The sequence below is a fragment of the Argiope bruennichi genome, chromosome 6 (assembly GCF_947563725.1).
Source record: "Argiope bruennichi chromosome 6, qqArgBrue1.1, whole genome shotgun sequence".
NCBI lineage: Eukaryota > Metazoa > Arthropoda > Arachnida > Araneae > Araneidae > Argiope > Argiope bruennichi.
The window spans coordinates 114933038-115077216 of NC_079156.1; the positions used below are offsets into that span (position 1 = coordinate 114933038).

Below are 144179 nucleotides of genomic sequence, written 5' to 3' on the forward strand. Positions count from 1 at the left end.
AATTATATTTGGGCATACGTAACATAATCAGACGAATGACAATTTTCATCGAAAAAAAAAACTTTCTACATAATTATCGTCGCCACTAAAGACACTTTCTTCTCATTTAAATGCCTCTGGAGCTCTGCTTCATTACGAGGATCTGTAGGTTTTCGTGGTATTTCGAGTATCAAGTTTTAGAGCCATCTGCTGTGCCTTGTATAATACTGGAGCACAAAAAGAAAGCCGCAGCCTCACAGACGTCGCGTAAAGAAATTGCTGAAATATTTTGAAAAGCATCTACTGAAACAGGTTGAGAAAGTGCACGTGTAAGGTCACGAAACAGGAATCTACAGGGTCAATCCATTCTATTGAACTAGAAATAGAATAGCGATGACCGAAAGTCCATCCGTACTGCCTGATATACCGCACCTCCCCAGTTAAGGTTTAAGTACCTATGCAGTCTCAATGGAAAGGATAACGTTGAGGAAAACTAAAAGCTAAAAAAAGGGGCTATCCTAAGAATAAAACTTTTGAAGTGTGAAATTGAAATTTTTACACATTTAGAATAGGCTTTTCAAAAAATGCTTTCAAAAATTATTTCAAGATTAATTTACTTTTCTTCTTACAGTACAGATTCTTATTTATTAATTTTTAAAATGTTATGAGGAATTTGTTATAAATGATCGAAATAAAAGAGAAAATCTATTTTTCTCTTAGATTGAGATTAGAATTGAGAACTTATTAATTATTTGCAATGAACTTATTTCATTTAACATTAAAAAAAATACAACTACTTTTATTATGATGAAAGTATTTTAACCCTTAACTGGGGACGTGCGGTCTCTGAGACCGCTAGCGATGGATTTTGGGTCACCCCTATTCTATTTTGAGCTCAATTGAATGGATTGACCCTGGAGCTTCCTGTTTTGTGACCTTCAATACACGTGCACTTTTTCAACCGATTTCAGCGGATGCTTTTTAAAATAATTCAGTTATTTATAAAATATATTAATATACCAAGATATATATATACATAATTTATAGGTTGATTTTTATACTAGTTCTTAACCTGTATGTTTAAAATACCCAAGAAAACAGTGATATGAAAGTCATACAAGAAGATAAAAAAAGGGCCAATTTTAACCATTGTCAATTTTTTTTAATTTTTCATATAATTGCTGAATTTTACATTATATTGTCTTCTATATACTTCCATATACTGTAAAAATAAATATTATTTAAAAAGTAAAAAGTAATATGTTTTTTTCAAAAATATTATTTATTGTAACATGTCATTTGAGAAGAAAACGACGCATTTATTTTTCCGACGCATTTATTTTTTTCAACGATAATATATTTTGAAAAATTTCTAAAATATATCTATATATCAAGAAAAATATCTGCAAAATATATTGGCAGTTTGCCATACTAATGAATTCATTAGAAAATTTAATTTGAGTGTAAATGAAATGGGGTCTCGTAGACCGCACCTCCCCAGTAAAGGGTTAAGTGATTGTAATAAACGAAAAGAGTATGATAAATAATACTTTAATTTCAAATAAAATTTTTTACAGTTTCAATACAAATAAAAAAGATTTTCATAGATCCTAATTGTATTATAATACAGCAGTAAGGATCTACATGAATTCAGAATGTTCATATATAGCATAATCGTTTTAGTTTGGTTTCACCTTCATCTCCACGGATAACAAATTGAAATAGTCATTAGCTTCTTTCCACCAATAAACGTATTGCAGACCATGTTCGCCTAGTTCGTAGATGCCATTTAAATTACAAGAATAATATGATCCATGCCACCATCCTGACTGATAAAGGTTTGCTTTCTTACTGGTGTCTCTGTCTTTTGTAGAGAATTGGTTTCTATTATGATTCTTCATTGCATCAGCTGCAAATAAAGTATCAAATTAGCTGCAAATAAAGTATAAATAAAGTGTTTTCTTCGTTAATTACTTACTATTTCATTTCAAAATGAATTACATTTTGATCGATTGTAAATTTTCAGTTTTAAAAAAAGTCGATTTTTAGATTTTTCCCAAAAATATCCTTATTAAATTTTACCACTCATTGTAAAGTTATAAATAATTCGTCGCAGAATGTGGCAATAAAGGGTTCGACGAGGAAATGCTGTGGTCTCCAAATAATATCGCAATAGAACTGATTATTATTTCTGGAAAGAATTATTTCGCCATAGCTCAGAACGCCGAGAGCGCTTCCATTAGGGTAAGTTCTCTCTGAAAAATCAGTTGTGAACAACTGCGAAGTAGCTTATTGAAGCGATGCCAATGAGCCATGCATCCTTTAAAGGAGATTATCTTATCTGATGGAAACAAAATCAATATATAAAATCTATATTATTTAAAACAGTTCCTACAGGGGAAAGTAACAGTTCTCAGATTTACGGATGAGAAGATTCTGGTATGCCAATGAGCCATGCATCCTTTAAAAGAGATTATCTTATCTGATGAAAACAAAATCAATATATAAAATCTATATTATTTAAAACAGTTCCTACAGGGGAAAGTAACAGTTCTCAGATTTACGGATGAGAAGATTCTGGTATGCCAATGAGCCATGCATCCTTTAAAGGAGATTATCTTATCTGATGAAAACAAAATCAATATATAAAATCTATATTATTTAAAGCAGTTCCTACAGGGAAAGGAACAATTCTCAGATTTACGGATGAGAAGATTTTGGTATGGTAGTTGGTTCTCACCACACGGAATTGTACAAAAATTTTGAGGGGTCGAACACCCTGAAACAATGACGGGGCGTGCTTCCCACTGGAAAGATCTTACCTTGATAGGAGATAAGCCTTAGCACATAACCTTAGGTCCTGCCAATGCTGTCTCGACTTTCCGTTTATTCAGATTTTAACTTGACGGTCAGAGTAGTCGATGTGTGATTATAATTTCTCATCTACCATACTTATGAAATAAAAAAAAACAATGATGAGAAAATGGCAAAAATTGTTTTCTACTATGTATTTTACCGTCTGTATATTCTAATAAACATAAAAACTCTTTTTTTGTCGTTAAATGAGAAATGCTGGTCAATTCTTCATTAAAATATGGAATGAAATATTTTTTCACAAAATGGGTCGTATTATCTGATCGTTATTTAGGGGAAATGAAACGAAAATGCACTATCTCACATTTTCATAAGCGCATTGTTTAAGTGTGAAGTTAATGACAATTATTCTACTCTGCCGAAAGAATAACTCTTCTGAAAGCGAATTCTTGAAAACACTGGATTCCATTGCTAATTCGGAAATTTAGAGTAAGTTGAAGTGAATTCAGGCACACTATAATCTTTAGTAAAGGCTGCTGAAACAACCTGTCTGTTAGATTGCATGGGTGTAAAGTAGGAGATTAACTCCCAAATTATATGAATAGATTTAATAATAATAATCTATTCTTCTGAGAAATGTTTGTTTTTCTATTTCGTGACAATTAAGAAACGTTTTTTGTCTCCAATCCAGTTACAAAACTTGGTAACAATGCAAACAGGCAAAATTCTGCCGAAATTTTCAAAAACTATTCCGTTTTTGCTTTTAAAATACAGGGGATATCCGGAATAAAGAAGAAGCCTTGCTGAAAATAGTTACTTCCGTATGTGATTGAATAGAATTAAATTACAAAGAGTGTTCAAATGAAAAGGTACGAAATGACACTGTGGGTAGAAATGAAGACTATTCAAATTATACACCATAGGCCTGAACACAACAATCCCATTGATTAACGAGTCGAAGGATTCCTTGTTCGCAGAATTCCTGTAGCCATGACGAGGCCCAGTCCTACATACCGTCCTACAGTTGAAATGCTTCCTTTTCAGATATTTTTTGGTACCAAACACATGAAAATCGCAGGAAAACACGTCCGGTTAGTAAGGCTGTTGGTCGAGCTGCTTCCATTTGAACTTGACCAGTTCCTCGTGTGTGACCCTGGAGACGTATGGACGCTAGTTATCATGGAGCAGAACCTTACCCTCTGTAAGTAACCCCAGTAATTTGTTCTTGATGGACCTGCGTAGTCTTCGGAGTGTTTCACAGTAAACATCGGAGTTAATGGTTCTTCTGTTCTCGAGAAATTCAACAAGTATCAAACCTTGGACGTCGAAAAAGACGGTGGTCAACACCTTGCCTGCTGACGCCACGGCTTTGAACTTTTTAGGGGTGGTGACGACGTATGCTTCCATTGTATACTGTCCCGCTTTGTCTCTGACTTGCAGTGATGTCACCAACTCTCATCACCTGTGACGATTCGCTCCAGGAAAGCGGGATTTTCATGATACCGAAAAAGATATTGAAGTTCAAGCCCTATATGCATTTCCTTGTGCTGGTCGGTCAGCTGCTTCGGAACCCACTGCACGAAAATTTTTCGATAACACAACCTGTCGTGAACAATTGTCCACACTGTTCCAACACTGACATCCACCTTCACTGCCAGCATTCGCAATGTGACACACAGATGGCCTCTCTCCAAGTCCTCCACTTTGTCGATGAGATCGGTCTTGATGACTGTGTTTGCCTAGTCTGGTCTCGCATCATCAACCAAACTCTCAGCCCTGCATGAAAACGGGCACTCCATTGACTTCTCTCACTGACTTGTCTGACACACAGTCTTTTCCGCATACGGTAACCATCCGGCGATGAATAGAGGCTGGTGTAACCTCTTCCTCTAGCAGAAATCGGATAACGCCACATTGATCCTCAATCGTCGAATTTTGCAATGTGAACGCCATCCTGTCTTCTCATGCACTGCGGTGCTCTTTATAAGAGCTTCTGCTCTCTTCTACGCGTGTGGGTGCCGGCACATGCTCCGATCTACGCTGGAGACTCCAATCGCATCCCTAAATGTCTCCCATAGCGGCATAGGCAAATATGTTAACGTTAAGTTCTTACGACGTTTCGTACCTTTTCATTTGAACACTCTTTGTGAATAAGTAGCTACCAGTTTTTTTTTTGTACCTCACTGCAGCATATAGTCTAAAAGGTCTGTGGTAGGGCAGAGAGAATTTTCAGAGTTCAAATGAGGGCTGATAGCGAGAGTCTGTCTGGTTGGTACATCGGTAACCACAGTGGCACAGTTGTCGAAAGTATATATAGACACCGTGTCGAAGGTCATGACCCGAACTCACTTCAAGAGTCAGGCGGAAATTAAAGAAGGCTTGACCATCAGAAAAAGGACTACGGCAGCAAAAATGACTTTTAAACTGAATGATCATCCACAAAACCCAGTGTCGAGCAATACAATTCGAAGGGAATTACAAAAACAAAATATTTGTGGAAGAGCTGAGATTTAAAAACCCCTTGTGGCAGATTTCAAACGGAAACGGTGAGAACAGTGGTTTGAGGACCATTAAACCTGGACTGAAGTTCAATGGAAACATGCCGTGGTTTCTGGTGAATCAATTTTCTCCCTATTCCTCACCATGGAACTGACCCTGCAGATTCCTAAAACGGTTTGGGCCTCATCTCGTGGTTTCGAGTATATCACTATTTAACTTATATGGAGAGGTCACTAGCAATGCCTATGCCACAATTTTGGTCGACCACCCTATCAAGATGTACCAATCAAAATGATAGGTACAATGATCAATATGATAATTTCCCAATTCACCGTAGCCGAACTCTTTAATCATGGTTTGGAGAACATTAGTATTCAGTTACACACCTTTTGTGGCCTACACAATCACCCGACTTGAACATCATACAGCCCCGTGGTTTGTTTTGTAAGGAAGAGTGAGATTCTGTTATCTTCCTCCCGCCTTCTCCGTGATTTAGAACCGTTTGACCTTGAAAAATCTTACAATATCCCACTTCCCATCATGAAGAACTTGTATATGTCCATTTCAAGGCTGATTCAAGTGGCCTTAACTGCCAAAGGTGCTCCCGCACCATATTAGGTACAAAGAACTTCTTTTTGTACGGGTTTTCCATTATTTTGGATCTATTGTATCACTTTATATATCTCTTCTTTTCCTCGAATTGAAGAAGGAAATCGATTACACTCATGGAGGTAATTTATTCAAATTATTTTGAGTAATATTCATGAGCTAATAAAAAACTGAAATCAACAAAGTTTGGATTGCTTCTCGTCATTGTGGCAGCAAAAGAAGTCTCATAACACGTACTCATGAGCAGTTTGTACTAAGAAAATATTTGCTTCAATTTCAAACGTGTACTAACGTAGCAGAAGACATTGGAATGTCCGTAAAATGAATATCTACTAAAAATCAGGTCATGTTATCATATTTGAGAATGTAGTTGGAGAAGAGCTGCAAGAAATCTGGACAGATATGATGACGACGACTTTGAATTAAAGCAGCGTTTCAGTTTATCCCGCAAAAATGAGCGAAATTTAATTAAAATATACAGTTTTGTTCTTCTTAAAATATTCATTTCATAAGGTAAAGATTTCATTATTATTTTGTCCAATTTTTTTTTTTACTTTTAATATATAATATAAGTTTACCATATTTTTATATATAATTCTAATCAGTTTACACATATTCAAAAAAATTGAATCAATTCTGCGATTTCATGTTTATTTATATCTGAGATTAAGGAATAAAATACGGTACTTTTCCGGTAGCCGGGCGCAAGCGAAAAATCGCCAAATAATATAGAATTCCGCCAAATTTCTTATGCCAAATTCGAGTTTGGTTCACAATTGGCGAGATTTGTGACGGAAAAGTACCTATAATACTTCAATTTACAAGATTGTAATACAAAATGCAAAAAAAATTACATTTTTACGAAATATGAATAAAACTTCGAAATTTCGTTTACACTGTACCACTATCATTTTATAGAATTTATAAAATTAATAATAATTGCATATAGAAATTTTATATAATTGGTATGCAGAAGCTTTATACGTATAATGAGTAAGCAGATGCATGGTAAAATTTTAAATCATGTAGTGGAATATATTGGTTTAATAAATGTCTGTGTTGTTGTGACTTATCTCACCTGGTCGACTATAACATCAAACCAGGTCCATGAGCCCGAACGCCTTCAAACAATGTAGCACAGCCTCAGGAATCATGATAAAAGGGCTTAAAATGCAGCTTCAAGAGATCAAGGACCTAGAAGCACCAAAGGCTGAAATCTCACTTTGCCTCATGCCTGCATTGAATTTAAATGAACATAATAGAATGGCCTTCAGGCCTTGGGTGACTTAACCAGGAGAATACTCTCCCGACGTACTTCGCCCATTCCGCCCAGGAACATTCCCCTGCCACGATGAGGCAGTAATGCAGAACTTTAGGGGAGAATAAATGTGTAATTTTGAGTAGTTACTAAAAAAAATGAAATATGGCATTCGGAGAAATGTAATAAAAATTTATATTTTTGGCATTTATATTGTATCACTACCGTTTTACACAATTCATAAAATGAATTATCCATCATTCCAGACTTTTTAATGTATTATAAAACTTGAACATTTTCAAAAAAATTAAAGTATGTGACTTATTAAAGAAAAAAATTCGAATTTTTCAATAAATTTAGTTCGATTCTTAATTGAGGAACATATAGAAAACTGGTGCAATATTCAAAGTGCTAGCTTACATGAATAAAAAAAATTATGCAAACATTTTCTAGATTTCCGCGAATTAATCAGTGCCCAAATACTTCTTTTGTGTTTATTAGTTAATAGTTATGTATTATTGTTTTCAGCAATTATTTAAATTTCAAAGTTCAAATATTTAGAAGAATTTCGGTTCTATTTGTAAAACTCAGTATTCCTTTAAAATTTACTTACTTGCATTTCCTGAATAGCCACTGATATCAATGGTGTAATTGCTGTCTTTCAAATTGAATTTCTCGTAGACAGCGAAACGTTTCACTCCATGCCTGTCTACGAAATCGAAACGTATTCTGCATCCTTTCAGACACAAAACACGTATGTTTTCATTACCTGTAAAAAGCAAAGAAAAGAAGTTTAAAAAAAATACAAATTTGCAGCAAAATTTTTAAAGCACTTGTAAATAAATATATTTTGAATAAATTTTATTAACAATTATATAATTAGCAACAAGTGCAAAACTCTCACCTAACCAAAACTCTTGCGTTAAATTCCCAAAACCATTCCTATAGCTTTCCCAGTCCAGATTGAAATCTTGTTGAATGAGGAATTTTCTTCTTCTTTGAATCATCTGGAAAATAAATTTGTGTTATCACATGCCGTAAATCATCTTTTAGTTTTTATGGCCCAAAAAATATTTTCATTTGCAAACGAGTTTCAAAAACAATGCTTACCTGTTAAATCAAAAAGACTATATATCGTATAGAACTTTTATCCTGCTTATAGCATTTTGGTCTTATTCCCAGTTTAATAAAGGAGAGAAATTTTGCAATGAGAGTAGATGTAGATTTAATCCCTTTTTTGTCTCGATTTAGTGTCGTATATAAATGCATACGAATTTCTTATTGTGAAGTGCATGTTCGAATCTCTGTTATGAATAAAATACCTTAGCAATAAATAATTTAAGGATCATTAATCTGATAAAATTCAAATTGCCACTACTGTGTACGCTTAGAAATACTTTCATCATGCATGGGTGTTAACGGAAAATTTTCATTCTAGTACCTTTCATAACCTTTAAAATATTAAAAAGTGTCAATGAAACCGAAATTAAAAGCATTGCATTGACTTTAAAATACAAAGGAAAGAAATTTTCTAGGGACGTCAAATTTCCCCATTTATGAATAATTTGATAACACATTAAAAATTCGATTGCATTTCATTACAAAAATCAAAAGCATTGTTACAAATTTACTTTAAAATTTATTTTGAAATATTTATTAAACTTTTGAAGATAGATAAATCAGGGAATAACTGAAGAATATTAAAATTGCACCATTCGTTCAAACAATTCTTCGGATTTTAAAATGTCAGAAATAATTATTTTTAATCTATAATCATTTCTGAAGAAAAATAATAAATACTTTGAAATTTTTATTTTTTATTAAATACAACATCATTTAATATTTTGAAAAACAATTCGTTAACGAGCTCTTGCCTAGAATCAACGTAAAACTCTAAGCTCTAAATTTAATAATCTACCTTGTAGAGGGTTTCATCCGAAGGTAGCGACTTTTACATCTTGAAATTTGCGTAACGCTTATCAGACTTTAATTATTATTATGTTATTTAAATTATTTGAAAAACGAATATTTTATACCAAATGTAGCATTCAGATATATACAAATTTTAACACATATAGAATGTTCTAGAGCAATCCAATTTTAATACTTAAGAAAAATCCAGAAACGTAAATATCTTCGATAAGGGGCAGGTAATTTAAATAAAAGAACTCTAGTCGTTGGTTAAGACACAGTGGCTGGGACTCAAACCACGGACCAACTCACCTTAAATGAGATGCTCTGCCAGCTGAGCCACGGCTACTGCTTTATGTGGCAATATAAAATAATTCATTTCAAACAATTAATTCATCAAAATGAATATTATTTCAATTTCAGTATTTCAAATTATTTCAAAACGGATGGTATTATAAAATCCAGAAACATACTCTAATTGCCTCTGACCGTTACAAAGTTATAAATTTCGTATACGTTTCCCTATACAAGGAAAATACTTCTCACTAGAATCAAAAGGTTTCAATATTTGTTAATCTTTCTAATTGCACTCTAAGTGACTGAAAATCTTCCGTTTGAAATTTTTCTTTTTGCTGGAGTTGTGTTTATAGTAGATATACAGTGGCTGGGATTCAAACCACGGACGAACTCACCTTAAAAGAGATGCTCTGCCAACTGAGCCACGGCTACTGCTTTATGTGGCAATATAAAGTAATTCATTTCAAACAATTAATTCACAAAAATTAATATTATTTCAATTGGATTATTTCAAATTATTTCAAAACGGATGGTATTATAAAATCCAGAAACAAACTCTAATTGCCTCTGACCGTTACAAAGCTATAAATTTCGTATACGTTCCCCTGTACAAGGAAAATACTTCTCACTAGAATCAAAAGGTTTCAATATTTGTTAATCTTTCTAATTGCACTCTAAGTGACTGAAAATCTTCCGTTTGAAATTTTTCTTTTTGCTGGAGTTGTGTTTATAGTAGATATACAGTGGCTGGGATTCAAACCACGGACCAACTCACCTTAAAAGAGATGCTCTGCCAACTGAGCCACGGCTACTGTTTTACGTGGCAATATAAAATAATTCATTTCAAACAATTAATTCACCAAAATGAATATTATTTCAATTGGATTATTTCAAAATGGATGGTATTATAAGATCCAGAAACCTACTCTAATTGCCTCTGATCGTTGCAAAGCTATAAATTTTGTTGTCCCCTGTACAAAGAAAATACTTCTCACTAGGGTCCAAAGGTTTCAATATTTGTTAACCTTTTTAATTAAATTGAAAATAACTGAAAATCTTGCGTTTGAAATTTTTCTTTTTTCTAGACTTGAGTTTATGAATTTGGGTTTATAGTAGAGATAAACATGAAAATATCTTCTCACTTTACTTATAAACTTAGACAACGTGAGCTTAACAAATGGCAACTTTATTGTCACCTTGACAATATAACTAATATCTAATTGTTGCTATTCTATTTACTTTACCGTCATCTAATTGTCATTTGTATTATCTAATTGCTTTTGTTGATGCTGTTATTATATAATTTCTTCTCATGACGACTTTATTTATTAAAAAAATTGTATGTCACAACTGTAACTGCTTGACTCATTTCTGGAAATAACAGAATTGGAAAGAATTAATTTTTAAATATTTAAAATTTAAGAGTCCCTTAATTACAAGTTTCTGTATGAAGAAGTGGGAAGAATGTTCTAGAAGTGGGAATTTTTCCATTTTTAATGGTTGATCTATGTTGTTGTTTATCAAAAATTTTTGAAGCGCCAAATAACAGAACATCTCAGATCTTAAAGATACAAAAGCGATTTTTGTGTTTTAGAAATTTTTTAAAGGGTTTTAAAAATTTTATCAGAATATTGCATTACTACATGAATTAATTTCAAGATATCTGTGAGATTTGAAGTCCTATTTTACCAAATGACTTACATTGTTGCTGAAATACCTGATTACAAACATGTTGAACTTTTAATACGGGGTTTTACAAAAATACAAGGAACTGAATTATCTATAAACTAACTCGAGATTCAAAATAAAAAAGAAAGAAAGCAAATATTATAATTTAATGATATTGTGTGTGTGTTTTTTTCGTGTGCATATAAAATTTCCATACATATAGTACAGTTGTGATATGTCCTAAAAATTAGGGGGGGGGGGTATGAATTTCACTGTAAATAAAATTACCGTCCACCCTCCGCCATCTGTCTCCATATCGCAATAGACTTTCAACGGTTTCTCCGCTGGGGAATAATTCGGCCATATTGTGTAGATTCCACTTTTATTGCGCCCATTTGCTAAAATTTCGGAGCAATCCCTGAACTTCTTCTCTTTTATGTCATCTTGATCGTCATCTTTAATATGTTTGGAACCTGGAAACATTATTATAGCTTGTAATTTAAATCTATAATTTTGTTCGAATTTCATATTTCAACAGAATGCTTAACATTGTCTTGTTGGATGGTCAAAGAATACGTGAAATTCTGTGTCAGATACTGTGAAACATTGAATTACACCATTATAATAAGTTGATTTTCATTTTTACGTGAAAGCAATGTTGTCTACTCCTTCGTGTAGGAAACAGAGAAATAGGATTCCTTGTTCTTATGTTTCCATTTTGGATTTGTGAAGAATTCGGATATTTCCTTGCCCCTTGAATTTACTTATAATATTAAAATAAGTTTCGTAACTGGAACTCATATTATTTCAAACGAAACTAAATGGGGAGAAAAATACAATACTTTGCTTTATTTATAGATTTATTTTTGATAGTTAAATTAGGTCCTTAGTAATCGTCAAAGGATTATTTGTAAAAGCACTTAAGATAGTCGTGGAATTGAGCTTCATATAATGTATTCAATCATTAAAGAAATAAAATAATATTCAACACATAAAAGAATCTGATTAGATTATATATCAGGTGTTTTGCTTACATTTGTTTTATATTGCAATTCTTTTACTCAATATATTATGAATTGCGTTATTATAAAATTACTTTCATTCAAAAATGAATATTTAAATATAGTGAGTTTCCCTAAAGTTAAAAATTTTATTTTTATTTTTAAGTTGCTATATTTTATGCCGTTTATAATTTAACAGACGTTTTGAGCTGCGCTATTCATTTTTATACCAGGAATTTTTGTTTCAAAATTTTGAGATAAATATTAATTTCTCGGTTGTACCATCTGGTTGATGCTACACGAACACCAATGCTAATGACATAATATTTATTAAAGTGAAAGTTGACGAAACTAAAACGTTTACTTACATGATGGGAAGTTTTCTTTTACGTCAGAAATCAGTTTCTTTGAGATTTCAATGTAAGCCAAAGACTTTTCATTGTCACATCCTGCCTCCTCGGTAGTATTTAAATTCTTTTCTAAAAATACAATTAATTAAAATTAGAAGCAATATAATTAAGTAGTGAAAATGCAATTTTCTGTAAATTAAAGCATATATGTTCAAATCATTAAGCATTTAACATGATAATTATAATCTCAGAAGCTGATAAATTTACTGTTTATTACGAATAGGTCGCACGAATATCAATATATATACATGCTTTATGCAAAAGATTCAAATATTAAAATATTAGTTTCCATTGAATTTTAATCGTATACGAACTGTATCTATTCTTTTATGCGTCATATATATTTATAAGCAATGTCCATTTATTTGAGAATTCATATCTATTCTTACTTAAAGAAGAGAACATAAGAGTCGTAGATATCACACAATAAGATATGAAAGGACACACGCAGTACGTTTTTATGAGGCGATACATAGGACGACTCATTCTGTCGTAAGTATACAGGGGTAATCAATTTTGAATGCTGATATACCTGTGGTGAATATACGCCAGTTAAAAACTACGCTACACGAGCATATGCTTTTGTATCATGGTCATGTTACTGGACTGCGAACCACAAGGTCCCAGGTTCTATCCTCGTGCATCGCTTTCCGCCAAATAGCCGTTGTTCCTCCATTTTTTTATGTTCGATAATCTGTAGCTGGAAAGTTAACGAAGTGATTTTATTACAGATATTCAAAAAAAGTTCAAGTCGAAATTTTGAAAATTAACATTCCTCAATGATTTGCAAAAGTTCTAATTCCACATATCTTTCCCTATTCTATAACCTAACATGCGATTCTTTCCTGAATTCCGTTTTGATTGTGCAGAATTTTTTCTTTCTTTAAATGTTGAAAAATTCATAACAAAACCTTTTTTATGTATTTCAGAATAAACTACACAGATAACAACTTGTAAGGTGTGCATGGTTTTTGACTTTTGTAGATCATTCAAAGTGTATCGAGAATTAAATAATATCGATTTTATGTCCTGTCTGAAAGAATTTCACAACGCATTTGGAGGGTTTGATTGGTGTCTGGAAGATTTAAATAGAAACTAACAATATTGCAGAGTTTTCTGCATGATTCTAAATGAACGATTATCAGCTTTTCTGACTTCCCTAAGTAAGTCATATCACTGACTCTCCGACCCACCACGAAGGCAGACGGATTTAAACAATAAGGCTGAATGACCGGACCGCCGCAACAGCAATACTGGCGGGAACTGTGGGTGAGTCCTAAGGGCCATCACTGGTCACGGTACAACCCAACCCCGAAGAAAGTACATCCCGTCATCGATGGAATTAGTCAGATACCCCACCTATTTGTGTACCCTCCAGGGTAGCGAGATCCAACCACCATGCCGGAAGCATCTCATCCTCATTTTGTGGTGCCCCCCGGGGATTGATTGGGAAGTAAAGAAAAACATGGCATATTTTCCAAAATAGCGTATAAGATCAAAATGCCAAGATGCCAAGTTTAGAGGTAATAAAATTAATTTAAGCATTCTAGGAAGTGCAAGCAAAAAGTCTGTTGAAAAAGATATTAACTATCCGATGTATAGAACAATGGAAAATTCGTGTGGGGCAGAAAGCGGTAATGTCTTAAGATTGAGTGAAAAGAAGTAAATTCGATTGTTTTACCGAATATAAAAATAAAAAATAATAAAATAATATAAAGTAAATAATAAATAGTAATGAATAGAAATAATAAAAAGTAAAGTATATGAATAAATAAAAATCAAAGCATCTTCATTACTTCCCGTGATAATATATTTTATATGTTTCTTAAATTATATTTTTCAGAATAATGTATTTATTTTACTTATAGGTCGAAGAATTGGATACTCGGATCATATAAAATGTTTCGACACCACTTTCAATGCTAATATTCCAATTCACATAAATTATACTGAAAAAAAATCAAATGTTATAATTAACAAGTCATAATTCAAATTTAAACTATATGATGATTAGTTAAATTACAGTAATTCTATTCGAAAATGTAAATTTCTATTTCTGTATTTATACGTATGATTCAAAAGAAAACTTCATATTTCTGTATGTTTCTGTTCTTGTCCAAATCAACTCAGAAATTTATAGAAGTATATTAGGATATAGACGAATTTTGCCTGTCCCAGGCCGAGAAATTGCACTCAAAAGAAAATTATTGATAATAAGTTAAAAAAAGATTATTTTTTATTTTCTCTAAATTAAAATACAGTTCTAAGACATTAAAACGGATGATGCCGCTGTTTTATTGAAGGTTGGTATTTTGTAAACTTTAATTTGCTTCCAATTGATCTCTCATAGTCTTTTAATGAATAATAATAATTTTTTTTTGTATTTATGCGTAAAGAACTACAGTTTAATTCGGTTATTAAAAAATAAGAAGTATACTTATGTAGTGCTTTTCAAACTTACTGCAAGATGGATAAGCGTCTCTTGCTTTGGTGAGGAAATTTTCAACTGTTTCGAGTAACGCAAGAGCTTTTTCCTTTTCTAAGCAACGTGACTTCACAGGCCCTTCCGCAAAAAATATTGCCAACAAATTGAAGAAGCAAGCAGAGAATAAGTATATATTCTTCCTGTATTTGAAATGAGGATTTAAATAAGATAAATGATTAAAATAAATGGTAATAATTTCTGCAAAGCATGCTTTTATAAATCTGTTATGCAGATATTTAGTACTCAAAAATATTAAGATCATTAATACAAAAGAAAATTATAAATAATGCACAATACGTAATAGTTTTATAATACACAGATTGAATAGTTTTTTTTATATCCTTAATATAATATACTAATCACTCTTAAACAGCAAGAGATTCTACATGAATATGAGTTGTGCATATTAAGCACAATTTTTCTATATTTTTCAACAGTTAAAATAATGACTTTATTAGATCTTAAAGAAAATGATGAAATAATTGAAAATCTGAATGTAACAATGATAAATATTGTTAAAAGTTTGTAAAAACATTTAATGCCTTCCCAAAATTGTAGGAAAAAAAATTGCTGGATATTAAAGTTAAGATCATTAAAAAGGTAGTTTTTTTATATAGTGAATGGTATAATTATCATTTTTTCAGTGATATTTTACAATTTTATCCAAAAAAAAGAAGGAAAAAAAATTGAAGCCATTTTTTAATAAATTAAACTTGTAATTAAAATTTTTTTTTAATTGGCTTTATTCATTCCTATAACCAAAGTATATCAAAGTCAAAATTTAATAGTTTAAGGTCAAACAGTCAGTTCTGTCAAGTAATAATACAAGTACATTCTACTTCAATTTTCCTGGACATTTGAGAATGTCTTTTGTTTGAACAAGCATTGTTGTTAATTTTTTTTATTGCAATGTTTCAAACATTTCACTCTATTTCTGTTTTGACTTTTATTAACAGTGTATTATATACATTTTAAATTTCTTCGATTTCATTTACATGCGTTAGCAGATCTTAATTCTTTTTTAATTTTGCCGATATTTTATTTTTCAAAACGCTTCATGTGTAATCTCTCTAATTATAAATGATTCTTCTGATAAATTTTTATCAATCGTACCATCTGATGAGCAAAGTCTTGATTAACGATAGAAAATTGCAATAGAAAAAGATTCAATTATGCTATAGATCATTATTAGGGATTGCAATACCGAACCAAAATTTCAATACCGGTAAACGGTATTTTTAAAATCTTAATACCGAGATACCGGTTTTAATACCGGTATTAGAAATTTCGGAAAAAGAAATAAAACACAGGTGTTTCTTTCTTTTATTTGCCAGTTTTGTTAGAGAGTGTAAATATCACAATAATAATTTGTAACTTATAAATTATAATAGTATATAAAGAATCACAAAAAAGTAAAGGAACAAACAGTATATAAAAAACACAAAAAAGTGTAAATATCACTATTCAGTCTGTGTTACTATTACAAATTTTTTAAATGTGATCTTAAAAACATAATGCATCAATTATACTGTCATTAAGCCTGAAAAGTAATTTTGTGCAAAAATTGCCAGCTGTCGAATACGCTCTTTCGGCATCTACGCTAGTTGGTGGTACTGTTAGCAATGCGCGATATACTTTTCCCAAGTATTTACCTCTAAATCCCTCATCTTCAAATAAATCGATTTCTCGTCGGATGCTTTTGGATATAGCTGATTTCTGTATTGTATTTTGGTTCCTAGAAATTTTTTTATTTATTGCTAATTCTAATTTTTGTTCAAGAGACAATTCCTTTTCACTATCGACAGTAGTGACATCATAATCTTCGATAATTAAGGCAAATTCTGAATGTAGATAGGTTTGTGTGAAAAAAATTTTTAGAAACTTTACTCTAACTTAATGAGATTTGAATTGGTTATTTTCTTTTCTTCTTTTCATTTTCATTTTTAAAATCTTTAGAATTATGTAAATACCATAAGTCATTTTCTATTTCGGTATGCCTTTCTTCTGTGCGATTTTTCAATGTAATATAGTTGGAATCCGAAGTTTCTATATCCACAGTATTTGGATTCTTCTGTTCTTTATATTTTTGGTATAATACATCTATTACTCCTAATTGAATTCCATGTGCATAGCACAACTGCTGATTTGCACCAATCAACTTTCCAACTTTTTTCATAATTGTTGCTCCATCATTCGTTATGGATACAATATTTTCTTTCAGGGATAATCCATGTTTCGCTAATTTAGATTTAAGCAATTAATTAAGCCATTAATTAGCTAATTTATTTCGCCCGTTAGGGGAACATAAAAACAAAAACATATACTATATTGCTATTTTCGCGATACCTGAACATATAATGGAGACAATTTTAAAAATTTCTAGTAAATACCGAAAAACCGGTATTTAAACTTGTGAATACCGGTATTACAAAATTATACAAATGGCTCAAAATACCGGTATTCGGTATCCCGGTATACCGGTATTGCAATCCCTAATCAGTATTTAAACACTTTATACAGTTTGCGAAAACATATCTTGAAAAAAAATAATAAGTTTACATAACAAACTGAAACATGTCAAGTTAATAAAAAGCTAGCTAATAAATCAATGTTATTATCATAAGACAGGAAGAAATGTTGAAATATTTAATAAAAAAACAAATTCTGTTTTTTTATAAATAATAAAAAATAATTTACAATTCAATTCTATTCCCAAACAATTTATTTTCAAATAATATCTTCATTTATTACACTTTAACTGCAAATAATTTTAGAATATTTAACAAAACCCATTTTTAGATAGTATTCTATAAATATACAATGCATTTATTTCCAATGAAGATGGCAAAAATGTTTTTAAATATGGAAGAAGACGATCCAAGTCATACCATAAACATTTATTTCATTTACTGTAAACAATATCTAATTTTAATACTTAAAAAAATTATTGAATTGATGTAAATATTGGACCTGAAATAAATTTAAAACAAAGAAGGTAATTTGTGAAGACCATGATTCTCAATCAAATTTCATAAGAAAAAATATTATTATTAATTACTTTTAAACTCAAAGCATGGGAAAATATGCTTTTATATTCAATTTCCCAATTTTTATATGTACGTTACAAATGTAGGATTATATTTTTGATAAATATAATCTCAATAAAAAGATTTTATTTAATTTTCAGACCACTGTTAAAAGCATGAATTTTAAAAATTAGTATGTTTTCATTATATATAATGCCATTTTATAAAAGCCTTAGTAAATAGAAAGATATTCTGTAAAAATTCCGAACCGCTATAAGGATTCTTAATATCATGATAATAAAGTGGCTTAGGTTTCCAATTAATTATTTAAATGAATTACCTTTCATTTTAAAATACAAAAAATCTAACAAGAAATTAGAATTAGTTTTTCCAATTCAAATAGGGGATAGAATGTATTCTTAAACACCAGTAATTAAAAAATAAAATGAAAAACACTTACATGTTTCCAGAGGGAGGAAGACGTGTTGAGCAAACGATTACGAATGATGAATAACTTCAAAGTGTTTCATTCATATTTATGCCTCCAGATAATATTATCAATTACCTTTGCTCTAATAAAATTATCTGCGATAAATTTCAGAATCGCTTCTCCTAATGTACTTGAACCCTACAAAAAAATGCTGATAGGTTGTACTTATCAGCATTTTTGAATAATCCTTTGTTCTTTTTTTGTAAGTATCTTTCAAATTCTAAAGCAATCTTTTATCTTTTATTGTGCTTCTAAGATACTAATGTTTCATTGTGAAAGTGCACTGCATGACAATGGGAATTCTACTAAAGTGAAAGTATTCCGTTTTGCTTCGAATTTAACCACTAGATAGCGATAATAATAAGAAAATCTTCATTGTCTCTTGTTTCGAAAATCCAAAGGTGTTACATTAAAAGTTTATGAATTTGTTTTACTAATTTTTGATTTAAATTGAGTAAGTAAATGAGTAGGACAAATTACTAAATTGTGCTTTTAGCAGTTTTTAATTGAGTCTTGTTTAAATAATAAGATTTATAAAATTTTTATACAATCGAATTAAATTAGACCCGATGAAGTATATATTTTTCTACTATTTCGGATTTTAATACATAGCAGAGTACATTATTTTAAGCCCCCCTTCCATATTCTTTTGCATTAGAGAATAAAATAGAACTTATATTGTGGTATGGTCCATAGAAATGGCAATATATATTTTCGATTAATTCCTAAATTAATTTATATTACATATAGTAATTATAAATCCAATGAGCATATATAAAACCCTTTATACTTGAATTAAAACTGAGAATGCATATGGGATCTCTTTATTTATATTGACTGGATTGAAAATTTGTCATGAAAATTAAATTTTTGCGTCATAACTGTCTAGAGAATTCCATTCATCTCATTGCATTTTGCAACTAGGGATTGCAATACCGGTATACCGGGATACCGAATACTGGTATTTTGAGTCATTTGTACAATTTTGTAATACCGGTATTCACAAGTTTAAATACCGGTTTTTCGGTATTTACTATAATTTTTTTTAAATTTCTCCACTATATGTTCAGGTATCGCGAACATATCAAAATAGTATGCGTTTTTGTTTTTATGTCTCCATAACGGGCGAAATTAATTAGCTAATTAACGGCTTAATTAATTGCTTAAATCAAAATTAGCGACACATGGATTATCCCTGAAAAAAAATATAGAATCTTGAACGACTGATGGAGCAACAATTATGAAAAAAGTTGGAAAGTTGATTGGTGCAAATCAGCAGTTGTGCTATGCACATGGAATTCAATTAGGAGTAATAGATGTATTATACCAAAAAAATAAAGAGCAGAAGAATCCAAATACTGTGGATATAGAAATTTCGGATTCCAACTTTGAAAAGAGTGAGAGTGATATTGACAATGACAATAATGACAATGTAATTGTTGAAGAAGATATTGCTAATGAGGATGAAATATTAACCTATCAAGAATGGCTTCCTATAATTTATAAAGTTCGAAAAATTGTTAAGATATTTAAACGTTCCCTATAAAAAGGATATTTTACTAAATATCCTTTTTATAGGGGATGCTACTAATATATGTTAATATTAGATTCTAAAACACGTTGGAATAGTTTACTCCTAATGATGGAACGATTTTTGAAACTGAAAAGTCCAATCCAAAAAGCAATAATCGACTTAAACCTGTAAATTAATTTTTCAGATAGTGAATTCGACTTAATATACAGAACTATATCAGCTCTACTTCCAATAAAACTGACTATAGAGGCATTATGTCGGAGAGATTCTAATTTATTAACTGCTAATGTAACAATAAATTTCATGTTGCAGTCACTGAAAGAACAGCACACATCACTATCTGAAGAATTATATATTACATTGAAAAATCGCACAGAAGAAAGGCATACCGAAATAGAAAATGTCTTACGGTGTTTACATAATTATAAGGATTTTAAAAATGAAAATGAAAAAGAAGAAAAGAAAATAACCAATTCAAATCTGATTAAGTTAAGAGTAAATTTTCTTAAAATTTTTTACCCACAACCCTATCCACATTCAGAAGAATTCGGTTTAATTATCGAAGATTATGATGTCACTACTGTCGATAGTGAAAAAGAATTGTCTCTTAAAAAATTAGAATTAGCGATAAATAAAAAATCTTCAACGAACCAAAATACAATACAGACATCAGCTATATCCAAAACCATCCGACGAGAAATCGATTTATTTGAAGATGAGGGATTTAGAGGTAAATATTGGGGAAAAGTATATTGCTCATTGCTAACAGTACCACCCACTAGCGTAGATGCCGAAAGAGCGTTTTCGACAGCTGGTAATTTTTACACAAAATTACTTTTCAGGCTCAATGACAGTACAATTCATGCATTGTGTTTTTAAGATCACATTTCAAAAATTTGTAACAGCACCACAGACTGAATAGTGATATTTAAACTTTTTCTGTGATTTAAATAAATAAGATGTTCCTTTACTTTTTTTGTGATTCTTTATATACTGTTATAATTTATAAGTTACAAATTATTTTTTGTGATATTTACACTCTCTAATAAAACTGGCAAATAAAAAAAAGAAACACCTGTGTTTTCTTTCTTTTTCCAAAATTTCTAATACCGGTATTAAAACCGGTATCCCGGTATTAAGATCTAAAAAATACCGAATACCGGTATTGAAATTTTGGTCCGGTATTGCAATCCCTACTTCCTAGCCGTTCCTTCTTGTGTCGGTCACGCAGCGTGCTTTACTGGCAAAACTGTTCCACAATACAGTGTAATGCCGTGGCTGCTCTTAAGCAAACCTGCACGTCTTGAAACAAAAAAATAAGACGGGGTGTTATGAACATCGAAACCGACAGCTTACACTCAGCAGTGGAGAACGCCATACACCGTATGCAATTCGGAAAAATTCAGAGAAGGTCAGAATATTGAAAATGTTGTACAACATCTAGGGGACTTTAATATTGATAAATAAAAGATTATTTTCTATGAGTTTGATGAATTCATTAAGAATTGTACTCCAACAGTATCAGTATTTCCCCTATTGGCAACTTTTTGAACTAATTTTTTTCTATGGAATTCAGTTTTCCATGCCTTCCACAGCTTAAACATGAAATGTGGTTTTATTTCTTTCATTCGTTTTGGCTGCAGATGCCTCCAAACAGGGAAAGTTATTTTATGGCCACCCTGTACATAATACATAACTTTCTCCGCAGGACTTAGCCTCTCCTAGAGTAATATTGTGGGAAAATGCAAAATAAAACTATATATTCTGACTAAAATGCCCATTCCCAAAACAGAATTTATTAATGACTAATAAAAAAGCTGTAAACGAAAATTTAAAGATGTATTATCTTAGAGAGGAAAAGAAAAAAAGTGACAACAATCAAACCAAAAGTTATGGCAGAATACAACAATCATATGTGATGCGTTGCAATATTGGACATATTATATTTAAACTCGACAAACAAAGAAATGCTAAAAAGAAAAATCATTCTCTATCATTAACCTTATTGCTATTTTGAAGGTGATTCTATTATTTAGGTAAAACCTAAACACACAAATTTCAGAATTCGAAGCACAAATCATAAATTTGCAGAATATTCATTAATATCAAATTTAAAAACAAACGATAATGAGATATTTTCTTTTGGCAACATTGACGAAAATAAATGAAAAAAGGAAAGCATGTCGAGTGAAATGGAATGTACAAAGAAGCACCAATATAATTTTGAAGGCATATAGTGTGGCATTTCGCATCGGGGCGATTTTTTTCTGCAACCTATTTAAAAATGACATAACACAGAATTGATAGTAAAAGAATGAAAAATGAAATAAAAACTCTAAACATCGATGAACTCACAAAAAATAAAAAAATAAAAACTAAGAGAAAGACTAAAAATGGAAGAAAAAAAGGGAAACTCCTAAGAACAAAACTTCTAAAGAACAAAATTCCAAGTTTTACAAATTTAGAACAATGTTTTTAAAAACAGATTTGTTGTCGAAAGTAAAGAAAAATGGTCAAGATAAATTCACTTTTCCTATAATCTTACACATATTTTTTAAATAATTTTCAAAGTATTATTAATAATATTTTATAAAAGATAGACACGAAAGTGAAAATCTATACTTTTGCCTTAATGAATTCTAAACTGATTAATTGATTTTCATTGAAACGTACTGATTACTTTCAACTTTTTTTTAAATCAGTACAACTACATTTATTGTAATTGAAGTTTTTTAAGTGATTGTAATAATAATAACTTGGCCATTCGGACTCGCCACTTAGAATATTTCAAATCACACCTCTGCGAAGGCGTTGCCTGGAACTAAGGTTGCGCCTTAAGGGCCATCACCGGCCACGGGACAATCCTTCCGGTAGGAAGCATGTTCCGTGATTGATAAGAGATAACCGATTCCCACCATTTCTGTATCTACCCGGGGTGGCGAGAAACAACCACCATGCGGGAAGATTCTCATACTCATATTTGAAGCGACCCAGTTTGGAGAAGAGAGAGTAATAAATGAGAACGATAATTAATAGTTTTATTAAATTTTAATTATGGTTTCAGTTGTATCGCAAATAAGAAAGATTGATACATTGATGATTAGCATATATAATTGATACATTGAAAATTAATGCATATAAAAGATACATTGATATTTTTATACATAAATGATACATTGATAATTAATATACATAACTGATATAGTAATAATCAATACGTTATTGATGCACTCTGTTATGTTTAATTGATACACATAGCAATAAGGATTTGCCAGAATATAGATGATATTCCATTCAGTTTGGCTTCACCTTCATCTCCACGGCTGACAAATTGTCATAGTTATTAGAATACGTAACTGATAATTTACATACGTAACTGATACATTAATAATTAATATACATAACTGATACATTGATAATTAATACAATCTATTATGTTTAAGGATCTTCTCCAATATAAACGATATTCATTTTAGTTTGGCTTCACCTTTATCACAATGGCTGACAAATTGTCATAGTCATTAGATTCTTTCCACCAATAAACATATTGTGGGCCATTTTTGCCTGGTTGGTAGATGCCATTTAAATTGCAATAGTACCTTTCGCTATGCCACCATCCTGACAGGTATTTTTTCGCCATCCCACCTGTCTCTGTCTTTTGCGGAGAAAACGCATCCATTATGATTATACAGCGTCAGCTGTAAATGAAAAATGAAATTAAGTTTCTGCATGAATTACCACAAATTTCATTTCATGTCAAAAAAAATTTGGAATATTTAATTACATAAAAACTCCGGTTTCCGGAAGAAAATGTTGTTTGGATCATTTTTTTTTTTCCTTTTTTACTGATATATTTTTAATCTCTACATTTAATAACTTTTAAATTCTGTCAATGCAAAATGTGTGAATTTTTTTCATTGGAAACGTGTTGGAATGCTATGGCCAGTGCGACATAAAATTGAACCAAGTATTGGTACATTTTTGCAAAATTACATAATAAAACAGCAGCCGTTATTTAGAGATAAATAGTTTTCACGTTAAATTAATAAAATTATGAAATAGCTAATAATAAAATTGCAATCAAACAAAAAGTGTTTATTTGCATCATCAAAAATAGCAATGTTATAGATAATGCGCTAATAAATAATGGCTCAAAAATCACATAAGTAAACTTTGGAACCATTTTGTATAGTGATTTAGGGAGAAACAAAAGTCAGAGCAAAATTTGTTCCATACATTTTAACTAATGAACAAAAATATTTAATTTTGCTTATTGTACGCCTCCATTTTATGTTTAAAAAAAGTTGTTTCCAAGCTTCTAGAAATAGATTTTTCAAGTGATGAACATAATACATGTAATATGATCCAAAAAGAAAGTGGCAATGTGCGAAATGGAAATACAAAAATGATTTCAAATTAAATATTTCAAAAAGAGAAAGAATATCTCTTACATTTTTTTTTCAATATTTAGAAAATAAACCGATACTTTAAAATATTTGTTCCAATTAGATAAACAAGAACTAGCAGAAACATTTAAATCTTCTAAAATGTTTGATGGTGAAATTTTGTATTATATGTTCAGAATAACGAAATAAAACATTTTGCATTATTACACGAGGATCTGTTCTATCACAAACGTACTTTTTTGGTAGATTTTTGAGTTAAAATATTTTTCTTTTGGTTTCATTTTATGTTTTATAATTTGCATCACAATTCTTAATTAAAGCTAATACAGAAAACAGGTGCAGTTTTCAAAGAACACGCACACATGAGCAAACTACGATTCAGACATTTTCTAGATTCCCACGAATTAATCAGTGTCAAAATACTTCTTTTGTGTTTATTTGTTAATAGCTATGTATTATAGTTTCCTGCAGCTATTTCCATTTCAAAGTTCAAATGATTAGAAAAATTTCAGTCCTATTTGCGAAATTAAGTATTCCTTTAAAATTACTCACTTGCATTTCCTGAATAGCCACTGATATCAATGCTGTAAGAGCTGTCTGTCAAACTAAATTTCTGGTTGACAGCGAAACTAGGGATTGCAATACCGGGATACCGAATACCGGTATTTTAAGCCATTTGTACAATTTTGTAATACCGGTATTCACAAGTTTAAATACCGGTTTTTCGGTATTTGCTGGAAATTTTTAAAATTGTCTCCATTATATGTTCAGGTATAGCGAACATAGCAAAATAGTATACGCTAAATCTAAATTAGCGAAACATGGATTATCCCTGAAAGAAAATATTGTATCCATAACAACTGATGGAGCAACAATTATGAAAAAAGATGGAAAGTTGATTGGTGCAAATCAGCAGTTGTGCTATGCACATGGAATTCAATTAGGAGTAATTAGGAGTATTATACCAACAAAATAAAGAACATCCAAATACTGTGGATATAGAAACTTCGGATTCCAACTTTGAAAAGAGAGTGAGAGTGATATTGACACTGAAGACTATGACAATGTAATTGTTGAAGAAGATATTGCTAATGATTATGAAATATTAACCTATCAAGAATTGCTTCCTATAATTTATAAAGTTTGAAAAATTGTTAAGATATTTAAACGTTCCCCTATAAAAAGGATATATTACTTAAATATATACTAACTGAAAATAAAACAGAATATATGTTAATATTAGATTCTAAAACACGTTGGAACAGTTTACGTCTAATGATGGAACGGTTTTTGAAACTGAGAAATCCAATCCAAAAAGCAATAATCGACTTAAACCTGTAAATTAATTTTTCAAATAGTGAATTCGACTTAATATCTAGAACTGTATCAAAGCTCTAATTCCAATAAAACTAGCTGTTGAGGCATTATGTCGGAAAGATTCTAATTTATTAACAGCTAATGCAACAATAAATTTCATGTTGCAGTCACTGAAAGAACAGCACACATCATTATCTGAAGAATTATATATTACATTGAAAAATCGCACAGAAGAAAGGCATACCGAAATAGAAAATGTCTTATGGTATTTACATAATTACAGTGATTTTAAAAATGAAAATGAAAAAGAAGAAAAGAACCAATTCAAATCTGATTAAGTTTAGATTAAATTTTCTTAAAATTTTTTAACCCACAAACCTAACCACATTCAAAAGAATTCAGTTCAATTATCGAAGATTATGATGTCACTATTGTCGATAGTGAAAAGGAATTGGCTCTTCAACAAAAATTAGAATTAGCGATAAATAAAATAAGTTATAAGTTAAGAATAAAATAAGTTATAAGTTTATAAGTTACAAATTATTTTTTGTGATATTTACACTCTCTAACATAACTACAGAAAAAAACAAAGAAATACCTGTGTTTTCATTCTTTTTCTAAAATTTCTAATACCGGTATTAAGATTTCAAAAATACCGAATGCCGGTATTGAAATTTTGGTCCGGTATTGCAATCCCTAAGCGAAACGTTTCACTCCATCCTTGTCTACGAGATCGAAACGTATTTTGCATCCTTTAAGACACAATTCACGTATGTTTTTATTACCTGTAAAAAATACAGAAAAAATGTGAAATACAAATCTGAAGTAACCTTTATAAAGCACTTCTGAATAAATATATTTTGATGAAATTGTCTTAAACCTTAACTGGGAGGTGAAATTTTAGGACATAAACTGGGGATGTGTGGTCGACGAGACACCCTTTTCTATAAACTCAAATTAAATATTCTAATGAAAGTACTAATATGAAAATCACCAAATAGATTCTTTAGATATTTTTCTTAATATTTAAATATGTTTTCGAATTTTTTTCAAAATATATTATCATCTAAAAAACTAATTGCTTTCGAACATATATTTTCTTCCCAAATTACATGTTACAACAAATAATATTCTAGAAAAAGCGAATTACTTTTTAAATCGTATTTAATTTTCAGTGTACAAAAGTATATTGGAAACAATAAAATGGAAAATTTAACAATTATATGCAAAATAAGAAAAATGACAATGGGTGGAATTGGTCATTTTTTCATCAACATCATTTCCACGCAAAAACTTGTGAACATTCGTAGCATGGTTTTCTAAGTCATTTTAAAAATTTAAATTATGTACTATCATAAAAATCAGCCTGTAAATTCTGTAGATATTTCTCTTGGTCCATTAATATATTTTTTAAAAAAATTAAAATACATTATCATTAGAAAAAATCATTATATATTTGAACATACACACCAGAATCAGTCGAAAAATCTTCTGTACAATTAGCCTCATCGCTCAAATGACTTTAAGCCTCATTTAAAAGTCTCTGGAAGTCTGTTTCAAAACGATGATCAATTGGTTGGATGATATTTCGGGCACCAAATGTTAAAGCCTTCGTCTGAGCTCTGTATAATACTGAAACACTAAAAGGGAGGAGCGGTCTTACAGACGTAGCTCAAAGATATTGCTGAAATTTTTTTAAAGTATTCGCTGAAACCGGCTGCAAAAGGACACAAGTAGTGAAGGTCACGAAACAAGAAGCTACAGGCTCAATTCATTCGATTGATATGAAAATAGAATAGGGATGATCGAAAGTCCATTCTTAGCGGTCTGAGATACCGCAGGTCTTCAGTTAAAGGTTTTAATAGTTATCTAAATAAAAGTAAATGCAAAATTCACACCTAACCAAAACTCTTTTGTCAAATTCCCAAAACCATTCTGATAGCTTTCCCAGTCCAGATAGAAGTCTTGTTGAACTGGGAATTTTCCTCTTCTTTGAATCACCTAGAAAATGAATTTGTGTTATCATTTATCATAAATCATCTATTTTTTATGATGCAACCAAATATTTTCATATAGAAATGGGTTTGAAAACTACTTAACTTAATTGTTAAAATAAACTTAAATGCTCAATCAATAAGCCTATGTATCATATTGAACGTATTATTGTTTTATTAACAGTTTAATAAAAGGAAGAAATTTTGCAAAGAGATGGGAAATAGAATAATCTCGTTTTGTCGAGGTTTAGTGCTGCATGAAAATACGTGCAAATTTATTTCTCATTATGAAGAGCAGTTTAGTTCCGCCTAGTTAGAAACAGCATTAATTAACTATAAATAATTTAAGTAATATTTCTTTCAACTAAATTGCAAACTTTCATTGCTCTTACACTCAGGAATACTCGCATCAGACATTGATTTTTACAGAAAAATTTCAATCTGAGCTCTTAAAAGTTGAATACCCTTTCGCGACGGGCGTGTCATATATGTATCAACGTCTCTCACAACCGGGCGTACCATCCGAGCATTTCTAAAAATCGAACTCATGGGATGGTGATGCATATGTGCATTTTAAAATGGAAAAATTTTAAGGTCCACTAGATGGCTCTCTATGTCTGTTACTATAAAAATAAATATAGTTTTGGTATCCTGAGCTTCAGTTTCATCATATTGCCGCATTGAAAGGATGTAGTGGGCTCACCATGGCCGAATGGTCATAGCAGTGGTCTCATAATCAAGAGATCGTAAGTTCGAATCCCGCTAGAGACAATGTGATTCGCAGTCTGTGTAAATATCTAATTCCTTTATTACGTGTTGCAGAAGATTCTGGGCATTTCTTTAGTTTACCAGAATAGTGTTCTGGTCTTTTCTTACTGTCTCCAGAAAAGCATTCTGGAACTTTCCCTGCTAGTATAAAAGCAGAAGATCTGTAAGTCACTGAGTTCAGAGTTGAGTTAATAAATTGGTTTAGCTCTACTTCTTGTGTGTGTCATTGAGTTCTACACTAAAGTACCTACGTGACAATATTAATCTAACTTTAGTATTTTGCTCATCAGTTATTGGGGGTGGTGGAAGGGTGTAAGAGTAATATTAATAAATAGAGTGGGTTATGTAACTTTCTAATTGATAGAATCATTTGCGTTTTTTTTTCTGTTCCTATTGTGTAACTATTCTTTTGGGGGTTTTAACGTCAGTTCAATCATATTTTCCTTAGCTGTAAGATATATTTCGTGCGCTTCTCCTTTTATTACAGAAATCCTTAGTTTCGGTTTAGTATGGGAAGAAAATGCGATTTGTAAGAGGAAGAATTTGCTCGTAATATGAAATAACTAATAATCTAAAAAGGTAGCAAAAATGACGATGTTAAGACTTAAACTTTATTTTTCGTAATTTTGTTTTTTCAAAGTCAGGCTGAGTGATCTAAAAACCCCTTTCTGGGATGATTCCTTACGCTCCGTCTCGTGCGTGCATCTAGGATAGAGGCCTCCCTTTCCGAAAGAGTTAAGGAACGCCCAGAAGACTAAAACTGAAAACCTTACATTAACCTGAAAATAAGAAAAATATTAGAATATGAGTAAAATTACCGTCCACCCTCCGCCATCTGTCTCCATATCACAGTGGACTTTCAGTGATTTATTCGCTGGCAAATAATTCGGCCATATTACGTAGATTCCGCGCCCATTTGCAAAAATTTCAGAGCAGTCCCTGAGCTTCTCTTCTTTTGTATCATTTCGATCGTCATCTATAATGGGCTTGGAAAATGAAAACATTATTATAGCTTGTAAATTCATGTATAAATACCGTTTCAATTTTATATTTCGTGCACTCATGCTTAACATTACCGTGAAGGATGGTCATTGAAATATTGAAAATGAATATCAGATTCTTTAAAACATTGAATTAACTTATTTTAATAGGATGCATTACATTTCTATCTGAACACAACACTGCTTACTCTTTCCTGTAGGAAACATAGAAATAGGATTCCTGGTAACAGCCAAAATTTTGGATAATGACCTGTTGATAAATCTTCACATCTTATATTTCCTAGAGTTCGAAAAACGACCTCATCTTTCATCTACATTTTTTTTTAAATTGATCAGACAGTTATTGATTAATGGCATGATCGTTTTCAGTTTGAATTTGTTGACAATTCGAATAACTGTTTGAGAATGGAATTATTTTACATTATTTAATTATGGTTCTTAATTCGAAAGTATAACAAATAAAAAGAACCTAAATGAGAAAATAGCAAATCTTTGCTTTTATTCATAGATTTATTTTAGTTAACTATATTAGTTCCTTATTCTTCGTCAAAGAATTATTTGTAAAGAAACGTAAGCCACTCGTGGAATTCAGCATCATATAATACATTCCATCATTAAAGTAATAAAATATTATAACAAGTTTGATTACATTATATCAGATATTGTGTTCAAATTCGTTTAATGAAAAAAAATTTTTATTCAATATATTATATATGAAATTGCAACCATTCTAAAAATATTATTTAATTATATTGATTTTTTTTCTAAATTTAAACAACAATAGGTAGTTACATTTTAAAAATAAATATTTTCTGCCATTTAAAGTTTAACAGACATTTGGTGCTGCTTTATTCTTTCTTATGATAGGAATTATTGCTTCAGAATTTTCAGATAAATCATATTTTCACTGTGGTACCATCAGGCCACAGGTACCACGAAAGTCACTTTTTATGACACCATATTTATTTAAATGCAATATGACGAAAATAAAACGCTTACTTACATGATGGGAAGTTTTCATTTACGTCAGAAATCAGCTTCTTTGAGATTTCAATGTAAGCAAAAGATTTCTCACTATCACAATCTGCTCCATCAGAAGAATTTAAATTCTTTTCTGAAAAGATAATTGATTAAAATTAGAAGCAATGTAATTAAGTAATAAAAATTCAATTTTCTGTTAAATAAAATTCCTATGTTTAAATGCTTAACCATTTTACATTAATTAATCTCAGAAGAAGATAAATGTATTGCGTATTACAAATAAGTCGCACGAATATTAATATATTTAGATATTTTATATTATTTTTTTAGCATTAAAATTTATTTACATTGTATTTTTAATCTTACACGAACTCTGTCTATTCGTTATGCGTCATACATATTTATGCATAAAGTCCATTTATTTCAGAATTCATATCGATTCTTACTTAAAGAATATAAGGACAAAAGTTATTAAAAAATAAGACATGAAAAGACAAAGCAGTATGTTTTTAAGAGACGATACATAGATCGACTCATTCTGTCGCAAGCTAAACAGGGGTAATCAATTTTGAATGCTGATATACCTGTTGTGCATTCTTGTTTTTTGTTCGATGAACTGTGGCTGGAATGTTATCAAACTCTTTTTTATAACAGAGATTCGAAAAATAGTTGGCGTTCAAATTTTGATAATTCCCATTCATCAATAACCTGCAAAATTATCGTTTTTCATATCCTTCCCCATTCTATAACTTAAGATATAATTCTTTCATCAACCCCTTTTCGATAGTGCAGAAATTTGTTTCTTTAAATGTGAGAAAAAAACATAACAGAACTTTTCTGCATTTCAGAATAAACTACATAGGTGAGAATTTGTCTGGTATGCATGAGTTTTGACTTTTGTAGATAATTCAAAGAGTTTCGATAGTTAATTAATATCGATTTTATGTCTTATCTGAAAGAATTACAGAAGGCATTTAGAGCTTTTGATTATTATCTGGGAGATTTAAATTTAAACTAACAGTACATCATAATTATCTGCACTATTCAAAGTGAAATTGTTGGAACAAAGCTATTTGACATAAAAAAAAACCATAACGTATTTCTCAGAATAGCGTCCAAGATTGCAATTTATCGTATGCCTAGTTTAAAGGTAATAAAATCATTTTAAGACTTTCTAAAAAGTGAAAGCCAAGTGGTGAAAGAGTCATTATTAATTATCTACTGCACTTAAAAGTAGAAAATTCGTATGGAGTGGTAATTAAATTAGAATTCATTTTTAAGACATTATAAAGGATGGTGATGTTTTATGGAAAGTTTGAATTCTGTAAATCTAATTTTTGTTAATTGATCTGTTCCAGCATTTTAATAAACAATGAAATTTTTGTAAATGTAATAAACAGATTGCATTTTTTAATGTAATTAAAATGCTTAATTATACATAAATATGATTTAATTCGTTAATTAAAAAATACAAAATTTCCTTAAGTAGTGCTTTTCTAACTTACTGTAAGAAGGATAAGCGTCTCTTGCTTCCGTGAGGACATTTTCAGCGGTCTCGAGTAAAGCAAGAGCTTTTTCCTTTTCTAAGCAGCCTGCTTTCACAGATCCTGCTGCAAATAAAATTGCCAACAAATTGAAAAAACAAGCACAGAATAAGGAAATATCCTTCCTGTAATTGAAATAAGAATTTAAATAAAATAAATAAATCATTAAGATAAATGAAAAAAATTTCTATATATTCTCATGTTTCTACAAATTTTTATACAAATATTTAGTATTAAAGAATATTAAGGTCTTTAATACAAAATAAAATTTTAAAAAAATACATTGACAGAATTGTTTTGTATATATTATTATAATATATTCTTTTAATAATTCTTAGCTAACAAAAGATTCCACGTGAATAAGAGGTTATGCGTAATCTAAGATAACTTCTTATTTATTACTTAGCCATGGTTTTTTAGCAAATGAAGTGTTTGCATCATGAAGTCGAATTTGATGGCATATTCGCTCAATATCTAATTTCACATTTATTAAGAATATAATATATTCATTTCAGTGCCCGTCGAATTGAATTAGTCCTGTTAACAAATTTTATAATTTTTTGATGTTATCGACATTTTATTTTTCAAAATCTTCATATTTCTTCGTTATAAATATATATGATTCTACTGATTAATTAAAATCAATTCTACCACGTTATGAGGAAAGTCTTAATAACGTAATGAATTGTAATGGTAAAAAAAACCCCCATTATGCAGTATATTGCCGTTTAAGCTGTTCATGTAGTATGTAAAAAACATATCTTAAAAAAAAGTCAGGCATGAACCGAAAATGTTAAATTAATTAAAATCTAGTTAAATAAGGCTGTTACATCAGGCAGAAAATTACTTGGAATTTCTTGGTAGAAAACGCATTACTGAATTTATTAGGAATATAAAAGAGAAGAATTATTGAATTCGATTCTCAAATAATTCAACATTTAATTGTATCTAATTTTATTAAGCTTATATGTAAATTCATAAGCAATTTTTAACTAAGCCCATTTTAAGAATTTAAGAGAGTTATAAATATATAATTTATTTCTCCGGAGACATATACCATAAAGAGGACAAAATGTTTTAGATAAAACAGTCGGTGATGCAGCTCATATCAATAACTAGATATTTACTTCATATATCATATTTATAATATACTAGCTGACCCGGCAAACATTGTTCTGTCATATAAATTATTTCTAGTGAATATTTTGGTTGTTAATTAAAAAATAACGAATGTATTGTAAGGGTGTGGGAATGGGATATATGACAGAAACAGGAATGGAGTGCTGTAAACGATGATCGCCGATAAAAAAAAAACCCCAAAAAAAAACAACCCACCAAACATCCATTTTCTCAATACAACGCATTTCATTAACGTAACGAACATATACAATGTTTGATCTCTTAAAAGGTAAACTCTAAGAAGGATAAGTAATACATTTTTTATCCTAAAGTATAAAAATGAAATATAGAAAATCAATATTCATTTCGAAGAGCAATTGAGTGTACTATAATTTTTGTCAGTCTGTCTTTAGTCAAAACAAATAAGCTTGATGGTTTGCCCGTGCGAGAACATGCCACGTATAAATTGTCCGTGTGAAAAACATGGTGTGCCCAAATCTAAGCTGCAAACAGATATTGTTTGGCGTTGCGACTAATTAATTGTCATTGCAAGTGCCAATCTAATAGGAAATTGAACACGTTTGAATTCAATTGGCACGTCTGTGACACTCATTGGAATTCGTGGCAGCAAAACATTTTCGGCTCGGAATTTGCCATTCAAAAGGGTGGCTTCGATAACGTTTCTCATCAATTTTTTAATGACCAATCGCGTGCCATTGCCAGCGGTGGTGGGTTCAAATTCCGAAATAAAATAACCGGAGATCCAGCTTTCAGTCGTAGAAGGTGTGGTGACATGCCTGGCAAATCCAGTGAGTTCAAAAACTCTGTTGGATAATTTACAGCTTCGTTACTATCGCAAACTGTATCGATCCATTTGTATGATACCAAGTCGCCTGGCGACGACTGCTGTATCTTGAAATTTAAATCGTTGGCGTCTACATTTTTTGCTGCCAAAATGGCTCTTTCTTCCAGTCACGCATGATTTATGTATTGTATGCGTACATCGGGAAATATGAGATCAATGAGGGCATTTTGCGGATCAACCAGTGCAGAAATTTGTGGGCAATTTTATGCATCCAGTATTTTCATAGACAGCAACTTTTCCCATGACCGATATCTAACAATTGGTCCGAGAATGTGTCAGCAGATGGATCTTGTAGCATTTGGACGCGCATGTTTATTTTTAGCTGGAGTTTTTCAACATCACGCCACAATGGCTATTTTTTTTTAGTTATTTTCATTCTTGAGTTCCTGTGTTCATATGCAGACAGACTAACAGACAGCTATTCGAAACATTTCATATAAATTTGATTTAAAAAATCTACAAGCATGGTGTTAAAACTAATTAATAAATTTTATTCTGTAGCTCAATGTGTTTCTAAATTATTATTTTTGTTAAAGTAATTATCGCAAGACAGGAATGAAATTTACGGAAATTCTTGTTCCTTCTACTTATAATAACAAACGATATTCTTCCTCCATTCTACCTAAAATTTGAGACTTTCTAAAGGCCGTTAATACTACAAATATTTAATTTCGGTGTTCTGAACATGATATAATAGGTATTGAAGAAAGCAGAACATGCATTATGGACAATTTTTTTTTTTAAATTCCCGTTCAAGTGCAAGAAGAAATTATTATAACTATCAAAAAATTCGGACTCAAGATTTTCTTAAAATCAAAAGTTTTAGAACTCCTTGAGTTCAAAAAAACATTTTTATATTTGGAAGTATACGGAATTTACTAAGACTCGAAACTCGTCAAACATAAAGTTTAACCTAATATCCACGTTACAGAACCTTTGAGCATGAAAAGCACATTTTGCTCTCTTTCCTTGTCTGGATTTTTAAGAGTAAAAGGGTTTGCTTGATGAAATTTGGTACATCGATTTAAAAACTAATTTATAGGTATCTGCCAAAATTTTTGAAGAAAGCCATTCTCAGAAAGTCTGTCAGTCTGGCGGATGGAACACAATTCAGTTCTATAACTACAAAACCCAAAAGGCTAGTTAAATAACATTTGCTGCTTCATTATCTAAAATATGCATCCGTATCATATTTTAAAATAAAATTTCTCGGAAACTTCATATTCTATTTGTTTGTATTTCCACATGCATAAGGCACAATAATTGATTAATACTTTAACTTAGATAAATGAAATTTGATACGTGGTATTATAACTGCATTTTGTACTTCCATTTCAAATTTTTATTATAACCCTTTAGAAAAATATATTCAAATCAGATATTTTATTATGTGTACTTATATATTAAAGCTGCATGTGCGGCCCACTCTCCACTCCACCTTCGGTAGGAATTATACTGCTTTGTATGTGATTACAATAACTGAATGATGTGTGCTAGATGAAGTAATCTGATATGTTGTCTTCATAGAACATTATCAGATAACATTATGATCACAAATCGTGCTTTTTCTTCAGATTCTATAAATATGGAATGAATTTTATTTCTTGTAACAGGTATATTAATAACATTATTTCCTTAAAACGAGTTAAAGAATATCGATTTAAAAATATTAGCTATAATAACATTTATAAATCACGTTTTAATGTCTTTTTTAAAAACAAATTGATATGTCCATAATATGATTATAAAGCATCGAGTTGCGATGCAGTGGGTCTCCAGTTGTAATAATCAAACAATTAGACAAAACAATCTTTAACAACAGACTTTAAATTTAATAGTAAATAAAGATATCAAAACTTTTAATTTTAAAATTTAAGTCAGATTCATGTAGCAGGGCTTTCTGAAGTTCTTCGAAAGTTTTTTTTCCTACAAACACGTTTTCCTATTCTTTTTCTTTCAGTTGTAATTTTCACATCCAGTTAACTAGTTCACATGCACGGCATTTTCTGAATTGATTTCCTGTCATAACATTTTTTTTAAAAACGTAATAACTGTTTTGTATTTTAATCATAGAGAAAGAGAAACAGAAGTCTCATTCTCTCAGACTATAGAGAAGGAGAAATAAAAATCTCATTCTCCCAGACCGTAGAGAAGGAGAAACAGTGTTCTCATTCTCCCTGACAGTAGAGAAGGAGAAACAAAAGTCTCATTCTCCCAGACAGTAGAGAAGGATAAACAAAAGTCTCATTCTCCCAGACAGTAGAGAAGGAGAAACAGTGGTCTCATTCTCCCAGACAGTAGAGAAGGAGAAACAGTGGTCTCATTCTCACAGACAGTAGAGAAGGAGAAACAGTGTTCTCATTCTCCCTGACAGTAGAGAAGGAGAAATAAAAGTCTCATTCTCCCAGACAGTAGAGAAGGAGAAACAGTGTTCTCGTTCTCCCTGACAGTAGAGAATTAGAAATAAAAGTCTCATTCTCCCAGACAGTAGAGAAAGAGAAACAGTGGTCTCATTCCCCCAGACAGTAGAGAAAGAGAAACAGTGGTCTCATTCCCCCAGACAGAAAAGAAGGAGAAACAGTCTTTTCATTCTCATAAACACTAACAGAAGTCCGTATAGTATAGCAATCCACATAGACTATAGCTCCACCCTTTCTTGGCGACTTTTTGAAAAATATGCCACTCAGACATTACGGATGTAGCTCTGATATTGCATTGTCACGACGGCAATATAAACAATAAACTACGATTTTAAATTTGTTTTTCATTTAATTTAATAAAAATTTTTAAACATATGATTTTCTAAGATCCCTTTTTTAATATTTGTGGCCAAGTCAGTGGGTTCAGAAATATCATTTTTATAAAATTACAATCCATTCTCATTTTCTGAATTTTTAATGCAAACAGATGATTTTATTAAATACAAAAGTTGGTAATAAATTTGAAATATAATTTAATGAATAAAAATGATATAATGACATTTTTGTTGTGCACCAATGATTAAAAAGACTTCGATGCATAATTTTATAAATTTAATGTTTTTGAATTTATAAAATCGAATTTATTCTTTTACAAAAATGCTATTAGACAATGTCCTTCAACTTTACTGGGTATTAAGTTTCATTGATTAAGTTAATATTATACAACTAGCCGCCTTTGGCGACCAGCCGGTTCGCCAATCTTAATGTTCGTTAAAATTTTAATAATTAAATATTTTATGCAATTCCTACTTTAATAGATTCTTCAGCAAAATATTTTAAAACTTCAAATTTTGATAGTCATATAATTCATTCATAATATTATAAAGGCCTTCAGTCATAACGTGATATGTATCTCTCTAATTTTCTGTTACCCCTCGTAGAATTTATGCTTTAAATTAAAGTGTAAATGATTAATCTGCAGTTAATATAATAATATTTTTTACTGAAACAAAGCATTTTTTTTAATAATATGATTACTGATAATAGAGTCACTGAGCGTTTAAACTTTATGGGCACTAAAGAATATCTTTCTTAATTTTTGTAATATCTCAAGAATTTGTCAACAAAATTTTCTCAGATTCATCATGAACAGATCGATTAATGAACAATGTTTCATTTTAAATGCATTAAACACTAAGAAAATAAAATCGTTTAAAATAATCGGTCTAAAACAGGTTTAAAAAAACTACTTAAAAAACGATGTACTTGAAACTATAAGCATGTACAAAAAAATATATAACTAATATAAATACAATTTAATTACAAAAGCATGCAACTCACCTAAAAATAATTTAAATCATTGAAAACAGGTTAAAAAAAAACTACTTAAAAAACGATGTACTTAAAACTATAAGCATATACAAAAAATATATAACTAACATAAATACAATTTACTTACAAAAGCATGCAACTAACCTAAAAATAATTTAAATCATCCGTTGAAAGTGGTTGTCATGACAACAATAAGAACAATGCGCATGCGTGAATTTTCTTCGCCAGTTAGGTAACGGAAATGCGTGAATTTTTCTACGCCAGTTGGGGTAACGCTATGCAGATTATACATTTTTAATTTCCTTTATTCTGGGTTATTTTAATTCAAATGTACTTCAGAATGAATCTGAAACATGGATTAATTAACAATGTTTAATTTTAAATGCATAAAACATTAAGAAAATAAACAGAATCGTTTAAATTAATCCGCCGAAAAAAATTAACTCAGCCTCATTACTGTTGGGAGAAAAAATAAACTGAAGCCTTACTCATTTGGCGGTGGGGAAAATGGAAGATTTTTTTTGGCGGAAAAGTTGGCGGTGGGGAAAATGGAAGATTTTTTTTGGCGGGAAAGTTAGTTTTTAATTAATAATTAAAATTCTAATTAAAATTATAAAAAAAAGGAACCCCAGGGGCACATTCCCCACCTCTAAGGTATACATGTACCAAATTTGATAGCTGTATGTCAAATGACCTGGCCTGTAGAGCGCCAACACACACACACACACACACACACACACACACATTGAGCTTTATTATAAGTATAGATAAATTAGAATATATTTTAAATTCAAAAATAATTTGATTTAATAAATTCATATTCGCTCGTATTTAAACTATAAAAAAGGTAAAATCCCTTTAAAATAATTTATGAAATTCAATGCTTTTTTTTATAAAATTGAAAGCAAATAAGAAGTTTTAAATTGATCTCAAAGCATGCTATATTCAAAAATAATGCCAATACTAAATTGATATAATCGAAAGAATGCGAAATATTTTTAATTATTAATTATTATAAACAAATATAATATTTAAAAAAACAATAAAAATTATCTTTTCTAACACAAAATGTAATTTTTATAAGACAAAAGCATCGGTGGAATTCGTACAAGAAGGGATTTATTAAATATAGATTAAAACTTTTTATATCAATTATGCAATAAAACTCCAAGCTCTACGCTTAATTTAGTAATTTTTGTGGCTAAGGAGTCTCTATCTTGTAATTGCACTATCGGTACATACATTTTGCCTAGAATTGAAAAAATATCTTATTATAAAAATATAATCTTTAGGTCAACATTATATAAATTGTAACACTTAAAGGCAGCTGCAGTGGCCTGGTGGTAAGGTCTCGGTTCGTGAGGTGTAAGGCTTCAGGTTCGATACCCGGTTCCACCGAAGAATCGTCGTGTGATGGGCCTGATGCACTCAAATCCGTCAGGACCAAACGCCCTGCTGCTGCTGTGGAGCTGTGTGGAGAGGCGGGTGCCGGCTCAAGTGTCGTCCTCGTCATCTGATAGCGGCTCAGAGTTACGAGGGCCGTCCCAAAATGTCCGTAGTGTTGCTTCCCAACGGGACGTTAATATAGCTAAACTTATAAGCGCAAAAAGATCTGAATTTTTAAATAGAAATAAGTTTTCAATCAATGGCATACGATTTAAAAATTACAAATGTAAAATACAATTCTACAATTAGTTAAAATTATTTTCGTTTTATTATTAATTATTTTAATATTATCTTCAATCATCGGTTAAAAAATAGGAAATAAAAATTTTGTTTGCTTCTTCTTTGTGATCTTAGTAGTTATTCAAAAAATTATATATTTATTTATTGAAAACAGTTTTTGAATTTCTTTTGTCTGTACAATATTTTTTGCCGTGTTTTCTCGGAGAAAATATTTGGATACGAATCATATTCTGATAACTTATGAATATTTTTAAATTTTACCTACATATGAATTAATATTTCAATTAAAAAAATCATGAATGCACTAAATTTAACATGTTATTCGAAACAATTTACTATGTTACAATATTCATTTTACAGTTTAATTGGCATTAATTACAGCTTTCAATTTACACTCAGTTTTACCATAGTGAAATCGGTTCTTAACCTAAAACGTCCTTCAATAATAAGTAGCGGGTATGCTTAGGAGTTTAATTGGAAGAAAAACTTTTCAATTAATTGATCTCTTATTTCTGGATAATCTTGCATACAACATGCCATGCATAAATATGACGATCTTAAGCGCCATCTACGCCACCATGCAAGTACCAGAAAAATTAACGAGATGGCGCCACATGACATTGTCAAAATGAAAGCAGATTGGAAAAGGCTCTAATAGTTAATTATAAAAATTTGTTTGTTCGTTTTTTGTGTAAAATCGCGTTTTTTCAGGAAAGGCATATATATAGATAAACTTAAAAAGCAAAACATTATCTAAATTTAAAATTGGATTCAAATCGTTGGAACCGTTTCCAAGATACACGAAATAAATTTATATATATTCAAGAATCGCACATTTAATGTTATAAGATTTCAATTCGCTTTCATATAAATTTTGAAAGGAAGAAACTGGCATAATAAACAATTGATTTCCTTACATGTGGGTAAATTAGAAGTAGTTTTCATATATGTTAACGAGATTAAAATACTTTCTTTATGCTCTTATAAAAAGTTTAGTTGCTTAAATAAAATCCTTAAAAGTCTCCTAAATGAAACTTTAAAAACTAAATAAAAACTACTTACAGTCTGATTGAAAAGATACACTGACATAAATTTATTAATTTCATGCTGTAAGTTGTTGTTTTATGAATGAATTAGTGCTATTTTATTGCTGCTTATTTTTGTAATATAATGTAATTAAAATGCTGCTTTTAAGTTCAACTGACTAACGATTTTCAAGCTTGATTTAAAAATGATATCTCTTCTATTTTAGCACAAATAAAAAAAATATTTCCAATTCATCATCCTATTCATTTGTTGAAACGTGACTCCAATAATCAAAAGAATCATAAGAACTTTTTTTGAATACAACTTGTTTAGACAAAAATCTCAATCCCATTTGCATTATAGAATCGTATTTAAAAGATTATATGAAATGGATACAAAAAGTGTAAAATTAAAATTTATTGTATACATAAAACTTAATTTGACACTTTTTAAAAATATTTATTACAAAATAAAATTTTATATTTCCTATTTAAATCAGTTTTAGATTTTTAATTTCAAATTTCTAATGAATTATTTTATGTATTATTGACTTAAAAAAAATTCAGAATAATTTTGCCATTTGATTTCGTATATTAGAATCAATTAGTCAATTCAATTTCTAAAATTATTAATATAGTATATTGCCATTATTTAGTCATCAGGATGCAAAATTGAAAATCTTTGGTGGACAAATCTATTTTTATGTCAGGACATGTTGTTTTGGTTAGAGAGGTTTGAAGCTCGAAATCGCGTAGGCAATGAATAAAGCATAATTGGCAATTTTCATTTTCACATTTTTCTTGGCTGGCGAAAATTTTTTGCAGTTCTCGTTAATGTAGAAAAAAAAAATCGGTTTTCTAAAAGCTTACACATGTGCATTACGTCATATATTTCAAACTGGTTTAAACTGGCTTTTCGCTTTTCAAATTTTTCTTGGCTGGCAAAAAAAGTTTTAGAGCTCTCTTCAATCTCGTAAGGAAAAAAAAAGCATCGTACGTTTTAAAAGTTGATGCATGCGGATTAATATTATCAAGTGATAAAAAAAAATATTCTCACATGATAATTTGAAACTTGTGAAGCAGATTTCAATTTTTTTTTCTGACAATTGTTTTAGTTTAACTCTAAATAATTTTTCAAAATTTCATAAATAATTGAATAGATGCTGACTAACATAAACTAAAGAAATTTATAGATATTGCATTGCAAAACAAAGATAAGACTCCAAATTTCTCTACATTTAAAAAAAATTTGAATCTATTACATGATATTATGTTAAATAAAATAGTTTTAATATAAGATAAATTGATTTCCTACTTTTTTTTCTGAATATTGCTTGAAATGTTTCACAGATATTTATAGTGATTTTAATTGAATTTGCTATACATAACCTTTCGCAGTCTAAAAACGTAATTAAACGGCATGCTTATATTTCCAACGTATAGAAAATAAATGCAACATTTGTAGCCCAGGTAATTCATATCACTCACTCTCCGACCCACCCGAAGACACACGATAATAAATACAGAATGACCGGACCGGAGCAACATTAACACTGATGGGAATTGTGGTTGAGTCCTAAGGGCCATTACCGGCCACAACACAACCATTCCAGTAGGAAGTATGACCCTTCATCGATGGGAGAAGCAAGACCCCGATTTATTCGTGGGCGCTCCAGGTTTCGAGATCCAACCATCATGGAAGCATCTCAATCTCATTTCGAGCTGCCCCCGGAAGCACTGTAGCCCAGGTAAGTCACACTGATAACTGACTGACTCTCCGACCTGCCCGAAGGCATGCGGATAAAAATACAGAATAAGCGAACCGCCGCCACAGCAACACTGGTGGGAAATTTAGTCAATCCTAAGTGCCATCACCGGCCACTGTACAACCCTTCCGGAAGGATGTATGTCCCGCCATCGATGGAAGGAGCTAAATCCCTCACCTTTTTGTGTACCCTACAGGGTGGCGAGATCCAATCACCATGCTAGAAGCATCTCGTCCTCATTTCGATGTGTCCCTCAGGCGGGATTGTAACCCAGGTAAGGAAATTCAAAATATGTATTTAATTCTTTTGTTTCCCATAGCTGAAAATCAATTTAAAAACAAAAAACTCTTCCACTAGCTACGCAAGTGTTTATAGGTAACTTATTTCTTCAATGATCTTTTTCATTTTCACTTTTGTACATTTAGGTAAGGTCATTTCAAGTGCATGTAATTTTAATATTAATATAATAAATTTAAATATTAATATAATAAATTTAAATATTAATATAATAAATTTAAATATTAATATAATAAATTTAAATATTAATATAAACATTCAAATATTATAATATTATATTCAATCAGAATATTTAAATAATATGGTTATTATTTTTGCAAAAAAGGGCATATTAATAGAAATAAAAGGAATTAATTTGAGCTTAGTTTATTAATACAAACAAATTAGGAAGGTAAATCGCTCATAAATTGGAAAAAACAAGATTCTTGTAAGCTGGCCATTTATGGTGATCAGTTTGTTCTCCCAAATTAGCAGCTTTTAAGGCTATTAAAAATTAATAAGGAATGCGCATTTTTTTATAAGAATTTACCTTGTTACATGATGAGACCGGAAACATGAATTTAATTGAATATTCGAATAAAATTTTTGAGTGTGCAAATTAAAGGAAGAAATGTACATACTACAAAATAAAAGTGGAAGTGAAAATTCGAAACTGTTCTACTACTAGATTCTTCAATCTTAATTTTAACATCGGCAAAAGATGCGATTGATCATTTTGATGTATAATTTTCAATTTCATAACATTAACAACTGAATATTGCAAATTGTACAGGGTGATCAAGAAATAACAGGAGGTGTTCGACCCCTGTAGAATGTTATGTACTGAACGAAATAGAACAAAATTTGGCTACCATACGCATTAAAGTATGCGGTTTCGATTTGGCAAGGAAAAAAATAGTATAAAAAAAAAGCCGATAGGGAAAATTCTGGCACTGCGATCGAAAATTTCATAATGTAAAGGGAACTTTGTAACAGATATCGAGAGTAAAAGAAAAAGTTGCTGGAATTCAAGTCATTCTTCAAAAATTCGCCAACTAGATAGCGTTGTCACTACGTGAACGTGTCTTATTAGTTAAGCTGTTTAATCAGCGGCATGAAAATGGCCGAGCTGCTCTTCGGGAAGACCGGCTGTTGAAACAGTTACGTAGAGGACCGATAACCATAACTAACTTATGAAGAATGGTTGACGGATTTGAAACAACAGGAATTCTTGGTGTGTAACCAGGCTGAGGAAGAAAAGGTTTCTTGAGGCCAAGGACGGAGTCTGGTTTTGGGGCTACTTGAAAGTTTGAAAGGCGTTGTGTATCAAGATCATGTTCCTGACATTCCTACTTTAAAAGAACAAATGACGTGACATGTCAGACGAATAAATGCCGATATGCTGGGAGCCACCGTCGAAATCCTTGTGTACCTCATGGAATTAATTATTGAAACATCAGGTTGGCGGTCACCTTGAGCAAAACTTGTAAGTTGCTGTAATAAACGCATTACATCGGTATTTGGTGAGTTGATATTTATTGTTTATAATGGTAGTTATGTATTCTTTTTCCTCACATGATGGGCTTGACTCGCCGGGATTTCCCCTAGCTGCGGTGTTTTTTTTATTTCTTGATAAATCGAAACCGCATACTTTAATGTGTATGGCCAAATTTTGTTATATTTCGTCCAGTACATAACACATTATAGGGCTCCGAACACCTCCTATTATATCTTGATCACCCTGTATATTATATTAAAAAATGTATAAAAAGTACAGCATACAGAGATGAAATTGATATCATTAAAATGGTAATATTTTTAATTTTTAGATAACACATTAATTATTTTTGTGTGATAGTAATATTGAAAGATATGGTCTTCAACCTCCAAAGGTAAGTCAAATACACATTTGGAAAAAATTAAGCCTATTTTCGAGCTAGATTAAATTATGTTCGATGCCTATTTTTTTTTACATAATTTTTTTCTCTGAGTCAAAAAAAAAATATTCATAGCATTTCTATTCATACACTGCAGCTTCATTAATTAGAAAACTATTTAATTAATAAAGTAGAACAGAAAAAATATTGAATTTAGTTGGCAGTCTACAACGTTCCTATAGTAACTTGCTTACTCCTGACTGTTGCTTTTCAACAATACGTGATAAGAGCAATAAGACAGCCTGTGATAAGAACAATCTGTGCCACCTACGTTAGCATTTTATACAGTTTTATTAATTATCATCGATTTAGAATCATTTCGATGACTCATTTATTCTTAATAGGTAAACATGGGAATTTTGAGTGCCACTTTCATTAAAAAAGAAAACGATGTTACATGAATTGATCTCCCAAAATTTGTTTATATCTTTAGCTTCTTCGTTACTTAATTCCAACTGCCTTGAATTTGTATATATCTTCAAAAGGTTTATGAAGCAAAGCCACTGAAATTGCTGAATTTGCTTGGAAGATGCTAGAATTACTTCATTCAATGGACTGAAGAACATTTAAATATGATATAAAAGAAACGAATTATGTTTGCTAACAAAAGACTGGAAAAAAAGTTTTTTTTTGCCTGTTTGACAAGAATGAAAGCCTTGAATTTGCATGCATCTTCAAAAAGTATATGACGCAAAACCTCTGAAATTGCTGTATTTGCCTGGTAGACGCAAGAATTGCTCGATTGAATTGAATCAAGAACATTAAAACTTGATGATAAAAAGAAACGAATTATGTTTGCTAACAAAAGATATCTTCTACCTTGCATTTTGGAAAGATATTTTCTTGTCTTGAAAAAAAGCATTTAAAATATAGTACTTAAAAAAGAGTTTTTTTTTTTTCCTTTTTCTTGCTTGCTGAACAAGAATGGTTGGTTTCATTCTTTAAGAACTCTTACAGATATACAAGGAAAAATATTAATAAAAAGTAAATTTATACTAAATAATTGTTTCAGTCAGACTACTTTTGAAAAAATATTTTCTTCTGCAAGATGAATTTGAGGATTCAGAGATAATCCAGATGCTAACGGTTTAATTATTAATAAAGCTACAAGTGCTAATTTCTAAAATTAATCAAGTCAAAAATCTGTTAGGATGGTAATACTTATATATTAACGAAATTTTAGATTATTTAATTAAAAAAAGAATGGCTTCGCATGAAAAGAAATGAATAACATGAGTTAGAATACTTGTATATGAAAACTACTGAAGAAAATATCTTGTGAGATACATTAGGTTATTTCAGAAACAATATTCTGGCTTCTCATGTTTATAGAGAGTGTAAAATTATGCTCATAGATGCTGAAAAAAGACACTAAAAAATCATAAAATTTTTTGCTTGTATTTTAAATAATACGATGTTAGTAAATATGGCATAAAAATTCAAATAAAAAATTTATTAATATTATTTTACAAATTTGCACGTTTTTTTTGTTTTTTTTCATTTTTTAAAATTTTTTTTTGTTTCAAATTGATGGTTTTAAGCAAAAAAAAAAAAAAAAAAAAATCAAAACTGTTTTGAATAAATTAATATACAGTTTTTAAATAAATACAATTTTTAAATGATGATTAAACATAATATTAAAATATTAAATTTCAAAAAGAAAATCAGTGTAAATCAAAATATAGTTTATTTATAATTTTTCAATCTTATGCTATTGATTAAACATTTCTTTGTACTTAAATTTTCAGATCATTTTGCTCTAAAGTTTTCAACTAAAATTACATTTTCATAATGGGACATTTTTCAAGAATGAGAATTGTAATAAAATTTAACTTTTCAACAAAACTAAAATAAACTTTACATAAAAGTAGAATTATATTTTACATTTGTAATTTTTAAATTATATGCCATTGATTGAAAACTTCTTTCTACTTAAATATTCAGATCTTTTCGCGCTAAAATTTATATAATGTTCACCTAAACATTATATTTTTATAATAGGATATTTTTCAAGACTAAGCAGAATGTGTGTGCCGGGAGTTTAACTTTATTATAGGACCACCTTTATCTCAAAAATTATTAAACTAGACCGAAATTTTGGATTTATTTACAAAATTGATATGGAAAGTTTTAATCCTTATTTAATAAATTCCTTCTCGCATGAATTCCCCAAATGCTTTGGTCTTATCTGGGGGAACGGCAGTGCCCCCGCCAAGTCGAGCAAAAACAAGCGGCACGGCCGTATCATGCTTTTCTCGAAGCAGTTCAGGCCCTTTTCGACCCCCTATAACTTTGTTATGGATAAAACTAGAAATCTGAATTTTCAGTAACCGAGCAGGTATTATATAAATACGGTATATTTCAAATTTCATTAAATTTGAACCAGTAGTTTAAGAATTATAACTAGTCAAAGTTCGTGAATTTTGTCACTGACTGACTGACTGACTGACTGACCGATCATCAAAATTCTAAGGCACTTCTAGCAGACATAGAAGCTTCAAATTTAGAATAAAATTAGTGTTTAGTGTATAAATAAAGGAAAAACTAAAATATCCGTGTAATAATGGACGGATCGATAAATTTTTCGAAGTTTCGAGCATTATCCATTTTGTCGGCAAATTCGTCGCCAAGTCGCCAAATGGTCGCCAAGTCTGTCACCAAGCTCTGGGATCACTGGCTGCGCATCCGACAGCATCCAATACAGATTACTGTAAAACGGTCTTTCTTATGATGACACTATTTGCTCTGGGAAGCAAAATTACAGGTTTGTAACAATATCTAATTTGAAATAGTTCAATTTGAAGCTGTGGAAGCTGCAAACGCAATGGGTGACTTTCAGAGAATCAATCTGGAAGAAGAAGAGCAAACTGATCTTCAAAGTATGATCGTAAAACTTAATGCCGATCAAAAAAGAGTCTTCAATATGACCACAAATAAAATGGACACTACTGATAATGACGCTGACGTTTTACGCTGTTTTGTGAGTGGAACTGGTGGCACTGGAAATAGCTTTTTAATAAAAACTCTGAAAGTTTGGGTTAAGACGTATTTAAACAAAAATGTGGCAGTTAGTACTCCAACAGGAATAGCTGCATTCAATGTGAATGGATTGACTATACATAGACTATTGCAGCTGCCTGTAGAACACAAGGAAATACCGAAGTACAAGCCACTTTCTGATGAAGTGCTCCAAGTTCTGAGATCAGATTTGAAAGAAGTAGTGTTGTTTATCATAGACAAAGTGTCGATGATATCGATGTTACTTTAACATATATTTATTTATGCTTACCTGAAAGATTCGACACAAGCGATGATCAGAATGGGTGATTTGGAAAAAAATATCTTGTAGTTTTCGGAGATCTCTTACAGCTTCCGCCGGTAAGAGAAAAGTCACCTTTTGAAAACTACCAACTGCTGAAACTAATAAGTTGTTAGGTTCCCTCAGGATACCGAATCTGTGGATTGAACTGTTCAGAAACGATGAACTTACAATTAAAATGCGACAGCTCAATGATTCTGACTTTGTTGAAATGGTAAATAGAATAAGATTAGATGTGAATACGCAAAAGGACCGCGACTTACTCTCTACTAGATTAATAACTCTAAAATCCAATTCAAATGAAAAAGGATTAATTGAAATAATTAAACACCTCTCGAAACTTCCTGATGATACCGTTTGCTTATTACCTACAAAAAACATGTGTCAACAATTAAATACTGCAATGCTTAAATCTCTTCCACATCCCGAAATAAAACTTACAGCTGTAGATAGCATAGATTGCCCCAGATACCACACAAAAAGAGCTTGTGAATGCATAAAAAAATATGAAGACGATGCTTTTACGACTGTAATCCTGGAAGAGAACATAATTATAAAAATAGGAGCAAAAGTCATGTTAAGGCGAAATATTGACGTGAGTCTTGGTTTAGTTCAGGGTTCTATCGGTATAGTGCAAAGAGTAAATGTTGATTCGGAAAATACAAAAATAATTAAGAAAATATACGTTACATTTAATAAAGAACATGTTTACGAGCTTAGTCCGGTCAAAATTAAATTTGAAATTATTAATAGAACGTATGTTTATCGCGAACAGTTTCCCATATGTATAGCCTATGCTATAATTATACACAAAAGTCAGAGCCTAAATCTAAATAATGCACTGATGAATATCGGTCCTGCAGTATTCACATCCGGTCACGCTTACGTGGCAATTTCGAGAGTTATAAGTCTGGACGGCTTACATATAATAAATGTCGACTTTGGAAGTATTAAAGCGCAGGAATCCTCAATTTGTGAATACAACAGACTAAGAAGCATTTACCATTTAGACTTGTCAAAAATTTTAACATCAAAGCTTACGAGAAAAACTCATAGAGACAGGGAGTGGGCTATGAGAAAAACTGTAGCTGAAGCTCAAGAAGTAGCACCGGAAAAGAAAGTGGAAGACTACATACAAAAATAAGAAAAGGACTATCTACAAAAAGAAATGAGATGCCATCAAAAACATAACGTGTAAAAAAATCAAGTCTCGCAACTCAGTTCTTCTATCGTAAAAAGTTGTGAGATCCATGTAATACCAAGTCGGTCCATTTATTCAGTCCCTACTTAAGAGTCCTTCTGTCTTAAGTCATTACTTAATTAGCTAACCTAACAACATCTTATAGTGACCATATCAATATTAAAAATCTTTTATGGTTTAAATAAATAGATTGACTTGGCAATCGCACTAAACAATCTAATTTTATATAATATGTTAATGTAATCTAATTTAATGTAAAGATGCATTGTGTTTTCATGCGATGGCCAAGTCAATCTATTTATTTAAACCATAAAAGATTTTTAATATTGATATGGTCACTATAAGATGTTGTTAGGTTAGCTAATTACGTAATGACTTAAGACAGAAGGAGCCGTAAGTAGAGACTGAATAAATTGACCGACTTGGTATTACATGGATCTCACAACTTTTTACGATAGAAGAACTGAGTTGCGAGACTTGATTTTTTTACACGTTATGTTTTTGATGGCATAAAATTAACATTTTGTGGTAGAAAAATTAATTTTTCAATGCCTTATTATATACAAGCTCAATGTTAAACCTTTAAAAACTCATTTTGACAGTGAAACCACTTACTCTATTATAATTTAACTCCCAGCCTGATATGTTTTGGTGCGCGAAGTGCAATACAATAATAGACTGTGAACTGGCATACAATAAAAGCACTTCCTAAGCCTATACTTGCATTTAAGAAAGGCGTTATTGACATAATATACTTACCTGTACTTATTTACAGACAGATCCATAATGGTTTGGATTCAAAAACTACTTTTTCCAGGTATTGAAAAATTTAAGCCACAGAGGTCGCGTTCATGTCGGAAGTGTTTGATCTTCTGAGAGAAAGTAGAAAAATGATGTGTCAGAGAAACAGACATTTTTCTGTTGCAGATAAATGGCGTCAGCATGTTCTAGATAAAAATATACACTTGTGAATTTTCTTACCGAACAGGTTGTTTCAGATCGTAAACAACTTGACGTTGCTGATAAGTTCATCTTAAGTTATCAGCATTTTTGTAACATGCGGATATTTCAGGAGAAAAGATATTAAAATTAATCGCAAATAAGACTACTTACATAAAAGTGATAGTATTATCTAGTATATTTAAATAAATTTAGAGCTTTAAAATTATTCTAAGCATATACTCCACAGTTATTCCTGGAAACATGTAAGTCAACCGGCTTTCAGCTTCAATTCTTTATTTATTTTCTAAAACTACCATTTTTAAAGCGTTTAAATTATGTGATTTATTTAATTGTTCTGAATATTTTTGTTCCACAGTTCACATTTTAAAGAATCAGTCTAAACAAACTGCTTCGTAATTTGAACATTTTTGAGTAAAATTAATTTGGTTTAAATTTTTTATCTATGTGTGTGTGTGTACGTGTGTTTGCGTGTGTGTGTATGTGTGTGTATGTGTCTGTGTGTGTACGTGTGTGTGTGTGTGCTTGTGTGTGTGTGTGTGAAAGAGTTTTTAATGATGTTTTTCTTAGTATCAAAGACATAAAGAAATAATTTCGCTATCCCATGCTAGTTAGTAAACCAGTAGTAACAGAGTAGTAAAAAACTGATGCGTTGACAGAAGGAGTCTTTTAATCACTTTAGAATGCAGTTTTAATACTTTAACAATATATTTTAATTTTTAAAGGACGTTGAGGAATTATTTTTTTAATAATTCCTCAATTCTTTGTTATTCCATAATTCTTTGTTATTTGCACCATTTGTCAGTCATCATTCAAGACGGTGCATCATTTTAATGTCTTATTTATTTATTTTGATTTAATTTTGATTTAAGAAAAAAACCAAAAGAATGGTAAGAAGAAGTAGATTAATTTTTCTGTAAAATTCCACTTAAAACTATAGTAAATATTTTTTTCATAGCAATAAGCAAGTTCTTGTGTTAGCTGAATAATGTTGTATCGAATTACTTTTCCAAGAGAAAAGGGGTTAATTTTCTGACAGTTTTTTCCCGGATCTCAAGATTTTAATATTTTTGTGCGATGAGTGAATTTTCCGAAAAAATCTTTTTTCTTCTTTTACTACTTTAATAAAATCGTCTTTCTATTTTTTTATTTTAACAAATATTGCTTTTAAACTTTAAAATACTTCCTCATTATTCATTTAAGATTACTGAATCTTAAATGATTTTTTTAATTCATTATCATATAATGCCCCTCAATTGGAGTCAAAATTTCATAATTTTTTTTTCAATTATCTCACTGCAAAAATCTTTTAAATGTGGAAATATAGGCTGTGCAAAACCCTTAAATGCATGATTATGTTTTTTTTTGAATTAAAAAAATCGTTTATTATAGGAAAATAGTGTAAAAAGAAATAAATAAATCTAAGTAATAATATGGTATATTTATTTCGAAAAAAGTTGCATGTAGACTTTTGGCAGCATAGAGTATTTACCAAAAATCTAACTTTATCTAATACTAGCCGCCTTTGGCGACTAGTATTAGATAGATTATTAGATTGGCGACCAGCCGGTTCGCCAATCTTAATGTTCGTTAAAATTTTAATAATTAAATATTTTATGCAATTCCTACTTTAATAGCTTCTTCATCAAAATATTTTAAAACTTCAAATTTTGATAGGCATATAATTTACTCATAATATTATAAATGCCTTCAGTCATAACCTAATATGTCTCTCTAATTTTCTGTTGGCTCCCATAGAATTTATACTTTAAATTAAAGTGGAAAGGATTAATCTGCAATTAATATAATAATACTTTTTACTGAAACAAAGTATTTTTTTGTAATATGATTATTGAAAACAGTCACTGAGCGTTTAATCTTTATGGGCACTAAAGAATATCTTTCTGAATTTATGCAATATTTCAAAACTTTGTCAACAAAATTTTCTCAGATTCATCATGACCAGATTGATTAATTAACAATGTTTAATTTTAAATGCATCAAACACTAAAAAAAAATAAAACGAAACGTTTAAAATAATCGGTTGAAAACAGGTTTAAAAAAAACTACTTAAAAGACGATGGTCTTAAAACTATAAGCATATACAAAAAATATATAACTAACCTAAATACACTTTAATTACAAAAGCATGCAGCTAATCTAAAAATTATTTAAATCGTCCGTTGATATTGGTTGTCATGTCAACAATCAGAACACAATGCGCATGCGTGAATTTTTTTCGCCACTTACGGTAACGCAAATGCGTAAAGTTTTCTACGCCAGTTGGTGTAACGCAATGCAGATCAGATATTTTTAATTTCCTTTATTCTGTGTTATTTTAATTCAAAAGTACTTCGGAATGAATCTGAAACATGGATTAATTAACAATGTTTAATTTTAAATGCATAAAACATTAAGAAAATAAACAGAATCGTTTGAAATAATCCGCCGAAAAATATTAACCCTAGCCTCATTACTGTTGGGAGAAAAAAAAACTAAAGCCTTACTCATTTGGCGGTGGGGAAAATGGAAGATTTTTTTTTGGCGGTAAAGTTGGCGGTGGAGAAAATGGAAGATTTTTTTGGCGGGAAAGTTAGTTTTTAATTAATAATTAAAATTTCAAAAAAAGGACCCCAGGTGCACATTTCCGACCTCTAAGGTATACATGTACCAAATTTGATAGCTGTATGTCAAATGACTTGGCCTGTAGAGCGCCAACACACACACACACACACACACACACACACACACGCGCGCGCGCGCGCGCGCATTGAGCTTTATTATAAGTATAGATTATGTTTGTTCATAACAATTAATAATAAAAATTATTTGTCATTCATTTGATTATTCCAATTTAGTATTGGTATAATTTTAAGCAAAGCATGCTTTGAGAACATTTAAAAGACTATTTGCTTTCAAGTTTATAAAAAAAAAACATTGAATTTCTCTAATGATTTAAAAGTAATTTTACCTTTTGTTTAGCTTAAATATGTAGGAGTATTAATTTATTGAATCAAGTTACTTTTGAAGTTAAAAAATGCTCTAAGATTTAGAATAATATTAACTTAATCAATTAAGTACAATATCTTGTTGAATTAAGAAAACAGGGTTTAAAACAGCTTTTTAAAAAGGAATACGTTCGAATTAATAAATTCAAAAGCATTAAAATTGTTAACTTATTCATAAAAGATTTTTAAATTATTAATATGTTAAATTATTAAAATGTAATTTATTATTTTTTATGCATTGATTTATACTCCAAATTTACTACCAACTTTTGTATATAAGGAAATAACCGATTTTTATTAAGAATTCGAAAAATTGGAATGTATTATACTTTGATAAAAATGCTACTTCTGAATCGAATGGCTTGGACACGAATATTAAAAAAAGGATCATAGGAAATTATATATTGTTACGAAATTTCTGGGGGGTTCGTTTGGATAGTGGAATTTATATGGTGAGTAGAACGCTCAATCACCAGGCGGCAGTAGAAAATAAAACAACGACGTTTATTTATACGAAGACACACAGGACAGCACAGAGACGACAACTATATACAGCACAGAAGACGATTATCTTCAGCCGAGACGTGCAGCATACAACAGTATACACAGCAGCTCTATTCCGTCGCTGCTCCTCTAGTCCCTGGAAGACGAGTTCTTCACCGTCGCTTTCGACTACTCTTCGACTCCACTGGTCCACGTCTCCAATTCACCACTACTGGGCAGCTGCAGGACTGCTTCCTTTTATAGGTCTTTGGGGGGCGGGACTAGAAACCTCTCAACCAATCAGGAACGTTCGAGGCGTATCTCCGTTCCCACTGGACGGGTCGGGAAAATTCTCGATGTTTCGGGTATAATCTATTTTGGCGCCAAAATCACCAAATTCGTCGCCAAGTCGCCAAGTTTGTCGCCAAGCTCTGGGACCTCCTATGGAACTGACTATGCTAGGAAGCCGCATCGCAGATTCGTAACAATATATATTATAAATTTTATTATATTAAGCGAAAAATTAGTTTAATATCATAGTTTAGTGTTTATACTGCTGTCAATACATTAACAATGTCTGAGCTACTTTGGTTATGTTAGAATGACGTATTTCCTGTTACTCAGGCAATCAAAAAGGTTGGAGCAACAGTCTATATGGAGCAACAGTCTATAAAATGGATTTTAATTAGATAATAAGAAGGATGTCTATGAGAATATGTTTCTTTTTCTCTGTGATTAAAATATTTTATACATTAGTTTCTACGAAAAATATTAGGAAATATTTTTTCGTAGAAAAAAGTTCCAATAAATGCCGTATATCAACTAGTTAATTGGTTAAAGTGTAGATGTTAAAAGTACAACGTAAAAAAGAAAAAAAAAATCTGTTTTTGGTTTAAAAAAAATAGAACAGATTCAGAAGGCCTTGATATATGTATCGGACTTGAATTTTAAAATTAAAAGTTTTTATATCTTTATTTAATATTAAGTTTAAAGCTATTTTTAAAGATTTTTTTAATCTAATTGCTTGCTTGTTACAAATCGAAACCCTATACATCTCAACTCGACGATTCCTTGGTCATGTTACGAATATATCAATTTATTTGAAAGAAAAAGACACTAAAAAGTGATTTATAAATGTTATTATACCTAATATCTATATATCGATAATCTTTAAATTCATTCAATAAGATCATGTTGTAAATATATATTTAGTCTGTTACAAACAGTAAAATTCGAACGACATTCACAAAATCTAAAGAAAAACACGAATTTTGTTCATAATGTTATCAGCAATTTGATAGGCTTCTATGAAGACAAAATACCAAATTTCATAACCTATCGCAAACTGTTTTTTAATTATCGTGTCCACATAAAAAGAGGTACAATTCCAACCAGGAAGGAAATGGTCTCTTAATTCACAAGGGCACATAATAGAATATGTAACATGAAGACATTATTTCTAACCGATTATAATCAAAATATGAAGGGGAACTATATATATATGTGGTTATAATATCACGAATCAAATTTTATTTATCAAAGTTAATGTATTTTTCAATTATTGCGTTCATATGCATGGGAAGATAAAAACCTATAGGATGTAAAGCTTCCGACAGATTTTATTTGAAGATACGATACAGGGGATTTTTCTAGATAATCACTATTTGCAATAAAAGTTAATTAACCAGCCTCTTGCATTTTGCTATTGTAGAACTGAATTTTACTTCAACGGACAGATTTTCTGAGAATGGACTCCGTTGAAATGTTTAGAAGATATCTATAAATTAGTTTTTAAATCGATATACCAAATTACACCAGTCTGGCGCAAACAATTTTATTTTACAATGCCAGACAGAGAAAGAGAGTAAAATGATCTTCTAAAATTCAAGGATATCTACAACGTGGGGATTGGATAAAATTTCATGTTTGACGTGTTTCGAGACTCTTAATAAATTTTGTAAATTTCTTGTATTCAAAATATAAAGAAATATTTTGTTAAACAAATTATCATTGAAATTATAGAACGATATTGACTTTTAGTCTACATCTGGCAACGGGGCTATAATTTGTTGACATGTGCATTCGCGTGAATGGGAATATGATTGCTGCAAAATGCAATGAGATGAATAAAATTTATCATACAGTAAAAGACAGAAAAATTGAATGATCATGTCAAATTTGCAATCGAATCAGAGTAAACGAAAGGATTTCAAATACATTCAGTTTTCCTCCAAGTATAAAATGCACCATATTTCTTCCTAGGATATATAATCATTTTTTGAATTATAAATTCATTTAGAAATTAATCCAAGAGATATATTGTCAGTTCCATGGACCATGCCACATTATCAGATCCAATTTAGTCTCTCATGCAAAAGAGGATGGAAAGGAGACTTAAAATAATGGGTTCTATTGTGTATTAATGTACGAAAAAGTCGAGACATGGACATTTCATCGGTTTTTATTTAATACAATTACACAAAAATTTTTATAAATCTTATTACTTGATCAAAAATTACAAAAAGCATACATATTTAAGCAATTAACAAAAAAATTAGTAATAAAAAATTTATAAAAATATAACTCAGCACCTATGAGACAATGAAGATTTTCTTCGTGATATCAATATCTAGTGGTTAAGTTCGAAACAAAACGGCGTACTTTAGTAGAATTCCCATTGTCATTCAATGCGTTTTATCACAATGAAAGATTAGTATCTTAGAAGCCCAATAAAGGCCGCCACTCTGTTTGAGATAAAGGATTGCTTTAGAATTTGAAAGATACCTACAGAACAAAGGTATTCATATCAATGCTGATAAGTACAAGCTATCTGCAGTTTTTGAAAGGATTCAAGTACATCAGGATAAGAGATTCTGAAATTTATCATAATCAGTCTTATTAGAGCAAAGGACATAGATAACATTATCTGGAGAAATAAATATGAGAGCAGCACCTTGAAATTATTCATCATTCGTAATTTTTTGCTGAACACGCATTCTTCCCTCTGGAAACATGTAATTATTTCTTATTTTCCTTTTTAATTACTTGATATTTCGGAATATTTTCTATTGCCTGAATGTAAAAAATATATATATATGTTTCTTTAAAGTGTTCTGATCTTCTTTTAGATCGTCTATATAATATAATATTATCTATAAATATTAATATATATATCTATAAATATTAATATAACCATGCTTTGCAGAAGTTACTTGCGTTCATTTTATTTAAATTCTCGTTTCAATTACAGGAAGAATATTTATTTATTCTGTGCTTGCTTCTTCAGTTTCTTGGCAATATTATTTGCAGCAGGAGCTGCGAAGACAGGTTGCTTAGAAAAAGAAAAAGCTCTTGCTTTACTCGAAACAGCTGAAAATTTTCTGACGAAAGCAAGAGACGCTTATCCTGCCTGTAGTAAGTTTAAAAAGCAATTCATGTGGAAATTTCGTTTTTTTTTAATAACCGAATTAAAACATAGTTCTTTACGCATAAATAAAACAAAAAATTATTATTCATTGAAATGCTAGGAGAGATCACGTGGAAACAAGTCACATTTACAATATCCCAATCTTTAATAAAACTTTTAACATCATCCGTTTTAATGTCTTAGAATTGAATTGTAATTTATAAAAATAGAAAAGTGATATTTATTTTGTTATTAATAACTTCACTTCCCTATTTTTTCTACAAAGAATGCACGCTAATAGGCGTCTAAATATTATTTTCATTCCATTAATTTCAGAGTTGATTTATACAAGAACAGAATCATAGAAACATATAAAGCTTTCTTTTGGTTCACAATGTAGAAATAGAGAAATCAAACTTGACAGTTTCTTGTAGTTTATCTAATAATCACATGGTTGAAAATCATATCATTGTTTGTTAATTTTAAGATTTGATTTTTTCCGTATTATACAGGGTGTCCATTAATTATTGTCGGTGTTTCCGTACCTCATAACTTTCGAATAAAAAACATTACACAAAAACCGATTACGTATTCGTAAATTACAACTCAAAGATTTTTATTAATGATATTAAAGTGTAAAGCTTGCACAATTTGCACTTTGTAGGCATTAAGCTGAAGGCGATTATGTATTCGTAAATTACAACTCAAAGAATTTTATTAATGATATTAAAAAGATTAATGAATTTGCACATGGTTGCCCTTCGTGGCTCTTAACACATCGAGACGAAATTCGATTTCCCTCCAAGTGTTCTCCAGCATTTGTGGGGTAACATTTTGGATCGCAGTAACAATTCTGCTCTTCAGTTCATCAAGGGAGGGCACAGGGGTCTTGTACACAATGTTCTTGACAAACCCCCATAGAATGAAGTCCAGCGGTGTTATATCTGGTGATCTCGGAGGCCATGGGATTCGTCCACTACTTCCACACCACCTGTCGGGAAAGTTCTCGTCTAAAAAGTCACGTGCAATCATGCCCCAATGTGGGGGTGCCCATCCTGTTGAAATATCACATCTGGCTGATGTTGCTGCATCTGAGGAACCGCATACATCTCCAGCATGTCAAGGTATGTCACGGAGTTTATTGTTGTTTCAGCAAAGAAGAAAGGTCCAGTAACTTCAGTATGTGGTAAAGCGCACCAAACATTCACCTTTGGGCTATCTCTTTCCAATTCTCGATAATCGTGCTGGTTCTCCGAGCCCCATATTCTACAGTTATGTTTATTCACTTTTCCTGACACATGAAAAGTGGATTCGTCACGGAAGAACTATCTCCGAAGGTAATTTTTATCATTCTCAATTCGAATCAAAATTTGTTCAGCGAACTCAAAACGACGCAGTTTATCATTCGGGTGTAAATCTTGCACAATTTGCACTTTGTAGGCATTCAGATGAAGGCGGTTATAGAGAACGTTCCATATCGTCGTATGCGGCATATGTAACTGCACAGCTGCTTGTCTCGTTGATTTTTGTGGACTGCGAGTAAACGTTTCTTGGATGCGATCAACATTTTCCTGCTAAGTGCTCGGTCTTCCCGCTCCCTTTCGGTGTAGAACGCTACCAGTTTCCTGAAATTGTGTTAACCAGAGTCTGATAGAATTATCCGAAGGAGGATCTTTCTTGTACATGGTCCTGAAGCGACGTTGAGTAGTTATGACTGATTTAGTTTCGAAAACCACAATATACACATTGCTTTTACTTGCACGGTCGCCATTTTTATTTCATAATTACCCAGACTGCAAATGCGCTGAGATCGCATTGTTGCCACGTAAAAGTCTTTGAGTTGTAATTTACGAATACGTAATCGGTTTTTGCGTAATAATTTTAATAGAAAGTTATAAGGTACGGAAACAATAATTAATGAACACCCTGTATATGTGAATTGAATATGCTTATTAGCTTCTTTATAGCTTCATTTAAAATTGTGTTCTGTGTTTTCGTTATTTACAATAATATCTTTTTTTTAACTACGTAAATGTTTCTCATAAATTTTTAATTAGTTTTTGTAATAATTTTCCTATTAAACTGTATTTTTTCAATAATGAATAAGTATTGTTTTGCTGACTTGTGGGCTCCAATTTGAACTTTGTAGTTTCACGTAACAGAAGAAAGACTGACTCTTTAGCATTGAAAGTAATGCCGAAATATTTTATATGATCCGAGCATCAAATTCTTATACCGTTACGTCAGTACTTTCCCGAGTATCCGACCTTATGTAGCGGAAGGGCTGGCCGGATAACAAAAAAGAGGGATAGATCGTAGTTCTTTGAATTCATTTTTTTGCCCCACCAATACCAGAAGACAAGTTTTTTAATTATTACACAATACAAAGTCTCAATGTTACATTAAATACTTTCTCACTTCAGTTAAAACAGGAGGCTCTGCTTTGTAGTTTATATATATTTAGATATTGCACCGAACATTTCAAGAAATTATTAGAGAAAAAATAACTTAAAGGATATAATATGTTCACATTTTAATATAAATTCATTAAAGCCCAACTTAAATGTAGGAAGCGTAGACAAAACATTAATGGAAATCGTAGGCCTAGTTCTAAAGAAAATCGGCGCAAACTGATTTTATTTTTCACTGATAAATGATGCGCATATATTGGTTCTGAAGAAGTCCTTAATAGATAATTTAGTAGGCGTCTTGCCTTCCTCATTTAATTACTATAAAAGAAAACTAGGCCGAAAAATACAGAACGCCGGATAGTCGCGAAACGGATATTTGGAAATATACTGTAATTCTGAAAAATGTAATTTATGTAACCTATAAAATATATTACAGCGGCAAGTAAGCAGAAAGTAAAAGCAAAGTAGATGCTTAAATTTTTATTTCTTTATTTATACGTTTTAAAATTTTGATATTTGTTCAAATACAATTTTTTTATATATATACAGTAGACTCCCGATTATCCGCGGACGGGTTATCCGCGCCTGCCGCACTAAGTTTTTTTTTTTTTTTTTTTTGCTTCCAAGCAAAGAAGAAATGCTTCCAAAACAAGAAGCAAACACAAATGACTGATTTCTTCAAAAAGGTGTAGTTTTACAGTTAAGCTTTTGTAATTACATAATACATTACAGTATTAAAACAGTACATATGTATTCATTTTTCTGTTTATCCTTGACGCCTCTCGTAAGTACAAAGCACTTTTCTGTTTTCATTAACAAAATGCATTTTAGGTTAGTTTTGAGTGATATACTAAAATATTAAGCGTTAGTTAAACATTTCCTGTTGTTTATTTTACGTTTCATTGTATATAAAACGATTTTTCAAAATTGGAATGACTGTTTTCTCTTTTGTTATACCCGTTTTTAGCTTTTTTCGGATTATCCGCGATTTTTGTTCTCCGCGGCGGCCGCGCCACCCAATTCCGCGGATAATCGGGACTGTACTATATATATATATATATATATATATATATATATATATATATATATATATGTAGAGAGAGAGAGAGAGAGAATATACTTCTTTTTTACTCAATCGTAAGACATTATCGCTTTCCGTCCCATACGAATTTCCCATTGTCCTATGCAGCAGATCATTAACAGCTGTTTCAGCACAATTTTTGCTTTCACTTCTTAGAATTCTTAAATTAATTTTATTATTTCTAAACTTGGCATACGATAAATTGTGATCTTGGACGCTATTCTATAAAAAAGGCCATTGGTATGTGTGTTTTTCACATACCAATCAAATCACTTTGTCCCTACATTTTCACTTAGAATAGTACAGATAATTATGCTGTATTGTTAATTTACATTTAAATCTTCCAGCTACCAATCAGAAGCTCCGAAATGATTCGTCAAAATCTTAAAGACATGAGATGAATTCGACATCAATTATTTATAGACCCGCTTTGAATGATCCATACAAGTCAAAAATCGTGTATACCCCACAAGTTCACATTTATGTAGTTTATTCTGAAATACAGAAAAAGTTTAGTATCGTTTTCCCCCACATTTAAAGAAGAAAAAATTATGCACTATCAAAATTGGGTTCATTAAAAAATCACCTCTTAGGTTATGGAATAGGGAACGAATAGCAGGGTTGGAATTTCTGTAAATCATTGACGAATGGGAATTTTCAAATTTCAACTTCAAATATTTTTTTGAATATCTGTAATAAAAAGCGAATCTGCAAGCATTCCTCAGAACAGAGAACATAGAATACAAGAAAGGTATGAATGACAGGAATAATAACATTGAAAATTGATTACCCCCGTTTAGCTTATGATAGAATGAATCGATTTACATGTCGCCTCGTAAAATCTTATTGCGTGTGTCTTTTTATATATTATTGCGTGATATATTTGGTCTCTTCTTTATCTGCAATTGGAGACATCAATTTCCAGACGCGGCCAGAGACATGGAGTCAAAATGACTCCATTGTTATCTTTTTTTTTTTTTTTTTTTGTATTTGGTAAATAGCATTGGAATTTGATTTGGAAACACAACACATTATGGAAATCATGTAGTTATTAGAAATATTAATACTAAAAATGTTATATGTTGGAAAGATGTCATAAGAATAACCTAAACAATCTTTTAGAGATTACGGAATTACACTAATATTAATAGCTGTTAGAATTTAACAAACGAAAATGAAGAATATAATAGCTTAAAATATTATTTTAAGAATATATATTTAATCTTTTAGCATTATTCAAATTAAAAGCAGTTTCAGGCGCATGAAATCAATTACTCCAAAAATAAAAAAAACAAGGGTAACTCGGCTATACTTGAGGCGAATAGCGAGGGCGCTAGGATAGAACCTGGGGCCTTGTGGTTAGCAGTCCAGTAACTAAACCATTATACCAAAACGATCGATCGGGTAGAAGAGTTGTTAACTGGCTTATATGCTATTTACCACATACTAAAGTGTTCATACTGAGATTTTTGAAAATATATTTCTGAAGGAACAACATGATGATACTGGGGATATGTTTGTGTTCAAGGACAAAATACCACGTGATAATCAGATCTAATGAACAATATGGAATCTTTTTGAATCCCGACACCAGTAACGGATTAATTAAGAATAGATATTAATTTTAAAATAAAGAGATATTACGCATAAATATATATGACACATAAGTGAAGGAATTCGTATACCATTAAAAATGCAATGGCAACTAATTTTAATAGTTTAAAATTCTATTTAAAACATCTATATATATTAATATTCGTGCGATCCATTTTTGATTGGCAATACATTTATCTTCTTCAGAAATTATAGTTTTGGTATAAAGTTTTTAATCATTTAAATATATAAGTGTTTTATTACAAATACGTTTGTACTACTTAATTGCAATGCTTCTAATTATAATCAATCGTATTTTCAGAAATGAATGTAAATTCTACCGAGGAGGCAGGTTGTGATGGTGAAAAATCTTTGGCGTACATTGAAATCACAAAGAAACTGATTTCCGATGTAAGGGAGAACTTCCCATCATGTACGTGAGCATTTTAGTTTTGTCAACTTGTACTTAAATAATTATTGTGTTATAAATAGTGAATTTCGCGAAGTATTCATCTGATGGCACCACAGCGATAATATCTATTTATTCTGATTTATCTGTTTATTCTGAAACAAATTCCTGGCATAAAAATGAGTAAAACAGAACAGACATCTGTTGAACTTGAATCGGAAGAAAATATTTTTTAAATGTAACAAAATTATAATGAAAATAAAACATTTAAAATTAGAAAAATTCAATACAATTAAATATTATTTTTACGACGGTAGCAATTTTATAATAATGCAGGATATAAAATATTGAATAAAATAATTGCATTGTAAAACTTATTTAAAAAAAATATCTGTAATGTAATCTAATCAGATTTTTTTAAAAGTTGAATGCTATCTTAGTACCTTAATGATTGAATACCTTGTATGACGCTTAATTCCACGAGTGTCGTAAGTGCTTTTACAAATAATTCTTTGACAATTCATAAGGACTTAATGTAGCTATCTAAAATAAATCTATAAATAAAAGTAAAATGTTACATTATATTCATTTAGTTTTGTTTCAAATCTATGAGTTCCTCTTACGAAACATATTTTAATATTATGTTATAACTAACTATAATATATTCAAGGACCAGAGAAATATTTTTCGCAAATTGAAACTGAAAACATAAGCATTAGGCGCATTCAATATGCATCTAAGGATCAATAACGCTCTTTGAAAAATATATATGATAGGAGAGGACAGCTTATCAAAGATTCCTGAATATATCATTCTCGAACATTTTGAATGTTGCAGTGATATCTTTTTCTATGCCTTCTACACGAAAGAATAAATAGTGTTATTTTAAGACAAAAATGCAATGCATTGTATTATAATGTATTAATTCAATGTTTTAGAGTATCTGAAATGGATTTTCACTAATTCAGTGACCATCCAACATGGTAATGGTAATGTTAAGGAGGAGAAGACCAAATGTGAAATTCAATCATAATTTATAGATCAAATTTACACGCTATAATAATATTTTCAGGTAACAGGCTTATTATCGATGACTATCGAAATGATACAAAAGAGGAGAAGTTCAATGACTGCTCTGAAATTTTATCAACTGGACGCACTAAAAGCGGTGTCTACACAATATGGCCGAGTTATTTGCCAGCGGAGAAATCACTGAAAGTCTATTGCGATATGGAGACAGATGGTGGAGGGTGGACGGTAAATTTACTCACATTTTAATATTTTAAGGTCACTGCAAGGTTTTCAGTTTCAGTCCCAGGGTGTTCCTTAACTTTTTCGGCAAAGGAGGCTTTTATTATACATGCACGCTCGGAAACGAGCGTGCATGTAAGTAATCATCCCACAGGACTAGGGATTGCAATACCGGTATACCGGGATACCGAATACCAATATTTTGAGGTATTTGTACAATTTTGTAATACCGGTATTATCAAGTTTAAATACCGGTTTTTCGGTATTTACTAGAAATTTTTAAAATTGTCTCCATTATAAGTTCAGGTATCGCGAACATAGCAATATAGTATAAGTTTTTGTTTTTATATCTCCCTAACGGGCGAAATTAATTAGCTAATTAATGGCTTAATTAATTGCTCAAATCTAAATTAGCGAAACATGGATTATCCCTGAAAGAAAATATTGTATCCATAACGAATGATGGAGCAACAATTATGAAAAAGGTTGGAAAGTTGATTAGTGCAAATCAGCAATTGTGCTATGCACATGGAATTCAATTAGGAGTAATAGATATATTATACCAAAAATATAAAGAACAGAAGAATCCAAATATTGTGGATATAGAAACTTCGGATTCCAACTTTGAAGAGAGTGAGAGTAAGAGGGATATTCACAATGAAGATAATAACAATGTAATTGTTGAAGAAGATATTGCTAATAAGGGTGAAATATTAACCTATCAAGAATTGTTTCCTATGATTTAAAAAGTTCGAAAAATTATTAAAATATTTAAACGTTACCCTATAAAAAGGATATGTTACTAAAATATATACTAACTGAAAATAAAACAGAATATATGTTAATATTAGATTCTAAAACACGTTGGAACAGTTTACTCTTAATGATGGAACGATTTTTGAAACTGAGAAATCCAATCCAAAAAGCAATAATCGACTTAAACCTGTAAATTAATTTTTCAGATAGTGAATTCGACTTAATATCCAGAACTATATCGGCTCTACTTCCAATAAAACTGACTATTGAGGCATTATGTCGGAGAGATTTTAATTTATTAACAGCTAATGCAACAATAAATTTTATGTTGCAGTCACTGAAAGAACAGCACACATCAGTATCTGAAGAATTATATATTACATTGAAAAATCGCACAGAAGAAAGGCATACCGAAATAGAAAATGTCTTATGGTATTTACATAATTCTAATGATTTTAAAAATGAAAATTAAAAGAAGAAAAGAAAATAACCAATTCAAATCTGATTAAGTTAGAGTAAAGTTTCTTAAAAAAAATTTCCCATAAACCTATCCACATTCAGAATTTGGTTCAATTATCGAATATGATGTCACTACTGTTGATAGTGAAAAGGAATTGTCTCTTGAACAAAAATTAGAATTAGCAATAAATAAAAAAAAAAAATTCATCGAACCAAAATACAATACCGAAATCAGCTGTATCCAAACCATCCGACGAGAAATCGATTTATTTGAAGATGAAGGATTTAGAGGTAAATACTTGGAAAAAGTATATCGCGCATTGTTAACATTACCACCAACTAGCGTAGATGCCGAAAGAGCGCTTTCGACAGCTGGTCAGTTTTACACAAAATTATTTTTCAGGATTAATGATAGCACAATTGATGCATTGTTTTTTTAGATCACATTACAAAAATTTGTAATAGTACCACAGACTGAATAATGATATTTACACTTTTTTTGTGATTTAAATTAATAAGATCTTTCTTTACTTTTTTGTGATTATATACTGTTATAATTTATTACAGATTATTTTTTGTGATATTTATACTCTCTAACAAAACTGGCAAATAAAAAAAATAAAAAGAAACGCCTGTGTTTTCTCTCTTTTTCTAAAATTTCTAATACCGGTATTAAAACCGGTATCCCGGTATTAAGATTTAAAAAATACCGAATACCGGTATTGAAATTTTTGTCCGGTATTGCAATCCCTACACAGGACGGATATTTTCAGTCGCTAAGCTTGACTTTAAAAAAAATCACAAAAAATAAAGTTTAAGTTCTAACGTCTTCATTTTTGCTACCTTTTTAGATTATCAGTTCATTCATATTACGCGTACATTCTTCCTTTCACAAATCGCATTTTCTTGCCGAATTACACCGAAACCGAAGTTTACAGTAATAAAATGAGAAGCTCAAGAAATATATCTTAAAGCTGATCAAAATATAACAGAACTCACGGTAAAACCCAGTTACATAATAATAACAAAAAGGGAGAAAGAAAAGGAAGAAACGTGAATGATTCTATCTAGTGGAAAGTTACACAACTCAGCTCTGTTTATTTATATTACTCCTACCTCCCCTAACCCGAAAGAGCTGAGGAGCAAAATACCGGAGTCAGGTTCAATATGATCAAACTGAAGGTCAGGATACCAAAACTATATTTATTTCAAACGTAGTGGACACAGGGAGCCACCTAGTGGCGATTAAAAATTATACATGTTTACAATGCACATTTGCATCACTGTTCCGTAAGTTTCATTTTCAGAAATGCACGGATCACACACCCGGCTGTGAGGGAAGTTCAAATGTGATGCAATATGATACGCCCGTCGCGAAAGGGTTTTAAACATTTAGATTATTAAAGAACACAGATTGAAATTATTTTGTACAAATCAATGTCTTATGCGAGTGTTTCTAAGTGTAAAAGCAATTAAAATTTACAATTTAGTTGAAAAAATATTGCTTAAATTACTCATTGCTAATTTATGCTGTTTCTAACTAGATTTTCAAAACTGCTCTTCTTAATTAGAAATACATTTGCATGTATTTATATGCAGCAATAAACTTCGAAAAAAAGACATTTTTCCATTTTCCTTCGCCTTACAAATTTTAATCCTTTTATTAAATTGTAAATAAAACAACAATACGTTAACTAGAGGATAAGTTCTATATGGTACATGCTCTTGTTGGTTTAGCAGTTCAGTTTTTTTTTTCCCCTTGACATTCAAGATACCGCAGTTCCAAACCCGTTTGAAATTAAAATATTTGGTTTGGATACAAAAAATAAAAAAAAGATTTATGATAAATGATAACCCAAATTTATTTTCTAGGTTATTCAAAGAAGAGGGAAATTTCCTATTCAACAAGACTTCTATCTGGACTGGGAAAGCTATAAGAATGGTTTTGGGAATTTAATGCAAGAGTTTTGGTTAGGTATGAATTTTGTTCTTACTTTTATTTATATAATTATTAAAACTTTTAACTGGAGAGGTGTGGTATCTCAGACTGCTAAGGATTTACTTTCGGTCACCCCTATTTTACTTTGAGATCAATCAAATGGATTGATCCAGTAGCTTCTTCTTTCGTGATTGTCACAACACGTGCACTTTTCCAATAGGTTTCAGCGGATGCTTTTTAAAACATTTCAGCTATTTTTTTGAGCGATGTCTGTGAGATCGCACCCTCCTTTTAATGTTCCAGTATTTTACAAGGCATAGCAGATGGCTCTAAAACATCGTCGTTGAAGTGTCCTCCAATCAACTGAACTCCATTATGAAGCGGAACTCAGGAGAATTTTAGAGGAAGCAGAAAGTGATCTTAGTGATGAGACTAATTGTAGAAAAGGTTTTTTTTCGATAAAATTTTGAATTCGGCTAATTCTGCAATGCATATTCAAATATAATTATTTTTACTATTGATAATGTATTTTAAAAAAATGTCTAAATTGTATTAATATACCAAGAGAGATAAATATACCATCTAGAGAATTTATAGGCTGTTTTTATAATAATTCTTAACCTGTATGTTTAAAATGCATTCGTAAACTGTGCTACGAATATTCACAAATTTTTGCGTAGAAATAATGCCGATTAAAAATTGAATCGATTTTTATTTTTTTATTTTTTATATTATTGTTGAATTTTAAATTATATTGTTTTCTATACACCTTTGTATACTGGAAAAATCTATACGATTTAAAAAGTAATAAGCTTTTTCAAGAATATTATTTGTTGTAACAAGTAATTTGAGAAGAAAATGTATGTTCGAACGAAATTACTTCTTTCAATGATAATATATATTGAAAAATTTCAAAAACATTATTTATATATCAAGAAAAATATCTTCAAAACATATTTGCTGATATTTATACCAATACTTTCCTTAGAAAATTTAATTTCAGTGTAAAGGAAATGGGATCTTCTAGACCACACCTCCCCAATTAAGTCCTAAATTCCCGCCTCCCAGTTAAGGGTTAATACAATTTATTGAAAATATATTTATTCAGGAGTGCTTTAAAAATTTTGCTGCATTTTTTTTTTTTTTTTTTTGCATTTTTTTCTTTGCTTTTTACAGGTAATGAAAACATACGTGTTTTGTGTCTGAACGGATGCAGAATACGTTTCGATCTCGTAGACAAGAATGGAGTGAAACGTTTCGCTGTCTACGAGAAATTCAAATTGACAGACAGCAAATACACCATTGATATCAGTGGTTATTCAGGAAATGCAAGTGAGTAATTTTAAAAGAATCCTAAGTTCCACAAATATAACTGAAATATTTCTAAACATTTGCACTTTGTAAAGGAAATAATTGCATTAAACACAAATACATATTTATTAGTTAATAAAAACAAAAAAAGTATTTTCAAATTGATTAATGTTTGGAAATTTAGAAAATGTTCAAATCATTTGTTCTGTTAGTTATTTCTTTAAAAGATGCACCAATCTTCTGTGTGTGTTTTAATTAAAAAATCGTGTGCAAAGTATTGAAAAAATCAATGAAAAATACCTTATGAAAAAAATATTTTTTCCCAAACATCTACCAAAAAATAACAAATTTTTGATGGAACGTTGTAACGATCTCATGGAATAAAACAAAATGTTTTATGGACGCAAGTTACAGAAGTTACAAGTTAAGTTCTGGACGCAAGTTACAGAATTTCACTGTTATACATTTCAAAAGATTTAAAAGTTTTGTCTACTTCCTATGTGTGTAATTTGAATAAATGTTTTCTAGTGTCGGAATATTCACTAAATACTCAAAAAAAGGAATGATAGGAATACAGTTTTTTTTCCCTTTCATTTGCATGTTGAGTTTGAAATGAATTTTGTATTTCCATTCAACATTTTGTTACATTCTTTTAAGAACATATTAAATGCCTCACAAGTACGTAGATTTTAAAATCTAATCATAGAAGCTTGGGAACATTTTTGAAGCTAAAATGGACGCTTCAATGAGTAAATTTAAAGATTTACATTAAATGTAATATTAAGTATTTTATAATTTTATTTATTGTGCATGTAAAACAATTATTTCTAATGAACGGCTGTCTCTTTTTATTTAATTTAGCAAAAGCCTACCAAAAGATAGTTCAGTTTTAAGTTGCACTCGCAATTTTGGCCATGGCAATCAATTTTGTCTATAATTCAAAAAAAAAATGGGCCCACTTTCTATTGAAAAAATTTAAGCATTATAACGTGGAAACATTAAAGATATTGGCAATATATAAAAAAAAGAAACAACATTAAGAAAATAAAAAAAATGACAAAACAACATTTTCTTCCAAATCAATAATTTCTAAGTCATTAAATGTGACAAAATTGTATTGAACTGAAGGGAAATTTTGTGGTGAGTTATTAATGTGGAAACGTAATTTTATTTTTCATTTGCAGCTGATGCTATGTTTAGACATAATGGATACGTATTCTCCACAAAAGACAAAGACTTCAGCAAGAAAGCTAACTTATACATGTCGGGATGGTGGCATGGCGAACAGTACTTTTGCAATTTAAATGGCATCTACCAACCAGGCAAAAGTGGTTCACAATACGTTTACTGGTGGAAAGGATCAGATGACTATGACAATTTGTCAGCTGTGGAGATGAAAGTGAAGCCAAAATAGAACGAATATTGTCTATATTGGTGAAGATCCTTAAACATAATAGAATGTATTAATTATCAATGTATCAGTTATGTATATTAATTATTAATGTATCATTTATGTATACTAATTTTCAATGTATCAACTATGTATATTAATTATCCATGCATCAATCTTTTTTATTTGCAATGCAACTGAAACCATAATTGAAGTTTAATAAAACTATTATTCATCGCTCTCTTTTATTGCAAATGCTTCTCCCATCTAGGGGCACCTCAGAAATGAGCATGAGTATCTTCCGTCATGGTGGTGGTTTCTTGCCACCCCGGGTAGCTACAGAAAAAATGTGAATCGGTTATTTCTTATCAATGACGGAACGTGCTTCCTACAGGAAAGGTTCCCCGTGGCTGCTGATGCACCTCCATGTATCAATCTTTTTTTATTTGCAATGCAACTGAAACCATAATTGAAGTTTAATAAAACTATTATTCATCGTACTCTTTTATTGCAATCGCTTCTCCCATCTAGGGGCACCTCAGAAATGAGGATGAGTATATTCCGTCATGGTGGTGGTTTCTTGCCACCCCGGGCAGCTACAGAAAAGATGTGAATCGGTTATTTCTTATCAATGACGGAACGTGCTTCCTACAGGAAAGGTTCCCCGTGGCTGGTGATGCACCTCCATGTATCAATCTTTTTTTATTTGCAATGCAACTGAAACCATAATTGAAGTTTAATAAAACTATTATTCATCGCTCTCTTTTATTGCAAACGCTTCTCCCATCTAGGGGCACCTCAGAAATGAGCATGAGTATCTTCCGTCATGGTGGTGGTTTCTTGCCACCCCGGGTAGCTACAGAAAAAATGTGAATCGGTTATTTCTTATCAATGACGTAACGTGCTTCCTACATTAAAGGTTCCCCGTGGCTGGTGATGCACCTCCATGTATCAATCTTTTTTTATTTGCAATGCAACTGAAACCATAATTGAAGTTTAATAAAACTATTATTCATCGCTCTCTTTTATTGCAATCGCTTCTCCCATCTAGGGGCACCTCAGAAATGAGGATGAGTATCTTCCGTCATGGTGGTAGTTTCTTGCCACCCCGGGTAGCTACAGAAAAGATGTGAATCGGTTATTTCTTATCAATGACGGAACGTGCTTCCTACAGGAAAGGTTCCCCGTGGCTGGTGATGCAACCTTAGTTCCTGGTAACGCCGTCGTGGCGGTGTGATCTCTCAGATTATTCTGTGTTCCTGAGTGGCAAGTCTCAATGGCGAAGTTAAAGTTATTATAATCCCTCAAATTAGAAAAATGTATTAATTTAGAAAACAAAGTTAAATGTAATTAGTCCATTTCAGTGAAAAGTAATCTAATCAGTTTACATTTCATTAAAGCAAGAGTATAGATTTTCACTGTCCTGTCTATCTCTTATAACAAATTACTAATAATACTTTGAAAATTAATAAATAATTATGTGTAGGGTAATAAGGAAAGTAAGTTTATCTTGAAAATATTTCTTTACTTTAGACCACAAATCTATTTTTAAAAGGCCTATTCTAAATTTGTAAAGGTTGGAATTTTGTTCTTTAGAAGTTTTGTTCTTAGGAGAGCCCTTTTTTTCTTCATTTTTAGTTTTTCTCTTTATTTTTCTTTTTATTGAGAGAGCATTGGTATTTAGAGCTGTTATTCCAATTTCCATTTTTTTTACTGTCGATTCTGTGTTTTGTCATTTTTAAAAAGGTTGCAGAAAAAAAATCGCTCTAATACGAAGTGCCACAAAATAATCGTGGCACTAATTTGTATATCCGATTTTGCTCGACATGCTCTCCTTTTTCGTTTTTTTCGTCAGTTTTGCTACAAGAGAATATTGCATTCTCATTTTTTTTGTTAATGAAAACTCTACAAATATATGATTTATTCATCGAATTCTCAAATTTATGAGATAAGGTTTAACCTGAATAACAGAAAAGCACTGTTGTTGTTTCTTATGGCACTTGCCACGGATAAGCCCGCTGTTCGAAGACAGCCGATTTAAGCTTGAGGGGGAGCGTCTCTTGTTTTTATAGAAGCGTCAACTAGGGCCAAGAGTACGACTTAGCTACTCACACATCACTTATTCGCTTGCACAACCCCTTTATACAGGAGGGCACATTCACACAGATAGAACAACGGAAGAACAACCATGCCCAAACCGGGACTCGAACCCGGGACGCCCAGAACACAGAAAAGCATTCAAAACAGCAATATGGATAAGGGTAAAAATGATTTTTTGTGTGCATTTGCTAATTTGTTGAGTGAAAATATAAGTGAATGCAATTCGATCCAATATTACAACAAAAGACATGGGGTTTTCATATTCTGAAGCAATTTTTGGTTTGATTGTTGTTACTTTTTCCTTTTTAACATTAAGATAATTAACCTTTAAATTTTCATTTACATCTGTTTCGTTAGTCAACAATAAATTCTGATTTGTGAATGTGTATTTTGGACAGTTCTGTTTAGTTTAGTTTGAATTAGTTGTATTAACGTGCAGTATTAAAGCAACACTAGGGCAGTTTTGTTACGATCTTCGCAATTTCGAACCTTGGCCAGATTACGAGGTCAACATATGAGCTGGAATTTCCTCTCTAATTTCCACACCACGCCAGCGAAAGGACGTTTGACCCGTAGGAATTAGCGTGCACCAGAAACAGAAAGCTTTTCTTTTAGTTTATCTTAATTATCTAAAAGAATTAAATCATTAAACAAAAAAAAATAAATGAAAAGAACAAGAGGTCTAACTTTTCTGAAAACTAAAATCAGCAATTGGTATTCTAAAAACCAGAAAGGGATTCAATATGATACTGTTAACATTTTTTGATAGAAAAACATCTTGAAAAAAATTATTTTATTTTTTACAGTCACTTGTATAAACGTTTAACGCGTCATTTCTAGAAAGTTACAATACATTTTCTCCTTCGGGCCTTGAACCTCTTTCTGTGAAAATAATTCTGAACAAATTTTGAGGATGTATTTAAATCACCATTATATTTAACATCCAAAATATTATTTACTAATTCTTCTTTACATTCTGAATCATTATCAGTAGAATTTCCTTCCTCTAAATAATTCACCAAATTTTCAATCTAAAATTACGTGATTAATATCCAAGACATTCTGGAAAAAAATATCTGAGAAACAACGTAAGAAAAGTCCGTTACGAAAATTTATGTTTAATGCCATTGGGATATTTATTTTAATATGATTTTGTTTAGAATGCGCACACAACTGAAAATTTTGTCGAAACCTTATTACATCCAATTAAGAGGAATGTGTAGCAGTTCGTACATGGATTGGGAAGCTTCTTTTGGGAAAATGCGGAACATAACTGCTTTTCAAACGCTCGCTATAGTCGTTATAGTAGTAAAGAGAAATTATTTGTGACACATCTCAAGTTTCTGGAAATTTCTTCTTTAAATGATTCTTTTCATTTCTTTACTTTTGAATATTAGGTATTTCAAATACATGCAATTTAAACATTATTTATTTTATACTCTATCAGAATATTTAAATAACGTACTTATTATTTTTGCATAACAAATGTCACATTAAAAGAAACCAAATTGAATTATTTCATCTTATTTATTCAATTTGGACAATAAAATGATATTTCAACAAAAAAATAAAGAATGTAAATTGCTCATAAATAAATTTCTTATTAACTAGCTGTCATTATCCTTTAAGCTAACTTTTCTTAACTAGCTGGTGACCAGTTTCTCCAAAGCCAGTTAGAAGCTTTTAAAGTTATTAAATTTGAATGGGGAATGCTTATTTTTTAAACGAATTTATCTTGTTATTGGACAGACTGGAAGGCGAGTTTTTAATTAAATAGTCCAAACAAATCTTAAAGCAATCAAATCATTAAAAAATGCATATACTACAGAATAAAAGTGGGAATAAAACTTCGGAATTAATGCCCAAAAAAGTGTTCTATAATAATCTTGTTTTTACCATTGGCAAAAGAGGCAATTAAGCTTCTTGATAGATAGTATACGATTTCAAAACATTGAAATTTAAATGTTGCAAATTATGCATTATTTTTTTAAAAAATAGCAAAATTAAATAAAATATTAAGAAGAAGAGTTGTTAGGAAATTTCGGCATTAAGGTTCTAAATTCCAAATTATTTTGTCTCCCGTACTTGATTGAAAAATGATGTAATGCATTTTGAACCTGCTATTGTGCGTCATTATAATGAGTAAATCACTTCACGTGGCATTAAACATTTAACTATTTAATCGGTATCGTATCTGACATTTATTTAACCTGGCAACTGTAGCTAATATACAAATATTAGAATTAAGACATGATATAAATACGTGTCATTATGTTTGTAAGATGGTTTGGTTCGGTACTGGTCTCAGGTCCTGTAATGACCGTTTATGTATTTATAAGTTTCCCTCGTCGGTACAGTTCTAGAGACGGGTACTATTTGGCGATTTCCCGCCAATTTTTCTCGCCAAGCACCGCGGACGCTGTAATCTTCAGAATTGTATTTCTCAATATTATGACTATTTTCAAGAGATTTTTTTCTGAAGATTACAGCGTCCTTGGGGCGATGGCAGGAGAAAAATTTGGCATGAAGTATACAAAAAGAACAAAAATAAGAATTAGAAATAATTAAAAATAGAACAATTGAAACAATGTTAAATTTAAAAAAATGCACAAAAATAACAGTACAAATTTTTTTTAATTCACCCGATTTAACGATGTGAGTTAAAAAAATTTGCCCTTAATTTACAATAATGCCCTTCTCTTCTACAAACCTTTCCTTTCTGTTAATACCATATCCTGCCCGCATTCACCACACTTCCATCAGCAATTAAATCCATTTTCAGGCACCATTCAACACACGCTTTCGCTACCAAACGTTCTAAATCGAAAAAACCCCTCAATTTAAGGGATTCCTCATTGGTCACATTCATACCAGCCATTTTGCACCACAAGAAAAATCGACGAAAGTAAGAAAAAAAATACTTCACAAGCAGAATAAATCCAATCGTCATATAATTGAAGAGAAAATCTTGAAATTCCCCACGAAAAGCTGCCACCACAAGAGAAATCGAAGAAAGTAATAAAAAATACGTTACAAGACTTGGGGAGCAGTAGAAATTAGAAATTCCCCGCGAAAAGCTGCACTTATACCTAATTGGTTGATATTCAAAGTCAATTCATACCTGATTAGTTTATAATTACATCACCGACATCACCCCATTCTCTTCACAGGGTTGCCATACATTCCAGGCGTAGAGGGGTTGCGATATTGGCAACTTTAGCTTTAAAATTTGGCGCCAAACTTGGCGGTACCCGTCTCTAGAATTTAGCCCCCTCGTCATATCTGTAAATAGTTAAATTTTATTTCCTCTAAAGAAATTGTGTTTAAATTAAACCTTACTTTTTGTCGGACCCAGTTTTTGGAGACTTTTTATTTGTCATCATTTCCACTGCAATACTCTAATATCAAATGGCTGAATTCCCAGTCGTTTTATAAGATATCATCGTATCAAGAATAAATATTAATAAAATAAAATATATAAGAAGGGAGACTGATATCATTAAAAAGGTAATTTTTATTTTTTATTTTTAGATAAATACTTAAGTTTTCTTTTGTGACGGTAATTTTGAAAACTATGGTCGTCAATCTCCAAAGGTAAGTCAGATCTATCTCCAGTATGGCAGTGCTTAATCCTGTTATAGTGATAGATTAAATTCTGTTCGATGCCTATTTTTTGATTTATCTTTTTTTCCTCTAAGTGTATAAAATTTCTTTTGAATCCTATCCAGACCATTTACAATAATATTATTGTTGGCGCATGTGCGCTCCCAATCAGTCATGTTATCACAAATGTAAAACAGATACCTAGGCAGACGCCGTGCAAATTTCGGCAACTACTGCCGAAATCTACTACTAATGACATTTGCAAATTATGATTCGGAATCCAGAATAATTAAAATTCTTGTCATCTGGTTTATTGTTTTGTGCTGTCTTGTGTGGTTTTAATAAAAAAATAAGAAAAAGAAAACACAGATCCGTTATTAATTTATCAAATGGACACTGGGTTTTAAATCAGACCAACTATGTAGCCTCATTAATAAACGAAGTATTGAAATAATTGCAACTGAAAAAATAATTATTTAGTTGGCAATCTGAAACGTTCATATAGTGATTTGCTTTACACTTGACTGTTGCTTTTCGATAATATAAAATAACAATAATTTCTGTGCCACTTACAATAGCATTTCAGACAGTTGTATTAATTTTCATGTATTTTGAATAATTAGAATGATTCATTTATTCTTAATAATTAGCAAATGAGATTTTTGTACATTAGTGCATTGGTATATGAGATTTTTGAGTGACGTCTTCATAAAAAAAAAAAAAAGAAACCAATGTTACATGAATTTTTCTCAATAAAAATTGGTTTATATCTTTAGATTCGTCGTTACTTAATTGAAATTGCCTTGAATTTGCATATATTTTCAAAAAATATATTGTTACGAAATTTTTCTATACAGCAATATACCGTCGATCAATCGTAATGACGCAGCACATTTAATTGCTATAGTTCAGCAACTTGCTTGCTTGCTAATCCTCTAGTCTTTTTACTCGTCGGCGACAACGACCACTCTCACACACACAACTTCTGCCGATACACACACTTCCTCTGACGATATACACGACACGACTTCTTCGTCGCTTCAGAGTTCCCGTCTTTTATAGTTCCGGGAGGCGGGGCTAGAATATTCAGACCAATCAGAGCGTACCTGGCTGTATCTCGGATCTTAGTGGATGGATCGTGAAAGTTCTCGAACATTCCAGTAGTATCCATTTAGTCGCCAAACTCGCCAAATTCGTCGCCAAATGGTCGCCAAGCTCAGCACGCACAGTACAGATCTTACAAAGATTTTAATGGTGATACTAGCCGTGATGGGAAGCAAATTACAAGTTTGTAACAATATAAAGCAAACCATTGAAATTACTGAATTTACGTAGAAGATGCAACAATTGCTTGATTCAATTGATTCAAGAGCATTAAAACAGGAAAAAAAAGGAACGAATTATGTTTGGTAACGAAAGATATCTTCTACTTTGAATTTTTAAAGATACCTCTCTTGGCTTCTAAAATGGAATTTAAAATGGATTATTTGAAAAAGAGTACATTTTTTTCCCTGCTTCACCAGAATGGTTGACTCCATTTTTTTAAGTGATCCTAAAACTATACCAGGGAAATTATTAACAAATGAACAATATGCACTAAATAATTGCATAAATCAGGATACTTTTGAAAAAACATTTTCTTCAGCAAAATGATGTTGAGACAATCCAGATGCTAACGAATTACGTTATACTATTAATAAAGGTACAACCGCTAATTTCTTAAATCAATTCATTAAAAAAAACCTGTCAGGATCATTATACGTATATTTCAATGTCTTTTCATTCTTTAACCCTTATCGTGGCAAGATTGCTTTTTTGAAGAAAAGCAAAAAAAAAAAAAAAAAATTATATAGATAGCTATACATTTTGTATAGTATACCTCATTTTGTATAGCATCTCATTTTGTATACCTACATACAACTTTATAAAAATTATTTTATAGTGGTAGTATATTTTTATAAAGTTGTATGTATGGTAAAGTTGTATGTAAATTATATAGCGATCAATTTGAAGGAAACAAACAAAGGACGAAATACGAATACATATAATTTAACAAGAAATGATAAAAATTAGAATGGAAAAATATCTCGAGAGCTATAAAACTGGATGAATGAATGAAGGATAATGTACAGTATGAATGAAAATGTTAAGGAATTATAAAAATCCGTTACTTGAGGGACTGAATATATAATAAAATGCGATTAAATGCCGTCTTAAAAAAATGACAGTTATAGGATAGGAATTTAATTGGAACAGTTCTCCATAGTCAGTTAGAAATCTTATAATGTTAAATCTTTTTTGGAAGGTGAATTATCAATGACTCTTTTGTACCAAAGACTTTATAGCAAAGATGAGGGCTTTTGGAGGTGCGATGAAAGACTAAAAAGGCAAGAGATCGCAAAGCGGATTAGATCTCCGACTTCTCCACAAGACCAATAGTCATCGTCTGATAAATGGAAACGGTGAAGAAAAGAAGGGAACGGATTGTGTCCTGTGACAAAAAGGATTTTTTCACGAGTCCGGGAGAGTAGTTACAATTTTACTGTTTTGATGACTTTATAAACTGACTGGCCAGTATTTCCACTATTCCAAAATTTTGCCATTTTCTTATAAATATTTTCTAGAGATGATGTTTAAGATTGCGCCGGGGTTTGGGGCTTCCATTGAAACACCTTCGATAATGGCTGCTTTTGCTAGAATATCAGCTTTTTCATTACCCCGGAAGCCAACATGGGCTTTGATTCATCTAAAGAGAATATTTTGGTTTTGGAGGAGTAAGGACTGGATGTCTCGGACCACTTGATGAGGAGTATGGGAATCTTGTTTATCTAGCAAACTTGATAGACTGTCTGTCTAGATTTCAATAATCTCAGTTTCTTCACTAGCTCGTATAATAACTGCTAAAAGATACTGGAAAAAATTTAGAACAATCATACAATTTTTTGTTTTTTTGTTTCAATTTTAAGTTATATGATATTAGTGAATCTGGCGGAAAATGACCAACAAAAAATTATTAATCTTACTTCACAAATTTACAATCTTTTTTTTTTTTTTTCCTTTTACTCAATCTTTTTTTTCCAAATGATGGTATAAGTAAAAAATTCCGAACCATTTTCTGTAAAATTAATACATAGTTTTTTTTAATAACTACTATTATTTTAAAAAAAGGAAACAAATTTCTTATTTTCTATTTTTTAAAAAAAATTATGATTAAACATTGCAACAAAAAATAAATTAGAAAATGAAAATAGGTTTGAAATAAAAGAAATATATATATATTTTTCATTTGCAGTTTTTAAATCTTATGCTATTGATCGAAACTTCCTTTCTACTTAAATTTTCAGATGTCTTTGAACTTATATTACATAGTTTTAATGTTTAACTAAAATTATTCTTTCATAATAAAGCATTTTTCTAGACCGGGCAGAATGAGTGAAGTGCGCGTTGAATGCAATTTATAAATAGAAACATCCTAACCCCCCCCCCCCAAACAAAAAAAAAATATCCCAGAGCTTGGATTTTTTATTATATAATTGAGATTGAAAGTTTTAACCTATATTTAATAAATCCTTTCTCATATGAATTCCACAGATGCTTTTGCCTTATAAAATCTACATTATGTGTTAGAAATGTAAATTTTACAATGCTTTGCTAATTATTATGTGTGTTCATAATTATTAGTAATTTAAATTATTTGGCATTCGTTTGATTATTTCAATTCAGTATTCATATTATTTTGAGTACAGTATTGTTACGGAATTTCCGGGGTTCGTTTGGATAGCGGAAGTTATATAGTGTGAAGAACGCTCAATCACCAGGCGGCAGTAGAAAATAAAACAACGACGTTTATTTACACGAAGACAGACAGGACAGCACAAAGACGACAACTATATACAGCACAGAAGACGATTATCTTCAGCCGAGACGTGCAGCATACAACAGTATACACAGCAGCTCTACTCCGTCGCTGCTCCGCTAGTCCCTGGAAGACGAGTTCTTCACCGTCGCTTCCGACTACTCTTCGACTCCACTGGTCCACGACTCAATTCACCGTCGCTCTACGACTCCGATTCACTCTACTCTGTCGCTTCCGACTTCTCCTCAATTCACCGCCCGACTCACCACCACTGGGTCACGACTCAATTCACCACGACGACTCTGGTTCACTCTACTGTGCTCTGCTCTACCGCTTCCGACTTGACCTCAATTCACCGCTGCTCGGCAGCTGCGGGTGCTTCCTTTTATAGGTCTCAGGAGGCGGGGCTAGAAACCTCTCAACCAATCAGGAACGTTCGAGGCGTATCTCCGTTCCTACTGGACGGTTCGGGAAAATTCTCGATGTTTCGGGTATAATCTATTTTGGCGCCAAAATAGCCAAATTCGTCGCCAAGTCGCCAAATGATCGCCAAGTTTGTCGCCAAGCTCTGGGACCTCCTATGGAACCGACTATGCTGGGAAGCCGCCTCACAGATTCGTAACAGCATGCTTTGTGATCAATTAAAAGAGTGTTATTTGCTTTTAAGATTGTTTAAAAACATAAAACTCTGCAAATGATTTTAGATGATTTTACTTTCTTTTTATATCTTAAATGCGAATGAATGTAAATTCCTTAAATCAAATTATTTTTGAAGTTAAAAAGTGCTATGAAATTTAGAATAATATTAATCAATAAAACAGTATACCCTATGGAATTAAAAAAGTGGTTTAAAATAATTTTTAAAAAAACAATTCGTAATAATAATTTAAAATACATAAAAATTATTAAATTATATATCTAAGACATTTAAATACTTCTTATATTACAAAAATGTAATTTTATTGTTTTTATACATTAATTTATATTCTAAATTTACAAATACATTTTGTACTAAATATCACCAAGTTTTATGACAATTCAGAAAATGGGAATGGATTATAAATTGGTAAAAATGATATTTCTGAATCGAATGGCTTGGGCCGGAGCATTAAAAAGAAGGATCTTAGAAAATTACATATTTTAAAAATGTTATTATATTAATCAAAAAGCAAGTTTAAAATAGTAGTTTATTGTTTATATTTGCGTCATGATACTGCAATGTCAGAGCTTCTTTCGTTGTGTTATAATGACTTATTTCCTGTTAGTCAAGTGACCAAGAAGAATGGCGCTACAGTCTATGTGGAATACTATATTACACGGATTTCTATTAGTGTCTATGAGAATGAGATATGTTTCTTCTCTTTGATTAAAACACAAAGTTCGATATTACGTTAAAAATAATATACGTGAAATAATTATAGTTCCGATAAATGACGTGTACATCAACTAGTTAATTGAATAAAGTGTAGATGTAGAAAATACAACGGAAAGAGAAAGAAAACCAAATGTGTTTGTGAAACAAAAATTCGAACAACTTCAGAAAGTGTTCTATGGACATCTGAAATGAATTTTAAATTAAAAATTTTTTTATATTTTTATATTAAGTTTAAAGACTTTTGACAATTTTATCTAATTGCGTTCTTAATACATCTCCTGACCCAATTTATCGCAACTCGACGATTCTTCGTCATGTTACGTATGTATCAATTTGTTTTTTTTAATGTGAGTTGAGAGTGATTTATAAAGGTTTTTATATCTAATATCTTTAAATCAATATTATTAAAATCACTTAAAGAAACTTATGTTTTAATTACATTTAGTCTGTTAAAAAGAGCAAACTCTCTACAACATTCATAATCTAAAGAAAAAAACACAAACTTTGTTCATAATTTTATCTGAAATTAGATAGTATTCTATCAAGGCAACATATCAAATCTCAATCACAAAAGTTTTTTTTTTTTTTTTTTTTTTTTTTTTTTTTTTGTTAATCGTGTTCACATACAAAGAAGTATAATTCCAATCTTGGGGGTTGGGGTCTCCACATGCATTACACTAACACATAAAGCAGAATATGGTTGCAAACTTGTGATTTTGCTTCCCATCACGACTAGTGACATCATAAGAAAGACCATTGTACGATCGGTCCAGTGCGTGCTGAGCAGGTGCCGCGTCAATGAACTCAGAGATTGGCGACTAACTTGGTGATTATTTGGCGACGAATTTGGCGACTTTGGCGACAAAATGGATAATACTGGGAAGTTCGAGAATTTTCACGATCCATCCACTAGGAACCGAGATACTCCCAGATACGCCCTGAATGCTCTGGAAGATTCTAGCCCCGCCTCCTGGAACCATAACAGACAGGCACTCGGAAGAGTCGTGTGTGAAAGTAGTCGGAGTCGGAGACGTAGTGAATCGGCAGCTAAAGCGAGGAGACAGTGAGAAATTCAGCCGTTGGAGAGACCGTAGACTGAAGCTCCGAGGAACCCCTCTCCTGCTGGATTCTGTCTGGCCGCTTCTGTGCTATGGACGATTACTACTTCTGAGCTACTGTCGTCTGTGGTGTGCTATCCTGTGTTCTTCTCTGCTGTAAATAGTTGTCGTCTGTATACTCGTCGTCTTTGTGCTGTCTTGTCTTCGTGTAAATAAACGTCGTTGTTTTCTACTGTCGCCTGCTGATTGAACGTTCTCCACACCATATCAATACTACTTTCCAATAAACCCGAAAATCCGTAACAAAATTGAATTTGGACATTTTTTTTTCTAACAGATTATAACCAAAATTTAAAATGGAATTATAAATTCCGTTACAATATCATGGATGAAGTTTCATCTATCTAAGTTATTATATTTTTCAGTTATAGCGTTCATATTTGTGTGAGCCCTGGTCCTGGTCTAGGAATAGCGCATTTCCCCCTTGATCTGGGCTTTCCGGGTTCGGACTTGGTTGCTCTCTTCCCTGTCATCTATCTGTGAGGTGTGTTAAAGAGCCCCCTTGTAAAGAGGGATGCGCAAGTGATTGTCATATTCACATGAGCTAAAGTGAGACTTCTGCCTTCGGGTGCTCAGGGGTCCTCTCCCTCAGAAACTATTGCTCTCTTCATTCCCCGATCTCTGTTTGAATTCTGATTTGATCTCTGTTTGTTCCGTTTGAATTGGAGAACAATCCAAGAGGGATAAGTAACAACAACAACATATTAGTTTGAAAATGCAAACCAATAGAATATATTAATATTTGAACAGATTTTGCTTTAAAATGCGATACTGGTGCATATTTTATGTAACAAACCTGCGCAGTAAGCTTTATTCATCTAGCGTTTTACATTTCGTAGTTATCCAACTGAATATCGAATCGAATTTCCTAAGAATGGATTTCCTTCAATGTTTTGACAGATATCTATAAATTAAGTTTGAAGTCCACTTACCAAATTACATTCACCTAACGCAAACCGATTTACTATACAAAGTCAGATAGGGAAAGAGAGCAAAATGTGTTTTTCAGACTCAAAGATGTGCGAAACACGAATATTTGATAAAATTTCAAGTTTCATGAGTTTCGAGTATTTTATTACAATTCATAAACTTGCAAAACAACATATTTTTTTCGCCCTAGAGACGGTTCTAAAACTTGGAAATTGAAGAAACTCTTGAGCAGGAGATTTTTTATAGTTAGAATATTTTTTCCTTCTACTTGTACGGAAATTAAAAAAAAATTGTTCATAATACATTCTCTGCTTTTGTGAAATATTTATTATATCATATTCGAATTATCGAAATAATAAATTTGAGAATTCCTGGTATAACGGTTTTTCCAAAGTCTCACATTTTAGTTAGAATGAAGGACAAATAACATGTCTATTACGTAGAATGCGTAATAACTTTTGGATTGATCATTCGTGGTTCGGAATTACCTGGATTATTCTATTTAAGGAAATAATGGTTTAGAAGAATTCTGAGCTGCAGAAATGAAATTTAATATTCTTTCCTAATAAAATATTTTTAGACTTTTATCAAATTTATATGAAATCTGTCGAAGGGGTGCACGTCAGTCTGTGTTCATATCAGCACAAGAAGACAAGTATGCAAAGATCTCAATAGATATATTTTGGTAAAAAATTTATTATTGAAATTATACAAAAGTATTGACATCAGACTGTACGAGAGTATCATTTGTTCGCCTTGAATTCGTACCAATGTGAATATGTAAGGTGCAAAATGCTAGTAAATAAATGAAATTTGGCATACAGTAAAGACGCAAAAATTGAATGTTCATGCCAAATTTTCTGTACAATCAGTCGAAATGAAAAGATTTCAAATGCATTTCTAGTTTTCATCCAAGTGTTAAAGGAATCGTTCTTGCACCTTAGATTTATAATTGTTATTTGAAATATAAATTAATATATTAAGTCAGTTCCATGGACCATACTATATTATCAATTCTAATTTATTCTCTAATACAAAATAGAATGTAAGAGGAGGGGCTTAAAATAATGTGCTCCTCTATCTATTAACATATGAAAAATTAGAGAGATGGACTCTTCATCGGATTTTATTTCATATAATTGTATAAAAATTTTATAAATTATATTAAAATAATAAAATTCTATTAAAAATTGCTAAAAGGACATTTTAGTAATTTGTCATATACATTTACTAACTCAATTTCACAAAAAAATTAGTAAAAAATTCATAAAAATATAACTTAGCACCTTAAATGAGACAATGAATATTTTCTTCGTGATATCGCTATCTAGAGTTTAAATTCGAAACAAAACGGCGTACTTTCACTTTATTATAATTCCCATTGTCACTCAATGCATTTTATTACAATGAAACATTAATATCTTAGAAGCACAATGAAGATCGGCACTTTGTTTGAGATCAAGGATTGCTTTAGACTTTGAAAGATACCCACAGAGCAAAGGTATTAATACCAATGCTGATAAGTACAATTTATCTGCATTTTTTTGAAAGGATTCAAGCACATCAGGAGAAGAGATTCTGAAATTTATCATAAACCGTCTTATTAGAGCAAAGGACATAGATAACATTATCTGGAGATATAAATATGAGAGCAGCACTTTGAAATTATTCATCATTCGTAATTTTTTGCTGAACACGCATTCCTCCCTCTGGTAGCATGTAAGTGTTTTTCTTTTTTCTTTTTAATTACTTGATGTTTGGAAATATTTTCTATCCTCTAGAGATAAAAATTATTTGAGTCTTTAAAGGATTCTGATTTTCTTTTAGGAGCTCTATTTTTAAATTAAAGGTAATATATTTTTAAAAGTTAATTGGAATTTTAAACTACTTTTCTCTCGTGATATTAAGAATCATTCCAATAGTTTGGAATTTACTCAGATTGTCTTTTTTGTTTTTAATTTTTTTTAAATAATTGCAGTATATGTAATGAAAATCTAATGATTTTTCAATATCAAACTTTAATTAGCTCATTGAAAAAAAATTATTATTTTATGGAGGTCTACATTCATCAAAAATATAATCTCGCAGATGTATCGTGTATATATAAAAACTGCAATATTGAAAATGTCGGCATATTTTCCCAATTTTTAAAATTTAATTTACATAAATAATATTTTTTTTCTTTTGGAACTTAATTGTTGTCGAAGGAGGAGAGGTGGGGGGGATATAAGATTTTAAAGTTGATTCTCAAAACTTGTGAAAAATAAATATCATTTTGAGAGTTATCCAGTTTTAAGAAAAGGCAATCTAAAAACGTTTTTTTGTAATTTCAAATATGTAATTTTTTATTTTATCCTTGATATAATAGAATCCATTGGAATATTATATATTGCTACTAATACAAAGCTCCAATAAATACCAGATTCGGGTAACGCTCCAATAAATTCAATTCTAGTAAGATGCACCAAGGTCGCAAATGGAATGTGAACGGCATGAAAAGAATTATGGTTTTTCTATGCCTATTCTTTGTATCACTGTTGCCTCCACCCTTCTTTAATTTTGGTTATTTGAATCGAATTCTATAAAATAGAGGCTCCATTGTCATATTTCTCTGGGTTCAATGTCAAGTTGATATTTCCTGCTATGTTATGCATATTATATCAAATTTATGCTAATCAATTTTTTATATCAGATTTTATTTATAGATCACCTTGGAATTAACGCGGAATATCACTTTACTACATTCTAGGAGTTTGATTCGAAGGAATGTTTAAAAAATATCCAATCAATTCAAGGAGATAAATTTTAAGGTCAAATGATTCTGCCAGTAAATGGAACAAAATATAAAAATTCAAATATATATCTTTATGAAAAACGCACGCACACATTTCATGCATAACCTCATGCATCATATATATGAACTTAACACCAAGGTTTAATGCAATATAGTTGAATTAACAATGACACAGAAAAGAAAACCTCTGAAAAGACAATTTCAAATTTACTCGGATTCTGTTAAAAAAAATTCTGTTCAAAAATTAAATAATAAAATAATTTTATAATTTTATCAAATTACAATGCATTATTAATTACAGCCAAAATCATAATCTAAAAAGTAAATACACATCTTTTATATGCCGACTAAAAAATTTCCAGAAAATAATTGTTGCTTTTAACATTCATCAGTTTTTTTTAATTACCAGATTGCTCGCAAATGCATTGGTCTGATAACAGGAATATAGTATCTTTAGCTTAAACCTTGAAGATTTCGTTTCCTTGCATTCAATTTATCAGGAAAACGTTGCTATATCACTAATAAGCTGGTTGAAATCCAAGCGATGCTTAAAAGACTTACAAGTTAAATACATAAAGACCAATGAATTCATTCCCAGGAAAATGATTCGAAGATATACAATTAGTTAGCTTTGAGGGGAAAAGACTAAAGATCAAATGCCCATTAACATCAACACAAAACAACTGACTTCGAAACAAGATGAAATTATATTAAGAGATAGGGCAGCAGTATTAAAAATGTGTACAATTAAATAATTTTAGGTCCCGCATGATTCGAAACAAAACTTTAATTATAAATACAAAAAAAAAATCTTCAAAAATTTTTATAAAAGAATACCTTTCATTAAAAAACACACACACATACACACAACACGCAAACTACGCCGAATCATAATAATTTAATTATTAGCAATAGAAAAATATAAGATAAAAAGTTAATAAAAATGAAAATAATCAGATTTTTACTTCAACAATGAAACCTATTAATGAAGAATAAGTTTAAAAAATGTTTGTTTAGTTTGTTAAAAATAGAAAATACAATGTCGCGTCTAAAACTTATCATTGAAATGATTATGCTTCGAATTTTGATATGTTGTAAAAACAATTTTTTGCATTGAAAATTTATTGCCAAAATGAGGTTTGTTTTTTAATTAGGTAAACTGCTACCAAACATTTCAAAAACGCCGTCTGGTCCGCCAAATTCCCCGCATTGGAAATGTACATTAGACAAATTTCAAAATTTTGCAATTCTTGCATGCGTCAATTCACATGTTTATCTTAAATATTAAAAAGGATTACACAAATCATTGGAAAAACTGTTATTGAATTTATTTATTTCATAGAAAATGACTACAAAGAATATCTTAGAAAGGAAAAATAATATATCACAGAGATATTGAAATCTCAGGTCTAATATAAAAATATTTATTAACTTTTTACAAAAATGCATTAAATATATCTTATAGAGAACGATTTTCATCATATGAAGAAAGGAACTCCTTGCGAAATTTGTCATTAATATTAAAAATAGATTTTTGTTTTATCTATATTTTCCAACAGCAGCAAATATTATTCATTAAGAAAACATCAAGTTAAAAAAAGTGTTGCTTACATTAATTTATCTATTATTACAATTATTAACCGAATCTAAGTAATTTTTTCATTTAAAATAAATTCATACAGTAAATTTAAAAATAAAATTATAACAACTTTCACTTAAAATTCCTTAAATTTCGATAACGAATGTAAAAAAACTTCATAGAATAATTAAATCTGTATAAAATAATTATTTCTGTAATTTTCTGATTACTTTCACTCGTGCTTTCTTCTGTGATGCTTTTTACAATAGCTGCTGTGCTCGAATGCCGTTTCACAATCTGGACATTTATAAGGCTTTTCTCCCGCGTACGTCCTCACCTGTTAAAATTGTTTCAATTCGGCTAAGAATGTAAAATAGTTCCATACAAGATTAAAAAAATTATTTTGGTACTTTACAAGTTGATTTCACTTATGCGCGCTCCTCTGATGCCTATTACAAATGCTCCTGGTCGTGAAAGCTTTTCCACAAAATGGACACTTGTAAGGCTTTTCTCCAGTGTGGGTATGAGCATGTGTTTTAAGAGTACCCTTTTGAGCGAAAGCTTCATTACAAATATCACATACAAAAGGCTTCTCTCCAGTGTGGGTACGAGCATGTGTATTAAGAGCACTCTTTTGAGTGAAAGCTTCATTACAAACATCACATACAAAAGGCTTTTTGCCAGTGTGAGTCCTAACATGATTCTTAAGAGTACCCTTTTGAGCAAAACCTTTATTGCAGACGTAGCACACGAAAGGTCTGTCACCGGTGTGGTTTTGATAATGTCTGTCGCGACTTACTTTGTGATTAAATTTTTTTCCGCATAGATCACATACATAAGGCTTTCCGCCCGTGTGGGTTATGTAATGTCGGTTGAGTCTTGATTTTTCAGAGAATTGTTTCTTGCATAAATCGCAAACAAAGGGCTTATAGCTAGTGCGTGTTCGATCATTCGTTTTAAGAGTATCTTTCTTACTGATGTTCTTAGGAAATTTCTTCATAGAATAATTAAATCTGTATAAAATAATTATTTCTGCAATTTTCTGATTACTTTCACTCGTGCTTTCTTCTGTGATGCTTTTTACAATCGCTGCTGTGCTCGAATGCCGTTTCACAATCTGGACGATTATAAGTCTTTTCTCCCGCGTGCGTCCTCACATGTTAAAATTGTTTCAATTCGGCTAAATTCGGAATGTAAAATAGTTCCATACAAGATTAAAAAAATTATTTTGGTAGTTTACAAGTTGATTTCACTTATGCGCGCTCCTCTGATGCCTATTACAATATCTGCTGGTCGTGAAAGCTTTTCCACAAAATGGACACTTGTAAGGCTTTTCTCCAGTGTGGGTATGAGCATGTGTTTTAAGAGTACCCTTTCGAGGGAAAGTTTCATTGCAAACATCACATACAAAAGGCTTTTCTCCAGTGTGGGTACGAGCATGTGTTTTAAGAGTACCTTTTTGAGCGAAAGCTTCATTACAAACATCACATACAAAAGGCTTTTCGCCTGTGTGAGTCCTAACATGATTCTTAAGAGTACCCTTTTGAGCAAAACCTTTATTGCAGACGTAGCACACGAAAGGTCTGTCACCGGTGTGGTTTTGATAATGTCTGTCGCGACTTACTTTGTGATTAAATTTTTTTCCGCATATATTACATACATAAGGCATTTCGCCCGAGTGGGTTATGAAATGTCGGTTGATTTTTGATTTTTCAGAGAACTGTTTCTTGCATATATCGCAAACAAAGCGCTTATAGCTAGTGTGTGTTCGATCATTCGTTTTAGGAGTATCTTTCTTACTGATGTTCTTTGGAAATTTCTTCTTACCAGAGAAGATTCCAGAAGGACCAGCCACAGCACTGTCATCCCCCTTGGTAGAGATAGGTACCTTCAAGTCGGTAGTCCTTTTCTTCTTATTATTGTGACCTTGAGAGTGCACCTCAGGTGAAATATTTTTATGATTTACACACTCTGATAGACTCTTCAAAATCAGATTCTCATTTCCAGAAATATTTTTACTATCCGAATGAGCTATTTTGACGACACATTCTAGAGAATCAATAAAATTATTTTTATCGTCATTCAAAGTTTGCCATTTGCTACTTTCAAGACACGTTTTATATTCTTCATCAGTTGTTGCACAGATCAGGTCTGATGCACTTTGATTTTGTATCTCAACACCACTTGATCCGACTTGAACTGTCGTTTTTTCATAAGCTTCACGATTTTCGATTTCCGGTCTATCAGCAGATTCAAAGTTTTCTAAAGAAACTGTAAAAGTTGCGTTTTCTTTGACTTGCACTTCCGTCGCCTGAGCATCTGTGGGATTAAAACAAGAAATATCGCAAAGATCATTTAGTTCTGAATTGTCGGAGCACTCTGCAGAAATCCTGTACTTGTTTACTTTTGTAGGAAGAGGCTTAAATTCTTCATTATGTTGATACAGCGATAAATCGATGAGCCCAGATTCTTTATTTTCATTTTGTCGGAAAGATTGATTTAAATACAGAGAATTCTCATTCGAATTTTCCGTACATTTGTCTTTCGTTTCTTCATTATTTTCATCTGAATTTCCTGTCGTTGGCAATGAATACACGTTGTCATCATTCTTATAAAATAAGCAAGGATTATTCTCACCGTAAGTCAGAACTTTGTGACAAATTTGACACAAGTATCGAGCCATTAAATTCCAACAAAAATAAATTTCGGACTTATCAATTTTTTAAAAATGATTCTTAAATAGATGAAAAACGTAGATTTTCTTTTCTTCTATAGTTTAATGCTGTAAGCGTTGTTGATGAGATTTACATTTGGTACTTACGGTTACAGTTAAAGTAGATTCAACGATGAATAAATTATGAATGTTTCATTTATTAAATAACGTGCTAGAGCCCTTTGCCCTAAATTCAAATATTCAATGTCTAATATTTAAAATCCACATTTGCTTCATGTGTTTATTTGTGATATCCTTTCATTTATCTTAATCTGGATAGCAACTGAGTTAAAAAAAAATAAAGATTATGATCTAGAATGCCTATTACTGTCGCAGAGATAGCATAGAAACCTGGATAATGGGTGATTGTGTTTAACCTGAATTCCACGATTGATTCGAAGTTATTACTTTGAGTGTATCTTGATCTTTCATTTCAACAATCAAAACTTATGTCAGACAAAATATATCTGTCTATGAAAGAAGGTATTATAAAGAAAATAAAAAGCATGAATCATATTTTAAAATAGAAATATACTGTCCATAAAATAAAAATTTACCTTAAACCAACTTTTACCAGAATCTTTTCTATGACTTTCCCTCTTAATGTACTCGCAAATAGGAAAGGATTTAAAATTCCACGAAATTCTGTTAATTGATATTTTAATAACATTTTACGATAAAATCAATTTAGTTTTTTTTTCCCTTTTTCTCATAATTATTGCAAAAGATTTGGTTTGTATTTATTTTGAGTGAATAAAAATGAATCAGATTTTAAAATAGAATTATACTGTCCATAAAATAAAAATTTACCTTAAACCAACTTTTACCAGAATATTTTCTATGACTTTCCCTCTTAATGTACTCGCAAATAGGAAAGGATTTAAAATTCCACGAAATTCGGTTAATTGATATTTTAATAACATTTTACGATAAAATCAATTTAGTTTTTTTCCATTTTTCTCATAATTATTGCAAAAGATTTGGTTTGTATTTATTTTGAGTGAATAAAAATGAATCAGATTTTAAAATAGAATTATACTGTCCATAAAATAAAAATTTACCCTAAAAAAACTTTTACCAGAATCTTTTCTATGATTTTCCCTCTTAAAGTACTCGCAGATAGGAAATGATTTTAAATTCCACGAAATTCTGTTAATTGATATTTTAATAACATTTTATAATAAAATCAATTTAGTTTTTTTTTTTTTTTCTTTTTCTCATAATTATTGCAAAAGATTTTTTTTTGTATTTATATTGAGAGAATAAAAATATAATCGCATGTAATTTCATAGTCATTTGCTTATAACTTGTAATTCTGTTATCATATTATATATAAAAGACTCTTTTAGAATGGAAAGTATAATATCAGTAAAATGAAAATCGAACTTTTTTTATTTCTTTAATCCTATCATTTTTGACCGGTTGATCTTTTCTATTTCAAAGCGTTCTCAAACATACTTTTAATGCTCATTAAGGTCTACTCAAGTGCCTGCTTCTTTGTTAGACCATAATCTGAAATTAGGATTTCCTTTCAAAATAGACCTAGTTTTTGTTTAAAGTCCGGCATTATTGCATGAAAGTTTAAACATCAAGCCTATTCAGATTTTGTTCTCTGTTCTGCTTTTTAATTTTAAATTTTATAAATTAAATGAATTCTGTATTTAAAAGAGCGCATAAATGCATGGTGGTGGGAAATTTTGATTTTATATAATCTTATCTACAAGTGGATCAATATTCAGCATGTAAAATATTATATAGCATAAAAGAGAAATGACAGTGTAAAGTATGGAAAGATAGGACGCTGTTAGATGAGGTTATTGCGATAGTTGGTTAATTTTCTAATGTCAAACAAAACTTAATTTACAGTTTGAAAATGATGAGATGGTATTAATAGCAAAAATGTCCTCCATTATTTCAAATGTTCAATGAATCACAATGCTACTTTCGAATTTATCATAAAGTGTTATCATAAATTTCTAAATTCTTTAGTTTACCATACAAATTTGCATATATATGTATATAGATAAAAATATACAATTTGTGAATAAATCCTTTAACTTGTTAACTGTCTATCAATTGCCAAGTATCAGACAATACAAGAGATGAATGTATTTCTTTTCAAAAACCCTCTCAGTTTTTCAATACGAGCAAGGAGATAACAGTTAAAGATCTGGAGTCTATCTATTCCAAGAAAAACGGCAGCACATGGGCAGATCCATCAGTTTCTGCAGAAGTACTGCCATTTGTTATACAGTCTGATACTTTAATAACGTCATTAAAGAGTTCCTTCATTCCCGGGCAAAAATCGGTATTGAGGGCTTTCTAATTTTTTCGTGAAGCACTTTTGTTATTCTAACCAATTCTTTTAGTAGCACATTCGAGTGAATACGTAAAAGACTTCTTATTATCATTAAAACATGAAATATACTCTCTTCAAATGACATTTCATAATTATCTCTCACTGTGCCATGTAATAAACTGGAAGCAGATTCTCTTTGTTTCAGTTCATGAACATGATGACTGATGCACCAATTTTAACCCCGGGAAGACCACTTTCATTTATGCATTTTGGTTTAATGAACTTTGAAGATGCTTTTAACGCTTTATTTTCTTTAGAATGATTTTCACTTTCTTGAATATTTCAGACTGAACCTGAGAATTGAAGTATTATTCCGATTCGCGCATTCTGAATTGTTTGTTTAGAAGTAACTACACAATTTTCGTGTATTTTCCGAGGCAAGCTTAAATGAGGGGTGTTTTTTTTCAGTTGGCAATAAATATATTAGTTCAGATGGGACACTTCCGTTTCATAGAAATCATGCACATAATATTCCTGAAGTGTCAATCTCATTTCCTGCAAATATGTTTTTTTTTTGCTTATTATTATTATTGCTTCAGATTCTCCTAGCTCTGGTGATGAACTGCAACAATGATGAATATCACAGTAATTCACTGTTCCATTTCACTTTTTGATCCACTTTTTTGAACAAAGTACCCATTAATCAAAAATATAAATAAATATATAAAACTTCACAAAGAGGTGCAATCAAGAATTCGGTTTCTTCTGATAGTTAATCCTTTACATATTGCAACTGATTAAAAATTAAATTCCTGTCTCTTTCTATGGTTAAAATTGATTTATTCTCTAAATAATTTTTGAGATCATTCGATCCATAATGAACCTTCTCACTAAAATCTTAGCACCTGACAATGATATTATAATAATTTCTAAAATCTGAAGTCAGAAATCCTCTTAAGTAAATCCCAGAGAAGTGTTTTGAATCATCTTAGTTCCAAAATCGATTTGGTGTTAAAAATTAATGATCCGCGTTTTTTTAATAGTAATAATTTAGAAACACATTTCATAATTACATAACGTTTTCCTGTCTCTCTTTCTTTCTTAATTTGAGAATATTTTGATTATTCATTTAAACCTTATCATGTTCCAAATCAAGACATTTGCAGTTAAAACAATATCAAGAAATTGACCTTCTTAGAAAAAGCAGAGAAACGAACATGATTGTAACAAAACTGCATATTGTATACACTAGAACAACTTACCGATATTTGCTAATTTCCTGCATACACATAAGTAAATGCTCATTATGTACTTTATTCTTTCTTGAAAAATGCTCATTTTTCAAATTCAGAGATTGTTTTAACGAAATATTGTTAACCTTTTAACATTGGTTGCAACGTGTGTTTGCAAACTAATGGTTAAAAAAAGTAAAAGGTAAACAAAAAGTTAAAAGTGGCAATTAACCAACTTTTACTTTTTTTCACAGTCATTGGATTCAATTAATTATTTTCATCAATTACGTGCATTTTTATCATGCTTTTTAAACATCTTTTCAGATTTTATTACTTTGTAATTTTATTCTTTCCGCAGCTTCTAATCATTGAATCAACTGTACATTAAACATATACGAACTGGGCCTTAAGTCAGGCGCAATATGGTCGAAAGAAGGAATTTGATCATTAATCCACAAACCAATGGGGGCCGCGGTGGCCTGGTAGTAATGTCTCGGCTTCGGAACCGGAGGGTTTCAGGTTCGAGACCCGATTCCACCGAAGAACCGTCGTGTAAGGGGGTCTGTTGCACGTTAAATCCGTCATGACCAAACGTCCTCCTGCTGGTCTGGTGTGGTGTGGAGAGGGGGGGGGGCAGCTCAGGTGTCGTCAACTGACCGTGGTTCAAAATTACGAGGTCAGTTCTAAAATAGCCCTAGAGTTGCTTCAAACGGGACGTTAATATAACTAAACTGAACTAAACTACAAACCAATGGAGCAACCTATAGAGTGTATTAACTTTTGATTATAAAATAAGGTGGTTATTTTTAGAATAACATGATTTAAAGTAAAAGCAGAATTATGTGTGTATAAAAAATATAAATATTTTTATCATTTTATTCGAAGAACATTTCTGTGCATTCTTCTTCAATTGTATTATCAATGTACATAATATATCTTATAATGCAAACAGTTTTTCAAAAAAAGCAGATTTTACATTAAATTATATAAGATCAAGTTAGAACTCGTCATATTTCAGGATTAGAATCGTAAAATGAGATGCAATTTTATTTCTTTATGTAAATTGCAGATGCAATTTTATTTCTTTATGTAAATTGCATAAAAATAGTTTCTATCGTTTATTTTAATACTTTTTGAAGCCATCTCTGATGCAATCCTCATCTTTCAATCAGTTCAGAATGAACGATGTCCGCCAAATTTTATCTACTTAAAAATGAGTTGCTACCTTAACTTCACTTAAGCATTCATCAAAATTATTCAAATTTTGTCAAGTTTATTCAGATTTTGTCAAGTTTATTCAGATTTTGTCAATTAATATTCCAAAGACACACCTAATTGAGAATTGTGGGACATAAATTGATCTCATGGTAAAAATTGAAATGTGTCTACAAATAGCCGAAAAATGGCAAGGAATGTATGTGAATTTGATATGCAAGTTGGCAACATGCTTACTGATCATAACTCAGAATGCTGTTTTACCACCATATGAAAATTTCTTCTAGTGTTGACCAGATTAAAAAGGGGAAGTTCAAAATTTCCACACTGTTCTGTTCCTTGTATGCTGTTGCTAACAAAAGCATTGCACATTCTAGGCTAAGCGGAAGAGATTTCTCAAATGTGATTAATAATAATTCATCAAATATAATTACCCTGCGTTCAACAATTATTATTATTATTATTAATTATTTAAGAGCTGAAAAGTCAAACTTCCTCTTAATCAACGTGATCACCAAAATTTCATATTTAGTAAAAATATTTAATTTCAGAACCAGAGGAACTATAATTATATATAATGTAAACTTATTGATGTAACTTCTGTGTTTACATGTGCTATAATTGCTCGAATGTAGTTTAAGCCTTTTTTTTTGTATTTGGAGTTGAATGAGAAAAACAAATGTATGTGTAGAATCATCTTAGTTTGTATCATCTGCAATTCCCGTTTTCAACATATTTTAGACTGGCGTAGTACGATTTACTGATTATAAAGTAGGATTGCGTAATGGTTTGTAAGCGCTGAGATGTGGTTATTTTAATCTCGTAGTCAGAATTTAAGTCCTATCTGCAAAAAGTAGCAAAAAGCTACATCATGAAAATTGTATAGACCATTTTTTAACAAATCCTTCATCACTTTAAATTGTGTGTTCCATCTACGTGTTCATGTATGCGGGGATTTAATACACAAACCGGCATCATACTAATTAACTGAAAACTTGAGACGTGGTTTTGACCAATAAATTCGTGACCTTTCTAAAGTGTTCGCCCCGTCAGTCAGAGGAAAGATCTTCAAAATGTAAAGACTGTTCTGCTCATTAAACATCGTAGTTAGTCCCAAAACGTGTCATATTCTGAAAATTGAATTCAGAATTGGCTCGCAGGTTATTTCTTTCGGTAAATAATGTATTAATATTACGGAATATGATGGTAAAAAGAAATAGGTTTAGTTTTCACGTGTTTTTTGGGGGGTTTTTATCTGAAGAAAGAACAATTCTTGTCTAAATCGCACAATGAAAAAGGAAGAATAAAAAAACGGTTTGCAGGAGCGTTTTCAGAACTACACTTAAAGAGATAATTGTAGAGCAAAAATAATAAAAAAATAACCTGAAGTAAAATCCAGACTACAAAAATATCATATCAGTATTAAACAGGTATCGCGTAGGATTGTCTCATGCTTTATAATTTTATAAATTTATATCCCCTTTGTATCTTATTGCATGTTTTTATAATTTTTTTTTTTCTGTTTTAGTTCATTAAATTAGATTTCAATTCACAAAGGAAGTTTCAAACTTTCCACCAAATTATTACACATTTCATCGTACCGTCTTAAATGCATCAAACTTAAAAAAAAAATGAATCGTTTAAAATAATCGGTCGAAAACAGGTTTAAAAAACTACTTAAAAAACGATGTACTTAAAACTATAAGCATATACAAAAAAATATATAACTAACACAAATACAATTTAATTACAAAAGCATGCAACTAACCTAAAAATAATTGAAATAATTGAAAACAGGTTAAAAAAATCTACTTAAAAAACGATGTAGTTAAAACTATAAGCATATACAAAAAATATATAACTAACATAAATACAATTTACTTACAAAAGCATGCAACTAACCTAAAAATAATTTAAATCATCCGTTGATAACGGTTGTCATGGCAACAATCAGAATGCGCATGCATGAATTTTCTTCGTCAGCTCCGGTAACGCAAATGCGTGAATATTTCTACGCCAGTTGGGGTAACGCTATGCAGATTATACCTTTTTAATTTCCTTTAATCTGTGTTATTTTAATTCAAAAGTACTTCAGAATGAATCTGAAACATGGATTAATTAACAATGTTTAATTTTAAATGCATCAAACATTAAGAAAATAAACAGAATCGTTTGAAATAATCCGCCGAAAAATATTAATCCTAGCTTCATTACTGTTGGGAGAAAAAAAAAATTGAAGCCTTACTCATTTGGCGGTGGGAAAAATGGAAGATTTTTTTGGCGGAAAAGTTGGCGGTGGGGAAAATGGAAGATTTTTTTGGCGGGAAAGTTCGTTTTTAATTAATAATTAAAATTTTAATTAAAATTTCAAAAAAAGGGACCCCAGGTGCACATTCCCGACCTATAAGGTATACATGTACCAAATTTGATAGCTGTATGTCAAATGACCGGGCCTGTAGAGCGCCAACACACACACACACATTGAGCTTTATTATAAGTATAGATTAAAAAACTTGAATATGACCTCTTTTAAAATAGGGTAGGAACGAATGCTGTTTATAAAAAATATACCAATCCAAATATACAGTGGGTCCTAAAATTGAGTATGCACTATACTCTTTCTTCTTTAATTTTATTCTTTTTGATCTTAACAAACCTTTTATAGCTAATATTTATAAGAGCGACTAAATATACATTTGCAAAAGTATTAGGCTAAAAAACAAAACGGAGGAATCAATAATATTTTTATTACAGTAATTTTTATGTCAAAATTACAAATTCCAAAGTCACAAAATTGAGCATACACTTTATAAAATAGGCGACTTGACTACTATTATTTATTTTCAAATGAATAAGTAAAATAGTTTTGTTACTTTCATTGGCAATCATTGATTTCCAAGAGAAAACAAACGTTTTGGTTATCATAATGAGCTCCAAAACAGAAACAAATGTTGAAATTCGGAAACTTGTTATTCGATTGTATGAAGATGGTAAATCTCTACGAGAAATTGCAAGGGAAATTCAACGCAGTCAAAGATGCGTTCAAAAAATTATTCAGAAGTATAAAATGTATAGCCAAATTGTTAATAAACCTGGAAGAGGAAGAAAAGAAATCCTCAGTGTCACGACCAAGAGAAGAGTTATTCGAGAGGTAGCAAACAATTCTAAGGTGAATGCTACAAAAATTGCTACATTTACTTCAAAAACAATTGGAAAGTGTGTTTCTGCAGAAACAATTCGAAGAGCAGATTACTCTTATAATGGTCGCGTTGCCGGAACAAAAACATTTATTTCCAAAGTAAATGGAGAGAAAAAACTTTCATTTGCGAAAAGTTATATTTCAAAACCTTCGGACTTCTGGAATCAAGTAATATTCAGTGACGAAGTAAGTTCAATGTTTTTGGTAGATGTTATGTGTGGAGAAAGCCCAATTCTGAACTTCTTAAAAATACCAATGCTTCTGTCAAGCATGGAGAGCTGCATTTCGTTTAAAATGATGTGTATACAAGCCTCATATCCGGGCACAATTTTGTCGAAAAACTCATTTCCTTCGTTTTAGTAGTGTTGCAGATATTCAAAACGCTTTTTTTCATGTTGTTCCATCAATAGACGAGACACCCAGCGAACATAAACTTAATGAAATTTAAGCTGATTGGCAGTAATTTTATGCACACATCCATGAGAAATTTCTTGCTCATTTGATATTTCCTCTATTGTTATACATCTGTTTGCAAGAATATATTCATTTACGCCAGCAGCGATTTCAGAATTTGTCGCAGTTGATGCTCTTCCTTCGCGATCAAAGTCTTCAATATTTGCACATCTGTGGCTGCACAACATTCTCACCACTACTTTTATCAAACCCATATTGTATCATACCTTGTTTAATAAAATTAATCTTGACGTGATGTTTAGCTTAGCTCAGCTCAGTGTGTCTTGCGTGACTGGTTACCTCAACCATCTATATTGGTGACCCGGACTTGATGGCCAAGACATGCTTGTCTTCTCTGAATAGTTAACTCAACCATATATTGTGGTGACACGGGACGTAATGGGTAGTTTGTTCAAACTCACTTGTCGTGTACAACCACATTCCAGTCCATTCACGAACATGTGGCATTACTTCGCGATAATTTGGCTTGACTCTGAATTTCTATTGTATACTTCATGCAACTAACGATAAAATAGGTGTAGTTACACCTTACCACCGACAGAAAAGAGTTTGAGTAGGCATTTCCAATTTAGACGACACTTCAAACTGTCGGGACATTATTACGACTGATTATCAGAAAATCTAAAATTGCTTCATGAAAACGGCTACTTCGCACAATATAGATAAATATCTGAGGGTTGCCACATAGTTAAATCAAAATAGCCTCTGACTCAAAATTTTTGCGAAGTAATGCAACTAATTTCCCTAAATAATAAAATTACAGAGTTATTCATTTTCTTGCTGATGATTGTACTAAAGTGGCTTAAAAGTATTATCAAAAATAAAAAAAGTATTAGTAAGAGTTAGACTCCGACTTTTAATGCATTTCAAATGCGATGAAAGCAGATTAACTCCATTGGGCACAATTTCTTTTAATTCGAATTTTAAAATGCTTTTATTACATTTTTTCTTTCGAATTATTTATCTATTATTATTGTTTTGCTCTGTGTGTCTTTTATCTGTTTCTAAATGCTTTATGTACTTTTGATTTTGTTTCTTCCTTTCAATTAGTGTTGTCATTTTGTTATTGTAATAATAAAATTCGCCTCCATCCACCCAAATTAGAGGAGAGTCTTTAAGCTCTAAAAATGGTATATTATGGGGGTGGGCTGTGTTGTAATGTAGCTCCTATTGGAAAAATGATCATGGTTTGATACAGTTAAGCCTTTATTGTAAGAGGGGTGGGGGCATGTGGTACTACTACAGTAGTACCACATGCCCCCACCCCTCGAACGGAAGTCATGTTTCCGTTGAATCTCTGTTGAGTTTTAAACAGTAAAGAGGAAGAGGAGGTCTGTGTGTAAATTCCATGTAAACTCAACGCTGACGCAGAACCGGAAATAAAATAATATTTCATCAAGAAACTGTACAATGCTGTCTTTAGACATCGCTTAGCGCCAAACCAGAAGTCATCGCATTAATCGGCTAGCTTAATACCAGACAACTAATAATAGTTTTATATACTGAAATTCCCGGGAGCATGGAATTTTTGAAGTTTGAACAGTTTACGTGTCCGTAAGATTGCTTCTGTTTGAAATTCGCATCAAAGAAAAAAAACAGTAAATATTTTAATGGATTCTGAAAAGATGAAGTTCAATTACCCAAATCATGGCAACGAATTCTGCTGAAAAAATGAAGGTTATTGAAAGTAAAGAAAGTAAGACAATATCTATGCTGGGATTCTGATCCTAGATTCTTTCGCTGAAGGCAAATCTATACAAAAAGCGAGAGACTAAAACGACTGAATTCAGCCGAATTCCATCTTTGGAAAGCGATCGCGAACGAAGCTCTCTGAGCACCATTGAATTGTAATTTCTTCAGTGATTTGCTGCTTATGTTAATGTTATTATTTCCTTCAAGCGCTGTTTTTGTGTCAGTTTCCGCTGTGTTTTGCTTACAGAATTTCTTCTTTCTCTTGTGGAATAATGTGTAACTGTTCAAGTACGACTTTTCAACTTATTCTTTCGGACGCACTTTACTTTGCATTTTTGATTTACTTGAGAATTGCATACGTTGTTGAGAAGAAAGAGAAATATTTCTAATCTAAGTTTACATGTCAGAAAAAGTCTTACATCACACGCTCTTGTTTTTCGATTTCTAATTATCTTTCAGAATGATAATAATAATTTGTCGTAAATGATAGTAATAATAATAATAATATAAAAGTAATAATAATAATTTCTGCATATAATTGGTATTCGGTTTTGATAATTGTTAAGATACTTCCAAATGCAATGACTACAGTTTAATTCCTTCTCAGTGTATCTAAAACTAGCATTATTGTTGTGTTGTTGAGACTTACGACACTTTACAAGCCAGCTGACAGTTATATGCTAGCGATTTAAGCATAGTGAGCTAGCGATTTCAGTATAGTTCTTGTTTTTTCAGTGACGCCAACTAGGGTCAAGAGTACGACTTAGCTATTCATGCGTCAGTACCGTTTTTACGGGCGGACTTCATTCAGGCATTCCATTCACTTACCCACAGATCACAATTTAGATCTGAATCAGAGAACGATCACCTCTCAACCAGTGTATTACTCTAGGTATGGAGGACTTTTTGACCACGACAGATTTATACAAGCACCAGCCACCACACACACACACGGAGAGTCTGCGGCCGGCGTGGTCCGAACTCACAATCTAAACGATGCGCATCGAACGCCTTACCAAAGAGGTTATCCCGGTACGTAAGCATTGTAGTTTCTGCATAGGAAGCTTATTTATTGATTATCGTTAAAGAAAAAAAAATTAACTCTTTTATTAAAATATAATTATTTTTTCTATTTCAATACATTTTTTTTTTTTGATCTGCAATATATTATAAAATAACATTAAAGATGTACATAGATATAGATGCCTTGCAAATTTCACATATTGCGGATTCAGATTAGTTTGGTTTCACTTTTATCTCCACGGATGCCAAATTTTTATAGTCATTGGCCCCTTTCCACCAGTAAACGTACTGTGTGCCACTCATGCCTAATTTATAGATACCGTTTAAATTAGTATAGTAGGAATTTCCATGCCACCATCCTGATTGATATTGCTTAGATTTCCCACTCACATCTTTATCTTTCGTGGAAAAATCATATTGATTATGCTTTCCCATTGCGTCAGCTAGAAGTGAAAAAAGAAAATAGAGATATGAAATAAATTTTTTAGCTCAAATTTCTATTAAAAATAATAAAACTTTGTAGTATTTGGTTATCTAAAAATCTTGGATCTAGAATTTAGAACATTTGAAGTTCGAAATTTAATTTTTTTTTTAATTCATTGTTTCTGATATAATCTATGTTTTCATGTCTTAATTATAGCAATATTTATATAATGTCGTTGTGCAGCGTGTCGACGTCTTTTTAAAGCTGATACAAGATGAATGCCTTCGTTTATTCTATCATTACAAACATTTATATCACATAACCTATATACCAATATTTTGTCAAGAATTGAGCATATTTATTAATCTAGCTTTAAAATATTGTCAATGATTTAAAGTAAGTACTTTTATTTTGAATTATTAAAATTATAAAATAGTTATAATTAAATTCATTGCAAAACTTTCATTTCAGCTATTTTCATTACAATTACTCATTTTTAATTGCTTATTTCCTTTTATACAGAAACGTTTCCATAAATATATCAATACATATCTATTGAAAAATATTTTTAAGATCAAGAATTTCTTTTCAATCTAGTGAATGTAAAATCTCCTGGAAAAAAATATGAAAGTTTTTATATTACGAAATTAAAAATAAAAGCTCTTTGAGTCATCAACATTTTCCCGCAACTTAAATAGCTCCTACATGATACTTTTATTTTTTTATAACTCGTTTTTATTATCAAATATATCCGATAATATATAATGAAGCCATGAAGCAAAGGATTTAGTCTGCGATTAATTATTAGAAAGATGAAAACTTTTAAAGAAGTTTCTTTTCGTAAGAAGAAAGAAAGGAATATTTTCACCAATTTTCTGATGACATTGTAGACGAAAAAATGTTTCAATAGTCTTCAAACTTTTTCGACAATTTTGTGTTTTTCGCCATTAATTTACAAAATTATATATATATATATATATATATATATATATATATAACCAAAATTAGAAATAAATATTAAGTTAACAGCCAAAGAATCAAAAAGAAAGATTAAATGAATCCGGCCCGAAGACTTTCTCAAGGGTCACCCTCAGGCAAGGATTCAAACCAGGGATTTTTTCTGTGAGGGGTCTGACTTTCGTCCAACAAACTGACCCCTCGTGACCCAAAAATCCCAGAAAATTGAGGTTTTGGAGATAAATTAGTGTCACAAGATTAAAACAAGTAAAAACACTAGCAAAAAAACAATCCAAAAAAGACCACAGCAAATCAAACCACAAAATACATGAAAATAGAACCAAAAAAGTAATATAAACACAAGGCAAAATACTTACAAATTGAAAGTACAATTCTGAAGAAAACTACTTGAGGTTAAGACGTGCTATTGTAGATGCATTTCGTTACACTAAACTAAAATTTAATTTTTCCACGTTTAAAGCTATATCCGCCTATCACGTTTCGTCATAATGCATCGTCATCCAACTTGAAGCGCCATCTATTGAATTAAAACTCAAAGCTAACAAACCGGAGGAAGTCAGAAATTAAACAGACCCTCTCTTATCAAAACTTCTATATTGCAAAAGTTTTTGGGAAATTCGTTAATAGTTAAATTTTTAATGAGATTGTTTGTTGCTAAAATATAAGAACTTTTATTATTGCAAATTTTTTTAATCCTGTTAAATTGTGAAAATATCAAATTTTTGAAAATTTTAGAGTTTAAATTAGAATGGTAGTTACTAAGTTTAATTATTTTAAAGTTAAATTCATCCCTTTTATCATAAATACCTATCAAAGTTTTTCCATTATCAATTTCTATATTTAAATCTAAATAGTTAGCTTTAAGTTGATTTTCGTTTGTTTGAGTTAAAACTAATTCTTTTGGGTAACAATTAATAATATCATTAGGATTATCCACATTTAACAAAATTAAGTCATCAATATATCTCCAGCCTATTATTAAGTTAAGTTTAATTATTTCTTTTTCATAATAATGTAGGAAAATATTGGTTAACGCACTTGAAAAAGCTGTTCCCATTGGAATTCCTTTTTCTTGTTTATAAAAATTTATTCCGTTAAAAACATAGTTTTCTTTAATATTAAATTTACATAACTCTAACCAATTAGTTTTTGTAATAATATCTCTATTTAAATATTCCTCATATATATTAGTACAGACATCTATCAACTTTTCATGAGGTAGATTAGTGTATAAATTTTCAAAATCATAAGTATTAAGCTTATTAATATTGTTATCTTTTAGAAAGTCCAAAATATCTTTGTTACTATTGATAATAAAATTATCTTCCTCTTTAATTTTATTTAGGACAATTTTTAAGTATTTAAAGAAATGTTTTCCTGTATAGTAATTGTAACTGCCGGTGCTACAAGTTACGAATCTAAAATTTATTGGTTTTTTATGAAATTTTATTGTTGGGAAGAGGTAAGGGTAGTTTAAAGAGCAAGTTTTGATTTTAATTTTTTTAGCGAAAGCTACCATCCTTTTATCCAATTCTTTTTTCCCGGTGTTAATTAATTTGTAAGTTGAATTAGAGTTATATTCATTAGTTAGAAGTTCTTTATAATAATATTTACAAATTAAACCGAAATTATTTGCCGATTTATCTATTACTGTAATAACAAACCTCTCTTTTAAATTTTTTATTTCTTTTTTCAAAGCTTTGTTGAAATAAATTCCTCGTTCTTTAGTTCTAACGTTGTCTGCATTAAATTTTGTTTTAATGTCTTCTAAAATCCTTACTTTCCATTCTCTGAAACCTTCTGGGGGCCAATGGTATTTCCTAGAGAATTTGGAAATAAAAATATCCAAATCTTGTCCTATAGAAATTAAGATTTTTTTAATGTTAACTTTTTTTCTTAATCTAAATTTCGTGCCCCTTTCCATTAAATCTCTTAAAGAGTTAGAATCTATAATTTTCAAATTCCCTGTTATAATATGTCCTTTGTCAGCATCTATATAATCTTTATAAATATCTTTGTTACAGTTACAGTCTGTCTTGTCTATCTTATTTAAATTTTTGCTATAGTAATTGTAGTTACAGATTCTTTTTCTTAAAGTTGCTGAATAACTAAATGCTATTGAAGCTATTGCATTATCCTTTAAAGGAAAAAAATTCTTTATTGTTGTGCATAACTTTAGGTTTTCGAAGCAAATATCCAAAAATCTCACTACACAGTATTCTTTATTTAAATTACTTTTAGTTTTAAATAGTAAATCGTTTTTTCCTATATTAAGCTTGAATTTTATAAGATCTAGAATTATGAATTTAGTGAATGAATTTTCAAACCTTAAATCTTCAAATTTGTTATTAATAAACCATCTAATTTTATTTTTCCTAAGGCCAAATAGATATTTCTTAATTTTAAGAATATTTTCATTATTATGTTCCAAATTACACAAATTCTGAAATTCCTCAGTTACTATATCAGAAATGCCGCCTCTACCTTTTCCTCTCTTAAATCTTTTACTTTTGTTTTCATTATCTAGAAAGTCTCTAAAGATGTTAAGTTTGTTATAAATACAAATGTTATCCAAATCCCCGTAACCTTCTCCATTTAATTTGCTATTGAGTCCATAAGGAAACAAAGTTTTTAAATTACATATATAAATATTTTCCAAGTCTAATCTTTTGTTTAAATCAAAAATATTATCTTCCAGAATGTAAATATTAATGTTTTCAAAATTATGACATTGGAAGTGTAGTAGCTCATAATCAAAGGACTCATTTTTACTAAAGTTTTTAATAGCAGATCTGTGGCCATTTATTCGTTTATTTAGTTCAGTACTGGTTTGTCCTATGTAATTCAAATTACATTCTTTGCAATTTAATAAACAGATAAGATTTTTATTTTTACAGAACTATTCTAGATTTGAAATTTCGTTATTAATTTGTTTTTTATTAGCAAGTAGACAAGTAGACAAGTTTAAATCTTTTTAAACAAAACAGTTGTGCAAGTAACTTTTTGTCCATGGATGCTCCAAGCACAAAGCTATCCACAGTGCCCCTTGGTAAAGCGCGCGACGGGCCATGCGCTATGAGAAAATCTTTTATTGACCTTTGCATAATTTATTTTAATGGTACCTGAAAGAAAAAAACTCTCTTTGCCTCAACAAACCGGAAATCTCGAATCAAATCCAAAAAGGGAGAATTTTTATTTTTAAAGGATGCATTTAGTGGAAAAGCGCAAATGCAGCTTAATTCCAACCAGATACAAGAATAAGAAAACTATCAATCCATAAATAAACAATGTGCAAATTATATAGGTGTTTTGCACATTGTTTATTTATGGATTGATAGTTTTCTTATATATATATGTATATATATTATATTTAAATTTTTAATTTAAACCAAATTAATTTCCAAAGCTAAATCTCAATTTTGCCCATTGTAAAATATTCTCTTATTTCTTGATCTCATTCCCTGTATGAAGCTGTGTAAAAATTACTAGGCAATCAGTTCTACGTATCAAGTGAAAGTGATACTTCCATTGCCCTACTCAAAGGAATAAAACATACTGAATTGGCGCGTGGCCGAAACTCCCATGATATATAAGACTAGTGATCATTTATTTCGAGCTCTTTCTTACTTCTTCTTTTGTGAACCGCTGCGCCTTCTTGTAAATAAATCATACCTGTCTCCCGGGAGAGAATAAAACGAAATTAAAAATACAAAGTCTCTTCACTGCTTGTCAAATCTGCATTCTGCTTCAAATTTTTAAGGACAGCTAGATGGTATATAAATTCAAGTTAAATCTTTATTATTGCTCATTTTCATTTACTACCAGTTGTTTTAACAACTTAAAAAGCTTATATTGAAAACGTCCACGTTAGTAATTAATTTTTTGCCGAAGAAATATGGCTGAAGGTAAATAGTTATCAGATCTTGAAAAAGGCTAAATAAAAGCTTATTACAACGAAAAAAAGTCTTTCAGAAATATTGCAGCCCTCATAAAACGTTCTGTGGAAAATTATGTGAAGCAGTTAAATGGGAAATCAACTGCCCTTCAAAAGCGAGGACCTAAGTCAAAGCTCGATTCACGTACTCGCAGGAGAATTATTCAGAAATGTGTAAATGGAAAATCATCAGTACGAAAAGTAACAAAAGAATTGAAACTGGGATGTTCTTACACTACTGTTTGGAGGTCAATCAAGAGCAATAAAAACATGAAATATGCGAAAAAGGCTTGCAATCCATCACTTGCCAAACAACACAAATTACAGCGTTTATCCTGGGCAAAGGAATACATGCATATCAAAGATGAGTGGATAGAATTCATATTCAGCGACGAGAAGAAGTTTAATCTAGATGGGCCAGACGGTTGGAGATATTACTAGCATGATCTAAGAAAAGAACCAGAGATTTTCTCTAAAAGGCAAATGGGAGGTGGATCTGTTATGATTTGGGGAGCTTTTAGCTTCAATGGTACATGCGAACTGGCATTTGTGAATGAAAGAATGGAATCTGATCGATACCAAGAAATGTTACAAACACATTTACTTATTTAACAGGATAATGCATCTATCCACAGCTCAAAATCAACAAAAAAATGGTTTAGAGATAACAATGTGAAAGTTATGGATTGGCCAGCTAGAAGCCCCGATCTAAACCCCATTGAACATCTATGGGATCTTTTGACAAGAACAGTTTATGAAGGAAGGCGCCAATTTGATTCGAAAATGCAACTTCAACAAGCAATAATGGATGCTTGGTATTCTCTGAATCCAGCACTTCTTCAGAACCTAACATATTCCATGCCAAACAGAATATATGATGTCATCAGAAAAAATGGTGCTAATATTGAACGGTAAAAAAGTTTAATTTGAAGTTTTGAAGCTTTTAATTCCACTGTCCTAAAAATTGAAACACAAAATTTGTGCTACTCATTTGTTTAGTTATTTCAAAGTTGAAATTTATTTGTTTAATCTTTACTTGTTTAATCTAAATTATCTTACAATATTTATTTTTGTTATTTATCTAACTTGTTTCAGAAAAAAAATGTCAAATATTTATTATTTACGCTTTTTTTTTATTTTTTCTGGTGTCCTTAAAAAATTGAAACACACCTTATATGTATATATAATGTTGTTATATATATATAAAGTGTTGCTAGTAGAACCATATACGCCTAGCAGGAGATAACCTTTTTCTAAGAAAACAAAATTAGCACTAAAAAAATGTATTACTTTAAATTTTTCTCCACATAACCATCCTTGTATAATGAGCAAAGAATGTGAGGAAATATCTGATAGATTTTTCAACATTACTCTAATAAACATGAAAACTGGTCTTTCTATTATTAGAAGACGTGAACTAATAAATCCATAATAAACTTATGGAGAATGTAGCAAAATATTTAGTAGCGAAACTTCAGCACGACTATTGAAAGAATTGGTTAAACAGATGTAATGTATGCAGTAATTGTGGACACAGACTTACAGTGACCCTTATTAAATTGCTGATGGTTATGGCAGTAATCGAGTGATCATGCCAAGAAAATATATGTTCCCTTGTCTATTTAGAAATGGCGAAAATAGTGAAATATAAAGCATTATACCATTCATGCAACTGGACATCATCCATTTTTAGAGAGGGGAAAATGTAAGTTCCCACGTTTCTAGCTAAAGATGCAACGATAAAAGAGCAATGAAAGCCGAGGTATTCAAAACCCATTATGCTGCTTCTCTTAAAATAGCCACTACTTCTGAGATAATAATAATTGAATTGTATGCAATAATTTTTCTACAATCCATCTTGTTAAATGAGGTCAGAGACTCAGTAATTAACAGGTTTTATATGAAGGATAAATACATAACAATACATCTACCTGCTTTTCCTCCCATTGAAGAATTTAAAATAATGGATTCATGAAGTATATTTATTCCGTTGAATTAATGAAATGACCATGTGCAAGCATAAGGCTCAGAGCAATAAAACATGGGTTGCTCCATACCATATCAATATATGATGATGTGTTGTATCAATTGTTTAAATTCACTATCTGCAAATGTGCCAAAATATGTAAGAACTCTTGAGGTTGCAGACAGAAATAAAGTGTTGTCTGGACTATTTCTTTTCAAAGAATTCTTCATTCTTATAAAGTTTTATGCAATTTAAGTCTTTTAGTAGATTTCTTTCAAACAAATTTGTAAAATTTAATCAACAAATGTGAAGTAATTCGAATTCCAGTGCCCCATCCATATCCGTACTTAGAGCACAAATATAAAAATTCGTGCAGTTTTCAAACAAATGCAAATGTATAGAAAAATAGATTTAAATATTTTCTAGATTTTCACGAATCAAACAGCAAGAAAAAATTAATTTTCGTATTGATTTAGATGTTCTAATTATTAATTTTTTTGAAATTTCTTCAATTTTAAAAGAATTTCAGCCATATTTGAGAAATTTCGTATTCCTTTAAAATTACTTACTTGCATTTCCTGAGTAGCCACTGATATCAATGCGGTAATTGGTGCTTGATAGGCTAAAGTCCTCATAAACTGCGAAAAACGTAACCCCTTCTCCATCTTGGAGATCAAAACGTATTTTGCACCCTCTAAGACACAAGACACGTATGTTTTCATTACCTGTAAAAGGTAAAAATAAATAAACAAATAAATAAATCAGAGCGAAAATGAAATTTTTAAGCACTTTTGAAAAGTATTTGAATAATTACTGAGCTAAAATGAATGTTAATTTAAGTACCTAACCAAAATTCTTCTGTTAATTTCCCGAAACCATTCTTGTAGCGTTCCCAATCCTTATTGAAATCTAGTTGAAATGGAAATGTTCCTCTTCTTTGAATCACCTAGAAGTTTTTTTTATCAGCTATGGTAAGACATCTTTAAATTCTTATAAATTAAAAGAAAGTACAGAGACATATAAATAATACTGTTTTTAAATAAAATTTTTACACATGCTGTAACTAGTTCAACGCAAATTGCATTATAAAATCTAAAAAGGCACTTTCATTGACACATTAAACAATTTTTTTTTTATTTGAAATTTCTTTATACATATTTTATACACTTACTTGTATCTGAAAATCATTGTTCTCTCTGCCATCGAAATGTTTACATTATTTCTAAAATTTTCCAATTACTCAAAATAAGATTGAAATCTTTACTTTCAATATTTACTTTTGTTCTGGAGCTGGACTTGATATCGATTTTTATAACAGGTGATATGCATATAAATCACTAAGCACAACGATGGAACTATCTATGAAATTCAGCTCAGTATTTATTTGGCGACATTATCATCATCTTTCTAATATTGTTAACCATTAAATGGGGACGTGCGGTCTGTGAGACCGCTAGCAATGGATTGTCAGTCATTCCTATTCTATTTTTAGCTCTATTGAATGGTTTGACCCTGTAGCTTCCGGTTCTGTGACCTTCAATACTCGTGCACTTTTTCAACCGATTTCAGCAGATGCTTTTTAAAATAATTCAGCTATTTCTTCGAACGCGGTCTCTAAGACCGTACCTCCGTGTTAGTGTCCCAGTGATAAACAAGGCTTAGCAGATGGCACTAAAACTTGGGCCCCGAAATATCATCCAGTTTACTGATCCTATTATGAAGCAGTGTTCCAGACACTTTTAAATAAAGCAGAAAGGGATTTTAGTGATAAGGATAGTTGTAGAGAAGACTTTTTCGATTAAAGCTCGCATTAAACCGATTTTGATATGAATGTTCAAACATAATTAATTTTTCCAAGTGATAATGTATTTTGAAAAATTTATAAAATATATTAATATACCAAGAAATATATATACAGAAATTATAGGTTGATTTTTATACTAGTTCTTAACCTGCATGTTTAAAATGCCCAAGAAAACCGTGCTATGAAAATCAGACAAGCCGATGAAATAGGGCCAAATTTACCCATTGTCATTTTTTTTTTTATGTTTCATATAATTGTAGAATTTTACATTATATTGTATTCCACATACCTTCATATACTGTAAAAATAAATATGATTTAAAAAGTAAAAATTAATATGCTTTTTCAAGAATATTATTTATTGTAACATGTAATTTGAGAAGAAAATGGATGTTCCAAAGCATTAATTTTTTCAATGATAATATATTTTGAAAAATTTCTAAAACATATCTATATATCAAGAAAAATATCTTCCAAATATATTGGACGTTTTTCATACTAATACATTCATTAGAAAATTTAATTTATGTGTAGATGAAATGCGGTCTCGTAGACCTCACCTCCCCAGTGAAGTCCTAAAATTTCACCTCCCCAGTTAATGGTTAATAATTGATTGTGTTATTCGATTTATTTCGCTGTTGTATAATTGATCTTGCTATTATTACCTTGGTTGGTATTGTTATCTAATTTATTTTAATGACAACAAATAAAAGAAACAAATGTTTACATATTTTTCGCTCATGCGAGTGAGTGCGCACTTGTGTATACTTTTGCACATGCGTTTGTCTCATTTCTGAATTTTCCGTTTATAATGTTGAAAACGTTTTTAATGGAAGTCAGTTGAAATTGAGAGGATCGTTTATACAAGCTACAAAATTCTGTATCACATATTTTCAGGTTTGTGACAATCCGGATGTCCTATTTTTTCATGTGTGATGGCTATGCATGTTTCTTATCGGGGCTGCAAGTTGTGTTAAAATCATAAGGATCTCGGCGAAGCAGTTTCAGATATGACAATTTTTCTATACGAGCATCCTTCTTTTAACAGATTTCATAAACTTATTATATCAGGGCTTAAATTAGTGTCAGGACATCTGTAAGATTGTAATGTAATGTGAAATCCACTTCCGTCTTCCACAAATTATATCACTCATTAGTTAGAATCAAACTTTTGCACATGGGGCTATACTCAAATTTTACAGCTGTTTTATTTTCTGGCTCATTCCAGATACGAAAGAAATATTTAGAGATATTACGAATTTTGCCACCCCCGTCCAGAGGAGAATATCTTTTATCTTTTATTAGACATTAAATCTATTGAAATCTTTATAAATTTTCAGGAGAACTCTTCCCGAAACTTTCTCGCAGTCTCTCCAGTGAATGTCTTATCTCTGTTTCTCTCCATTAGTGTTTGCGCCTACGGTACATTTGCGAATAATTTTCATGGCATTGGTCAACAGTTGTTACTAAATTTAGGTTTTTGGCGTGAATCTAGCATTTTTATTGGATATATGTATTTTGGACGACATTTTGCCTGCCGATTGACAAAGATTTGGCATGATACTACAGTTGAAGTGACACGATAACATACGGCATTTCATTGATTCAAGTCATTGGATGTATGCGTTATTTTCTGTGTATGCATATGAAAGTACGAATCTTAATTCTTAAGTCGTGAAGTTGTACGAATAACGTACAAATCTTAAGTCGCGTTCCGAAGACCTGTGGCCTTATGGATTCCATCATAAATGTGCCAACGGCCCATTGTATGACCATCCTCGCCTGTGGACGTCGGTCCGAAGTTACCTACAAATTGCCGGTAAACTCAACAGCCGTCAAAGAACCTCGGAAAACCACATGAGAGGGAAAGAGGGGCATGAACGTAACATGAACGCACAAAAGTCAAATGTCATTAGACAGATATTTATTTCCTGCGCTGCGGTGGCCTCGTAGTAAGGTCGGGGTTTCAGAGCCGGAGAGTTTCAGGTTCGAGACACGTTTCCACCGTAGAACCACTGTGTAAGCGGGTCTGATGCACATAAATTCCGTCGGGGCAAGCGTCCTCCCGCTAGTGAGGTGAGGAAGTTTTGATAGGGTGGGGTACCAGCTCAAGTATCATTCTCGTAATCTGACCCCGTTTCGGAATTATGAGGTCGGTCCCAAAATAGCCTTTTTGCTGTGTTAAAAAGGGGCGTTAATTTAACTAGATAAGACGGATTTGTTTCAAAATTTGAAGAGTGTCTGTATTTAAGATGCTAATCCGACATATCAAACTCTATTTGTCTAAATGTTTGTGATTTGTAATTATTAATTTTATTTGTATTCGAATACGCAGACAAATATACTTTTTGTGAAGGGATTTCTTTCAAAATACGAAAAAATGTTATAACCATTCCAGATACCAAATTTAAGAATTCAGCTTAAAGCGTGTGTTCATTTTTCTTATGCACATATAAACAAATAGCACAAATAACAAACAAATAGCACAACTAAAACAAACATTGCGCACATAAAACAAATTTTTTGATAGTTATCCTATACATTATTCATCCTATATATTTTCGTGAAATCCTCGAGTTCGATTTTTTTAAAAATTACAGTACTTCTTCTATACTCCGTATACAAGAAAGTTAAAAATGTTTGATGGGCAGTAAGCTGTTTTTAAAAACATACTGAGAAATAAATTATCTATGAGCTGATATATTTAAAAATACGGAAAAAAAAGAATAAAAACCACTAGTTTAGTGATATTTTGATTTTTTCGGCCAATGTATAAAGGAGAGTGAATTAATTTTTTTTATTCAAGGAGCAGATTTTGAAATCTCCATAAGAAATGGAACAAAATGTACATATAACCATCAATAAATTTACCGTCCATCCTCCACCATCTGTTTCCATATCGCAATAGGCTTTCAATGGTCTTTCCGTGGGGAACTCCCTCGGCCATAATATGTAAATTCCGCTCTTATTGCGCCCATTTTCTAGAAGCTCAGAGCAGTCGCTGTATTTCTCCTCTTTTAAGACACATTGATCGTCGTCTGTAGTAGGCTTGGAACCTAAAAACATTATAATAGCTAGTAATCATCTGTATAAAATAATTTTTTAGTTTTAATTAAAGTTTATTTATGACGATGATTGGATTTTCCCTATTAAAATATTTATACAACAGTAAAATTTACATTAAAAATATTACACATGAAAAGGTTTTAGTCCTGGGTAGCGTACATCCGCTAGCTTTCTATATATTATATTTGTATAAAATTACTTCCATATTTAAATCATAATTTCAATGTATTGATTTTTTTTTAATTTAAAGCATCATTACTTTATTTAATATATTTATTTAATTTCAATCATATATTTATTCTTATGTTGTCATATTTTGCAAATAAATATTTACAGCATCTTTTAGTCTGCAGATGCTTTGTGTTGTTTTTCCGTTCTTATGTCGGGTTAAGTTTTATCTGGTTCTTACTCACGAACTCTCAGGTTTCTACTTTCGTACTCCATTGCTTATAGTTTAATGTTTATTTTATGAAATCTGACAAAATTAAAATGGCTACGTACATGACGGAAAGTCTTCTCTTACATCGGAAATCAGCTTCTTTGAGATTTTAATGTAGGCCAAAGATTTTTCATTATCACATTGATCTGTAGAATTCACATTTTTGTCTGAAAAAAAATAATAAATTATCATTAGAATCAATATAATCACACAATAAAAACAGAAATCTCTAATAAATAAAACATTTAAATTTAAATATATGGGTATTTTCTTATTTCATATAAATTAGCTCTATATTACAATAAACATAAATAGATTTTAGATTACAAAAGTTCGCCTAAATATCTATATACATACCTGCTTTATACAGAAACAAAAAATATCAAATTATCTCCCAATAACACTTTTAAAGGTGTGTATTGTGTCTATTCTTTTTCGCATGATTCATATTAATTATCAAAATTATTATTCATGAGAAATATTATTAAATAAAAAGGGAATTCTCTAATAAATAAAGCAGCCATATTTAAATATATGGGCATTTTATAATATCAAATAAATAGATCTTATGTTGCGAAAAACATAAAATGGCTCTAGTTTACAAGGGCTCATCTAAATATCAATACACATACCTGCTTTACACAGAAAGATAAAATATCAAAATATCTCCGAATGATAGTTTAAAGGTGACGTGTCTATTCTTATACGCTTTATACATATTAATTCAACGCATCAAATGAATTTAGAAGACGTATCACTTCTCACAGGAAAAAGAAAACATCACAGACATAGACAACATGCAGTTAGACATACGCACTTTCGTTTTACATGAAACGACACATAGATTGACTTCTGTCGTCAAGCGAAACAGAGGGCCTTACTTTACAAATACTGAAAAGCATATTATTGAAGCATATATTGTGTTAAGCATGGTTTAGTCAGAAATTTAACACTATATTTTTATTTCAAAGATTTGAAAAATGGTTCAGATTTTCATAACTCAAGAATGCATGGTTTTGACTGTCTCTTTCTTAGGATCTGCAGAAGTTTCACCCACGAATATCTTCCGAAATTTATAATCTAAGATGAGATTATTTCATGAATGCCTGTTCGGATGTAAACAAACAATTATTTTTTTTTTCCATTTAAAAAATTTATTACAGAACTCTTTCTCCATCAAAAAAATTATACATAAATGAAAATTCATCTGGTATACACCATTTTTGACTGGTTAATAGGATCGTCGAGAATGGATTAGTGGCAATTTCAAGGCCTGCCTGATCCAATTTCATAAAGAATTGCATGCTAGAAGTTTTGTGTAACAATCTAACACAAATGCTAAATTAATATCACACTTTTAAGTAATTGAATATTTTATTTCAAATGAAAAAAAAAACACATGGATCAATATTTCCAATGAATTTATGTATGAGGTCATAGGACCATACCAATTCCCTTAAATAGCATTGTGCAAGTGAAATAGTAACGTCAAAAAATTGGTTTTACACATACACACATAATTTTATAGCGAATAAAATTATGAAAACATAGAATAAATAGAGAACAACACAAATATTTTATTTGAAAACGTAAATTTTGATTTCGCATATACATTTGGATGAAATTAAAATATCAGATTATTTTTAGTGTTAATGTTGTGTTAAGAAGAAAGTGATAAAAAATATATAGATTAGGTGAACATTGCGAATATATAAAATATATTCTATTCAAATATTTAGCTTATTTGTAAGAAATTATTATTTAAAAAAAAGAAGTTTAAATGCATTATAAATAAAAAGAAAGGGTTGTACCTTTTGTAAATTATAACACTCTTCTGATGAATTGAATTTCATAAAGACAATGACTTATTAAAAATTAAATATTTATAAATTGTATGTAATATCTTTCAGTTCTATCAATTTATATCTTCCAATTTATTAAAGTAATAATCAAAATGGGTTTTTTTTGTACATTATGAACTATGATAGAATTTCGTATCTAAAAAAATAAAAAAAATAACTTTCTGAAAGGGTTTTCAAACTTACTGCAAGAAGGATAATCGTCTCTTGCTTTGGTGAGGAAATTTTCAGCTGTTTCGAGTAATGCAAGAGCTTTTTCCTTTTCTGAACAGCCTGATTTCGCAGATTCTGTTGCATACAGCGATGCCAAGAAATTGAAGAAGCAAATGAAGAAAAATATTTTTTTCCTGAAAATAAAATGAGAATTTCAACAAAATAATTTATTAATTGAAATAAATAAAGAATATCTTAAATCGAATTTATATACATCTTTTGATAATATTTATTAAGGAAAATTATTAATATGACACTGGTTAAAGAGTATATATAAAGTATATTCCCAATACTAACAATCCTAATTAATTTTTATACTAATTACTTTGTTACTTTTCCGTTTCCGAGGGTCGTAAAAAATTGCCAAACTGTTGTGGACTATTTTACGATTACTTTTTTTGTTGGCGATTTGGCGAAACGGCCCGTTAATTCTCGCCAACGGCGTTCGGAAACGGAAAAGAAGGATCACTTTTGATCGCTAGATATTTCTAAAATAATATCGGTTGTCTTTATTCCAAGCAAAAATTCTTATCCATCATGTGTTCTTAATTCTGTCAATGACGGAAAAATGTGCATAATAAATCGAGTCTGATGGCATTGTAGTAAAATTAAAATCTTGATTGCTTGTGTAATCTGTTTCAAATCTCAGCAGCTTTTATAAAAAATCCGTTCAAATCGCAAATCGTAATTTCGGAAATTCAGTTTTATTTTATGATTCTTCAAATAATTGCTTTGCTAATTATTAAATTTTCTCTTGTTTAGCTTTGGAAAAGAAGAATGGAAGAAAATTATGTGAATATATATTTGATGAAACATTAAAAATTATTTATATTTTATTGCCAAAAGTGAAATATTATGTTGAAAAATATTACACCGACTTTTAATTATCATAATTTAGAAAAACAACTAAGCGTCAGTCAAATTATGTTATTATAATAACATTTAGTATAATTTAAAATGGTACAAAAATGAATTTATAGAATACGATTTTCAAAATTCTTAAAGGGAATTCTTAATTGAATTATGAATTATCAAAATTTCATCCAAATTTTAATGAATTTGATGTTTAATTAAAATTTCAAATTATATCGCTCTGAGGTACATATTTTCTCCTTCGAATGAATACTTATATCGAAGCTAGAAGCTCAATTCAAGCAGTCTGCTTTGTTGAGAGCTGACGCCTGTTTTCAAGTATTATGATTTGATTCTTCATTTGGTACTCCGCATATAATACATTTTTTTCAGTTTTCAATAATTTAAGAAAATTATGCGATATTATTTCTAAAAATAAGCCATAAATTATATCAAATATCATCACATCAATGATGTTTATTGCTAAAAAAGAATCAAAAATCTGTTTAAAATATCAACAGACATCAGAAAACTTAATGATTACTTAGTTGCAGATTAATGAAATTAATAAAAAAAAATATCTAAATCTTCGAATGGTTGACAATCTTTATTGTTCTATAATATGTTCGAAAGTTACGAAGAAAGATGCATAATTTATGTTAATTATTATTTAATATCTCTTTTAATTAAAGTTTACAAAAAATACCTTCGATTTCTCGCATTAATCTTCAAAATATTATATGCGTCAAATTTGGCACTTTTAAATCAAACAGTCCGCTATATAATTTAAATCTAAGCTATATAAAAAATATAGATTCATATATCCTCCTTTAATTTTTCTTAATTTAAGAACTTCTTCCTTTTTTACAATTTTGATCAACTGTTCTTGTTAATGTTTTTATTGCATTTCTTCCAGCATTTTATTCTATTTCTATTTTTTACACTTATAACTAGCTATTTTAATTATAAATATTATTTAGTTCGTTTTAGCACCTTTCAGTTTCCTATGCACCTATTTTAAAATTTTTTAATATTATTTATTCTATATTTGACATTTAACATCATCATTAATATTTTTAATAATTAATATAATGTTATTTTATTATTAATTTATATTTGAAAATATATTATTACATTTATAAATGAACGTTTTGATCAATTTTAACAAATTTCCACGAGATAATACCAGTCAATAACTGTAATAGGAAACATACAAAATTGCGGAATATTGTAAATTTGCAATAAATAAACTAATAAAATTTGAAAAAATTAAAAGTTTACATACAAGCAATAAGACAAATTAAAAAAAAGCTTGCAAAATAAACCAGCCTCAGCAGATGGAAAAGAATTTCAAAATATTTGTTGAAAATATATTGCATGATTTTAACAAGAATATTTTAGAGAAGAAATATAATTTTTCCTTTATAAGGATTAAAATAAGAAATAAAATCCACTCTAATTATGCTTGAAATGTGACTTTATTTATATTTTTTAAATTACCAGATTTCATGAATTTTAAACAATCTAGATGCAACGCATTTGCAGAGTAATAGAGTAAAAGTGGAAAAAAAAAAAAAAAACAGAAACCACAATAATTCAATTCATATAATGATAATCGAGATTAATTCACTATATTTTCGAAGATCAATTCAATCGTGATTTTGTTCAATTTAATCCTTTAATTTATCTTATCAAGGAAAACACTAACCTTAAAAAAGTTTAAAGCACAGAAAATACTTATAAAAGAAAAAGGAGCCATAATAAAACTTCGAAAAGCACAGAAAATAAATATTGTTCTTATAAATAGAATAAACAAACGCTTAAAATTTCATTTATACAAAGTATTTCTATCAACACGTCACGTTTGTAAGATTATATTTATATCCTTTAATTAAAAAAATATTTTTTTAAATTTTAAATTATTATAAAAAATTTTTTGCAGGTATTGAAATACAATATGATAATTCACAATACTAGAACAGTGCGGTGATTTTAAACTTCCAAGTAATTATTTCACACAAATGACATTTAAATTTGATAGGAAGTTTAAAATACAATCAGTACACTAAAAGAATTAAAACATTTTTACCTTTAGAAGATGAAAAATGCTTCGAAAAATTGTGAAACTAAAAAAGTAAATAAGACCACTTACATGTTTCCGGAAGGCGGAAGACGTGTTGAGCAAACGATTACGAATGATGAATAACTTGAAAGTGTGGCATTCATATTTATGCCTCCGGATAATATTATCTATGACCTTTGCCCTAAACAAATTATCTGCGATAAATTTCAGAAACGCTTCTCCTGATGCACTTGAATCCTACAAAAAATACTGATAAGCTGCGCTTATCAACATTTTTTAATGCTGCCTTTGTTCTTTGTTTTGTGCGTATCTTTCAAATTTTAAAGCAATCCTTTATCTCAAAAAGAGTGGCGACCTTTATTGAGCTTCTAAGATACTAATGTTTCATCGTGAAAGTGCACTGGGCAACGATGGAAATATTACTAAAGTGAAAGTATGCATTTCGGTTTGGAATTTAACAAATAAATGGTGATATTATTAAGAATATACGCATTGTTTCTTGTTTCTAAAACTCAAAAGTGGAAATTTAATTTTAAAAATATTCTTTTACTTTTATTAAAGCTAGAGTGCGGATTTAATGAAATAATTTATTAGCAGAATTTTATAATAATTTGTTTTTGTAAAAGTTATCGACTTTGTAAAAGGTTTGCACATCCGTATTGAATAAAATTACATTATGTATACTCTTTCAGACCTTTTCGTACATTTAGAAAATAGAAAACATTATTTTCTGTACACTTTTTTTTTTCGGCTTTCTCTAAATGAACAGTGGAATTTAGGAATTGTACTCATAGAGATGGCAAACTCTTGGCGGTGTGAAATGTGAATGCGTTTAAATCGAGACTTCGGAATCGAATGACACACTAATGCGCTTTTCTTGCTTCATAGCACAATAAAGAAAATACACCAACATTTTTGTTAAAGTTTTTTTTATATATAATATTGTTCAAATAATGAATTAAATCCTTTTCTGAATTGGATTAGTAAAATTTCGATAAAAGCAATACACTTTATAAAATGGGTACATGATTTCATTGTTATAAAAATAGGCAGAGCTTTCTCTTCTGAAATTTTCTGTATATTTAGACAACACAACATATTATTTTCTGTTCTCTTTTTGTCCTTTTCTTCATTTTCTAAATGCAAGGCAAAATTCGAGAAATTTAGTCACAGATATGGCAAACTCTCTTCGGTCAAGTTATTCGAAAATGTGAATGTTTCGAAATGGAAACTTCTGAATAGAATGACGCACTGATTCGCTTTTCATGATTTTTAGTATTGTGATAAAAACACAACTGAAAATTTTTTAATGTTTGTTAATATGTTGTAATAAAGTATAAAGTTTATTTTCTGAATTGCGTTATTAACATTTCGTTAAATATAATAAATTTAATAAAACTTTCTCATGATAGTTTGTTACAAAAATAGGCCGAGTATTCTCCTTTGGATTTTCCTGTATAATTAGTCAATACAATATTTTTCATTCTCTTCATATTCTAAATGGGCCCGTGGTTGCTTGGTGGTAATGTCTCGGTTTCGGAACCGGAGTGCTTCAGGTTTCAGACCGATTTCACCAAAGAACAGTCGTTTAAGCCAACCTGGTGCTCATTAAATTCTTCCGATCTAAACACTCTTCCACTGGATTGGTGTGGAAGTTTTGAAAAGGAGTGTCCAACTCTAGTGTCGTCCTCGTTATCTGTATGTGGTTCAAAATTTCAAAGTACGTACCAAGATAGCCTTAGTTTTGCATTAAAACGGGACTTTAAAGAACTGAACTAAACTGCAGTATGTAAATTTCTATGACTCATCTCTACACAAAACGAGTTGGAGGTTGCATTTGTGTCTTTTAGTGATCGTGTCCATATTTAGATAACTTGACAGATTGAGTTCTTTTTGGAGAGATATATTTAAATTTTGATGAAAAATTTACAAACAAAAAGTCACTACAAATGTAATGTAAAACCTGCTTGCCAAATTTCATTGCTCCAGCTTGCTATGTTTTTAGCTACCGTTTTCACTGATAGAGATAGGGACAGATAGCTACATATTATACCTAAAGAATCATATTGGAAATATCTAAACGAATAATTATAGCGAATGTCTTAATAAATTATTTTTATCCTTTTTCTGCCGATTAAAAATTGGGAATCTATGCAACGCCACGTGTAGAGAGATTTTTATTTCTTGAGTATCGAATATGAATGCTTTGTGCTTCTGAGTATAATGCGTAAACAACTTTTGTAGTTTTTGGATTTTTATTCTCTAGTGAATAAAGCAGACAAACAGAAATCATTGCAAAATTTCAAAAAAATCCAAATTTTGATGAATCTGCAGGATTATGAAATTAAAAATACATTTTTCGGATTATTCAACCCATCTGCATATTTGATAATGATGTGAGATAGACACATGAAATTTGGTATGCTCTCTTAAATAGATTCTTACAAAATTCTTAAGTGTGAAAAACCATTTATAATCTATCTAAGAGCAAGTGACCAAAGAATCTTAAGAACACAAAACTGAATAAATAAAGTTTAGAATATATTTTTAGGATTCAAAGAATAAATTGTATAGAATTTTTTTCCATTTTCATCAAGGGGTTAATCAAATGTCGATTTTTATGAATGCATGCATGAGAAGGTAATAAATAACATGACGTTATAATTCCACAGATGAAGGAAATTTGGTGTGTGATTTTATAACTAAAATTTTACCGCTATGCCAAATTTTAGGTTGAATCAGTCATACATAAATGTCAGAAAAAAAGAATAAATATCTTCATCTTCAGTTTTTATCAATTATTGAAATTTCACATCAAATTACAATTCTAGTCAAAAGATTACATAACAAATTCCAGTTATTTAAATCGCCGCATTTTTTATTTTTTGAGTTAATATAGATCAGGGGCTGCTGATAGAAAAATCCTATCCTTATTATGCTATAATTGTTTCATTTTGATTATTATTTAAATGAAATATTTGTTACCGTCAATATTATCACTCATTTATTACTTATTAATGTGTAGTAATTATAAATAATAACCGTTTAATAACATTTACTGTAACACACATACATAGACAAACACATAGCTGGCCAATAAGCAAACATCCGGTTCGTCGGTAATTTCGGTTGTGTTCACATTCAATTAAATATCTGATGTATAGTTAAATATTTTATAATTTTCTCAATAAGCTATTTTTAAACTTCAAGTTCTGATGTAAATTAAAGCCATGTTATTTTAGTTGCTCTTAATGTAGTTGTCAGAAACGCACATGCTCTTTTTATTATTATATGAAAAAAAAATAAAGCCAAGTCCAAAAACATCACAGTGTTTCAAATCGTTTTGATCTGATTCATCTATCTTCTAATCTAAGAGGTATTATAGGTAGGTGTGTGGGTAGAGGTATGTGGTTGCTATAAACTGCGGTAGTTTACAGACATAAAATTCATGGTATTTTTTAAACCTCACAATACGATCACTGTTTAAACATATATGATGATGCAGTATGAAAGAAGTTAAAATTTTAAAAAACATTAAAAAATGATGAAGTTACAAAACATTTTTCACATCTGACTGAAAAAGAGAAATTGCAGAGACAAATTATAAAAAGATAAATACGATATATGTTTAAAAACAGTATTACGGTATAAATTGATTTTTTTAATTTTCTGGCATTATCTTCAATTGGAACAGTTAGTAGTTTTCTACAGGCTATAACTCCCATGTATGAGTTTAATGTCGGGAAGGGACTACCTTTAGTAGGAATTGTGGAAGAAGATTTAAGGCTAGCAAATTGTTTGGCTTGTTTGGATAATGCAACTTCAACAAGCAAATCGGCTGCCAAGAATTAAAAAAAAGACAAGTGAAAGACAAATGATTAGAGTTTGAGATTTTTTCTGTGTGTGTATGTGTGTTTTAACCCTTAACTGGGGACGTGTGGCCTGTGTGTGGATTTTCGGTCACCCTTATTCTATTTTTAGCTTAATTGAATGGTTTGAACCTGTAGCTTCCTGTTTTGGATCTTTCAATACACGTGCACTATTTCAAATGATTTCAGCGGATGCTTTTAAAAATAATTCAGTTATTTCTTTGAGCGCGGTCTCTAAGACCGCACCTCCCTGTTAGTGTCCCTATGATAAACAAGGCTTCACAGATAGCTCTAAAACTTGGGCGCCAAAATATCATCCAATTTACTGATCGTATTATGAAGCAGTGCTCCAGACACTTTTAAATGAAGCAGAAAGTGGTTTTAGTGATAAGGATAATTCTACAGAACAGTTTTTCGATGAAAGTTCGCATTCAACTAATTCTGATATGTATGTTCAAATGTGATTAATTTTTCTAGTGATAATGTATTTTAAAATAATTTATAAAATATATTAATGTACCAAGTAATGTGTTAAATATATTGTCATCAATATATTGTCTTCTATAAACCTTCCTATACAGTAAGTATAAATATGATTCAAAATGTAAAAAGTAATATGTTTTTTCAAGAATATTATTTATTGTAAGATGCAATTGAGAAGAAAATGTATGTCTCAACGTATTTACTTTTTGCATTGATAATATATTTCCAAAAATTTCTAAAACATATATATCAAGAAAAATATCTGCCAAATGTGTTGGCATTTTTTCATACTAATACACTCATTAGAAAATTTAATTTGAGTGTAAATGGAATGCGGTTTCGTAGACCGAACCTCCCCTGTTAAGTCCTAAATTTTTTCCCCTTCACCAGTTAAGGGTTAAGGCACCAAAGTCATCTTTGGAGATGCGCCAAATCCCATGGAATTAAAATAATTGTATTCAATTTATTATAAAATCGAAACATGGAATGTCTACAGAATCCAAATATTTAAAACTATAAAAATGTGAATCATGAAAAATCGCAATGATAACATAAAGTATCCTAAATACTGAAAAGTATGAATATAAAAACCAATATTTTTTTAAAAAAATTAGAAGGTTGACATGCGGAGGTTTGGAATGCAACTAGCCCAAATCAAAGCCAGATTTTTGAAGAAATGCAAGACGCTAAGAAGAAAATCGTGGACATTAAGCAAGAATGTATAAAACAGACATAGAATTGCTGCAAATTGAACAAAATTATTTACAAATTGATCCACCATCAACAAATTTCGGTGGGTTAATCAAATGTGACAAATTCTCAACCTATTTAAATTGGTGTCCTTTTTTCTGCTCTAGAGAGGAGGCTCTCTTGCCCTTTTACACAGCAGAGGCTTGTAGTATGTAGGCTTAATTGTATAAAGCTTATTACGAATTTGACCGTCCCATATAAATAAAAACGTCCCATTTGCCTTGCCCTTTTACACAGCAGAGGCTTGTAGTATGTAGGCTTAATTGTATAAAGCGTATTACGAATTTGACCGTCCCATATAAATGAAAACGTCCCATTTGCCATTGGGAATGCAAAATGTGACATATACAGAGTGATTATAATTAAAGTGACAATTTCAAAATTCGTTAGTTTGAAAACTACTGATCAGAATAACTTGATATTTTAGAACAATCATGATGCAATGGAATTTTGTTTGGCGAAGGAAAAAAATAGCTCCAAAATATGCAGATAGTTGTCGCTGTCAGAAGGAAGATCATAAAATGAATTCGTTACATACAGGAATATTGTTTATCAAAAGGAAACAATAGAGTTCAGGGGTTTACTAAAAATGTATTAGTGATAAGACAATAGTACATATTTATAGCAATAACAGTGATAGTGACAAAAAATTGCTTCATAGAAGACACCTTACAGATGGCTGGTTAAGGCAAAAGTTGTTTTATATGCCCTCCATCTTGTCCCACTACTATTTGGAAGCACAACAAATTGGAAACAGATCTACAACAAATTGTAGGATATCTGTACTGATACAATAGATGGGGTGCGTGGTTTCAAGTCTGCTAGATTCTCATTCCGCCCGTTTTAAACAACATTCTTCAGGTACCGATAAATCCAATAGTATTTTGCTTGTCAAAATGTTGAAAGAGATAAATGTATTGGGTACCAAAAGATTGCAAGAAATGATTTCTGAAAGACAGAAGAATTTGAATAGACATAAATTTGAAACCGTAGTGTAATCAGGACATTAAGAATAAACATGGAATAAAAATATAAATTAAAAATACTTCATTATCTTTTTCCGATACACATAATAAAATTGCTTAACATACCAGTAATTATAATTTTATCGAAAATATTATTATTTTGTTTGTATGTTTACAGATTCTGTAAGCACTAAATACAAAAATTAATCCAGACTTTATATTTCCTAATTTCATTTTAATATTCATGTTTGCAGTATAAAGTATCTTTTCCAATTGATTTTTTATTACTTATTTAAACTGATTATTACTTATTGAAGCTAATTGTTAATCCGTCTTCATATGCGCAATTGATGACAAACATCATGTTTAAAACTAATGATATTTTCTAGACAGCAGTAGGATAATCGAGAATTGTTGTCAAGTGAATTTTATAACTTGTATTTAAATTTAACGGAAAAGTTAACACTTTTTATTAGTTACAGCTAAAGTAGCAAATAAATAATGGTGAATTGTCAACATTCTCAAAAATTGGCTATACACCAGAAAAATAAATTGTGAAAGGTTGATAAATGCTTTTATTTATATGTTAACAAAATATGTAAAGCAACTTCGTAATCGTAAATTATTGGCATTCTCTAAATATAAAGATTTCCTTTATGTCAACAGATGTGGACAGATACTTTATTTATTTTCTTTTATTTAATATTAGGCGAAACGATAAATAGGTCTAGGTCTTGTAAAACAAAGTTGAAGTCGATTCCTTAGCAACTGGGAAATAACGCATTATAACAATTACTTGAAAGAAATTATTTCTGTAAGATAATAGTGTGAATTTAATTCTCTATAAATCATCTTTAATTGTTTAATATAACAAAAATAATTCATATGTTTTGTAATTTAAAATCAAGTGTGAGACTGAATAGCTAAGTAATAATGAATTATCTCCATTCTTAAAAAATAATGATGTCTTTTATATAGTAATAGAGTAAAATATGAGGACCAATGGAAAAATTACTTGTATTAATTATGAGAAAAAATAGGACAAAACTTTCAATAACTTAAAGTTCAATTCAAAATCTACTCATCAACGTTATTGATTCAGGTATTTAAACATTTGTTGAGACATGGTAGAAGTGTTTCGATTCCTTCTGTAAAAAAATCTTGTCCAATGTCAGATAACCATTCTTGATTTGCAGCTTTGACTCGACATACGAGTGTTATCGTCGCTTCGAAGGGTCTTCTTCCATGGGACCAAAATCATGGAACTCGCAAGGAAAAAGATCTGGACAATAGGCCTCAGACTTCTTTTTTTTTATTCAACAGTCTGTTTTCAGAAGTCAACGCGTTTCTTTTGCTGTCTGAGGTCTTGCATTGTCATGGAGGAACACAATGCCTTTCGACAGTTTAGACGGCCATGAGTTTTAAGTGATTGTAGCAATCTGTTTAGTGTTCTGCAATAAGAAGATGCATTTATTGTAGCAGCCTTTGGCTTGGACTCAGTATACACCGAGCCTTCTCTGTCGAAAAACAGCGTCAGCTTTGCCACAGACTGAGCAAAACGACACTTTTTTCGAGTTCTGTAAGAAGAATATTTCCACTCGTGGGAGCTATCTTTCGTTTCAGGTAAGAAGTAGTGAATACAAGTGTCATAACCTGGTGCAATATTGTCCAAAAACTCATTTCCTTCCTTTAGTTATTGTTGCAAAAATTCAAATGTAGTTTCAAAACACTTCCCTTTTTTGTTCCCCTATTTTACCTCAGTCAATCGACGAGGTATCCATCTAACACAAATTTTATGAAAGTTATGCACAAGTGTTATGCATAATTGCATGAGAAATATTCAATTCTTTTGAGATTTTGTCTATTGTTATGGGTCAATTAGCAAGAATGCATTTATTCATACGAGCAGGAATGCGATTCAGAATTCCTTGCAGTTTATGGTTTTTCCTTCGCAATCAAAGTCATAAATATCTGCACTTCCATTCACAAATATGTTGCACCACTTCCCGATAGCTTTAGGTGGCATTCCGATTTCATCATACACTTCATACAACTACCGTTAAATTTTAGTGCAGTTACAACTTTCGCCCCCCCCCCACAAATCAATCACTGCATGCATTTCCAATTTGGGCATCACTTACAGCTGTCATTATTAAAAATCTAAAATTGCCTCGTGAAAGGTGCTACGGCACACGATAAAGCTAAATGTAATTCGTATCATTCATGGAAATGTTAAAATTTTTAAAAAAATGTTAAGAAAACCAAAATAATGGCGTTTTTAGCGTTCTTATCAAATGTAGTCCCTTTAAAATGGGGCATGGCACCTTTGTTTACATTTTTTTTAAATTTAATTTATGAGCTTTCTATATTTCAAACCTTTACATTGCCGGAATCAGCACAATTTACTCTATCTTTTTAGGACTAAAATTGAAAAATCGATTTTCTGAAGGTGAAAACGTCCCAGTTCCCTTAGGTTGAAATAGAGAAGAAACCATGTTCATTCAGGAAACGTTCCATTCCTTTCATACATAGTCTTCGATTGAATCTTCGTGCAAATGATAATTGCTGATGTGGTGAAAATTGTCACTCATAGCAATATGCAATAAAATGTCCAATAAAAGTTTCCTGGCATTTCCAAATTTCTTCAACAGTAAATGCGCAATCATCAGAAAACGGAGTACTTTTGTAACATAGTTATTTGTTATAGCATCATCAGAAAATTGCTATCGATTGGTGCCAAAAATTTCACCCAAAAGAGCCAATAAACCGGGAACTGTATATTCATTAAATCTGAGGTTGTAAATAACAAAAAAAAAACGACTTCCGCTCGTTTTTTCTCACAAAAATTTGGGAAAAATAAGCAAGATAACTTAGTTTTTGATGAAACAATTTTTATATGATTCAGACAATTATTAATATAAGTAGAGAATATCAAATTACATATATTTTTAGTTTTTTTTTATCTACTAGCCGCCTTTGGCGACCAGCTGTTTCGCTAATCTTAATGCTTGTTAAAATTTTAATAATTAAATATTCTATGTAACTAATATTTAAATAGCTTCTTCATCAAAATATTTTAAAGCTTCAAATTTTGATAGTCATATAATCGCACATACTTTTATAAAGGCCTTCAGCCATAATGGAATGTACAGCTCTCAAATTTTCTGCCAGCTCCCTTAGAATGTATACTTTAAATTAAAGTGGAAATGATTAAATTGCAATTAATATAAAACATTTTTTATTGAAATTTTTTTAAATATGTGTTTTAAAGAATTTTTTTTTAAAATATGAGTACTGAAAACAGAATCGCTGATCATTTAAACCTTATGTGCACTAAAGAATGACTTTCATAATTTATGTAATATCTCAAGAATTATCCAACAAAAATTTCTCATGAAATTCAGTTTTTGTTTTACTTTCAAAAAAATTTAAAAGCAATTCCGTGAATAGCAACATTTTATTTTGTTTCGGCTTTTAAATATACTTAAAAAAATTATGAAGTCTAAATTTTACAGACCTTTGGTCCCAAGGAATCATATTCTGAGGAATATTCTTGACACTTCAATTTTTAAATAAATGTACGAACGTTTCTATATTCGGCAATCAAATCTGATCGCTGTATGAAGTTCTGAATAGAATAGTTTAGAACAATCAATATTTTTATAATCTTAGGCCAATAGTCTTGAGAAAACCTGGACGCTGATTTGGATGTCATCTTTGAGACGTCGCAAAAGTGATCTTAAATCGCCCATTTTTATTGAATAGTGGTATTCAAATTTCCACAAATCAGTCAGTTTTAGAGATTGATTTAATAAATTACAGGGCAAATCTTTTTATTTGAAATATTAGTGTCTCAAGAATATTTGTTAAATAGGATTCACAGAGTAGAGGATCTAGATAAAAGCTAAACAATCTTAATTTATTAGAGTATTTATCGACTGAAGTTACATAAAATATAATTATTTACTTCATCTAGACCATTTTAACTCATGTATTTCTATTATTAAAGTTTTGCAAATTAATCCTGCATTGAAAGGATATACATTAAAACATGTTTGCCTTAAATTAAACTGATTTAAAGAATTAATAATGTAGATATTGTGAAAGATCGTAGACCATTTTGTCTTGCATTGAATTTTTAAAAATATATTATCATGTGAGAACATGGTGTTGTTTTGGCTTGAGGCTTTTGTATCCACAAAATGCAAGGATAGAAAATTGGCGATTTATCGTTTTTGAGGTATAAATTCTTCGCTTTTAGGGTTATTAAGAAAGATAAATGAGATTGTAATATTTGTTGACTTATCGCCAACAAAAAGTTATAACTTGGCGCAAGTATCCGCCATGTACCCGCTTCATCTGTCTGACTAATAAAGGTCAGAGTTGTAAGAAGTTATCGTCCGAAGAAGCACAAAGAGGAAAACAGAAATGAACACGAAACATTGACGAGAGGTATCGAAAGGTGTATATATACAAATATATTATAATTATAATAATAATATAATTTTTTACAACTCATTTTCAATTTTCTCGCTGGCAATAGAAGTTTTAAATCTCGAAAGATTTTGAGATGAAAAAACCTTGTTGTCTAAAAATTAACGATTGCGCAATACAGTAGTCATCATTTCAAACCAGTTTAAACCGGATATTCGGAAAAAAAATCTGGCTTTGAGGCAAAAGTTTTGGAGATCGGCTGATTTTTACATGAAAAAAAAACCCATCATTTTTCTAAATATTGATGCAATTATGCGCAAACTGATAGCCACGTGATAGTTAATCATGTGAGTTCGCAAATTGTACAGACTAATTCTATGGCAAAGGATACCGACGTGCTCTGATTGGTTTAAGCCTTGGCATCCTTTTGGCAATATTTTGCCAAAAAAATGCCATACCGAAATATATTTTTATAAAAATAAATAAAATTTGTGGATTTATCCCCCCCCCTCTATTTTTTACTGTTTACATGTAATATTAATCTGGAACACATATACAGCAGAAAAGATCAAATCCTGAAACCTAAATTCAGGAAATATAAAAATTACAATTTATTAAAAATAATTTTTGTATGTGTTTCTTCTTAATATTATTTTGATATAACTAAAAAAAATTAGCTACGAAATCACATATTCCGTTAAAGCTTACATATTTATACGTTTTGGGCATTAAGTAATCATCTCCCCTCATGCAGTTGATGGGCAAGTAACAAATGTTCAGCAACAAGTTTTAATGGTTGCATAAATTATCTAATAAAGGCACGAAAATCATAGAAAAATAAGAATTATTTAATTGCTGCATCATATGTTTAGTAATTACTTTCATATAGTTTTTATACTTCTGTGAATAAACAACATTAGTTACTTGTATTACTAGTATTATTAGTAATATTTATTATTATTATTAATACTTAGTATTAGTAGTATTACTACCAATATTTAGAGAAAACAATTATATTAATAAAAATTAGACCGTGTTGATATTCACTCGTATCTTCCATAAAACTAATGAAAAGTACATGTACAAGGTTTGAGCCAAATAAGCGAAAACTAGACTATTATAAGTGCAAAACATTGCCAAAAGGATGCCAAGGCTTAAACCAATCAGAGCACGTCGGTATCTCTTGCCATACACTTAGTCTGTACAATTTCCGAACTCGCATTAATCATTTAAATTAATTAAGACAAACAACGATTTAAGAAATAATAGTGATCTAACATGATAAAATGAAATTTGTGACAGCAGAATTCAATTTTATTTTTATTCATTTCATTTCTTACAGACACGTGCTGAAAATTACTTTTTTATATATCTATCTCTCTCTCTTTTATATATAGTGGATTTATTTTTTATTTAGAGTTTTATAGTATTTTAATTATTTCAATGCTCTAAGCAAATGTTAAATATTTAAATATTTATACAATAACATTATAATAATAATATTTTAAATTAAGAAAATATTAAAGAAATGAAAATTAATTAGTGCAATGAAATTTTCCATATTTTATTAAATAATTACACGAGGGTAATATTCATGGTAAAAATTCAATATCTGGAGAAAATGATTTTCTTTTTGTCTGTAAAATAATTATATACGGCAAAGTGCTATAGACTTCAAAAAAAAAAAAAAAATGTAACACGTTACTTATGTTACATTGTCAGCATAAGGACATTTAGAAAAACGCTATAATAATTAGTAAAAACATTCTTTATTTATTTTGCGTAAAACCGAGTTTTTATTAGGAAAGACAAGCATAAATATAAACTTGAAAAGCAGAGTCTTTTATAAATCTGAAATTTGATCCAAATTGTTAAAGCTATTTCACGAAGTAAATAAATTCATATATATATATATATATATATATATATATATATATATATATATATATATATGTGCCCGTTTAAAGTTATATACTAGGTACTAATTAATTTCCTTATTTTAGCGTTAATTATCTTGCTAAAGAGCAAGAAATTGCGCGGATTTTCTTTTAATTTCCATTTCATTTACTCGCAAACGTTAACTGCTGACAAAGAATAAAAATTGACTAAATATTCTTACAGTCAATCTGTCCTGCAGTCAAATATGACCGGAGGACAATTTAATAAAGAAAAACTTTTTCTTTAAAATGAAAACCAATTCATGTTAAATTAAAATCGTCCGATCTGAAAATAAGTTTAATATTTGCAAAACTGAGATATGATAATGCATTTTTATATTCATATTTCAAACATAATAGACTAAATATAGGTAAATTTAATATGTGGTATCTCAAAAAATTGGCGTTACAAATCGAGTGGAGGAATTTTACAGTTTTTGTGACAATTTATAAAATAATTTAGGGTATGCATACAATTTTTTTATGTTTTGACATTTATCATGTCAGGTTCGCTCGCATGCAAAATTTCACTAACGCTGCGATTCTCTTTTTTTTATACATTAATTGTTAAGAGTTCGTTAAAAATATTAAATTTGCGTTTTTTATTCATTTGTTTCGTGATTTTATGAATAAAATAATTTTCTTTTAATGAGAGAAAAAAATGTTTGATTTATGGTCCTGAAATTTTCATCACAATTTCATAAAATTAATGAGATGTTAATTTCATGTGGTTAAATCGATTGAGAAAGCAAAGAAATGATAGCCACAATTAGAGAATATTGAGGAAGAGTTTAATGTTAAGGAACTTGGTTAATCTGCGGCTTGATTAGAATCATTTTCATCGACAAAATTTAAGTAATGATGCGATAATAAATTTTAAAAAAGTTACAAGTGTGTTCCATTTTTTATTGTTGTTGACAAATGTACTATAAAGGCTTAAAATTATTATCAAAAATAATTTATCTAGAGATAGACAATCATGATTTCGAATGCTTTAATGCTTTTAAAGCGTTACATGTGTGATGAAAACAGATGAACTCCATTGATGACGATCTTTTATAATTCCAATTTTTTTATCTTTTTTTTATGATATTCTATATATTTTTTTATTTAATGTTTTCATTAATTTTGTTTTGTTCTTTGTGTCATTTATCTGTTTTTATTTGTTTTGTGCATATATTTTCCATTTTATCATTTATTTATTTTTTCGTAAAAGGTCGTTTTTATTTTTTTTTTTACACAATATCCTTTATACATCCAAAAAGCAGGGGGGACTTTTGGCTCTAAAATGGAGTTCGTAGGCGAGGTAGTTAAATGTACCGTCAAACCGAGCAACTGGTTTCAGTTCTATATCGTTAAGGCTTCATTAGGCCGAGGCGGGGGGGGGGTTACCATCTCAGTTGAAAAGTCGGTATATATTCGTGAAATCTCTGCCAATTTTTAAAGTTTAAAGCGGAAAAGAAAGTCTGTGTATAAATCCCATGTAATCAATACGCGGCAGCAGAACAGGAATTGACATAATCCTTCAAGGACATTATCAGGTAGATAAATAATCTTGTCTTCAGACATCGCTCAATGTAAAGCCAAAAGATATCGCATTAGTCGGCTTACTTTATACCAGGCTATCGATCATAGTTCTATGTACTACAGGAATTACGAAACATCTGAAGCAGTTTTATGTATCTGTAAGATTGCTTCCCTTTCCAGTGAGTATCACGGTAAGATAAGGCTTCAAATATTTTAATGAATGATGAATAGATACAAATTCAAAGTACCAAGCCATAGTGACAAAACTTGCATTGAATTCTTCTCAAAAAAATGAAGGCTTTCGAAAACAGAGTAATTAAGCGATATCTCTACTGTGACTGAGATCATAGATTTTGTGTCCAGTCGGTAAAACTACTTTAAATGAGAGGTTTAAAAGAGAGAGGGTCAGTCGAAGTAATTTTCTCTTTTGTAGTGAACGAGGAACAAGCATAGTTTTCATGTACATCTATGCTGTTTTGTTGCCAGCGTTCGGATTTCTCTTGCGGAATAAAGCATCGTTATTCATCTTGTTCGACTTTTCTATCTCATTCCAACGGGTGAAAGTTTCGATAGGATATTAATTTATTTAAATATTACATGCTAGAAGTCGTAAAGAAAGAAAAATATTTCTATTCTATGTTTACATGTTTTTTAATGTCACATGCTCTTATTTTTCTACTTTTAATTATCTTTCAAAATGTTAATAATCGTTTACTATAAATCAGCGTTTCTAAACCTTTCAATATTTGCGGCCCAGTTTTCAATCTTAATTTTCATCGCGCATCCCGCTTACAATAAAATGTATACAACAATAATGTATATTGAGTATTTTGGATTCTGTTTTTAAATTATTTTTAACTAACTGCCAAAACAAGAGTAAAAGAGGGCCATCGTTGGCGAGAAACCATATCTTACATTTTGGACAAGCCGGCGGTAAACAGATGAAGCGAATAAAAGCGGGGAAAATTTAAATATTGTATTTGAAATGAAAGCGAAACAGGGAGATAACATTAAAGGAATATGAAAGTAAAAAAAGAAAATCGTCAATGAAAGTTAACCTAGACGGGGTGAGCTAAATTTAGAAACTGGGAATACATTTTTTCCACTAATAAAAGAAATAAAACAGAAGCATGACTAAACAAGAGTGAAAAAAAAGCAATATTTGTGGAAGGTAATCCATACGACCTATGCCTTCTCCAGCATGCGCGGAGCAAATGTTTTCTCATAGGAAGAAGGAAAATGTTCGATAACGCAAATTTCAATTCCAGCCAGTCTCATTCGAGTCGATCCTTTTATCGCTATCGAATCTATAGTGAATGAGTATGTTATATATGTTTTAGTGTTAATTGCAATTCACCATAATAAATATTCACGGCAGTAGATTTATGCAAACTATTGGATAAATTTTTAAGCGGAAGTAAGCAAGCATTAGACGATAGTCAAGGATCAACAAGTACACAGACGAGAGTGGTTCCGAAAATAAAATCAAGAATACTTAAATTTTGGGTTTACCAGTACTGAAGTAAATGAAGAAGAAAGGCTCCTGTGTATCATTTGCTCAAAAATGTTGGCCGCAGATAGCATGAAACCTAATAAACTTAAACGACATTTGGAAACGCTTCATAGTGAGTATGTCAACAAACCCAGAGAATTCTTCGAATTAAAATCATATAAAAAGCAAAAATCATTTTTAAAGAAACTTTGTCTGTGAATAAAAAAGCTTTAATTGCATCTTACAAAGTTTCATATAAAATAGCCAGATGCAAGAAACCTCACACCATTGGTGAAGAGCTCATTTTGCCAGCAGCAATTGAATTCTAGAAACTATGTTTGGAGATAATTTTTCAAAACAATTGCAGTCCATACCTTTTTCAAATGATACTGTTGCTTGTCGAATTGGCGATATAGCCGAAGATGCACAGTGTCAGCTTTTCTCGAAGTTGCGTGAGACAGAGAAGCTTTGGCTTCGAAAGCAATGAGTCCTGGTCTGAATATTATGTTAACTACAATTGTAACCTTAGTAAATTATATAAAAATGAGACTCCTGAAATCGAGAATGTTTTCCGCACTTTGCAAAGACATGGGTTTCAGTACATTCAGCATTACTATTTTATTGCGAGGCAAGATGGTCATCATGTGGGAAATTTTTGCAACGAGTTTATGAATAAAGAGAAGAAATCGCCAATTTCCTAGCAGAAGAAAACAGACCGGAGGCCGAGAATTTTCGCGAGGATTTATTTGTGATGAAATTGAGGTACTTGGTCGACATATTTGAGAAATTAAATAACTTGAATCTTCAACTCCAAGGAGCAAATACACATACAGTGGGTAAAAAAAGTTTCAGTATGAAAGACTAAAATAAAAATGAACTAGCATAATTTCTAATCTTTGCTTTTTATCTTTATAAACTACTTATATATTGTTAATGAGTCTTTAAAAGGGAGTTTCATAATAAATTTCTCTTTTTTTACAAAACTGGGCAAGTCCGTTTGCAATTTTTACGATAAATGTCGAAGTATCATGCAAAAAAAGGTTTCCGTACGCAATATGCAAATTCTTCCTGACGTGCTCTATAACTAATCCACAGTAAATATTCGAAGTTTGATGGTTTGTCAGAGTGAAGAATACGACATAACAACAGTTGTTTCATTTCAATGTTTCGTTGATCATCTTAAAAAGGAAATTCAGAAATCCATTCGAGAGTTAGTGATTCGGTTGCGAAAAAATAGATTATTTATGGAAAAAAAATCAATTAAATGACTTATAAACCAAAGTCTACTGTGCAGTATATTATTGAAAGATACCGTGATGTGTAAACATTTGAGGATAGAGATCGATCCGGAAGAACTCCGAAGTTAAATCGCTTGCATAAAAGAAATATTATGTGTAAGGTGCAAGATAATCCCTCAGATTAGTGCACCTCAACTTGCAACTGATTTAACGGTTAATTACAACACTAAATTCGCATCTTAAATTGTAAGAAATGTCATTAAAAAAAAAGGTTATAATATATGTGGGACCCGTCAGAAGCCTGTTATAAGTCTCTGCTACAGAAAAAGCGTCTCGAGTTTACAAAGAAGCATATAAGCAAGCCTCTGTCTTTTTGGGAATCGGTCCTTTTTAGTGATGAATCAAAATTTAACATCCGTGGGTCAGATGGTCGAGTTATGATCTGGAGGGAATCAAAACAGCATATGTTACTTAAGAATTTATATGGAATTGTGATGCACGGTGATAGTTGGAAAATGGTATAGGGGTGTATAAGTGCTGCTGGTGTCGGATATTTATGTTTTATAAATGGAAATATAAATAGGTACATACATCTTCACATTCTAAAACAAAACATTTTATCAAATGCAGATAAACTGTCTCTTGGAATAGAAGAAATCGGTCGTCAACTAAAAAGATATGACACAAAGAACAAGGTTGAACTCAAAAGGGCCATTCAAGACATTTGGAATCGTATTTCTCCAGAAACAACAACAAAAAAAAAACTGATGGGGATTATGCCACAACATTTGAGAGAAGTGATAAAGGCCAAAGGAAGGCCTACCGATCATTAAATGCAAGTTGGTCAGCATGAAAAAGGTTTTTCATGTACTATATAAATACCGTACGGAAACTTTTTTGTTCCGTATTAGTGGCATTTTTTTTTTTTTTTTATTCTTTCAATTTAAGTATTTAATTTTCTTCATATTTTTGAATTTATAATATTCATAAATAATAAATGACATTGCGTTAAACCAATTTTAAAATTTTCATTTTCATAACAAAATATTTTGTACCAAAAATTATATTTTTATTAACATATTTATAAATTTTTATTAATTATTTTTTATTAATAGTAAAATTTTTATTACTATGTTCCGTACACAGTAACATAGCTGTGTACGGAAATTTTTTTTACCCACTGTATGTTGGATACGAGTGATAAAGTTAATGTTTTTTGTAGAAAATTGGAATTGTGCAGCAGAAATTTAAAGCAAAAAACCTAACAATGTTTGTAAATGTGGAGGATTGTACTAAAACTTACAAGGCTGAAGAAGAACATGTAAAAGTTGTTTTGTAACCATTGAAAATCTTTTAGCCATGCTGGTAAAGAATTTTCAAAAGTATTTACTTGCTGACGACAAACTGATAGCAAATTACGAGTGGGTTAGGGATCAATTTCATATGACTACCGAAGGACTCTCAATTGATGAGAAAGAAAAATTCATAAACTTCATGATAAGTGGCGAAACTAAAAGACAATTTAGTAATAAATCGCTATTTGAATTTTGAGCAGAAGGATTTTTCTGTACTAAAAGCAAGCGCATTTCGCATTCTATTACCATTTTTAACATCCAACTTTTGTGAAACTGGATTTTCTGCTGTGACTTCTTTGAAGACAAAATATAGAAATATAACTCAGAGTGGCTATTTCTAATACTAAGCCTTCCTTCGAAAAACTTTGCTTTGCAAGACAGGCCCAAGAAAGTCACTAATAATTATTAAATTTCTTTTCAATTTAGTATGTTTTGATTAAGTAAGGTGTTTTACTTTAATAAGTTATTAAATATGTCTAAATGTATTTTGTTTTCTATGTGTATGTGTCCTTTTCCTTTCAGTCAGTTAATAAATTTTTTTAAATAATATTTTCTCTTGGATATTCTCGCCCCCCTCTCTAGTGTGCTCGCGACCCCCTAGGGGGGCGCGCCCCACAGGTTAAGAATCGCTGCTATAAATGATTGTAGCATAAGATAAAATTAATAATTTCACCTTATGGATTTGAAAACTAATAAACTGTGTCTTCTTTTTTCTACAACAGACTGATTACATTTAAATTCCTTCTCAAAGTAACGACATGTAGCATTATCGTTCCTGCATAGGTAGCTTATTAAATGACTGTAAAAACAGAACACGAATACAATATTTATTCCTTTTATTAAAAACTATTTACGCTCTTCAAATAAAAATAAAGAATTTTTTTATTAATCTACACTACATTATTACATAACAACTAAGGATCAATATGAATATAGATGCATTGCAGTTTTTCACATGCAGCAGATTCGATTTAGTTTGGCTTCACTTTTATTTCAACGGATGCCAAATTGTTATAGTCATTTGGCGATTTCCACCAGTAAACGTATTGCCTACCATTTTTGCCAGGTTGGTAAACACCATTTAAGTTACAGACACCATATTGTCTATGCCATCATCCTGACTGATGTTCCTTTGCGAATCCGGTATTGCCTTTGTCTTTTGTGGAGAATTCATATTGATTATGGTACTTCATTGCGTCAGCTAAAAATGAAAAGAAATGAAATTTGTATAAATTATTTCATGTATATTACATTTAATAACTATAAGATGCCAGAGTTTGTGAGTAAATAATTTTTGGAGCTTTTCATTTTGTAAGAAAAAGATTTTTCAAATGTTTTTCTTTCTTTCTCTAACGTAGATAATGTTATTAGTATGAAACAAATTATAATATTTATATTACGTCGATGAATGCGTATCAAAGAATTTCTAGAGTTGGGATAAGATGTGTACCTATGTAGGTCCCACCACTGTAATAGTCCTTATTAGATAAATCGCAATTATATATTGGTTTATTATCGAAAATTTAGCTCAATTTTGAAACTGTTCTTATGGTTTTTTATTTGTTGTTGAATCATCAAAATTACAAAATAGCTGTAATTTATTTTAAATGCTTTTCAGAGAACTCCCGCAAAAAAAGGTTTAATTTCATAGCAGTTCGTCACATCCAGTGAGTAATTAATCTTTAAACATTAGCTAAGAAACAAAGCTACTCTGCATGACGATTTGAGTAAAATATAATTCAGCACAAAGTCTGTGGCATACAAATGAAATAAAATCTTTAAGAAATACTCCATTGAGCCAATAAATAAATAAACTTCTTGAAATCGATTTTACGAGTGATGAAATATGATATAGATACTATACAATATTTTCTTGTTTAAAAGAAAACAACTATGTATGTAGATGATACACTCAAATCGAATTTTATAAACTACAAAAGCATATCAATTCAAGTTAATTGTCGTTTGTATTCTTTGATAATAAGAGAATATTTTACATCTGAAATTATTTATTCCAATAAGAAAAACATTAGATAGCGAATACAACTAATTTATGTTAAAGCATTTGGCAAAAGGAATTCGTTTCATTGTCAAAAAAAAAAAAAAGAATTAGAGGAAAGCAAACAACAACAGAAAAAGCAACGCAATCTGTAAAAACGAACTTTTTTTACATTTTTCGGTGTATTGTTTAGTTTTTCGTATTGTTTCTATGGAATGCTTTTTATTTCCAGAACTTAAAACGACTCAAAAAGGATTATTTATATAATAACATGAGAATACAAGCAAATACAATGTTTGAATGAGAGAATAATTATTAAAACAAAAATTGAAATAATCATAACTCTAAAAAAACAGTTAAAAAGGAACGAAAATTATATTCGAAAAAAGAAAAAGTTACTTTTTTTTCTGTTTCATTTTGCAGATTTTAAAATCTCACACTGTGCTCAGTGGGAGGCATTGTCTTAAAATATTGAAATTGCTACTCTTTTTTGAAAAAAATGTAGTTACTCCTAATCCACTGAATTCACTTCGAAATTAAAATGCAAAACTGTTTACAAATCCTTAGTTCTATTTAATTTGCCATTCAAGAAGACTGAAACATATTTGTCCATTAATATTATGATCCACATCTGTATTTATGTGCTGCAGACGATTTAAAAGTGCAAAGCGAATTAAGAATTATCCATTGAAATTTTAAAGGTAATCTCTTTTATGTTTAAAATGAAATGTATAATAATCTAATTATCGATTTCGAAATTGAAAAATAGATATAAAAGTTGATTTTATCATTATTTGATATTTTTCTTTTACAATCGCGATATTGATATTATTATGATTTTTCTAATCTAACTTGAATGATTGTTTTGTATTGAGTTCAAATAAGTGTACTTAGTATTCCTTTAAGCTCATGATTCTTATTGTGACGGAAAATGGTTTCATTAATACATTAATGCATATGTGTTATAAAATATTTTTAAAAATAAAAAAATATTTTTCTTTTGGTTTCATTGCAAGTTCGGTGGAAATAAAATTCACTAGAATGGATCTGGAAGTTTTGAGACTATGTTACTTGATTCGGCTTCTAAGATGATTAAAACATCAATATTTCCATGGAACTTAAAATAACTGTGAAATGATGCTTTCGATTTGTATCGTTAACTTTGGCTTTCGAATATATCCAATATTAAATGAAGAATCTATGACAAAACGATATTTAGTCTACGATAATTAATAAAATGCTGAAAACCTTTTTAATGATATTTTTCAGTGCGGGGAAATGTATTAGGACCTTTAAAGTATTTTCACTGCAAGAAGACTGGCCTGAGATTCTATAAATTTTGGACATTATGTTTTCCACCAATAATTCACAAATGGCACATTTCTTAGAGCATTTTTCATTACATGAAATAAAATTCATAATACTTGCGCGAAATGTCACCTTAATTTTGAAATTATTGGGAAATTTGAGCCTAGAAATAGCAACTTCCACCTCTATCGGCAGAAATAACGTATTTGGAGTTTTCGCCTCAATTTTATAATATATTTTGCTCATTGTGTAAAATAATAATTTCAGCTGACTCAAAAAAGAATGTTATTAACGATTCGTCTCAGAATCAGAGGATGAGCATGTCTCCAAAGAAACACAGCAGATGGTTCACTTCTTGTATGGGGCTTTGTGTCTGCAAAATGATTGGGAAATTTAGTTTTCATTGATGGAATCATGGACAAAATCAAATATTTGGATATATGGAAGAACAATTTAAAACAAAGTGTCCAGAATTTGGGTTTAGGGTCAAATTTTCTGTTTCAACAAGATAATGACCCGAAACATACAGATAAAATAGTTAAGTTATGATTGTTGTATAATTGTAAATTGCAATTGCACACCTCTCCTCAATCTCCAGATCTCAATGTGATTGAAAATTTGAGGGCACAATTAGGAAAATCAGGTCAAAAACCCAATATTATGGGCAAGGAACACTTAAAAAGAGTATTACAAGAAGAATGGTCGAAGATATTCGGCGAAACAACTCAAACTCTTGTCAACTCAATGCCACACCGTTTATAAGCTGTTCTAAATGCAAAAGGATATGAAAAAAAAATATTAATTTTTCCTTTTCTCTTTTTGTTTACAGATTTTGCTAGATGTATACTCAATTTTGCGACTCTGGAATTTTCAACTTTGACATAAAAATGACTGTAATAAAAATATTATTGATTCCTCCGTTTTTTTTTTTTAGCCTAGTATTTTTGTTAATGTATATTTTGTCGTTCTTATAAATATTAGCCATAAATAGGAATGTTAAGATCAAAAAGAATAAAATTAAAAAAGATAGAGTATAGTGTATACTCAATTTTGGGAGACGTATTTCAAACGAAAAATCAAAATAACCTTTAAAAAATATGGTAATTTTCATTTGCGCTCGAATTTATTTGACTGCTCGCTGAATATTTCTTTAAAATCAAGCGTTTTCAAAATTTTCTTCGGAATTCTGTTTTTGTAGAAATTTTTCCGCATTAAATAAATATTGTTTTTTTAAGTTTGGTATCTGTGGCTACGGCTTAAGCTTGCAAAACATATTCTTGGCATCGAATAGTATAAAAATATATTATATTTATCAGGTTTATAATAGTATTTCATTAACATTTCTTGATTATTTCGGGGGGGGTCTGAAATCTTCTTAAATAGTAAGCTGCAAATACAGCATGTAGTAAAAGATACTTTTACCCGAGAACTCATTAGAAAACAATACCATCAGTTTGTCTGATAAACGAGTTAAATTATTTTAAAAAAATCATTAAAGTGATTAAAGCTTCGAACTTCTTCGAAGCTTCTTTTGAGCTTGGAACAGATAATTAAGGTTACTTCAAATCAGAGCATTCAAAATAAATTCCATTTAAATGCATTAAAATTTTATTTGACCAAATCACATAACTTTGAAAAGCAAAATGACACTTTCATTTTGAGTAAATTCATCTTTTATAAGACTGACCATTTACTTCAACTCATATACGAATAAATCTGTAATCAAAAAAGGAAATTTTGCTACTGATTGTTTAAGTCAATATAGAAGAAATCAAATTCTTTGTATTTTCTCTTTAGCCAACTTTATATTACCAACATCTTTTTTGGGGACAGATAGCTCATTTGGATAGATGGTAAAAAAAAGTTCTTTTCAACATTTCATCCAATAAGGTTTTCTATAGCTTCCTCAGTAAAATATTTTTAACTTCAAAGTCTTTGAAATATATAACTTATACTATTTTAAAACTCACATACAATTCTATTTATTTTGCAATGATTTCTGTCTTTATGTTTATTCATCCAGTTACATTACAAGAATGAGCAGCAATATTATTATAAAAGGATTTATTTAAATAGTTTTTAGTACCGCATAATTCAAAACTAAACGTTAATATAACTACTTTTGAACAATAAAATTTTAATAAAAGAATGCGTTAACATTTTACATTGAAACCACTCAACATGAAAAAATAAGTCGATTCATTATATCTTGTCCACTAACAATGTGAAAATATAAGATAAAACGTTAATAAAAATGAAAGCAAACAGAGCTTTAAAAATAATAAAAAAAATGAAAATGGTGAGAGTTTCACTTCACCAATGAAACATATTGCTATAAAATAAGTTTAAAATATTTTTATTAAATTTGTTACAAATTCAAAATACATTTATACTTCTAAAACTTGTATCTTTTAAATGCTGTGTTTCAAATGTTAGTATGGTGTTAAAGTAATTTTTTGCTTCTGAAAATTATTGGGGAAACAAGGAATTATTTTGGAAACACGTCCAAATTTCTTTTGTTCTTAACTAATTAAACTGCTAACAATTATTATAAAATCCAACTTCTCGTCTGCAAATTCCTAAAAGGAAAAACGCACATTTGCAAAAGCTGGAAGTTCTATTTGTCCAGCACGTGTCAACAGATTTATTTTTATAATTAGAAGAAATGCACGAATTATTGAAAATAAAATTCACATTGAATTCACTGAATTTATTTATTTATAGCAAATGACAACAAATATTTTTTTAGAAAAAAAAAATCACAAAAATATTAAAAACATACATCTGATATAAAAATATTTATTGAACTTTTAACAGAATTGAATTAAATATTTCATGCAGATTAGGATATGCAAGATATGAAGGAAGGTTTTCTTTTCGAAATTGCACACTAATATTCGTAATATATTTTACGTTTTATCTAAATTGTCAAATTAGAGCAAGTATCATTCATTAATTAAACACAAAATTAAAAACCTTTGTTTATACCAATTCAAAATCAAAACGTTACCGTCGATTATTACAGTTATTGATCGATTAGAATTTCAATTAAAATATCGTAATCTGTAAACTCCAGCACTTATTTGGTATTTAAATTGTCCCCAGATACTCTGAAAAAAAAAGGAAATGAAACTATGAATATAATTGGAATTGGAAATATTTAATATAAGAATAAAAGCGAAAATACGGAATAATGACTGTTTTAGTACAAGGGAGCTCAAACCTGTATGTTTGGTTTAAACTCACTAGGTTTAAAAACCATGAAAAAGATTTAAAAAATTAAAAGCAATAAAAACATAAATATAAAATCATTTCAGGAAAAAACATATTTTCATCGTCAACAGGAAATTAAAAACCATAGCTTATATGTTTAAAAATCTAGAAACGTGCGTCGTCAATATAGTAAAATTCGTAAAGAAATTTTTTAAATAAAATTGTAACAATGACAGTTTTTCCAACTTAATACACAAGTCGAATTAGATTCATTCCAGGGTAAAAGAATTGTTTCTGCGCTTTGCAAATTAATTTCACTCGTGTTTTCTTCTATGATGTCTTTTACTTTCGCTGCTGTATGAGAAAGACTACCCACAAGCTGGACATATATAAGGTTTTACTCCACTGTGATTCCGAATATGTATATCAAAACTAACCTTATGAGCAAAACCTTTCTTACAGAGGTCGCACGTGAAGGGCTTCTCTCCAGTGTGTGTTCGATAATGGTCGTTGAGATACGATTTCCGACTGCATTCCTTTTCCCATATATCACACACATAAGTCTTTTCGAAAATGTGTATACGAATATGTCTAAAAAGATTACCTTTCTGAGTGAAACCTTTTTTACAAACATCACAGACAAAAGGCGTATCACCGGTGTGGGTTCGATAATGTCTGTCAAGGTCAAATGTCCTCCAGAATTCCTTAGGACATAAATAACAAGTAAATCTCTTCTTACAAGGATGCATACCAGAAAGTCCAGACACAGCATTGTCTTCTTTCTTTTAAGAAATATGTTGTTGTTTTTTTTCGTCGGTAGATATTGTGGTGAATAGCATATAAACCAGTTAACAACTCCTCTACCTGAACGCTCGTTTTGGTATAATTGTTAAGTTACTGGACTGCTAACCACAAGGTCCCAGGTTCTGTCCTAGCACAACTCATACCGCTTCAATATTCTCCCCGTTCATATTGTGGCCCTGCGAGTGCATTTGTAGTGAAATATTTCTATCATTTACATCCTCTGGCACTTGCCTTTTGCCATTTTTCGGCTATTTACATCCTGATGGCAGATCAGGATTCATAGTCGATTTCGCAGTTCCAGAAATATTATTATTATCTGAAAGAGCAATTCCTATAACATATTCTATAACATCCACAAAATCCTTTTTATCTTTTTTCAATGACGCGATTTTCTGACTTCAAGTGATGTTTGTAAAACTGGTTTTGCTTGGATCGGATCTAATACACCTGATCCTCTTTTATTTTGTATGTCAATACCACTTGAGTCGTTGACAACTTGTATTCTCTTATAGGTTTCAAAAAAGTCAAATTTTTAATTTACTTCCTCAGCATTACACCCGATTCTGCAGGCTCTTGTGGTGAATATCTGTA

General features: G+C 30.5%; 6 protein-coding genes across 9 annotated transcripts; 1 reads left to right on the top strand and 5 right to left on the bottom strand.

The window, feature by feature from the left end:
• Positions 1–1528: 1528 nt before the first annotated feature.
• On the bottom strand, positions 1529–18483 carry LOC129973042 (techylectin-5A-like). The gene is made up of 7 exons (XM_056087398.1): positions 18418–18483; positions 14908–15071; positions 12405–12515; positions 11324–11508; positions 8064–8166; positions 7773–7928; positions 1529–1888 (listed from the first exon to the last, which is right to left on the bottom strand). Coding segments are annotated over exons 1-7 (951 nt in total). The 5' UTR covers positions 18420–18483; the 3' UTR covers positions 1529–1658.
• A 4619-nt stretch (positions 18484–23102) lies between these two features.
• On the bottom strand, positions 23103–49805 carry LOC129972698 (techylectin-5B-like). Of its 3 annotated transcripts, XM_056086926.1 has the most exons (7): positions 49698–49805; positions 31954–32058; positions 30471–30581; positions 29285–29452; positions 27603–27705; positions 26303–26489; positions 23103–23679 (listed from the first exon to the last, which is right to left on the bottom strand). In XM_056086926.1, the coding sequence occupies exons 3-6, from the start codon at positions 30486–30488 to the stop codon at positions 26401–26403; spliced, it is 378 nt and encodes a 125-aa protein (XP_055942901.1). In that variant the 5' UTR covers positions 30489–30581; positions 31954–32058; positions 49698–49805; the 3' UTR covers positions 23103–23679; positions 26303–26400. The 3 variants fall into 3 exon arrangements, with proteins under 3 accessions (XP_055942901.1, XP_055942899.1, XP_055942900.1); XM_056086924.1 differs by lacking the exons at positions 30471–30581; positions 31954–32058; positions 49698–49805 and having other exon boundaries at positions 29285–29817; XM_056086925.1 differs by lacking the exons at positions 23103–23679; positions 30471–30581; positions 31954–32058; positions 49698–49805 and having other exon boundaries at positions 26207–26489; positions 29285–29817.
• A 224-nt stretch (positions 49806–50029) lies between these two features.
• Positions 50030–69636, top strand: LOC129972310 (techylectin-5A-like). Of its 2 annotated transcripts, none has more exons than XM_056086399.1 (7): positions 50030–50143; positions 56640–56803; positions 62203–62313; positions 63362–63546; positions 66628–66730; positions 67871–68026; positions 69190–69636. In XM_056086399.1, coding segments are annotated over exons 1-7 (951 nt in total). In that variant the 5' UTR covers positions 50030–50141; the 3' UTR covers positions 69420–69636. The 2 variants fall into 2 exon arrangements, with proteins under 2 accessions (XP_055942374.1, XP_055942375.1); XM_056086400.1 differs by lacking the exon at positions 50030–50143 and adding an exon at positions 56318–56403.
• Positions 69637–87174: 17538 nt separating this feature from the next.
• On the bottom strand, positions 87175–87750 carry LOC129971916 (gastrula zinc finger protein XlCGF62.1-like). Its single transcript, XM_056085894.1, has one exon. The coding sequence runs from the start codon at positions 87748–87750 to the stop codon at positions 87175–87177; it is 576 nt and encodes a 191-aa protein (XP_055941869.1).
• Positions 87751–87999: 249 nt separating this feature from the next.
• LOC129971917 (zinc finger protein 679-like) lies at positions 88000–89433 on the bottom strand. Its single transcript, XM_056085895.1, has one exon. It carries the CDS (start codon positions 89431–89433, stop codon positions 88000–88002), a length of 1434 nt encoding a protein of 477 aa, XP_055941870.1.
• A 9743-nt stretch (positions 89434–99176) lies between these two features.
• Positions 99177–118413, bottom strand: LOC129973064 (techylectin-5A-like). Its single transcript, XM_056087426.1, has 7 exons — positions 118284–118413; positions 115253–115413; positions 113270–113374; positions 112574–112758; positions 108743–108845; positions 108469–108624; positions 99177–101040 (listed from the first exon to the last, which is right to left on the bottom strand). Exons 1-7 carry the CDS (start codon positions 118355–118357, stop codon positions 100811–100813), a joined length of 1014 nt encoding a protein of 337 aa, XP_055943401.1. The 5' UTR covers positions 118358–118413; the 3' UTR covers positions 99177–100810.
• Positions 118414–144179: the final 25766 nt, after the last annotated feature.

Bases quoted from the DNA above. Each gene is read 5' to 3' on its own strand.
- LOC129973042 (XM_056087398.1), bottom strand. The intron at 12,516-14,907 runs GTAAGTTTGAAA...TTGTATTTTTAG, and splicing joins AGACGCTTATCCATCTTGCA to AAAAGAATTTAAATACTACC. The intron at 11,509-12,404 runs GTAAGTAAACGT...TAATGTTTCCAG, and splicing joins AAAAGAAAACTTCCCATCAT to GTTCCAAACATATTAAAGAT.
- LOC129972698 (XM_056086924.1), bottom strand. From the start codon at position 29,539: ATGTTAAGCATGAGTGCACGAAATATAAAATTGAAACGGTATTTATAC. The intron at 27,706-29,284 runs GTAATTTTACTC...TTCATTTTCTAG, and splicing joins CAGATGGCGGAGGGTGGACG to GTGATTCAAAGAAGAGGAAA. The intron at 26,490-27,602 runs GTGTGAATTTTG...TATTTTTTACAG, and splicing joins GACAAAAGAGTTTTGGTTAG to GTAATAAAAACATACGTGAA.
- LOC129972310 (XM_056086399.1), top strand. The intron at 62,314-63,361 runs GTACGTGAGCAT...TAATATTTTCAG, and splicing joins AAGGGAGAACTTCCCATCAT to GTAACAGGCTTATTATCGAT. The intron at 68,027-69,189 runs GTGAGTAATTTT...TTTCATTTGCAG, and splicing joins TGGTTATTCAGGAAATGCAA to CTGATGCTATGTTTAGACAT.
- LOC129971916 (XM_056085894.1), bottom strand. From the start codon at position 87,750: ATGAAGAAATTTCCTAAGAACATCAGTAAGAAAGATACTCTTAAAACG.
- LOC129971917 (XM_056085895.1), bottom strand. From the start codon at position 89,433: ATGGCTCGATACTTGTGTCAAATTTGTCACAAAGTTCTGACTTACGGT.
- LOC129973064 (XM_056087426.1), bottom strand. From the start codon at position 118,357: ATGAATGCCACACTTTCAAGTTATTCATCATTCGTAATCGTTTGCTCA. The intron at 112,759-113,269 runs GTACGTAGCCAT...TAATGTTTTTAG, and splicing joins AAGAGAAGACTTTCCGTCAT to GTTCCAAGCCTACTACAGAC. The intron at 108,846-112,573 runs GTAAATTTATTG...AAAAACTTCTAG, and splicing joins CAGATGGTGGAGGATGGACG to GTGATTCAAAGAAGAGGAAC.